Source organism: Dryobates pubescens, chromosome Z (genome assembly GCF_014839835.1).
Source record: "Dryobates pubescens isolate bDryPub1 chromosome Z, bDryPub1.pri, whole genome shotgun sequence".
NCBI lineage: Eukaryota > Metazoa > Chordata > Aves > Piciformes > Picidae > Dryobates > Dryobates pubescens.
In genome coordinates, this window is record NC_071657.1 from 59,356,660 (window position 1) to 59,472,410 (window position 115,751).

Sequence of the window (115,751 nt, forward strand, 5' to 3'; positions counted from 1 at the left end):
GCGCCATTAAGGCTGCCTGGAGGGGAGCGGAAGCTGAACCCGATTCCTGAGCCTCATGTTCCAGACAGGTGACTGCACATGTCAGACACCATGAGAGAAGGCGTGTGCAGTTTACTCGCCACCTAAACATTTTGGATTGATTGGCGGGATTTGAATGGCTAATGTGCCATTGGGCCGTTCCGTTTTCGAAAAGGGAATTTCTAGAGGAAGTCCTCCTGTGCTCATAGCTCATTGCTCACTCACTCCTTGCTCATTACACTCACAGCTTGCAAGCTTGTAACTCTCTCACCTCTCTCCCCCATTCGTTAATGGGATTCAAGGCGGCAACAAGCACCCTACTTGCTCCTATCTTCAGAGCAAACAGCCTCTTTTGTTTTAGCAGTGCAGTGCTAAAGTTGGGCCTTCACCGCAGTAGCCTGCCCTCTCATTTTCTCTCAATGTGTGGACACTGCCCTTTGGACTATAACTATGAACTCAAATACCTCTTCGTTCAGCAAAGGTTTTGGTATTTAGCAGCTCGGTGGTTCGTGAGTAAAATACACTATTTTACCTGGTTATTTCTGAGGTTTATAGCTTGTTACCTCTTAGATATCTCCGTTGTGAACTTGACAGTGAGGCTACCAGGGGTAAGGTTCTGCTTGACCTCCTCCTCAAAAATAGGGAAGGGCTGGTGAGTGATGTGGTGGTCGGAGGCTGTCTGGGGTCCAGTGACCATGAAATAATTGAATTTTCAATGCGCAGTCAGTCTAAGAGAGGCAATAAGAAAACCTCCACACTGGACTTCTGGAGGGCAGACTTCACATTACTCAAGGAACTAACTCAGAAGGTTCCTTGAGAAACAGCCCTTAAAAACAAAGGGGTCCAGGAGAGCTGGACCTACTTCAAGGAAGAACTGCTGAAGGCACAGGAGCAGGCTGTGCCAGTGTGCCAGAAGATGAGCCACCGGGGCAGACGGCCAGCCTGGATGGGTGATGAGCTTCTAAAAGAACTAAGGGAAAAAAAAGAGGGGGTATCACCTTTGGAAGAAAGGTTAGGCAACCCATGGAATGTTTAAGGATGTTGCTAGGTCTTGTAGGAAAAAAAATAGGGAGGCAAAAGCACATTTGGAGCTTAGACTGGGCTCTGCTGTGAAGGACAACAAAAAATCCTTCTATAAATATATTAACAGCAAGAGGAGGGGCAAGGACAACCTCCACTCCTTGATGGACACAGAGAAGAACGTAATAACAAAAGATGAGGAAAAGGCAGAGGTACTTAACACCTTCTTTGCCTCAAATTTTAATGGCAGGACAGAATGTCTTCCAGACAGCTGGCTTCCTGAGCTGGCAGATGGAGCCAGGAAGCAGTATAGTTCCCGTGTGTTCCAGGTGGAAGTAGTTAGAGACCTGCTTAGCCACTTGGATCCCTATAAGTTCATGGGACTGTATGGGATCCATCCTAGGGTGCTGAGAGAGCTGGCAGATGAGCTGGCCAAGCCACTCTCCATCATTTTTCAGCAGTACTGGCTCACTGGAGAGGTCCCAGATGACTGCAAGATGGCCAACGTGGTGCCCATCCACAAGAAGGGCCGGTTGGATGAGCCAGGGAATTACAGGCCTGTCAGCCTGACCTCAGTGCCAGGCAAGATTATGGAAGAGGTCATCTTGAGTGCAATCACACAGCACTTACAGGATGGCCAAGAGATCAGACCCAGCCAGCATAGATTTAGGAAGGGCAGGTCGTGCCTGACCAACCTGATCTCCTTCTATGATCAGGTGACCCACCTGGTGGATGTGGGGCAGGCTGTGGATGTAGTCTACCTGGACTTCAGCAAGGCCTTTGACACTGTCTCCCACAGCAAACTCCTGGCCAAGCTGTCAGCCCCTGGCTTAGACAGGAGCACACTGCATTGAGTTAGGAACTGGCTGGAGGGCCAAGCCCACAGAGTGGTGGTGAATGGTGCCACATCCAGCTGGCAGCCAGTCACTAGTGGTGTGCCCCAAGGATCAGTGCTGGGCCCCATGCTCTTTAACATCTTTATTGTTGATCTGGATGAGGGCATTGAGTCCATCATCAGTAAATTTGCTGACGACACCAAGCTGGGGACAGGAGTTGATCTGCTGGAGGGTAGAGAGGCTCTGCAGAGGGACCTCGACAGGCTGGACAGATGGGCAGAGTCCAACGGCATGAGATTGAACACATCCAAGTGCCGGGTTCTGCACATTGGCCACAGCAACCCCATGCAGAGCTACAGGCTGGGGTCAGAGTGGCTGGAGAGCAGCCAGGTAGAGAGGGACCTAGGGGTGCTGGTTGATTGTAGGCTGGACATGAGCCTGCAGTGTGCCCAGGCAGCCAAGGAGGCCAATGGCATCCTGGTCTGTATTAGGAACAGTGTGGCCAGCAGGAGCAGGGAGGTCATTCTGCCCCTGTACACTGAACTGGTTAGGCCACACCTCGAGTCCTGTGTCCAGTTCTGGGCCCCTCAGTTTAGGAAAGATGTTGACTTGCTGGAACATGTCCAGAGAAGGGCAACGAAGCTGGTGAGGGGTTTGGAACACAAGCCCTATGAGGAGAGACTGAGGGAGCTGGGGTTGCTTAGCCTGGAGAAGAGAAGGCTCAGGGGAGACCTTATTTCTCTCTACAACTCCCTGAAGGGAGGTTGTAGCCAGGTGGAGGTTGGTCTCTTCTCCCAGGCAGCCAACACCCAAACAAGAGGACACAGTCTCAAGCTGCACCAGGGGAGGTTCAGACTGGATGTTAGGAAGAAGTTCTACACAGAGAGAGTGATTGCCCATTAGAATGGGCTGCCCGAGGAGATGGTGGAGTCACCATCATTGGAGGTGTTTAGGAGGAGACTTGGTAGGGTGATTGGTGCCATGGTTTAGTTGATTAGGTGGTGTTGGATGATGGGTTGGACACAATGATCTTGATGGTCTCTTCCAACCTGGTCTATTCTATTCTATTCTATTCTATTCTATTCTATTCTATTCTAAATCTGTTGGACCAATATGAAAGGACTGAGAAACTGCTGAGCCTCTGAAGGGCCCAGTATTTTTGTGTTTGTTTTTGTAGAGGCTTATTTATACATTCTTAAACTGTTTTTACAGTAAATGAACCATGAATAGTGGTAACTGCCTTCAGTAGCTGCTTGTCAAGTACCAGATTTTTAAGTCTCTGTAAGATGCAACCTCTAAAGGTTTTTATTCTTACTGCAGTGAACTGGGATTTACCGATGTTACTTCAAATAATGTCAACACAAATTTAGCAATCTACTAGTAGCACAGAGTCTTAATACTGAGGTCAGCATGAAGCCTATGACTGGCTTTGGAAGGGATATAAACTTTGGAGGAGTGTATTTTCCTCATCGTGGAGGGATTTGCAGGTGCAAACACCATAGAGAATGTGTATGTGCTTCTTTTTACTGTGGGGAAAAAAATAAAGACAAGATGCTTCAGAATTCCACTGATAGCTTCCAGAATTACTCAAATACTGAAATTCATCATCCTGATGTGCATCATGTGCATCATGTGCAAGAAACTGGTTTCCTGTAAGAAAAAAGATTTGCTAGGATTTATGCAGTTGCAAATAAAGTAAATGAAGTTTCTTCAGGAGCAGGAAAACTGGTGCAATTGGATGCATTGACTTAATTCTGGGGCCATACTAAATACACCTTTATGAGAGGAGATCTGCTACAGTGTGATAACTGTGTCTCTTCCATAGCTGAATCAATACATCCTTCTCACAGTAACACCTTCTTGCTTTAGTGGGCCTCAGCTAGGGCAGAGATGGGCAAGATGAGTTCTGGAGCATGAATTCTGTGAGCCATGAGTAGTGGTGCAAGTGTGCATACATGTGCTTAAACATTCACAGAATCACAGAATCCACCAGGTTGGAAAAGACCTCAGACATCATCAAGTCCACCCTATTACCTAACACCACCTGACAATTAAACCATGGCTCCAAGTGCCACATCCAATCTTTTTTTGAACACAGTAGTTCTAAACAGTCCCATTGGAGAAATAAGGGACTTAAACTAGTACCAAAACAATCTCTCTCTCTTCTCAATTCCTCAGGCTGGGAGATACTAACTGGCTTCTGCTTGGCCTTGGCTGCATCATTTTGGCTAAATCTAACAAAATAGCTCTCTGCTCCTTTCTCATGTCCCTTTTGTGTATAAGGAGGTAAGAGGGGGTAGGGGGGGCAGGGAGGGAGAAGCTATTAGCTTCTCCTGGTTTTTGGCCAGGGGGGTCCTTGTGCTGTTTATTAATTGTAAATACCTGTACATTTTGTAAATACTGTATATTTTGTACATATCCGTTGCATTTCATTGTAGATTGTAGTTTTGCTTGTAAAAACAGCATTCACTTACTTCCAACTGAGCTGGTCTGGTAAACTTAATGTTGGGGGGGGTGACCAGAGAGTGGTGGTGAATGGTGCCACATCCAGCTGGCAGCCAGTCACCAGTGGTGTGCCCCAGGGATCAGTACTGGGCCCCATGCTCTTTAACATCTTTATTGATGATCTGGACGAGGGCATCGAGTCCATCATCAGTAAATTTGCTGACGACACCAAGCTGGGGGAAGGAGTTGATCTGCTGGAGGGTAGAGAGGCTCTGCAGAGGGACCTCGACAGGCTGGGCAGATGGGCAGAGTCCAACGGCATGAGATTTAACACATCCAAGTGCCGGGTTCTGCACATTGGCCATAACAACCCCATGCAGAGCTACAGGCTGGGGTCAGAGTGGCTGGAGAGCAGTCAGGCTGAGAGGGACCTGGAGGTGCTGGTCGATGGTAGGCTGAACATGAGCCTGCAGTGTGCCCAGGCAGCTAAGAGGGCCAATGGCATTCTGGCCTGCATCAGGAACAGTGTGGCCAGCAGGAGCAGGGAGGTCATTCTGCCCCTGTACACTGCACTGGTTAGGCCGCACCTTGAGTACTGTGTCCAGTTCTGGGCCCCTCAGTTTAGGAAGGATGTTGACTTGCTGGAACGAGTCCAGAGAAGGGCAACGAAGTTGGTGAGGGGTTTGGAACATAAGCCCTATGAGGAGAGGCTGAGGGAGCTGGGGTTGCTTAGCCTGGAGAAGAGGAGACTCAGGGGAGACCTTATTACTCTCTACAACTACCTGAAGGGAGGTTGTAGACAGACGGATGTTGGTCTCTTCTCCCAGGCAAGCAGTACCAGAACAAGAGGACACAGTCTCAGGCTGCGCCAGGGGAGGTTCAGGCTGGATGTTAGAAAAAAAGTTCTATACAGAAAGAGTGATTGCCCATTGGAATGGGCTGCCTGGGGAGGTGGTGGAGTCACCATCACTGGAGGTTTTTAGGAGAAGACTTGACGGGGTGCTTGGTGCCGTGGGTTAGTTGTTTGGGCGGTGTTGGATTGGTTGATGGGTTGGACGCGGTGATCTTGAAGGTCTCTTCCAACCTGGTTTATTCTATGTATATTCTATGTATATTTTAGGCTGTGCCTTTAAGAAAGGGACAGTTGCTGGAACACTCTGGCTGAATGTTTTGGTGAAGACAATGAAAACAAGATATTCTAAACGAATTTCATTGCTAGATTGGTAGGATGCAACTTTAAGTTTTAGTTCTGGTTGAGTCTCAGTCTGTTCTCTCTTTTTCAGACTGTCTGTTTCTCTGTCTCTCTCTGAGCAACAGCTGCGGGATGGAGTTAACCTTGAAATAACAGATAAGAATAATTCTTGCGTACACTTTGAGCGAACAGAATTTCCTCCTTAATAATTACCTTTTCTCTCTCTCTAACCCTTTTTGGAAAAAAAGGGAGGTTAGGGGAAGAGAGGGGGTACAGGGCAGGGGGGACCCTCCTGGCTGGAGGAGGGAGTTTTGTTCTGTGTTACGTTCTTTGCTGTATAGTTCTGTATATATTGTAAATACTGTATATTGCGTATATATTCACTGCATCTCATCCTGCTTGTAAATACAGCTTTAATGCATCTCTGCTTCTCTGACTGACTTAGCCGTGGTTTCTTTGTGTGGGGGGGGAGAACTGAACTTTCTCTCACCACCACAGGGGGAAATTTTCAACCCACCACATCAAGTTAATCCTTGCTACTTTGTTCTCTTTAGTTCCTTCTGAGCACTGTACACACAATGAGAGACTGGGAGAGCTGGGACTGTTCAGCCTAGAGAAGGGACAGCTGTAATGGGTTAATGCCCATCCTGAAAACAAAGTGGGGGAAGGGCTTGCGAGTGCTTTGCCCTCCCTGCAGGGTGTTTTCCCCCTGGGAAACTGAGTCTGTTCCACTCCCCCTCCCTGCCCAGCTAGGGTATAAAAGGGAGGACATTGCAGCCATGAGGTCTCTTTTTGGCTCCTGCTTTTTTGGATGAGAGCTACTGCAGCTGCCTTCCTGCTCCTCTGCCACATGGTTGGGCCTGATCCTTCTCTCTGCTGCCTCCACACCTCTTCAGAGAGACTGGTTTTGTATTCTTGTTCGTTTTTTTTTTCTCTTTTCCACCCATCCATCCTTGTTCCTTGCCCTTGTGAACCTTATCTGTTATTGTTATATATATATTTAGTTTAAAGAAAAACTCTTTACCTCTCTACTTCCAGCCGACTCCAAATTGTTTCTTGGTGAATTTGCTCCTTTCCTTTCTTTTTCCTCTCTGTTGGGAGGGAGGAGGGGAGAGCGAGGGCAGGATTCTCAGCCTTGCCCCCATCTGAGCTCTTAAGTCCCAGTTAAGGCTCAAACCACTACAAAGGCTTAGGGGAAATACCGTCAATGTTTAGAGATGGTGCAAAGAGGATGGAGACAAGCTCTTTTCAGTGATGCCCTGACAGGTCCAGAGGCAGTGGGCACAAACTGAAACATGGGAGGCTCCCTCTGAAGATCCGGAGGGAAGTGAGAGTGACTGAACACTGGAGTAGCTTGCCCCTAGCTTAGGTGGAGTGTCCATCTTTAGAGATATTAAACAAATGTTCATATGTGCCCATGCTCAACACGTAGCCCTTAATGAGCAGGGGAGTTGGACTGGATGACCTTTCCAACATTAAGCACACTATGATTCTGTGATTCTGCTCTTAGACCAAGCATTGTTATTCTCCCTACCTTTACGTTGCTCTTCAGCAGTTCACGTAGTCTTTGCACCTCTGAAGCACTCTAGTGCTTTTCACAGGCAGGCTTATCTTCTTCGGTGGTGATCCTTCACTCCTGCTCCAAAATCAAGAGTGCAGGGAGAGCTATTTAGAGCTGTATTTAGCAATGATCCTCCAGAGCTGTGACAACTTATTCTTACAACTTATTCTCTAACATCTATTCAAATGTTGCACCTAAGCAAAAGGAGTACATGTCAAGGTGGACAAATATCTGCAGCGTTGTGTGAAGTCAATAGCAAAGTTGTCACAGAATTCAGTAAGAAGGTGGAAACCCCAGTCGTGGGATGTTAAGGAAACCTAGACATGGATAATTTATCACTGAATAGGTGACAACACAGTTTAGTGTGTGACATGACATTTTCACGAAACACAGTCTTCTAAGTCAAAATATGGTTTATATTCACATCCTTTGCTAAAATTTTAGATGCTGTTTTTATCAGGGGGTATGTGTGTGTGTGGTGTGGTAAACTCCTATGAACAAAGTGATAGACAGTCTAAAATTCTTAGAGGTCTTTTAAGTCAACATCATTTACACCAATGTCTGGGTTGAAAGTGGCATTCCTGAACTGGCTCTGCTGCAAATCTCAGGTGTGGTCTGTGATAGAATGGGATGTACATCCTGATTAGTTTTATCCATAGAGCCATACTCTGTGTACATGGGTACGCCCACGGGGCGGGACCAAGGCTGCCATCCGGGGATCTTCGTCACTGCGACCAACAGGAGGCAGGGGAGACCTGGAGAGACTGAGTACACACGCACAGAGTAGCGTCACGAAGTTTTGAGAGGGAGGGGGTCAACCAAGAGGACGAAGATTATAAAGGGGGACTGGAACTCACCGTAAGTGCGGCAGTCGGCGGAGCGGAGACTCCCCTGTCGCCCAGCGCTGTGTTTGCTCCTGCCTTGCTACTCAATAAATTGCCAAAATTTTCTATTCGTTGATACATAGAATAAACCAGGTTGGAAGAGACCTTCAAGATCACCGCGTCCAACCCATCAACCAATCAAACACCACCCAAACAACTAACCCACGGCACCAAGCACCCCATCAAGTCTCCTCCTGAAAACCTCCAGTGATGGCGACTCCACCACCTCCCCAGGCAGCCCATTCCAATGGGCAATCACTCTTTCTGTATAGAACTTTTTCCTAACATCTAGCCTGAACCTCCCCTGGCGCAGCCTGAGACTGTGATGTATTGTGTTTAATAAAATTCTATAACATGGTCTAGGGCAGGTAACAACACTACTTTCCAAACCATTAACAGAAAAGGACTTGAAAACATTGCAGGGTATGCATACAACTGTTTGTTTGTTATTAAGTGCAATTCTAGGACATTTTCATCTGCAACTAGGTGCATTGTACTCTGGGGCACCAGAAGGTCTCATCCAGAAGTACAGCCTAAGCAGCAAGACGAGTTGCAAGGTTGGGTGTACTCTGTCTCATATAGACTGTACTGAGCCTATTTTCAAAATGGTCTTCAAAGACAGCCATCAGCAGAGCAGCACGGCAGCATGCTAACATGCAGCACATGTAGGACATGAGCCACAACTTGGTTTGCAAACACTGACAACTAGTGGGGGAAAAAAAGCCTACATAGATAAATTTGATTACCAGGACAAACACAGGTTCTTTCTGGTAACTGGAAAACTTTTTGTCAACTGGGTTGGTGATTTGAATCCAGTTTTTGATGGGTGAGTGAATGTCCATATTGCAGTGTCTAAATGAAACATTTACAATGACCCATGGACTGGGTGAGCTGAGACAGAGGCTAAAAAAGGCTGAAACAATCTCTTTAAGAAGACATTTTAGCTATGAATCCCTCACTTCTGAATAAACTGCTCTGTAATCCATGGAAGTGCTTCAGGACTATCAGGAGCCAAAATAACATGCTCAGAGCATTACAGTCCTTACATCAATGGTGCTTCACATCTCTAGTGTTTCTACATCAACTCATTAAAAGCTGGATGGAGAAACAGTGATCAAACATCAAGTAACAGCCCTGCTGAGAAGAAAATGTGTATACACAAGTGCTGGTTGGTAACTGGCTGTCAGATAAATGCTTTATTAGGCAGGCAGCATACTGCTTGGGTGACAGTATCAATTCTGGAAAGATTTATAACATGCCATTTAAAAAATGAGAGACTTAAATCTTGCAAAAGCTTAAAACCCACATGTGTAGCTTCACAGCTTGTAGTGACCTCAGTGAGGTCAGTGAAACTATTCACTCCATAAGGCTGAGAAGGTGTGTAAATCTCTGCAGCATTAAACATTTTCCGTGATTATCTACCTTGGGACTGGAAACAGATGTTGGCAGCTATCAGATACATGGGTCGTAATAGAAGTTTCTGTCTTTGAATACTGGCCTAATTGAAAAGCAGTATTAAAAACTGTAGAGCAGTCCTGGCCTTTTTGCCTAACTTGCAGTGGGGAATGGTTATGAACATGGATTATGATTTATTAATGCATCAAATATGACAATAAAAGTTATTATTTATTAATATGAAAATGTGCCAAAACTTTACTAATAGGTTCGGTGTACAGATGTAGTATATTTACAATGGCTATGTACAGTATATAGGCAATACTAATAATTTGAACAGTATGAAATGAACTGGGGAAAATAACAATGGGAAAGAGAATCTGCCACATCATTATGCTGCTTGTCCACTAGGGGAAGACTGGACAGGAACCTTTTACAAAAAGGCTTTATAGAGATAAACAATTACACACAATAGTGTTTCTCCGGAATTCTCTCTGGGGCTGCAGTACAGTCCAAGTTACACGGAGTAATGGGGATTTCTCCCAAATGAAGGGGGTGCTGCTGTACGTTAGCCAGTAACAGCTGTTGGGGCACTCTCAAGCGCTGGTTGCCAGCAGGGTTGTCACACTTGTCCCAGTGTCTGCACGACAGCAGGCAGCTCTCAAGCTTCCCAGGGTTTGCAGGCTGTCTTGAGGTTTCAGGCTCTCAACAGTAGCTTGCCTCTCTTGGTGCTTCGCTGAAAGGTCTGAGTTTGAGAAGCAGGCACTTAAGCTGGACATGACTTATCACTGCAAGGGGACGGTTCCTGGGGTCTTGGGTCACCTGCAATTTGTCCCTCTATACAGTGAGACACTTATGTCTGCTCCTGGGCTTTTACAACATGAAGAGGCTGGCTATGGTTTCAGTGCACCTAATGCGAAGGGGCTTGCATCTTCCCAGGTAAACTGAGGCACAGCAAGTGATGAACAGAAAATTCTCATTAACAGAATAACCAAGTAGATAAGAATTTTACTCGTTAGCTGAATGCTAGAATGCAGGGAGGGGGAGAGGAGTTGGCAGACAGCCTCTGCATAGTTAAGGAATAGCAGGATTTTTTAGTGATTTACTTGTGTTAGTCCATATAGAATACATAGAATACATAGAATACACAGAATAGAATACATAGAATAAACCAGGTTGGAAGAGACCTTCAAGATCATCGCGTCCAACCCATCAACCAATCCAACACCACCCAAACAACTAACCCACAGCACCAAGCACCCCATCAAGTCTTCTCCTGAAAACCTCCAGTGATGGCGACTCCACCACCTCCCCAGGCAGCCCATTCCAATGTGCAATCACTCTTTCTGTATAGAACTTTTTCCTAACATCCAGCCTGGCATCTAGTCCTAGACAAGATGGTCTTTTGTATTAGATAATGGACACCTGGATGATATGTATACTTCTGCTATTTTTAGATAGATACCCTTTGTATAGATAGGAAGCATGTGGACTTTTCTGCAAAATATTGACATACCTCTGTCATGACAAATAGACAACAACTTTTTGTATAAAGGTTTGCCCAAAACTGTCAACAATTAGTTGAAAAACATGGATTGGAGCTAGCAACAGAAAGAGGAAAAACACCTCTCTTGACCCTGGATCAGAAGTAGGTATACAACAACTGGTATCACTATTTATTGGGCAATCTGCTAGTGATATCAGAAAGAAGTTGCAAAGGTTGTCACCCCCGCAGGGAAGGGATTTAGAGGCACTTTTGGATGTAGCATGGAGAGTATTCTCTAACAGGGAAGAAGAAAACAGGAGAAAAGAAAAGAGAATGTTGGTAGCAGCATTACAGGAAAGTAGGGAGACTAATGGAGTACGGTTGGAAAAAGATCAGTGTGCGATCTGCAAAAAGAAGGGACACTGGAAAAGAGAATGTCCAGAGAGGAAAAGGAAAAATAGAATTCAGGCACAACTAGAAGAGGATGACTAGGGAGGACCGGAAGGGACTATAAATACCCTAGCAGATCCTCTGGTTATAATGAAGCTAGGGGAACAAGAAAATAAACTGGAATTCTTAGTGGACACTGGAGCAACCTTTTCAGTCTTAAATCAAGCACTGCTGCCTTTGGATGAGAGCTGTGTTTCTGTGGTAGGGGCTACATGTCAAACTGAGAAGGCATATTTTTTTAAACCTCTTAAATATATGGTAAAACTTGGGGCTTACATAAATTTTTATATATGCCAAATACCCCAAAGTCATTGCTGGGGAGGGATTTGTTGGAAGCATTGGGAGCTGAAATTAAATTTAATAAGGGGAAGGTAGAATTCAGAGTAAGGGAGGAACAGCTGATTGAGGTTTTAAGTCTTGCATTAATGAGCCCTCGACAAGAGAAAAACAGAATAAGAGAAAGCATAAAAGATCAAGTATGTCCTGGAGTCTGGGACACTGAGCAGCCTGGAAGGGCTAAAAATGCCCTACCTGTGATAATAGATCTTAAGCCTGGAGCTCAACCAGTTAGATTAAAACAATATCCTTTAAGGAAAGAAGATAGGGAAGGAGTTTCGCCTATTGTAGAAAAATTCCTAAAGTATGGGCTGCTAACAGCTTACAATACTCCAATTTTACCTGTAAGGAAACCAGCTGGAGGGTATCGGTTAGTGCGGGACCAAAGGGCTATAAATAAAATAACAAAGGATATCCATCCTGTGGTGGCAAACCCATACACCCTCTTGACTCAATTAAGAACAGAATTAGAATGGTTTACCGTCTTGGATCTAAAAGATGCCTTTTTCTGTTTACCCCTGGCCCCCGAGAGCCAGCCACTGTTTGCCTTTGAATGGGAGAACCCAGAAACTAACCGAAAGTGTCAATTAACTTGGACAGTCTTGCCTCAAGGATTTAAGAACCGTCCTACGATCTTTGGAAATCAGCTTGCAAAAGAATTAGAAAGGTGGAACAAGCCAGAAGGCAGCGGAGTTCTGCTACAGTATGTAGATGACATCCTGCTGGCCACGAAGACCAGGACGCATTGTGAAAGATGGACTGTGAGTATGATGAATTTCCTGGGACTGAATGGGTATCGAGTTTCCCCACAGAAGGCCCAAATAGTACAGCAGCAAGTAACCTACTTGGGATATGAATTAACAGCAGGACAATGAGTGCTGGGCCCCGAAAGAAAGGAGGCCATCTGTTCTATCCCACTGCCAAACACAGTAAAGGCACTCCGAACCTTTTTGGGAATGACAGGGTGGTGCCGGTTGTGGATTTATAACTATGGCCTGCTTGTGAAACCCCTCTATGAATTATTGAAAGAGACTGATAAGGACTTGCAATGGAAAGGGGAAGCTGAACAAGCTTTCCATACCTTAGAGAAGGAATTGATGAGGGCACCAGCACTAGGCATACCTGATGTCACTAAACCTTTTTTATTATATTCCCATGAAAGCCAAGGGATAGCACTCAGAGTCCTAGCACAAACCTTAGGACCCTACCGAAGGGCAGTGGCATACCTCTCTAAACAACTGGATGAGGTAAGCAAGGGAGGGCCAGGATGCCTGAGGGCTGTGGCAGCAGTTGCAATTAACATTCAAGAGTCTCGCAAATTCACAATGGGGCAGAAGATCACAGTCCTGGTATCACACACCATCTCTGCTGTTCTAGAAGCCAAGGGAGGACACTGGCTGTCTCCACAACGATTTCTTAAATACCAAGCCATCCTAGTGGAGCAGGATGATGTAGAAATTAAAGTTGCTAACTTTGTCAATCCAGCCTCTTTCCTCCAGGGTGGTGATGGAGAACCACTTATTCACGATTGTTTGGAAACAATTGAGGCCACTTATTCCAGCAGACCTGACCTGAAGCAAGAACCCCTGGAAAAGGCAGACCATAACTGGTACACTGATGGAAGCAGTTTTGTGATCCAGGGAGAAAGAAAAGCTGGGTACGCTGTAACTACAGCAGAAGAGGTAATCGAGTCAGAAGCCCTACCAAGTAACACCTCCGCTCAAAAGGCAGAGATAATAGCACTCACCAGAGCCCTTGAGCTTTCCCAAGGGAAAAGTGCAAACATATGGACTGACTCCAAGTATGCCTTTGGGGTGGTACATGCCCATGGAGCCATTTGGAAGGAAAGAGGACTGTTGACATCTCAAGGAAAAGGTATTAAGCATGCAGAAGAAATACTGAGGCTGCTAGAAGCAGTGCAGAAGCCAAGCAAAGTAGCCATAATGCACTGCAAAGCACACCAAAAAGGGAATACTGGTCAGGAAAGAGGCAACAGACTGGCAGATGAAACAGCAAAAAGGGTAGCCAGGGAGGGGAGGAAGGTGTCAGAGTTTGTTTTGATCCCAGATGGTAAACTGTCAATTGAGCAAAAAGAGCCAGAACCTGTGTACAGCACAGAGGATCAGAAATTAATTAAAGACCTTTTGGGGAATAGGATAGGAAAGGGCTGGGCCAGGACACCGGATGGGAGATTAATCATTCCCACTAACCTTCTCTGGGCTTTTGTTCAGATGGAACATGCAAAGACTCACCGGGGAACAGAAGCCCTGTATTGAAAATTGGTTCAGGAGTGTATAGCACAGAAGTTATACACCACAGTAGAACAGGTAACCCAGCACTGTGAGGTGTGTCTTAAGGCTAACACCAAAGTAAGAAGAGGAGTTAGACTGGGACAAATTAGCAAAGGAAATTATCCAGGACAACAATGGCAAATTGATTTTACTGAACTCCCAAGAAAGGGGGGATACAGGTACCTGTTGGTACTCACCAACACCTTCTCTGGTTGGCCAGAAGCATTTTCCTGCCGCACAAACAAAGCACGGGAGGTTACTAAGGCAGTGTTACAAGAGATAATACCTCGTTTTGGGGTACCTGCTGTTATTTCCTCAGACAGGGGACCTCATTTTGTGGCCAAGGTGGTACAGCAAGTGAGCAAAATTTTAGGGATTGATTGGCAACTCCACACCCCCTACAATCCACATTCGAGTGGGCAAGTGGAGAAAACAAACTACATAATCAAAAATCAGATAGTAAAAATTGGACAGGAAGCAAACCTTCCTTGGCCACAAGCATCACCAATTGCCCTGTTGTGAATTCGAACTAAGCAAAGAATAAAGGAAGGGTTGAGCCCATTTGAAATCCTGTTTGGAAGACCTTATGTAGTAGGCACTATGGACCCTTCTGAACCAGGGCAATTTAGAGAGGAAATGTTGAACAAGTATGTTCAGCAAATTTATAAGAACCTGAGCATTGTTAACAAACAGGTGATTGGAACCCATGTGAGAGGGTTAGACAGACCAGTCCATGATGTGGAACCTGGAGATTATGTCTATATCAGATCTCTTTCAGAGAACCCTCTGGAGCCCAAGTGGACTGGACCATACCAGGTGTTACTGACATCCTTCACAGCCATCAAAATCAAGGAACAAGCTGCTTGGATTCACCACACCAGAGTCAAGAAGACCTCAGCGAGAGAATGGAAACTCGAATCCCAGGGGCCCCTGAAGCTCAAGTTGTATCGATAATAGTGATTTGTTTGTTGATTGATACTATTGAGGGATGGGAAGGAAATATGTACTCAAATGTTAGTCAAGAATTGGCTTTGCAAACTAATCTCTCTAACTGTTGGATATGCACTGAACTTCCTCGAGGCCAAATGAGGACCCCTTTATTTGGGGTACCCTCAATGAATTGGACTTGGGGGCCATCAGACTGGGTGACTACATCTGATAGTAACTTCCACAATTGTCAGCATGGGAAAGATAGCTCAGAAAGCCTGGGTCCAAAGTTTGACTTCTTAATTGTAGATCCTTCACAAACCCTTTTTGTAGAAAGTAATGAAAATAGTGAAAATAAGGTAGGATGGCGAAACTTAACAGGCTTGGGCTGCAGTTGGAATTACTCTTCCCCTGGAGAAGTCTCAGGTGTCAGACCATGGGTTCAGGGAAATGGCTGTACCTCTTCTAAAGAAAACAGGCTGCATGTTGTAGGGGCTGGTGTAGCCCTATTAAGTCAAATTAGTTGCTTACTCCCTTATGGATATTGGTGGTTATGTGGAGATGGGTATGCCAGAAAAAGCTTACCCCCAAAATGGACAGGAGTTTGCACTGCAGGCTACTTAACCCCACAAATCACTGTCCATCATGAGATCCTGCCTAGAGGATATCGGAAAACTCTTTGGAGAAGACACAGAAGGACAGCAAATGCCCTTGTCAGATACAACACTGGATATCACAGTTTTGTTTGAGCATTGATCCCTGCATTGGGCGTTGTACAACTTGAAAAAGCAATAGTAAATATATCAGCTGCAATGGAAATCATTGCTAATTCAGCAGCTGATGCGGTGCAGAATCTGCAGGTGGAAGTTAAGTCTGTGAGCAGTGTGTCACTGCAAAACAGGCTGGCTTTGGATATGATTACAGCTGAAATGGGAGGGGTGTGCACCTTGATAAACACCACTTGTTGCACCTATGTAGATAAGTCAGGACAAATTAAAACTGATGTACAAAATATATGGGAACAGGGGAAAGTATTACATGAGGTGAGCAAGGATGATGCGTCATATGGATTATCAGATCTCTGGGAAGAGTTAACCTCATGGATGCCCAATATGCTCTGGCTTAAACAGCTGTTGCTGGGAATTGTAATGATTATTTTATTAATAATATTATTGTTAGTTTTGGTTAAGATAATTTATGTACTGGAAAGAGTAGTGTAGAATCCTACCAGAAGTGTAAAAATTATAAACTCAGACATGAGCTGGAAACAGGACATTATTTTAAGAAAATATAGTATAGGAATATACTCTTGGCTGTAAGAAAGGGGGGAATTGATGAACAGAATATTCTCATTAACAGAATAACCAAGTAGATAAGAATTTTCCTCGTTAGCTGAATGCTGGAATGCAGGGAGGGGGAGAGGAGTTGGCAGACAGCCTCTGCATAGATAAGGAATAGCAGGATTTTTCAGTGATTTACTTCTGTTAGTCCTAGACAAGATGGTCTTTTGTATTAGATAATGGACACCTGGATGATATGTATACTTCTGCTGTTTTTAGATAGATAACCTTTGTATAGATAGGAAGCATCTGGACTTTTCTGCAAAATATTGACATACCTCTGTCATGACAAATAGACAACTTTTTGTATAAAGGTTTGCCCAAAACTGTCTGAAGACACACAGGCCTTTTGAAATGATTCTACCTGTGTCCGGCGCTGAAATAGAAGCATAATACAAGAAACTTGCTGAGTGTCTTGTGTGCCTTTCTCTAAGTCACAAGGATTCTGAGTTGCAAGGCTCATGGCTTCTTTTCCCGGATCTTAGGCAAGGCATGGCAAGGCCCATTGTTTACAATTTGGCTTTGCTTTTATCATTTGCCTGAGGATCGATTTGGCCAATTGGCAACCAATAAAAAGCAATTTCACCAGGCTGTGACCATATTAGGTAAAGACATAAGTATAGTCTAGGTGAAGCATGGGCAGGCATGTGTTGTTTACCACAAAGGGAGGGCATATCCATGTTCACCAGACTTTCTGATGCCTTGGTTGTCTTTTCCCTGTATTCCCCGGACCTCTGCAGGAGGGAGTGGGAGAAGGAGGATCACGCCTGGACATGCCAGGACTTGTTATGATTTTGAGCAACCACCACAGTGCTATCCAGCTCTGAACTCCTCCTTGTAGTTCTCCTAAACAACTTGTGAGAAACAAGGTCACTGCTAAATTTTAAATAGTTTATTATAAAATAAAGGCAAAACAGCACTGGGTGCATAGCAGATTCGCTAGAGGCGTGCCATAACAACACGAGCTGAGCTTATATAGACATCAAACATACATTTTCATAAAGACCTCTACAAATCCCTTTAAATTTCTCAAGAACGCTCACACCTCCCCCTACACCCATCCCCCCCACCCCCTCCTACATCCCCCTTGCCATTTCCAGTCCTGCCTGGTTTTGACTGAGGTCTTCAGGGCTGGGATAAAGGTTTGCACCCTCGACCTTGCCAGACTCAAGACATCTCGATGCTTCACCCTCCCTGCATTTCTCTCCCAATACACATCCTACACAACACAGGCTACAACCAGACAATCAGCTTACGGATCGAACCCCGCGGTCCCCAGCAACGCTGGCACCCCCAGGCACCCACTGTCCCCTTCCGAAAGCCGAATATAACGATTTCTCACAAACTGAAATTTACACACCAATGGCTAAGAGAAGTAGGCATGTTTTGACTGTCAAAGTAAGGATTTTTAAGAGAAAATAAAAGGAAAAAGGGCATAATTGTGGTGTCATGTTGTACGTGTAGAGGGCTTGAAAGCAGACTCTCTGCACTAGTGATGTTGCTTCTCTTCCCTGCCGGCTGCAGGACTCCGTGGTGGCAGGCGGTTAGTAAGACGCTGCCGCAGAGGAGAAAGTGCTTAACGGATCTGAAGTCCGTGGAGGCAGCGAGGGGAGATGGGCGGGGGTGCCAGGGAGGAGCCGTATGGGCGGGAGCGGCCGAGACAGCGCCGCCGGCCGGGGGTGGCGCCGGTGCCGGTGCCACCGCGAGAAGCGCGGCGCAGGAGGGGCGGCCGAGCACCCCGGGCGTGTGGCAGGTGGGAGCGAGGTGGCACGCCGGCGGTGCAGCGAGGTGGGGTGGGGAAGGGATGGGCTGCGCCCCCAGCATACACGTCTCGCAGAGCGGAGTGATTTACTGCCGGGACTCGGACGAGTCCAACTCCCCGCACCAGACCACCACCATCTCGCAGGGCACAGCTACCCTGCACGGCCTCTTCATCAAGACAGACGCGGCCGACTCCATCCCCTCCGTTCTCGCCTACCAGAGCCGGCAGCAGCCACCGCCCTCCCCCGGCCCCCGCCGCAGGGAGCGCAGGGAGCCCCACTCTTCCTCCCGGGCCAAGGCCCCTCGGTGCTGCGGCGTCGAGGCGGAGACCCAGACCAGCAGCGCCAGCGTCAAGGTAAACCACGGCCGCTCCAGAGGCGGTCCCCCGTGGGGTTGGGATGGGTCCCCGCCGGCCGTGGCACCGGTAGGACTGAGCCAGAGCCTCCCTCGCCTCCCCTGAGGAGGGAGATGAGGCTTGAGTGGACGGACTGCAGCTGCGGACAGCGGTTGCCCTGGTGCCCACTGACTCACCGCAGCTGCAGCGGCCGGGCTGGGCTGGCACTGCTGCGGGGTAAATGAGTCGGGGGCCACCTGGTGCGGGGCCCCTTAGGCTCCTTCCGCGCCCGCAGCCTCGGCCTGGCTCTAGAGTGCCCTGTGCCGGAGCCACTTTTGGAGTTACATCTGGGATCGAGGGTTTGCTTCGAACATTCTGACTGATGGCAGGGAGCAAACGCTTGGGAAAAATGCGAATATGCCGGATGAATTCTCCCCCAACTTAATTCTCAACCGCTGCGCCAGGGGAGGTTCAGGCTAGATGTTAGGAAAAAGTTCTCTACAGAAAGAGTGATTGCCCATTGGAATGGGCTGCCTGGGGAGGTGGTGGAGTCGCCATCATTGGAGGTTTTCAGGAGAAGACTTGATGGGGTGCTTGGTGCCGTGGGTTAGTTGTTTGGGTGGTGTTGGATTGGTTGATGGTTGGACGCGGTGATCTTGAAAGTCTCTTCCAACCTGGTTTATTCTATGTATTCTAAGGATAGGGGAACATAGAAAGCACATAAACCCCGTGCTTGCGGCTGGTTTTCTTCATCTCTTCCCCGCCCCCCATGTATGGTTAAAATGAATTGTTGCTTCTAGGCGTGGATGCTCAGCTGAGAACCTAAGCACCGTGATACGCACATGCAGGCAAATACGTCTTGCTGTTGTAGGGCTGCGGGGTATTCCCGGTGGTGGTGGGTAGGAGCTGGCCTTGTAGGATCGTGTCACTTCAAATCTGGACACTTTGTCCTTCTCTCAGTGTGCTAAGGTAGGCACTGATGCAACCTGCTCCCTATTCGTCAAGATCTTGAGTTTAGCAGTTGAAAGCGGTAATTGCTCTGGACAGGTTTTTTGTTGTTGTTTTTATTTGTCTGGTTTTTGGGGGTTGGTTTGTGGGGTTTTTTTGTTTGTTTTGCTAGGTTTGGGGTTGTTTATTTATTTAAGTACTATCTGAGTAGATTTTTCATTAATTTTCCTGAAAGTTTTCCAAGAGCTAGATCTTGCTTTGTTGTTGTATTCCAAAACTTACTAGCAAAACCATGTCATGATCCCAGCTGCATCTTAGGTTACTTTTCTTTGGTACCAATAAAGCAGGATAGTCATGTCACAGTAATTCCATGGGCTTAAACAGATCCTAATGTTGTCTCAGAATATAATTAAGACATTAGAAGATTGTATATTCTTCTTCTATAATTAAAAAAACCACAAACAACGTGAATCATATAAAGTAAATAAAAGTGAGAGAAAGAGAAAAAAGCACCACTCATAGTCCAGCTGTTCGTTCAAATGCTGAGAACGTTGCAGAATTGTTGGCAGTTACCAAGGCTGTTTTGGTCATCCAGAAGTAGAACATACATAATCACTGCTAGGCTCATATTTCTTGGATTTGGGAATTTATTTTTCGATTCCAGAGTGGGAGCAGAATGAAAATGCTTGCACAGTTCTTGTGAACTGAGATTTATAAAAAAGAACTTCTAAATGTTTTAGAAGTGGCAATGCTGTCTTCTGCTCTTCTAAATCATTTACTATTTGTTATTGTATCATGTGCTCTTAAAACCAAATATATTCACTTCGAGTAACCAGAAAGTCAGCACATTTATTTCAGATATTTCTGAACTTTGTAATTGTCACTGTAATATTATTTTGGATAGTGTCAGTTCTTTTTACAAGTCTAGTGTCCCAAGCACACGATGTATTACTGTGTTTTTATTTACAACTGCTTCAGTGACAGTAAAAATGTTTCAACTCTTAGAAGAATCAAGATATCTAAAATCTTTTATATCCTTTTTAAAAAATTAATTAGCTATTTTACTCTGGCTGCTACACCTGACATGATTTTTCACAGGTCAATAGTATACCTGAGTATTTCACCAAAGCAAGTACTCAGGTTCTGCAACAGAACATCATAAAGGCAAAGCTGTGCAATGGGCTGCAAGAAGCAGAAAAATGTGAAATCCAGGTTCTCCAATAGTATATGTAAACAGTATTTATTTCTGTGTAAACTCAAAAATGGAGACAAATATTGGGTCTTTTGGTTTAGAAAAAGTAACCACTAGGCCCACATTGTTATAACTGCTGTAGTGGTTGGTTACATATATTTGCTGTGTGGAAATCTCTTCTAATTGTATTAGGGGGGACAGCAAATACACTGGTCAAATGGTTGTTAGCACTATTACACATCAGTAAAATATTCCAGCTGTTTAACTGTCCAACTCACTTAAACTATGCTGGTTAGTTTATCTTCCTATTCTGTTCTAAATTGTTCTCCAGTTGTTTACACAATCCCAATTCACTTAAAATACATGGTTTACATAAACCTTAGTTTAAAAATCTATCTAACCTGTCTGACCTGTGCTAGATTATTATATGGTCCTGCTCTGACAGGTGGGTTGGACTCGAAGATCTCTAGAGGTCTCTTCCCACCCCCAACATCCTGTGATCCTGTAATCTCTATTAATTGATGTGAAATCATCGTTACCAAAACAAAACCAAATTTTTTTGTTTTCTATTTCTCTCCTTAATAAAGAGTTCTGAAAGTTCTGAATTCTCCATAGTGTTCAGATGTGTTGGCTGCATCCTGCTCATACTGTCTGTGAGTAACCATTCAGCAGTTCCAGGGTGTGTATGCTTACTTTCTAGATCTTAAAAGCATGGTAACAGATATCTACAGTTTACCTGACAAGGCTTATCAGTGGACTTCTTAAGTATTAGAAGATGCATCTGCTCCCTAATTTGGAATAGGAGCCACAGTTGGTGCCCAGACATGCTTCGAGACTTGGAAAAGACCTTTAAGATCATGGAGTCCAATCATTATCTAACTACCAAGTCTAGTGCTGAACCGTGCCCCTTAACACCACACCTGTGCATCCTTTAAAAAACCTCCAGGAATGGGGATAAAAACCACTTCTCTGGGGAGCCCCTTCCTGTCTTTGACAGCCTTTTCAGTGAAGAAGTTTCTTCTAATATCCAATTGAAACCATTTCCGCTCATGCTATCAGTTGTTACAAGAGAGAAGGTACCAATGCTGACCTCACTACAATCTCAGGTAGCTGTAGAAAGCAATAAGGTCTCCATTCAGCTTCATCTGCTTCAGACTAAACAACCCTGGTTCCTGCAGCTGCTCCTCACACTTAGGCAGAAAACACTTCAGCAAAAAGCAGGCATTCCTTGTCCATGTTACCTTGTTAATAAACCCAGATGATAATGTGACAGCAAACACTATTAATATCACAAAGTCTACACCAAATATCGTACATCACTGAAGCATAATATTAAGCATGAGATGACACTGAATATATAATGGCTTCTTGACCCATTGGTCAACTGCTGCTGATTCTGAGCTGCAGCAGCACCAGCTTGAAAATACACTAGAAGTTTGCTGTATTCATGATTGCAATACATCTTGTAGTTATGGCCAAATACAAATCTTAAGCAAAAGTTCATGCATAGATCTACTTTTTGTGAACAGCTTGATTCTTAAACATTAGCCAAGCCTAAGGACTGCAAGAACAAACAAGTTTTAAGACTCTTGTTGGTGACATTTAGCCTATTGCAAGGAAAAATCAACCACACTGCAGTATTCTATTGATTATTTTTCATCTTGACAAGAACAGCAGGTGTGGTTGTTTGGTTCTTCTTATACTGTGTTCTTTGTGGAAGAAAAAAAAACTTGTTTATGAACAAGTCGCACTAGGAACGTCTTTTGACAGTTTTCAAGCTTTTGTGTAGTAAAATACTCATTAGAAACAATGTTCAGAAATATGAAAAATACAGTGGGACAGAATCTCTTACCACTGTTTGTCTGTTAACTCCTGGGTGCATGTATTAAAGAGAAGGGTTCAAGGGAGTATGTCAGGCACCTAGTTATACACTTTATTTTTTTTAAGTATAGGGGAATAGGGACAAGGATGCAGCTACCAAATAGAAATACAAAGTGCTATGAAGGGGACTGAGAAATCTAGGTACTGAGAGTTTCATCAGGTCCACAGGTTCTGGAGAATGCAGCCCTGAACATTGCCTTGATTTCAAATACAGTTCTTTTAAAAGCAGTATTGTGTAAGAAAAATCAGTGTGTCCATGCATTTCTTCTTTTGTTTGAAGTGTGCTACTATTTATTGGGCTGCTATTGTATGCTTTAGAATATGGAATATAGCAGGAGAAGAAAAAACTTGGAAAAGAAACCTCCCAGCTCTGTAACTTACTGAAGGTCTATTTCATAACGCAAGAGTACACCTAAGAAAGACACCAGAGTCCTCTTGAATGTACTTGAGGGTTGCAAAGCTTACAGGGAAAAAAAAAAAAATGAGCAGGCCAAAAAGTTTTGAGCTATGTTTCAGTGAAGAGCACTTTTTATTTAGTTTAGCTGCTCTTTGAGAGGTGCTGGCCTAAATAACAGGTACTATAAAGAAAACTGATGGTGGAGAAGTGCTTTTCTTGGACCAAGCTCAGACTCTTAAATGAATAAAGGACTTTTTCCAAAGATGTGGTGTTGCATATCTGATCTTTCCATTTCTCCTTCAAATGGTGCAGGTAAACTTCAACAAACACTGTGGCTGTCCTCTTAAACAATGCTAGACAGGACAAGTATGCAGAATGGAGAAAATAATTTCACCAGAAAATAGCAAACCAGTTGACAAAGGAAATGGAGCAGCCTGGTACATTAAATAGAGTTGGTATTGATCACACAGCATTCAGGACTTCCAAAACAGTTCTGTGTGATAGATTTTTGTACCACTGAATATAAAATGCATTTTTATTTTTTTTAATTCCCTTACTTTGTATAGAAAGAGAAAAATTGGAAGCTTGTAAGAACAATAAGCCTCAACCATTTCAGCACTGAGAATCAGCAGGTGGCTCAGGAACCTTGCACTCCTCTAAATCCTCCATTAAAAAGTTATTTTGGAACATTTGCTTTAACTGCCCTAAATAACAAACGATTTTAGGTAAACTGAGTGTTGGTAGCATCTCTTTTCTGCTTTGTACCAGAAGCTTCTGGCAGTTTCTAATATTCCATGGCCACACTGCATGCAGAGCAGAGGAATATCAAACTGACGACACAGCTTGAAGATGTAATGCAAGTTCAGAAATTGTGCCATATTACCATGGGGAATAACACATGCTTTGGGGATACAGGATATGTTTGAGTTCCTGCAACTGAGAATATGTAATGATCACTAGGGTGTGATACAGAAAATGGGCACAGAGTTTCCCCTCCCTCAGGTGAGGAATAATCTAATCATCTATCATACTTTTAAAGTAGTGGTTTAGACAGCAGAGTAATGGAGGAGCCTTACATTGTGAAATTAAACATCACACCTGATTGGTGGGTGGCTTAAGAAAGCGAGACAAGGCTACTACATGTGTCTGGTAGACATTTCCTTTCATCTGGCTTGAGTGCCCCTCCACACCTTGGATATATGTCACACAGAGATGATGAGCTTGCTTTATTGTTGTAACAAGCATTTAAACACATGAGTTTAAAAAAATGTTTCCTGTACCTGATCAGGGTGCTTCAAATTCCACAGGAGTTTGTTACTTCAGACAGACTGTCATACCTCTTCTGTGTCCATGGGTTCCTGGATCAGGTAGTTGTGCCAAGATGGATCTAAATCACAGACTTAACCAGCTTGGAAAAGGCTTTTGAGATCATCGAGTCCAACCTATCACCCAACACCATCTAATCAACTAAATCATGGCACTAAGTGCCTCATCCAGTCTTATTTTAAACACTTCCAGAGATGGTGACTCTCTCACTTCCCTGGGCAGCCCATTCCAATGGCCAGCCACTCTTTCTGTGAAGAATTTCTTCTTAACATCCAGCCTAATTCTCCCCTGGTGCAGCTTGAGACTGTGTCCTCTTGTTCTGGTGCTGGTTGCCTGGGAGAAGCGATCAACCCCCACCTGGCTACAACCTCCCTTCAATTAGTTTTACATGGCAACAAGGTCTCCCATGAAACTCTTCCAGGCTAAGCAACCCCAATTTCCTCAGCCTCTCCTCATAGGGCTTGTGCTCTAGACCTCTCACCAGTTTTGTGGCCCTTCTCTGGGTATGTTCCAGCAAGTCAACATCTTTCCTAAACTGAAGGGCCCAGAACTGGACACAGGACTGAAGGTGTAGCCTAACCAGTGCTGAGTTACAGGGGCAGGATGATACAGCACAGGCATTCCTGAAGTAGGAGTAACATAAGTGTGTGTTTTCAATAATTTGCAAATGCTGTATGAAGTAGTCCTGAAATTTGTGTAATGATACCTAAAGCCAGTAGAAGCTAAAAGGAGTATTGGTTTTATTTAGATCGTAGTGATATCTGAAATCTGCCTGTACATGGCGAAGCAGGTCAGATTAATGGACCCAGGGGTGGGGACATTTATAAGAGTTAGTTCTGTATGTGAAAGAAGAATCAGACTGGAGTGTTTTGTTGGGAGATTTTGTGGTTTGGTGGTTTTGTGTAGGTTGTTGAGGGTTTTTTAATTAAAATCTTCATAGTGCAAGGATGATATGCTATTTGCATGACTACTGTATTCTCATTTTTTGTTATCTGTGTACTCCCTCAAAAGTGTTGCCACTTGAAAAGTCAAGTCCAGGAGAGTAAGATTTCGTGAAAGTGCAAGTAGTAGTGGTGTAACACAGGGGAAACACAGTAAGTAGGGGAAAAACAGATGGAAGAGAAAGCCTCCTTTAGGTTACTTTTTCCTCTTGCACCACTTGTACTACTGCTGGATCTCAAGGTACTTCATTTTTCATGTTGATCATTTCTGCTTGTGTTTCCTGTCTGCATGTTGATCGCTCCTCTTAGTTTCTTGGAAGGATTCAAGTCTGTCTCAGTTGCAGGGCTTCTCAGTGTAGCCCAAAGTGAAAGATGCATGCTGTATCTGAAATTTGTAGAATTGTCTTTAATGTGCATACAACTTTTCTAAAGTTGCCTTCAGTGAAAGCTGTAAGTACCTGTGTGGTTGCTAGGAAATAGTGTGTGAAGTGTTTTATGATGTAGCAGAGTTTTAACTCTTTTGGGAGAATGTTGTCATGGTAACCAACCCCAGAATTTTCTGGACTTCAAAATAAGTCAAAAGTAGCAGGATTATGGCTTCAGAAAATCAACAGTCACAGAATCAACCAGGTTGGAAAAGACCTCAGAGACCATCAAGTCCAACCTGCTACCGAACACCACCTGAAAACTAAACCATGGCTCCAAGTGCCACATCAAATCTTTTTTTGAACGCCTCCAGGAACAGTGACTGCACCACTTCCATGGACAGCACATTCCAGTGGCCAGTTATTCCTTCTGTGAAGAACTTTCTCATCACCTCAAGCCTAAATCTCCCCTGGTGAGATGGTGTCCTCTTGTTTTTTGTGGGTGGTTGCCTGGGAGAAGAGACCAACCTCCACCCGGCTACAACCTCTTTTCAGGGTGTTGTAGAGAGCAGTAAGGTCTCCCCTGAGCCTCCTCTTCTTCAGGCTAAACAACCCCAGCTCTCTCTTCCCTCCTGTCTAGTAAATCCATGGTTGTCTTCTCATGGGCAACAGGCAGGAGGGGCACCAATGTCACCTTTACTAATAGAAAGAGAAGTGTACAGGGTATTGTGGAACACAGCACGTTCATCATTTTGTGGTTGAGCTTACAGTAACAACTGTCACCTGATGATCTCTTCTGTAGTGCTCTCTCCCTCTGGCCCAATACACTGGATGCATTTGTAGCTCAGTCACCAATCTTGGAGGCAGCAACAGATGATCACTTGTTTGCTTCTCTGAGGCCATCTGAAATTGAGGCAATTCTTAGAGATCATAAAGTACAAGGAGTTCATATTACAGGAGCACCCACGACTCCCCCAAAACATTGGTGCTTTTGGCTTGAGAAGCTTGAGGCACTTTTCCATTTGTGTGAGGAAGAAGTGCTGCCCAGAGACACACTACTAATTCTGAGTAAGATGGCCTGTTACACATACTTCTAGAAATAGTGTCTAGGTCAGGTAGCTTTCTTCACTTGAGAAGCCCACTAGTGAATTTGCTCCTGAGCTCTGTTTTTTCCCCTGCAAGGTAGCCATTTATGTCAACTGCTGCCTCAGCCTTCTGCATCCAATTATTTATAAATGTCTTTCTCACCTCTATTTTCAGCTATAAAAGGACAAAATGTATTGGAGACATTCTGTTCCTTTATATTACCTCTGATTCTGTGAATAGAGAGTTGCTTTGGGGAATTGTTTAAAAAATATTTCCTGTCTATCTCTACCCACTGATCTAGCCATACAGCACTAAATATCTTGAATATAGAAAGAGTACAGCTTAGATGTATGCCAAGAAACCCCTCAGCTAAATATTACTACTTTAGAATCAGTTTCAGTATTAAGCTTCTAATAATCTGTGTTACTTACTTTGAAAATACAGGATTAAAATTTATGATTCATTATTTCTTGTCCTGGATTCACACTGCCTCTGAAGAGACAGCACTCTTTCTAGAAGGATGGGGAAACTGGACCAATATCAGTTGGTTTCATAGCATGGAACAGTGGAGCAAGAATTGCAAAGATCTGAGCCACCTGGACTCCAGCATACAGAGTTCACAGAGAATGCAGCCGAGTATGAGTACATGTGTAGATATTATGAATTGTGTTTCACCAAGAAATTCAAAGCAGCAGCAATTAGATGAAAGGTTCTGCACTGTTAGGGTCAGTAATGTTTACTGTGAGGTAAGGCAAGGAGCTGAAATGGGCAGAATGGAGTTTTGAAGCTATCTCGCTATTGGAAAACAATCTATTGAACACATATTTATAAGCCTAGGACAAGCTGTCCTCACAACCAGTCTAAATGTAGAGCTGTAACCTGCTAATTACAATTTATTTGCTTCTTTTGGGAGGGGTGGAGTCTGATTCCTTTCTCTTCATGCATTTTTTATTAATTATATACTCACCAGAAGCATATCTTTTAGTGCTGTAAACAAATACGCTTAATTGAACGTGAAATTGGGCATGAGGTACCTGAAGGTAGCTTTGGAGCTGCTTCCAGCACTCCATTTTGTCTTTGCTTTAACCTCAGCCATTTCACCATAGGGACAGCAAAAGACGCTTTCTTCTTTCCCTGTCGCAGATTCAGAAGGCTGGCTGAAGGCACTGTGAACTTGACTATTATCAATGATCATTTTCTCTTGCACTTTTGTTTAATAATTATTGTGTCCACTTATGAAATATAATTTATTAAACCATTGTGCTAGCCAGAAAACCAAGAAGTTTCTTTTAGAGAAGGAGAGGGGAAATGAGGCTTTATCTTTTGGGTATATTCAAATTTCTTTTCAAACTCATGAACCCCGGGGCAGGTGGTAATGTGGCAGCTAGAATGTTTTCTGGATATGAGACAGCCAAGTTCTGTTCTCTGTTTTGAAGGAGTCTGAAGAGGTTCTCCCTCATGAGTATCCTGCCTCCTGGACTGTTACTTACTGTGCATTTCTGTTCCTCTTGGCTCTGACTCTGCTTCCCTGGAATCCATCCGTTCCAAAGAGTCCCATCCAGATGAATCACTGCTTCCTCCTGTGACAAAGCAAGCCATTCCCTAAGCATAAGTTCAGTTGTATTGGGGGATAATGCAAGCTTTCAGGAAAAGGTGCTGAGTTTCATTTCAGGATAAAACCATTCATGTGTGTTAAATGGTTAGAATAAGTCTATTAGGGAAAGACCTTTAAGATCTAGTCCAACATGTAAGTTAGCACTGCCAGGTCACAACTAAACACATCCTATGTGCGTAATCTACATATCTTTTAAATAACTCCAGGAATGGTGACTCCACCACTGCCCTAGGTGGCCTGTTCCAGTGCTTGACAACCCTTTCAGTGAAAACAAATCCCCTATTTTCCAACCTAAATCTCCCCTGGTATAACTTGAGGCTATTTTCTCTTGTCCTGTTGATTGTTACTTGGGAGAAGAGGTGCTCTTGCTACAACCTCCTTTCACAGTATCACTAAGGTTGGAAGAGACCTCAAAGATCATCAAGTCCAACCTGTCACCACAGACCTCATGACGAGACCATGGCACCAAGTTCCACGTCCAATCCCTTCTTGAACACCTCCAGGGATGGCGACTCCACCAACTCCCTGGGCAGCACATTCTGATGATGAATGACTCTCTCCGTGAAGAACTTTCTCCTCACCTCGAGCCTAAACTTCCCCTGGCGCAGCTTGAGACTGTGTCCCCTTGTTCTGGTGCTGGTTGCTAGAGAGAAGAGACCAACCTCCACCTGGCTACAACCACCTTTCAGATAGTTGTAGAGAGCAATGAGGTCAGCCCTGAGCCTTCTCTTCTCCAGGCTAAACAATCCCAGCTCCCTCAGCCTCTCCTCATCGGGCTTGTGCTCAAGGCCTCTCACTAGCCTTGTTGCCCTTCTCTGGACACTTTCAGGGAGTTTTAGAAAGGAAGAAGGTCTCTGATAGGCCTCCTTTGCTCATGATTAAACAGCAGCAGACTGCAAAGTAAGGATGGCCAGGATTAGCAAGATATGGAACGTTTTGATGTCTTACTGTTTTGTGGACATGGTACAAGTGGATGTGGTCCACTGGGCTGCAGCTGCTGGACAGTTCTGGCATCCGTACAGAGCTCTGGCATGTGGCCACATCATACTGGTGGAAATCTGGGAAATCTGTGGCCATCTTTGTTCTGGAGTTTTTGCAGACTTAAAAAAGGTCAGCTAAAGTTCTGTGAGGGTACAAAGGATGGTTAGAGAAGAAATGGATGAAATGGTGATCTGACACGGGCTAAGCAGAGTGAGATGTGGTTTTTCAAATGAGAAGAAAGTAATCAACCTAGCCTAAGTTGGGGTGGTAGTGGAAGGACTATCTATTATGGGCTGGAGGAGGCTGGGACTTAAGTTAAGGAGTAGAACAGCCACCTAGGACTTTGGGAGGGGAGTCTTCATCTTGTTTAGGAGACATGGAGGAAGCACTCCTGAAGGGCAGATTTGTCCAGAAAGGCTGGTAATTCTTCAAGAAAGAAGTCTTAAAGGTGCAGAAACTGGCTGTCAAAAGACAAGTTGGTGGGAAAGACCATCTTGGCTGAACAGAGAACTTTGCAACTCAGGACGAAAAGGAGATTTTTATAGTATCTGAAAGAAGGGGCAGGTAACTCAGGAGAACTACAACAATGTCATGAGCCTATGCAGGAAGAAAATTAGAAGGGTTGGTGCCCAGTGGGAAACTGATCTGGCTTCTCCTGTTAAAGAGTTTCGCAAGTACATTAGCAACAAAAGGAGGACTGAGGAAAATCTCCCTCCTTTCTTGGATGCAGTGGAGAACACAGTGGTCAAACATGCATAAAAGGCTGAAGTACTTAGTAATAGAAGTGGTTGTCTTCTGGGTTCTCAGCTCCCTGAGCTGGAAGACACGCAGGAAACAGAATGAAAGCCCCATAATAAACAAGGAAATGGTTAGTGATCTGCTACAGCAGCTGGACACACACAGTTCTGTGGGGTTGGATGGGATCCACCTGAGGCTACTGAGGGAGCTGGCAAAGGTGCTCATCAAACCACTTCCCGTCATTTATTAGCAGTCCTGGCTAACTGGGGAGGCTCCAAATGACTGAAGGTTAGGATATAATAGAACCGTTTTGGTTGGAAAAGATCTTTTAGGTTATAGAATCCAACCATTATCTAGCTCTACCAAGTCTGGTGCTAAACCATCTATGCGTCTTTTAAACACCTCCAGCAGTGGAGATGCAACTGCCGCCCTGGGGAGCCTCTTTCAATGTCTGATTAACCTTTTCAGTGAAGAAGTTTCTTCTAATATCTGATCAAAACCTTCCTTACTGCAGTTTGTGGCCATTTCCTCTTGCTTCAGGCCATTGTGTCTCATCCTAAATGTGACACCCATTTACAAGAACGGCTGGAAGTAGGATCCAGGCAACAGCAGATCTGTCAGTCTGACCTTGGTGCTGGGGAAAGTTATGAGCAGATCATCTTGAGTACCATTACACAGCACATGCAGGATAACCAGATCATTAGGGCCAGTCAGAATGGGTTCATGCAAGGCAGGTTGTGCTTGATGAACCCAGTCTCCATCAACAGCAAGATGCCAACTTCATGGATGTTGTTTACCTGGCTTTTGATCTATTAGAGGGTAGGAGAGCTCTGCCGAGGGACCTCAACAAGCTGGACAGATGGGCAGAGTCCAATGGCATGAGATTGAACACATCCAAGTGCTGGGTTCTGCACATTGGCCACAGCAACCCCATGCAGAGCTACAGGCTGGGGTCAGAGTGGCTGGAGAGTGGTCAGGCAGAAAGGGACCTGGGGGTGCTGGTTGATAGTAGGCTGAACATGAGCCAGCAGTGTGCCCAGGTGTCCAAGAGGGCCAATGGCATCCTGGCCTGCATCAGGAACAATGTGGCCAGCAGGAGCAGGGAGGTCATTCTGCCCCTGTACTCAGCACTGGTTAGGCCACACCTTGAGTCCTGTGTCCAGTTCTGGGCCCTTCAGTTTAGGAAAGATGTTGACTTGCTGGAACAAGTCCAGAGAAGAGCAGCAAAGTTGGTGAGGGGTTTGGAACACAAGCCCTACGAGGAGAGACTGAGGGAGCTGGGATTGCTTAGCCTGGAAAGGAGGAGACTCAGGGGTGACCTTATTGCTCTCTACAACTACCTGAAGGGAGGTTGTAGCCAGGCGGATGTTGGTCTCTTCTCCCAGGCAGCCAGTACCAGAACAAGAGGACACAGTCTCAGGCTGTGCCGGGGAGGTTTAGGTTGGATGTTAGGAAGAAGCTCTATACAGAGAGAGTGATTGCCCATTGGAATGGGCTGCCTGGGGAGGTGGTGGAGTTGCCATCATTGGAGGTGTTCAGGAGGAGACTTGATGGGGTGCTTGGTACCATGGTTTAGTTGTTTAGGTGGGTTGGATTGGTTGATGGGTTGGACGCGATGATCTTGAAGGTCTCTTTGAACCTGGTTTATTCTATGTATTCTATGGGAAAGAGCTTGCTGGGAGGGTCTTGTATTGACAAGATCTTTGGCAAAAAGAGGGGAAAGAAAACCCAAACCCAAACAAAAATTCACCAGAACAAAACAACAACAAAAAGCCCTCAAGACAACCAAGCAGGGCATGGCAATCAAAACCAGATACTTCTGGTACAGTTTCATGAAATGACAGCATGCACTCCTATATTCCATGCCCACTCCTATATTCCATTCCCACGTAGGACTTGCACAGTGTATTAGCTCCGTGGGTTTGGTGCATGGGAGTAAATTTAATCCTAATGGTAGTTTTCTCTTTCAAAAGTGGCTTTGTATGAACGTTGTCAGTTTATTTGGTGCAACAGTTTCTTTGATGTATTTTGACATTTTTACTCAATTCAATGTGACAGGGCTACCTTTTATTACTCTGGTCCTTTAGGTGATCCTGGAGTGAACAGTAGAACCCATTTGTTTCTCATACCATTGGCAGACTGAAAAACGTGTTCGATATCTAGTGCCAAAGACTCAAACTCAATCCAAGAGTCTTGCCAGTCTTAAAAATAATCTGTTCAAAGTTTCATAATTTTGAGTTAATGCACTCTGGTGTTAAAGAGATCACACTTTTTTCTTTCAGTTGTGAAGCTAGATGTCTAAGAAAATACAACAAAATTACCAGCAATGTAAAAGCTACTAGGATTGATCAGTGTTACACTCAACCAGAAAGTGTGAGGGCGAATGTTGTGTGTGACCTTTGGTAAGAACCTGCATATGTCTACGCTGCTCTTGGGGATTTAGGCCCTCACAAATGTATGTGGAACAAAGTCTTGTAGTTCAGTTTGTTCCTTGGTTTTGCCCTAATATCTTTATAAGAGGTTCCAACCAATGGTTTTAGACTTTGGGCTTATTTCCTTCCTACTCTATCAATTCAGAAGACTTATTGGTTGTCTTGTTTGCAGATACACATAGACTATAACATTCTGTTTTGGCCCTCTGGCTTTTTAGTGGCTTAGGGACCATCCATGTAGTTCAAAGAGTTCAGTGATGAATCATCTTCAAAGAAAGAAATTATTTTCATAGGTTACACCAGATTTATGCAAGAAGCTATTTTTAGATCAAGGATTTTTTTTTCCCTTTAGAGCTGTGCGATACCTGTGGCTTCACCTTAGATCTGAGAAATACACTGTACTGAAGGTGACATCCTTTCATGTACACTTTATTGTTTCTTTTCATTTGGTTGCAAATAATCTACAGATATCTTCAAAGTGAAAAGCACTTGCCAGAGAACACTGGCTTCCTGCATAGTTAATGCAGATGATTGCCTGCTTACGCTTGTTCTCTGTTGTCAATGCAAAACGCAGTTTACTTTTCCATGTCTGAGATACACATATGTTTACAAATTGGTATTTTATGATACACATCTGGTTTTCTCACATACGGCATTTTAAACAGCAGTTGAGTAAATAATACCTCCAACATATGCTTGTTTTGTTTGGGAACTCATGTCCTGCACAGGATCCACTGGAATACAATGAAGGAAAACAGAGGCAACTTGCTCACAGTTGCAGCGTGTTACAATGTGTTTTACTGATGTTGTAAAATGACTAATAGACATGTATGAGGCAATAGAAAGCAGCCCTGTGGAAAAGGACTTGGGACTTGGGGGTGCTGATGGATGAGAAGCTGGACATGATCAGTGTGTGTGTGCAGCCTAGAAGGCCAATCACATCCTGGGCTGCAACAAAAGATGCACTGCCAGCAGATCTGGAGAGGTGATTCTGCCACTTTACTCTGCTCTGGTGAGACCTCACCAGGAGTACTGTGTCCAGCTCTGGAGCCCTCAATACAGGAAAGACATGGACCTGATGGAGCAGGTCCAGAGGAGGGCCACAAAGACTCAGGGAGTTGGAGCATCTCTGCTATAAGGACAGGCTGAGGGAGCTGGGGTTGTTCAGCCTGGAGAAGAGGAGGCTCCAGGGAGACCTCATAGCAGCCTCCCAGTACCTGAAGGGAGCCTGCAAGAAGGATGAAGAGAGAGAGAGAGACTGTTTACAAAAGCCTGCGGTGAGGGGATGAGGGGCAATGGCTTCAAACTAGCGAAGAGCAGATTTAGATTGGTGTTAGGAACTGGTTCTTTACTATGAGTGTGGTGGAACACTGGAAGAGGTTGCCCAGGGAGGTGTTTGGGAGCCCATGCTTGGAAATATTCAGGGTGAGGCTTGACAGGGCTCTGGGCAACCTGATGTAGTTGAGGATGCTCCTGCTAACTGCAGAGGGGGTAGGGCTAGATGACCTTTGGAGGTCCCTTCCAACCCAAACCATTCTATGATTCTGTGATCTTTGAGTTTGAACTGGAGAGCTATTTCTACAAGATACTGTCATCAGCCAGATTTAGGAGTGTATGAGTGGTAAAGAGCAGCAATAAGCTTCTGTGCACTTCAGAAAGTTTTAGGAGAGTGATCCAGGTTAACTGTGGTTGTGGACACACATAACAAGAACATTTGCCAAAGCTAGCTTCCTATGAGAACATGAGAACATGCAGAAAATAAATGTGATTATTTTTTAAGGTGTTTACCAAGAAGTACTCTGGGGTTTTGTGTCTCCCTCTTTTGTTGTTGTTGTTGAAGAAAGAACAGCATTTTATTTCAAAATCTAATGAATGATCTTGAAATACAAAACCATGTTCAACAATACACTGGTAAAAACTTTGTACTTCTTTGCATTTCCAGCCCAGGTGCAAAAATCTGTAATTCACATGTGTAAGTCTTGTAAAACCAGCCAAATTCAGAAGTCATCCATCCATATGATATGTTGCAAATCTTGCTCCTCAAAAAGACTCCACTGATGTCAGTGAGATGAAGGCTGGGCCTTTTTCAGATAGGAAGACCGCAGTGGGCAAAAGACTGTTCTAATTTTTCTGAAAATTTCCCCACTTTTTAGTTCAACAGAAATAGATGATTTGCCTGAATACCTCTTCTTCTCATTAATGGGCAGGAGGGACAGAACCAGCTGGCAGCTCGTGGGACATATGCCTGTGTAACTTCCACTCAACCCTTAGCTATTTCAGCTGTGTAATGCTAGAAGTTGGGCTGGGCAGTACCACTTCATTCCTAACTTTCTTTGGTAAGTGTTCAGTGTTTCTTGATGAGCAAAGGAGGTGGTGGCATAGCACAGGTACAAAATACCATATCTGCATCGCTTAGTGCTGTCAGCAATGCTGCTTGCAACCACTCCCTTCTGTTGATTTACCACTGGCTTTCATGAAGGAGTTTTATTTCTTCACTCATTCTTTCCGCACTGGGTCACAGAAGAGATTAGCCTGCCTTTGCTGAATGATGTGCAATCCCTTTGTATGTTTGTATGCATATGCGGTGGATGCTTCCCTGTGGACTGGGTGAGCCATTTTCTGGTATCTCCCTCTGGCAGTGCATCCAAAACACTTATGGACACCTCCCCACCCCTCGCCCCTGGTGGAGTTGGGGAGGGGGTGAAGATCAGGAATTGTGGGAAGAGGGGTAAGGAGGAAGACATGTCCAGTCCCTTCCCCCAGGTCACATGTCAGGGGCAGCCTCCAGGGCCAGCACAATACAGAGCCTGATGCTGGTAAGTTTCTTGCCCCTTTTTGGGGCACATGAAATATGATCTGTGGCATTTGTGACAGAGGACATTTGAGCCATGAGCTGACATAAAATGGGTTTGCTGGAGAGCACTGAAGGCTCTTCCTGGGATTTCCTCCCCTCACACATGTAGACTACACTCTGCAGTCCAGAAGGATTCCTCAAGAGACAGAGACACCCACAACTGGAACCAGAGTTGTTAGTATGTTTGGAACCTGCCTGAGTCTCCAGAGAATACCTTCTCTTGTTAGTAGAGGCAATATACCGCTTTTGGGTTTTATCATTTTCCAAATACTGATCTTCAACTATTTGTACTGCTCCTGTACTCTGGCAGGTATTGTGCAACCAAGCAATGAACCTGTAAATAACATTTTTAAAATTTGTGTATAAGTTATGTGGGAGGTGGGACTTCTAAAGTAATAAAATAAATTATATTTTGGCTATTTCCCACCTGCATCCCTTTATCCATAACACTACCCTCCAGTTTTGTTTTTTTCTTTCTACCATCTGAGCAGTTGCAGAGTGCTGCCATTGCTGAGAATAGGATCAAAGCAGGATACATTTAAATGAGTGGACCTGGCTCTTGTTGGTCATAGTTCATATTTGGTGTCAAGATGTCAAGAGCTGCCAAATCTCTTCACTGTCTTTGATGATCAGTTAGTTTTTTTCTCTCTCTGGAGGTGATAAGTTCTATCCATCTAATCCAAAAATTATCAAACTGATGAGTATCTGATAGCAGTAGGCATATCTTCTTTTCTGCTACCATCTTGTATGCCATGGAGACAAGAAAATCACAGCACAAGTGTGTGACTTAAAACAGTACTTTAATTGCTGCCAATTACAGAAATGAGCATAAAAGAGAAATTACAGTCCCCTAGCATACTCTTCTAGACTTCTTCCAAAATTTTGCTGCTTAATTTCTCAGAAATTTGCTTGGCAACTGGCTTGTTTAGTTAGTTAGCTTGTTAGTGGGAATTGGATTTCCTATGTATTTGGAAATGTCAGTTCCACAAGAGAAATATTTCAAAGATAGTATTGTGGAAAAATGCTTTGAGTTAATCAGAACTCACTGTGGTTAGTCTCAGATTCTGTTTGTATTTTATTTTTTTCTTCTAATAAAATAAAATTTTCTGGTGTCTGGGAGGATCCAGCTGGAAAATGGCTAATTGGCAATGCTAACTTTGGTAATTTCACTTCATGCTGCCTTTGAGAAGTCCAAAGACATGTTACCACAGGGATACCCACAGTAGTTTTAAACCAGCTTCAAAATACTAAAGCTTGAGGGCTAACAGTTACAGTGACACCAGCTGTAAAACACACATTGAGATACATGCTTTGGAAGCTGGATGCACTGACTACATCTAACTAAAATCCAGTGATGTGTGCTTTCGAAGTCAGAAGCATGGGACTGAGATCTCATAGTTCTTGCTCAGACACAGCCAACTTTGTACTAAGGAGCCTGAGCACTTCTGTTGTGCCAGTGTTGTAAAGGACAAGTAGGTGGCCTTGGACAACTGTATCAGACCTACCCAGGCACTACCATGTGGGTTTGCAGAGCTTGCTGCTGCTTTTCCTCACTTGGTAACCTACTTGAGTGTTTTGGGTTTTGTTATGATGTATTTTGCATCTTTGGTAGAGGTTGCATTGTTAGATTCAGTGTGAAAAATGCTCTCAGCCATAACATCATTTGTGTTGTTACAGATTGGGCTTTGCTGTCTGTGTTTATTGCTTGCAGATATGTGCAGTGAGTACATACAAAATGGCAAACTGTTCCTTTTGAAGGAAAAGAGGAAGCAGAGCACGAAGGTGAAGAATTTAGCAAGCTCTCTTTAAATAAATACGGTTTCTGACTTGGTTCACATCTGAATCCAAATCAGTCAAAAGAAGTCAAGCAAAATTTTAGATTTGACTAGCAGGCTGTTACTCAATCCATTGTTGTTATGTTTCTTTTCATGGAGAACATAGACATATGAGGAAGCATATAAATGAAATGCTTACCTAACGTTACTGTCAGCAACAGAATGGTAAAGTGAGCAGCAGTCAATCGGGTATGTCCTGCTGTACATAAAAATTCATTGAGACTTCTGTACTGCTTCATGCTGTACACTTTTCAGTCATAAGTAATAACTTCAGGTGGAAATGTCTGCAGTCTACCTTTCAACAGCAGCATAAGACAGTCATTAAACCAAGACATCTTAAATAAGCTCTTGCAGCTGTTACATTTTCTTAGAATTAGCCTTTTCACTAGAGCTTACTTATAAATCCTTGCCAAGTAGAGTGTATTTGCTCTATTTCAGTACATAGGCACAGCATCTTGCAAGGATAATAAAATAATTTGTGGTGGGTACCAGTGGAATTACTGTGTTCATAGCGTAATATGGTTACTTGAACCAGCATAAAATTCCTTTGCATGCATGAGAAATGGAGAAATAGTTCTTATGTGCTCTGAACACAGGTAAGGTCCCAGATGGAGAGGTCCCAGATGACTGGAAGCTGGCCAACGTGGTGCCCATCCACAAGAAGGGCCGGTTGGATGAGCCAGGGAATTCCAGACCTGTCAGCCTGACCTCAGTGCCAGGCAAGATTATGGAAGAGGTCATCTTGAGTGCAATCACACAGCACTTACAGGATGGCCAAGGGATCAGGCCCAGCCAGCATGGATTTAGGAAGGGCAGGTCCTGCCTGACCAACCTGATCTCCTTCTATGATCAGGTGACTGCCTGGTGGATGTGGGAGGCCTCTGGATGTACTCTACCTGGACCTCAGCAAGGCCTTTGACTCTGTCCCCCATAGCAAACTCTTGGCCAAGCTGTCAGCCCATGGCTTGGAAGGGAGCACACTGCATTGGGTTAGGAACTGGCAGGAGGGCCAAGCCCACAGAGTGGTGGTGAATGGTGCCACATCCAGCTGGCAGCCAGTCACTAGTGGTATGCCCCAGGGATCAGTGCTGGGCCCCATCCTCTTTAACATCTTTATTGATGATCTGGATGAGGGCATTGAGTCCATCATCAGTAAATTTGCTGACGACACCAAGCTGGGGGCAGGAGTTGATCTGCTGGAGGGTAGAGAGGCTCTGCAGAGGGACCTTGACAGGCTGGACAGATGGGCAGAGTCCAAGGGCATGAGATTGAACACATCCAAGTGCCGGGTTCTGCACATTGGCCACAACAACCCCATGCAGAGCTACAGGCTGGGGTCAGAGTGGCTGGAGAGCAGCCAGGCAGAGAGGGACCTGGGAGTGCTGGTCATTCTGCCCCTGTACACTGCACTGGTTAGACCACACCTTGAGTCCTGTGTCCAGTTCTGGGCCCCTCAGTTTAGGAAGGATGTTGACTTGCTGGAACATGTCCGGAGAAGGGCAACAAGGTTGGTGAGGGGTTTGGAACACAATCCCTCTGAGGAGAGACTGAGGGAGCTGGGGCTGCTTAGCCTGGAGAAGAGGAGACTCAGGGGTGACCTTATTGCTCTCTACAACTCCCTGAAGGGAGGTTGCAGACAAGCGGAGATTGGTCTCTTCTCCCAGGCAGCCAGCACCAGAACAAGAGGACATAGTCTCAGGCTGCACCAGAGGAGGTTTAGGTTGGATGTTAGGAAGAAGTCCTATATAGAGAGAGTTATTGCCCATTGGTATGTGCTGCCTGGGGAGGTGGTGGAGTCACCATCATTGGAGGTGCTCGGGAGGAGACTTGATGGGGTGCTTGGTGCCATGGGTTAGTTGTTTAGGTGGGTTGGATTGGTTGACGGGTTGGACGTCATGGTCTTGAAGGTCTCTTCCAACCTGGTCTATTCTATTCTATTCTATTCTATTCTATTCTATTCTATTCATACACTTACAGTGCTATGACTGAAATAATCAGTGATGCGATTGTGTTACTCACTGTGAAGGATCTGGCTGTCCATACTGTGCTATCACTTCATTACAAGCTTTCTGCAGATTGGACCGGTGAGCTAGTCAGATTATTTTGTGTGTGCCCAGAAGTAAGCTTTTTATGTTCAACAGCTGTAACAATTACAGGTGTTTCGTTACTTTTTTTCAGAGGCCTTCCAGCTCAACATTTCATTCACATTTGGGAAACATTTAAATGTTAGCAGTAACTTGCTATGTGAAGTAAAATGTAGGTTATTACAGAGTACACTTGGGTCAGAGAGATGGCCCATGCAATTGTAGGAAGCCACTTTGACTAGCCCCTTTAACTTCATCAAAGCCTTGGAAAAGTTTGTTTAGGGTCCTGTCTGACTTCTCTAAACTGATACATCTGCTTCTTCTGTTGTGTTTGGCTAAGAAGCTTGTGACATACAGCAATGTATGTTAAGTACAGAGTGTGGCACTTTGTATTGTTTGAATTTTAGCCCACTTCTGGAACTCCTGCCATCAAAGTTCTCTGCTGCCTTACCTACCTTGCATTTCTTTTATTCACCACATTTCCACAGCTTTTTTCATAGCTTTTCCTGTCATATCCCAACAAGTGTCTTTCAGCACTCTTGAACAGGACAGATTTAATTTTCCTTTCTCTAGAAAATCACTTCTATTATTTTTTATGTCCTTTTCAGTGCTCATATTAGGGTGGCCCGGTAAGTCTGGTAAAACTATATTGAATTGAATCTTTTGTTCAATAAAACTCAATGTATATTCTTCTATACAACTCTGGCACAGACTTTTAGCATGAGTGCCAATATGCTGGGCCTATGATTGCGCAGATCACTTTCCCTGCTCTCTTGACAGCTCATTTCCCCCAGCTTCTGTCAATCAAGTATTTCTCAACTGCTCTGGAAACTGAATTGGGCTCATCAAGAAATTTATTGAACTCGCTGTTCTCTGCTTTATAATATGCTCTTGTGAACAAGTACAACATTAAGAGGAAATACAATATATTCCCCTGCAGAGCCCATCCAAAGACAGTTGTAAAATAGATATGTGAGAGAGATATGACACAGAACTCCAGCAATATATTTTCCTGTTGTAATCTCATACACATAGCAGTGTTACATTATGGATAATCTACGCATGAGCAATTCTTCAGTGCAGTTATATGTGGTATGAGTCTAATCCACTAAAATGAAGAGATCATATCTTATAAAGGCTTTGTTGGTGAAAATTTTGCCAGTAAATTGGAACTAAAATCTTGTATGACTTTCAGAGATAGGATATCTAGATAAAAGTAGTCAAAAAGTGTCAGACTTTGAACTGAGCATATGATCTCTTGGAGAGGAAATTGCTGCTCTCATACAGTTCATTGTTCATTCCTGTTACAGTTCATTCCTGCTGCTTAATAGTTGCTTAATTCTGCAAAATGCTGAGCATTCGGGCCGTGCTACCTTGAACTGTACAAGAAGCCCTTTTTGTCTCCAGTGGTATTGCTCATAAAACTAAACAAATTGCTGAGCTTGGGCTGTGCTGCACAGAAAATAGCTTCTGCAGGATAAGGTGCATTGAAAATAGGCAGCTGTAACTCATCTTTGGGGAGAGAATAAAATGTCCAAAAATTTCTTTTTCCAGAAGTCTGTTAAATAATTTTCCCCCACCCTGGAAATAGTAATGAGTAATACCAAAATTATTATTGCTTATTACATAAGTAGTAATTTGCTCTGGCACAGCATGCCAGCTGAAGAACCATGCAATGCTTCTTTCCATATTTTTGCAGAGCTGATTTGGGCTGCAGCTGTGTGCTAAGTTAAACCCTATCATAAGGTACTGATCCTACCAGCATTTACCTGAATAGAGTAAGGACAGTGAAGTCAACATCGCAATCTCCATGTCACTGACTAAGACACTAAAGCACTGCTGGTCCCAATACTGACTCTTGAGGAATGCCACCTGTCACTGATCTCTACCTGGGCATCAAGCTGTTGACTACAACCACTTGAATGCAGCCATGCAGCCACTCAGTGAATAAGAAGTCCTGTCAAATCAGTGTCTCTCCCTTTTAGAGACAAGAATGTTGTGCAGGACAGTGCCAAAATGCTTTGCACAAGTCAAGGTAGATGATGTCAGTTGCTCTTCTCTTGCCCACCAGCACTGTAACCCTATTGTAGAAGGCCACCAAATTTGTAAGGCAGAATTAGCCCATAGTGAAGCCATGTTGGTTGTCACCAGTCACCTCCTTATTTTCCATGTGACTTGGCATTGTTTCTAGGAGCATCTGCATCATAATCCTGCCATAATTGGATGATCTAGCTGGTGTGAGACTCATCAGCTTTATGTTTCATGTAGTGGCAAGTAGCCTCACTAGCAGCAGCAGCAGCAGCAGCAGATGGTTCTGGGGGTCAGGTACATCTGTTGGTCTGGTTAAATGCACCCGTGAAGTCTGCTGTGCAGAGGCATTGGGGTGCCCTTGAGCTGTGTTGCCCCTCAGAGCCTCCCCACCAGCCCCCTTCTCCCCACAGCAGGCTCACTGATGTTGGGCCCCTTGGTGTTGGGCCTGTTGTGCAGGTTGTGGTGCGTCTGCGGTAATCTGCTGCACACTTTTTGCCTGGCTGGAGTCCTCTGCTGGTGGATGACTTGCTGCTTGTCGCTTCTCACAGGACTCCTGTTAGGCAGAGCTCTTCATGAAGGCAGCACTCCTCATGGAGGTCCACAGTCCTGGAAGAGGGTACACTCCACGTGTGCACTTGAAGGAGCCCTGGACCAAAGGCAATGGCAGAGAACCTGCAGCAGTTGGAGGTGTTGCAACCTAGCAACAACCAGCCAGCAAGGCTGAATTGGAACCCAAATAACCTCAGTGGCAATGAAGTGCCCTGACTTGGCTCCTCAAAGAGCTATCAGGGGGAAGGACTCACCCCTTGTTTGCCATAGCAAAGGCCCAGAGCTTGAAAGGGACCTTTGGACATCATCTTGTTCAACCCCACTGCTTCAAGCAGGGCTGCCTAGAGCAAGCCACCCAGGACAGTGGGTGCTAAGGAGTGAGATTACAAGGAGTACATTGAAGTGCATTCTCCAGTGGTAAAAAGCAGACCAGAGAATATAGTTATGCACATGGCAAGAGAAAAGCCCTGTGCAAGGGCAGAGGGTGGACCATGTGCATAAATACCAGAGGGGTAGGTGAACAGAAAAGGAGGCCTCTAAAGTTGAAGTACTTTAGATATGAGTAAAAAGTGTCTCAATAATTGAGAAGACTTCAGTTAGCCATTTTTAAATTATTTGTCCTTGGATAAAAAAGAAAGGATTTGAATTTGGCAAAGGTTTAGAGGCATCCTTTTCTCTGCTTGTGACAGGAAACCAGACAGGCTGCCAGTTCCATGTAAGAAAGCATAACCTTCACTACTGAGAGAGAAGAAAAAAGTGAAAGAAAGACAATAGATACACATCACAGCTCAGCTGGTTATTCAGTGTGTGGGAATGGAAAAAGCAGCTCATGCATGAATTACAAAGAAAGTTGTAAGAATTCAGGCATTGGATGATAAGGAGGAGCAAGACGGACACACAAAGAACTTCAGATACATCCTTCAGTACTCAGCAGGATGGCCAAAAAAACCTCCAGCCCTACAGCATGAGAGGAGAATAGCAAATTATTATTTTTTTTTTCAGTTAGTGGTAATTGCTCCTCAGCTTGAATTATCACTTATAATATTTTTCTCCTCTTCCAGTCACATTTTCCCCACCACCCTGAAATCTTTCAGCAGGACATGATAAAGATTATAAGCACAGTTTTTAGGCATGGTGATCTGGAATGTAGTTGTACTTCCACTGTGGCTATGGAAATTCTTGTGACCTGGAAGTGATGGCATGAAGGACAGTTTCTCACAAGAGAATGTCTGTGTGTTTTCAAAGATGAAAATAATATTAATTTTTTGGGTTTTGTGTGTCTGTGTTTTTGGATTTTGCGCTCTCCTAAACACCAGTGTCTTAATTTCTGTTCAGGCATCATCGTCATCATATCACAGTATATTACAGGTTGGAAGGGACCTCAAGAGATCATTTGGTCCAACCCCCCTGTCAAAGCAGGGTCACTTAGAGTAGTCTGCACAAATGCATCCAGGTGGGTTTTGAAAATCTCCAGAGAGGGAGATTCTACAACCTCCCTGGGCAGCCTGTTCCAGTGCTCTGTCACCCTCACTGTAAAGAAGTTTCTGCTCTTGTGGAGGTGAAATCTTCTGTGTTCAAATTTGAACCTGTTGTTCCTTGTCTTATTACTGTGCACCACCAAAAAGAGCTTGGTCCCATCCTCTTGACACCCAACCCTCAGATATTTATACGCATTGATGAGATTCCCTCTCAGTCTTCTCAAGACTCAACAGCCCCAAGGATCTCAGTTTCTCTTCATAGGGGAGATGCTCAAGTCCCTAATCATCCTTGTGGCTCTCTGCTGGATTCTCTCCATCAGTTCTCTGTCTTTCTTGAACTGGGGATCCCAAAACTGGACACAATATTGCAGGTGTGGTCTCCCCAGGGCAGAGTAGAAGAACTTCCCTAGACCTGCTGGACACACCCTTCTTGATGCATCCCAGGATACCATTGGCTCTCTGGGCCACTGGGACGCATTGTTGTTCCATGGAGAACCTGCTGCCCACCAGCACTCCAAGGTCTTTCTGTGTGGAGCTGCTTTCCAGCAGGGCAGTCTCTAACCTGTTGTTGTTCCTCCCCAGGTGTAGGACCCTGCACTTGTCCTTATTAAAGTTGATGAGGTTTGCCTGCACCCAGCTCTCCAGTCTGTCCAGGTCACATTGTTTGGCTGCACAGTCTGATGGGGTGTCAGCCAACCCCCCAGTTTTGCATCATCATTGAACTTGCTGAGGGTACTCTCAATGCCCTCACCCAGGTCGTTGATGAAGATATTGAACAGAACTGGACCAAATACTGGTCCCTGGGGAACACCACTGGCCACACCACTGAACTCTGTTGTCGAGCCAGTTTTCAATCCACCTCACTGACCAGCCATCTATGCCACATCTCCTGAGCTTTTCTATGAGGAGATTATAGGAGATATTATCAAAAGCTTTACTGAAGTCAAGGTATATGACATCCACCGCTCTTCCCTCATCTACCCACTTGGTCATAATTTCATAGAAGGCTATCAGATTGGTAAGACAGGATCTCCCCTTGGTAAACCCATGCTGGCTACTCCTGATAATCCTCTTGTTTTCTGTGTGGTTAGAGATGACCTCCAGATGCTGTGGTTTTGCCTAAAACTGATATAAGGAAATTTGACTGGACCCTCCAGTAGCATCTGTGACTCATGCTCTTATTAAAGTTCAGAATGGACAGTAATGGCAAGCGGACTTAAGAAAGCTGTCTCATCATGCTGAGATTCACAAGTCTTTGGCAGATGCTGCTTACTTTAACAGATGTTTGGAGAAGTATGTTTTTCTTGTGCCTCTTCACACTGCAAGGATATTAACATAACTTACCTGCTGTGCATATATAGTAAAGTGAAATGCGTGCTAACAAAATAAACACACTTTCAGAGAAACTTCTCTTGATAGTCAAGCCAGTATTCGAAGTAAACCTGACATCATAGGGGACTGTGTTCTGTAATGGTTTTCTTTGTACAAGTCCAAAAATGTTGCTGTTCATGACATGAGTATTTTTCATTACTTCTCTTTCTTTTCTCTTCTTGTCTGCTGGTGGATTGAAATGTGAATGTGTAGTTTTCTTCAAGAACCCATGATTTTTAACTTGACACAATAGTTATACTGAGAGTTACTGAAATTTCCTCTCTTTGGAGGAGTAATGTTGACCTTGAAGAGTACTTTAAAGTTAAATTTATTTGCATATTGGTTGGAGTTTTTTTGTTTTGGTTTTTTTTTAAAGTGCTATTTTAGTCTGAATTTACTTGATAGTACAGGTAAGAGGAGAGGAGTGAAATAAAACAGGGCTATATTATGATAGCAGGTATTTCTCTTACATTGTAATTCAGAAGGTAAAGCACTTGGTTAGTTTTTGGATTTTAATCTCTTTCTTTGTCAGTACAGTCTAGGATTGCCTGAGCAACAGCCATGCTGAAAATGGATAGGTAAAAGCATGACTGATCCAGCATTGCAGAAGCACAAGTTGGAGGGACTAGATGACTTTAAGGGATTCCATCAAGCCAACAGTTTTGTGGCTCTTGTTGGTGTTGGTGTTTTACTGACCACCTCTGAACATATGTCAGGCACTTCTTCCTATTCAGGTTCTGAGTGCCTGTGGGAAAAGAAGGAGGTTTCCCACTGCTATAGACCTTGAGGCACTGTTTACAATAGAGAAAGGTAAGCTCCTAATTTATGTGTCCTCCTGCTTTGCGAGCAGGAATAGTTAGTCAAAATACTAATGAAAGCTGATGGATGAGATTTTTGCCATAATTTAGTCACCTAATTAGTGAAAAATTAGTGCTGGAGGATGTTTTGCTTTTCGAATGCTTGGTGTGGTGGTGTCTGTTTGTTGTTTTGTGGTTTGGTTTTTTTTCCTTTTTTGAACAAATCAGCCGCACCTGTAGATAGGAAACTGTATCTTGAAAATGTATTTGAGAGTTTCTCATTGGAGTGTGCATGAGCTGTTTTCTTGGTGTGAGGAAGCGGGGCTGGGAGTTTTCAAGGAACTGGCTAACCTTACTCGTAGCTGATGATGGCTGCTAAATTTTATTTCTCTTCTGTTATGCTTACTGGTACTAAGTTACATTCTGCTGTGGCAGAAGCTCAAGTGGGAAGTGACGCTTTTCTGTGACAAAATGAGAGATTAACTACCGTTACACTGGAGAGTTGTGTCAGGCTTTGTAGTTCAGTCTTTTGGAGTACTGCCTGTTACTACTTTCTGACATTATGTTGGGTGAGAGGAATCGATTCCCAGGGGTGGACGAAAGTTCCAACTTTTCATTTGTAGTTATACTTAATGTCGCTGTCTCACACGCAGGCAAGTTAGTGTATTCTCTGAGGAAACTGGTAACTTCCTCTATTTTGAATGTTTATGCACATTCCTTTGAAAAATACTAAATTTAAGAATAAGAACATACCTGGACACAAGGCTTAAACTAATGAGCACCATAGAGAAAAATGCTGCAAAAATAAGGCCCCAGGATTCCTGTATGTCGGGGATTAGTCCTGGGAATTTGCCTACAATTTGGGTTTTGTTCACATTATGTGTCTTTTAGGGTGATGACTTTAACTGGCCTACACCAGGCACCTATGGTAACTGGTACCAGGAAAGCCAAGAATCTGCCCATTTAGAGACTGCCAACTTTCAAATAATACTGTGTATGTATGAGAGGAACAGAATTTTAAGAGTTCAAAGACTCTTTTCCCTAAGTATATGCATCTGGGGGAGGACAGAGGTATTGTTTAGTTAACAGCCTTCTGAAGCTAATGGTCTGAAGTGAAACACATCAGTAGTGCACAAGAGAAGTATATTGAAATGTATCAAGACAATGTCTGCTCACTTTCTTACAGCAGCTTTAATTTATGATGTGTTTTCATGTCTTCTGAGACTGTTACGGCTCACATGGTAGAAATGTTCTTTCTTGCAAACTAAAGGTTGTGATTCTGGAAAACAATTTAAAATCTGCAATCGAAACCAGTCATGTTGTCTGCAAAGCCACTTGTCTTGTAACCAAACCTGTTAAAATATTATTATTGAATAGATGCCACAAGATCTTTACTATAACTCCTGTATTACATTCAAATGAATAACACCTTTTTTTTTTGTCAGAAAACAATAGCTTTCTATAGTCTGAAACAAAAACACAGTACCCTTCTATGTAACCAAGGTACTCTGCTAGGGAAAGATGGGGAAAGAATTGTTTCTTATTTCCTTATTTAAAACACTACAAGTTTTAATTTAGAGGTAAAACAAAATTAGGAGTTTGGTCTAATATACTCATCACTGATACACTTCAAAGCAACTAAATGAAGGCTGCTAATCATATGCCAGCCTGCCTTTGAGAGTCTTTCAGGATTCTGTTTGATCCTTCATTCTTGTATGTTGTTAAGAAGCAGATAGGAAATAATTATTGGTATTCCTGTTCTTCAGCAGGCTTCAACTACAGACGTACAAATTGGGCCTATGAGGCTGACGCAAGATCCAATTCAGGTAAGGTATTCTTTCAGTTCTGAAGAAATTAAATGTTTTTAATTTACCGCTAAAATTAAGTATAATGTTTTGATTTTACTTGTGCAGGGCTGTGAGATGGGTATATCTGATTGCTTGAGAAGAGGTCTACAATGTTTTAACCTGGTAAATGAGGTGGTTAGATTTCCATTAACACATTATTCCTTTTATATGTCCTGTCAATAGGAGTGTGCATGTGCCTTAGCAGGCAAAAGAGCTGCCTCGCTGAATTGTAAAAGCTCTTCAGGTCTAATACACTAAACCAGAGGGCACCAGTAAAAATTTTTGCTGGATTTTGCACAACAGGACAGAGAGCTGTGCTTTTACAGGTCACCAGTCCAAGAAATCACACCACAACCAACAAGACAGGTTGAATTTCAGCTTAAGGAGTAATAGCACTCACCGGTACTTGTTTCTGTTTCTGAGCATTATGTTCGTGTGACAATAAAGAGACACCAGGTATTATTTTTCTATAGCCTATAGTGGCTGTAAGATACCTTAGGTAAAAGGAAATTCCTAATTGTGGCCTTTGATATTGCCATAATCATACAGCATTCATTGGAATTAAATTTTTGGGTCTCTTAACTCTGTAAAATACTGAGACTTCCAATCACCAGTCTCCTATTTTGTTTGGGTTGGATATTTTTTGTTCATAGCTGATAAAGAATGGAAAAACCTACATGTGGAAGAATTACTGTTCTCAAGGCAATTCATTCATGTGTGTATATATCATAAAGCTTTACATCTTTATTTCTGTATTAAGTATTCCATCAGAATAGAATAGAATAGAATAGAATAGAATAGAATAGAATAGAATAGAATAGACCAAGTTGGAAGAGAACTTCAAGATCATCGTGTCCAACCTATCATCCAACCCACCTAATCAAATAAACCATGTAGCCAAGCACTCTATCAAGTCTCCTCCTAAATACCTCCAATGATGGTGACTCCACCACCTCCCTGGCCAGCCCATTCCAATGGGCAATCACTCTCTCTGTGTAGAATTTCTTCCTAACATCCAGCCTAAACCTGCCCTGGCGCAGCTTGAGACTGTGTCCTCTTGTTCTGGTGCTGGTTGCCTGGGAGAAGAGACCAACCCCCACCTGGCTACAGCCTCCCTTCAGGGAGTTGTAGAGAGAAATAAGGTCTCCCCTGAGCCTTCTCTTCTCCAGGCTATGCAACCCCAGCTCCCTCAGTCTCTCCTCATAGGGATTGTGTTCCAAACTCCTCACCAACTTCGTTGCCCTTCTCTGGACTTGTTCCAGCAAGTCAACATCTTTCCTAAACTGAGGGGCCCAGAACTGGACACAGGACTCAGGGTGTGGCCTAACCAGTGCAGTGTACAGGGGCAGAATGACCTCCCTGCTCCTGCTGGCCACACTGTTCCTAATACAGGCCAGGATGCAATTGCCCTTCTTGGCTGCCTGGGCACACTGCAGGCTTGTGTTCAGCCTACCATCAACCAGCACCCCCAGGTCCCTCTCTGCCTGGCCACTCTCCAGCCACTCTGACCCCAGCCTGTAGCACTGCATGGGGTTGTTGTGGCCAGTGTGCAGAACCCAGCACTTGGATGTGCTAAATCTGGATTCTGCCCATCTGTCCAGCCTGTCGAGGTCCCTCTGCAAAGCCTTCCTACCCTCTAGCAGATCAACACCTGCCCCTAGCTTGGTGTCATCTGCAAACTTATTTATGATGGACTCAATGCTCTCATCCAGATCATCAATAAAGATGTTAAAGAGCATGGGGCCCATGTTATAGATGACTCCTGGTAAAAGTTTTTTGGTAACAGTTTTATTGACACTAAAAGGTAATAAAAGGCAATAAAAGCAATAAAAGCAAGCAAAGCAGCGTGCTGGGCCTGAGAGGGGACAAAACTCCACCTCCACAGGACAACCTTACAATAGCTTTTTCATCTTATATAGTTACATCATCTACATAAGCATACTTATGCTAAATAGAAGGCAGGCATATGATAATGAGTCTTAGAATAGGTGGTCAAATCCCTTCTGCCTACTTTCGGTGTGGTAAGGGTCAAAGTATCCGCTTTCATGCATGCTCAATTATCCAGGCTTCTTATCTGAAGAAAACAAATTCCTAGTTCTGAATGTTTATCTTTAAGACAGCTCTTTCTCAGCCATGGTGTCTCCAGTTAACCAGACAGTATCCTTGCAAGTCTGCAAGATATGTTTCTTTCCCTTTACCCCCAAAACAGGCCTCACAAGATCCTGACCCTTAATCTCAGTACACTCTAAGTCTTATAATTTTAACATAAATCACCAGTATATTCATCACAGCCCAGCACTTTACTTGGTCTGAGAAAACTGTGTATTATTATAGTAAGTCTGTGGAACAGACTTCAGCAGAGATGGCCAGGTGGTGGAACTGGGGCTGTGGGGTGGAGTGGGGCACGAGAAGGCCCAAAGTGGGATCTCTTTTGTGGAATTTTAAACTCTTTGATGTTTTTAACCAGCATATGTCAGCAATAGTGTGACCAGCAGGACTAGGGCAGGGATCATCCCCCCTGTACTCGGCACTGGTGAAGCCAAACCTTGAGTACTGGGTTAAGATTTGGTGCCTTCACTAGAGAAAGGACATTGAGGGGCTGGGGCGTGTCTAGAGATGGGCAGCAAAGCTGGGGAAGGGTGTAGAAAACAGGTCTTGTGAGGAGCAGCTGAGGGAACTAGGGTTGTTTACTGTGGGGAGAGGAGGCTGAGGGGAGACCTCATTGCTCTCCTCAACTCCCTGAAAGGAAGCCGGAACCAGGGTGAAGTTGATCTCTTCTCCCAAAGAACAAATGATAGGGCAAGAGGAAAATCAATGCAAGTTGCCCCAGGGGAGGTTTAGGTTGGGCATTCAGAACAATTCCTTCCCCAAAAGGGCTGTCAAGCCCTGGCCCAGGCTGCCCAAGGCAGTGGTTGAATCCCCATCCCATGAGGGGTGTTAAAGCTGTGTAGATGAGGTGCTGAGGGACACAGTTTGGTGGTGACCTGGCAATGCTGGGTTAATGGTTTTACTTGATGATCTGAAAGGTCTCTTCCAACCAAAATGATTGTGTCCTGTGATTCTGTGAAACCAGTCTTTGGTCTTACAAGGAATATCAACATGAAAAGGTGGAACTCTTGAGGCAAAAATGTCCTTTAGACTGCAATCATCTTCACAAAGGTGGTCAACAGACGAAAGAAAACAGCTGTTCAGACCGAAACTGAAATCTCAGTCTCAGACTGCACAGACTAAAATTTTAAAGTTACATTCCCACTGATCTACCAATGAAATTCATTTAAAGCTATCTTTGTTTTCCTTTTCACACCAAAACATTCAGCTAGAGTGTTTAGAATAGAATAGAATAGAATAGAATAGAATAGAATAGAATAGAATAGAATAGAATAGAATAGAATAGAATAGAATAAACCAGGTTGGAAAAGACCCTCAAGATCATCGTGTCCAACCCATCAACCAATCCAACCCACCTAAACAACTAAACCATGGCACCAAGCACCCCATCAAGTCTCCTCCTGAACACCTCCAATGATAGAATAGAATAGAATAGAATAGAATAGAATAGAACAGAATAGAATAGAATTAACCAGGTTGGAAGAGACCTTCGAGATCATCATGTCCAACCTATCATCCAACACTACCCAATCAACTAAACCATACAACCAAGCATCCTGTCAAGCCTCGCCCTGAACACCCCCAGCGACAGCGACCCCACCACCTCCTCAGGCAGCCCATTCCAGTGGGCAATCACTCTCTCTGTGTAAAACTTCCTCCTAACCTCCAGCCTAAACCTCCCCTGACGCAGCCTGAGACTGTGTCCTCTTGTTCTGGTACTGGTTGCCTGGGAGAGGAGACCAACCTCCGCCTCACTACAACCCCCCTTCAGGTAGTTGTAGAGAGCATGATGGTGACTCCATTACCTCCCTGGGCAGCCTGTTGGACTCTGCCCATCTGTCCAACCTGTCAAGGTCTCTCTGCAAAGCCTCTCTACCCTGCAGCAGATCAGCTCCTGCCCCCAGCTTGGTTTCAGTAGCTGTCCTTTCTTAAAGGCACAGCCTAAAACTATCACAACTTGATAGGGTGCTTGGTGCCATGGTTTAGTTGATTAGGTGGTGTTGGATAATACGTTGGACACGATGATCTCAAAGGTCTCTTCCAACCTGGTCTATTCTATTCTATTCTATTCTATTCTATTCTATTCTATTCTATTCTATTCTATTCTATTCTATTCTATTCTATTCTATTCTATTCTATTCTATTCTATTCTATTCTATTCCATTCCATTCCATTCCATTCCATTCCATTCGCCCTGAGGCTGGATTGTTATGAGTGACAGGGTGTGTGGGAGAGGATGGTCAAGTGCCTAGGACACTGGTCAGCTCCAGTATTTTTTGATTTCAGCCCTAAACAAGTGCAGGACTTGAAGTTCAGATTCTAACATGAGTGGCTTCCTGTTCCAGTTGCTGCTTTCAGTTTCCAGGCTTGGGGTGTTTGTCTTTTTCTCTGAGCAGGGTGTGGGTCAGAGAGTACGGGATGTCACTGATTGCTGCTGCTGCTTCTGTGTTTTGCTGCCCTCTTCTGAAAATAGTCTGAGGTAGTTGTGCATCTTATCATCCCATTAATCTCCATTTATCTCAACCCAGAGGGTTTTTTGTGTTGCTTTCTCTCCTGTCTGTGTCACAGGAGGGGAGTTTGTGAGAGCAGGCTGTGTTAACACAGAACAGTCCACATTCAGCATCCCAGCATGGGACTCAAAAGCAACTGTCTTAAGACAGCTTATTTTGGCAGGAGACAAAAAACATGAGATAACAAGAAGTAAGATAATGAGAGGCTTGTTAGAGAGTTTTATATACATGTGTTGTTTTCTTTTCTCCTGTGCTGTGTTTGCTGTGTTGATGTATTTGCTTTCTGGGGGTGGCTGGAGCTGATGTGCTGGGGTGCTGTGTTTGCTGTGGTGCTGAGTGGATTAGAGCTGCACTGTTGCTATGCTGCAAGGTTACTGGCATGAAAGGTTTTGTTCAGAGCAATACAGAACTCTCCCAAGAATACCACTGAGGGATCTGCCCTGGGGCTGGATAATTATGAGTGGCACAGTGTGAGGGAATATGGGCAAGTGGCTAGAACAGTGGTCACCACCGGTGATTTGGAATTTCACCCCTGAACAAGTGCGAAGTCCTGACAAGGTGGTGAAATGTTTGGAAAAAGTGTTGTCAGCCTGGAAGTTCTCCAGAGACAGAAATCACTATGATAATGTTAGGGACTGGCCCATGCTTATCAAGCCCTTCTCATCAGTGTTCAGAGTGCTCAGGAGCAGGAGAAGGTCTCTGGGCCTGCAGACAGATTAACAGACATAGCAGCTGCACCAGAGAGCCAACCGCACCAGAGAACCAGCCTGTGCTAGCATGAGGTGCCCCTCTAAGGTAAAAGACATATAGAGAGAAAGCTCAACTGACCTTGGAATATGGCCAAGGACAAATGGATGAAATGACTAGCAGGCTCTGGCAATGTGAAGCAAGTCTCTCTTCCTCTGTACAGGCCTGTATTTCAGCTGCGAAGGACTGTCCCCAGAGGTCCATCAACTCAAAAAGAACCTGTTCTATTCCATGCCTACATGGTGTTTCAGTCATGAGGAACTGGTGCTGCCCTGTCCAGGAGGGAAAATCTGGAAGGTACACACCACAGCGCACCCTGTGGTTTTGCTTACATAACCCTGTGGAGGACATTAAGAAGTGGGACAGAAAACCCATTTCAGTCCTGGCTGCATGAGTCTGTGAATTACAAGAAAACTTTCCCTGGAAGAACTCTGTCTCAGTGTCCAGTGGAAAATCACCCAAAAATCACAGAGAGGCCTATACTGCTTCTGATCCTCCTGGAGGGACTCCCAAAGTATCTTCACAAGATGCAAGTGATTCCAGTCATAATTAGAGGGGCCCTGCTTGCAACCAGAAGGTGGAAAGAGACAGCTGGGTTTATTGGACCGTATGGAACTGATGGCTTGGCAAGCTGAACCCACAAGAGTACAAAGCTTTAGTACATACAGGTGCACAGTGCACTCTGATACCATCAAACTAGGAAGGGATGGAACCCATCTGTGTTCCTGGTGTGACAGGAGGATCCCAACAGCTTAATATGTTGGATGCAGAGCACCAGAATGAAAGCCACAGTTTGCTTTCACTTGGAGGGGTAGAACAAGTCACTAGAATTGACAGCCCCAGAGGTGGAAACACAGACCCAGCATTTAGACTGATCATAGAGTTGTACTGGAACAGTGTAAAACTTCAGAGCATCTGCAGTGAGAAGTCTTCTGTGTACTGGAAGGCAATCTTATCTTGAGTGAGAATGGACAGTGACTCGTGTAATGTATGTTGTTTGATGTTGATTGCTGCTGGGCATGAAGCAGATGATATAGGTTAAGGGATGGAGAATGTCATGGGTTCGTTTGAATCTACTGGTGGTATTCAGTACCATCACGCCAGCTTCAAAGTGAATGTGCTGGCTGGAGCAAAGTATTACATGGCTTCAAGTTGAGATTGTAACATGAGAGGCTACCCTGTTCCTGTGGCTGCTTTCCATTTCTGAGTTTGAGGGTTTGGTCTTTTCTGCTGGGTGAGCTGCAGGTTGGGACATGGGGGAGGTTGCTGGCTTCTGCTGCTTCTTCTGCAATTTTCTGTGCTTTTCTGCAAACAGACAAAGGTAAGCATGCATCTTATCATCTCATTAAATTCCCTTTATCACAACCCAGAGGTTTTTTTGTCCTACTTTCCTTCCTGTCTGTGTCAGAGGAGGGGATTTTGTGAGAGCAGGCTTTGTTAACCTAGGACACACCTGCTCATCTGTTTTTACAGCTTTGAAAGAATATAGGTTAATTTCATTTTGTTGTACATCAAAGGAGAAATAATTAATAAGACTGTGATGTTTGTCCCTGAAGGTGATAATGAAGTTGGTTGCTTTTCAGAGGGATTATTATATTTAAAGTGTGTGTTACTGGGATGGCTTGGTGAGAGTGACAGTGATGTTTGGGCACCTATGTACCCATTCCTGGGTGGCTGCTGGTGCGATTTGAATATGAGTTAGAGGAGATTTGTTGTCTGGCAGCTTGTTTTGTCCTAAATATCAGTCCTGCAGAGTTAACTATTGATAATAACTCTACCTGTTGAGCAAGTTCTGTCACTGCATCAGCTGCTATACAGTCTATAACTCAGTGCTCCCATTTTCAAAGCAGACATAATCTTCCATATACTAGAAGTGTTTGGTAAGATCTGTACCATGCAGAAAATTGTTTTGTGTGTTTAATGTTGTGTCTCTGGTTTGCATTCTTTGCAGGTTTTGCTGATCTTTGCCGAAGAAGACAACCAAAGTGATGGTTTCTGGTGGGCTTGTGACAGAGCTGGATACAAGTGCAATATTGCCCAAACTCCAGAGTCAGCACTTGAGTGCTTTCTTGATAAGCAACAGGAAATAGTTGTTATTGATCACAGGAATTCCAGATATCTTGATGGAGAAGGTATCTGCAGGTAACCTAAAGGACCTGACGCTTCTTTTGAACATCAGAATATATTGCACAGACCCAAACCTCCTAATTTGAAAAGAGAATAAAAAAATAGAAGTAAAAAGAAAAATAAAGCAAAACAAATATCAAACCCAACCCAAACAAAGAAAAAAATAACCTCTAAAACTGTTGTCACAACTGAGTTGTAGAATTGTCTCTTTAGGTCACAGGTTCCTATCAGAGCATAAGACGGAGCTGTTGTGAAATTATTATCAGCTGTTTGTGCCTGTGTTTTTTTCCTGGATTACTGCTACAGTGAAGTCTAAAGCTGCAGGGCTTCAAAGAAAGTTGTTTATTTGTCCATTGGATTAGGAACTGTCAGCTCTTCACAAAGGTTCACATTTCTTTTCTGGTTCTGTCTTAGCAAGACTAAGGTTGCAAGAGGTTAGTATTGGGATTCTACACTGAAATACACATTTAATCTAGAGCCTAAATTTTGGACCATTATGAGCTAAATTAGCTCCATTATGAGCTAAAATTTACCATGCTTATGACAAAGAGAGTTTTAAAGCTCAATTACTTGTGCTGATGGAAGTTATTCTAAGTGACCAACACATAAATATAAAACCTGCTTCTTCGCAGTAATGACATGATTGAAAAAGTTGTTATGAGCCAGTAAAAGGTAAATGGAGTACACTTCTTACAGTAGGTCATATTTTCATGGTTTCTCAATAATGTATAAAGTGGTAACATTTTGTTTATTCAGCATTTCATAGATGACAGTCTGTCATATATGTTTGCTATAATCTCATTTCTTGCTTGTATGGCCCAAAAGCACATACTTCCTACTCTCTAAAGAAAATGTTACTAGAAGGACAACACTAAATATGGGGTTCTTATTTAAATTAGCTGGTGCATATTGAAAATGTGTTGTATCGACTGATCTTTCTTAACCTGTGCAATTAGGACAGTCCACTCCAAATAAGCTAAGTAAACAGGACATACCTTTGCTAGGTTGTAAGACCAGACATGAGGAGCTGCTTTTGAGGCCAGAAAAATCCTCTCTATCAATATGGGTTAGGGGATAAGGTGATAAAAAGCAACCTTGTGGAAAAGGGCTTGGGTATGCTGATGGACGAGAAGCTGGACGTGAGCAGACTGTGTGTGCTTGCAGCCCAGAAGGCCAATCACATCCTGGACTTGATGCACTGCCAGCAGATCTGGAGAGGTGATTCTGCCACTTTACTCTGCTCTGGTGAGACCTCACCAGGAGTACTGTGTCCAGCTCTGGAGCCCTCAATACAGGGAAGACATGGACCTGATGGAGCAGGTCCAGAGGAGGGCCACAAAAATGATCAGGGATTTGGAGCACCTATCCTACAAAGATAGGCTGAAGGAACTAGGGTTGTTCAGCCTGGAGAAGAGGAGGCTCCAGGGAGACCTCATAGCAGCCTCCCAGTACCTGAAGGGAGCCTGCAAGAAGGATGGAGAGAGAGAGAGACTGTTTACAAAAGCCTGCGGTGAGAGGATGAAGGGCAATGGCTTCAAACTAGCGAAGAGCAGATTTAGATTGGTGTTAGGAACCAGTTCTTTACTATGAGTGTGGTGGAACACTGGAAGAGGTTGCCCAGGGAGGTGTTTGGGAGCCCATGCTTAGAAATATTCAGGGTGAGGCTTGACAGGGCTCTGGGCAACCTGATGTAGTTGAGGATGCTCCTGCTAACTGCAGAAGGGGTTGAACTAGATGACCTTTGGAGGTCCCTTCTGGCCCAGACCATTCTATGATTCTATGATTCTATTCCTTGTGTTTTTTGAGCTTTTTCCTCTTCAGTGTGTTGTTCAAAGTTTAATAAATCCAGTGGCAAAATGGAAATGAAAGTGGGGATAGATAGGTTTGTGACAGTGTGATAGCCTGTTTTCTAGCCTCAATGATGTCTTTCAGTCTTGGTTTTCATTTATATATTCTGTGAAGATACACAGAGTAAAATCAAGAAAGCTGAGAAATTTTTGTTTCCTTAGGTCTATTCGTGCCACAAAACCATCAGAGCATACTGTAATAGTTGCTGTTGTTCCACGCATGTGAGTATTACTGTCTTGCAAAATGGTTTTATTTATAAGAATGTCATGTATAATAGTTATATAATAACAGAAAGTATCTTACTTGCAAGCCTTACAGACTTAAGTTTAGTATTAATTTACCTGAAATGTGTTACTGATGGTTTTTGTTGCCTTCATAGGATTATAGTGTAATGGCTTGAATACTGATAAAAATTAGAATGTTATGTATTGGTTTCAAAAAGAAAAAAAATGGAAAGCTCTATGTGTTGCTGAAGAAAACAGATCAAATCATAACACTGTGGACAATACAGAAGTGGGTGTGTCACAGTCATGTATGACTTGTGTGATAGCATCCATGGAAACGTCTATGGATCTGTCACAAGCCCACTGCTAGGTTGCCTCTCTGCTTTGATGTCCTGAGGAATCGTGAGCCCACCGAGCTAAGAACATCTACCTTGGTGTTTTCAGTCAAGATCAAGATCAGAGTTTGTGTCTACTGGAGAAACTCTTGCAGCTAGGTCTGCCTGATGATTGTGTCGTTGTTCCTCAGTAGCTTTGCTCTTAGGAATGTGAGCATCAATGTGTCTCACCTTCACTGGAATTCTCTCGACTCGATCAGCAATGTCTTGCCACAGATCAGCAGCCCAAATGGGTTTTCCTTTCCTCTGCCAACGATTCTTTTTCCAGTCCTTTAGCCAACCCCATAGAGCATTGGCTACCATCCATGAGTCAGTGTAGAGATAAAGCTTTGGCCATCTCTCACATTCAGCTACGTCAAGAGCTAGCTGGACAGCTTTTACCTCTGCAAACTGACTGGATTCTCCTCCATCCTTTGCCTCTGCAACTCGGCGTGTTGGACTCCACACTGCAGACTTCCACCTTTGCTTGTTTCCAGCAAGACAACAGGAACCATCTGTGAACAAAGCATATTTCTTTTCATCGTCAGAAAGGTCATTGTAAGGAGGAGCTTCCTCAGCATGAGTTACTCTCTCCTCTGAAGGGTTAGTACAGTTGGTGCCTTCAGGCCAGCTTGTGATCACCTCCACCAGACCAGATCTTTCAAGATTTCCCATTTGAGCTCTCTGTGTTACCACAGCCATCCACTTAGACCAGGTGAAATCTGTAGCATGATGTGGTGTAGAACCTTTACCTTTGAACATCCAATTCAGAACTGGCAATCTAGGAGCTAGAAGTTGTGACTCAGTTCTGATTACTTCAGAAGCAGCTTTTACTCCTTCATAGGCAGCTAGAATCTCTATGGGAGCATAATTTGCCTCTGAGCCTCTGTAACCTCGACTCCAGAAACCAAGAGGACATCCACGTGTCTCACCTGGAGCTCTTTGCCACGAGCACCAGGTTGGACCATTGTCACTTGCAGCCGTGTTCAAAATGTTCTTAATGTCTGGACCATCTCGGACAGGTCCCAGACTGATTACTTGGACTGATTCTTGCTTTATCAGGTGAAAGGCTACTTGTTGCTCAGGACCCCATTGGAAACTGTTTCTCTTTTGAGTCACATCATACAGAGGTTTCACAATCTGACTGTATCCAGGAATGTGCAGTCTCCAAAATTCCACTATAGCAAAGAAATGTAGAGTTTCCTGCTTGTTCATGGAATTTGCCACGGCAGAGACTTTATTTACCACATCCACTGGAATATGTCAGCATCCATCTTGCCACCGCACTCCCAGAAACTGGATCTTTCTGGCAGGTCGTTTCATCTTGTCTCGCTTGATGGCAAAACCTGCATTGAGGAGAATGTCTCAAAAGACTTCTTCAGCAGCTTTACCCCAGATGGGGATGTCATTGATGAACTGGATGTGTTCTGGAGCACCACCTTTCTCCAGAGCATCATGGATCGCTGCATGACAGATGCTTGAGCTGTGGATCCATCCCTGGGGCAAACAACTAAAGGTGTACTGTATGCCCCTCCAGATGAAAGCAAACTGAGGCCTGCTATGGGAATAGAGAAGAAAGCATTAGCAATGTCTATGGTAGCATACCATTTGGCCTTTTTGGATTCCAGCTCATACTGGAGTTCCATCATGTACTGCTGGACCAGTACTGGTACTGCTGCACTCATAGGTGGAGTTACTTCATTCAGAGCCCAGGAATCAACTGTCAGACACCAGTCTCCATTCTGCTTTCGCACAGGCCACACTGGACTGTTGAAAGGTGAAGGAGTTTTGCTGATGACTTTCTGACTGATGGCTCAGATTCTGAATGGGCAACAAAGAGTCATGGTTGGTTCTGTATTGTCTGTGATGCACAGTCTGAGGAGCACCTGGCAACTTTACATCCTCTATTTCATGTTGTCCCACTACTGCAGATTCATCAAAAAACTCAGGTCTAATGGACAACTTCAATTTTCCTCCATCAGTTTCTACAGTTGCTATTCCAAAAGCCCATTTGTAACCCTCAGGGTCTTTGAAACACCCTTCTTTCAGAAAATCAGTTCCCAAAATACAAGGTGCACCAGGTTCTGTCACAACAGTACGTTTCTTCCACTGTCTACCAGTTAAGCTTATGTCAACTTGTATCTTAGTGAACTACTGAGATCTGCCAGTGACTCCCAGAATAGGCTCTGATCCCTGATAATTTGATGGTATTATGGCGCACTGAGCTCCTGTGTCAACCAAGGCCCTGTACTTCTGAAATTTCAGAGTGCCAGGCCACTGAATGTACACATCCAAATAGATTCTGTCATCGCCGTTATCCCTCCTCCCCCTGGCAGGAGGCAGGGCACCCCTAATTTTGGGGAATATATCTGCATGTGCAGTTAGCACAGCATCTAGTGTCAGAGTTGGAATCACTGTTGGAGCTATTACAGTTGTTCTGGGAAACTGTGGAAGCTACCCTTCTGGTATTGCTACCTTGGGCTCTGCCACTCTGCAGTTCCCTTAATCTCCTGAAAAGATCAGAAGTTGGTTGACCATCCCATCTGCTCATGTTCTCACCAAACTGATCACGCAGTTATCCAAATACTCCCACGGGATTGCCTCTGTTGTCTGTTCTGCTTTGACCTGTTTTGGAATGACCTCCTTGGAGGATGTCTGTTTCTAACAGCTGAAAATTGTATCCATCTGGAAGAAGAAGAATTGGAATTACCTCCCTATGCCAATTTGGATGTGGAGTTTTTAAATTCCTCCTTCGGCTCTTCTATGCAATTCTCAGTTTTTCCAGACAGAGTTTCAATGGCTGAGACCAAAGAAACACGTGTGAGACTATCCTCTAGTTGACTCATTTGATCAGTGAAATGACCAACAGTAGGAGGCATTCCCTCAAAATTTCTTGCCACAATTTTGCTTCGCAGAATAGTAGCATAATTAAGAGGAGCGAGTTTGATGAGCTTTTTGGCAAGACTTGTTCCCACAGGAATCTCATCAGGATTCAGAGTACCGTGGTCTCCATACATCACCTCTCTCACAGCAAACTCTCTCAAGTGCTTAATTCCCTCATCCATGATCTTCCAAGGCTGAGGGTTCCATGGAAGGTCATCTCTGGATGGGTACCTCATAAGAGCTGCCAGTAGAAGGCGTGTCCACAGAGAAACCTTACCAAGACACCTAGTTGTCTATTTATTCCATTATCTTTTGAGAGGGTTCCAAGCTGAGATGCTGACTTGTCTCCCACTATTAAAGCTGGTGTCTGTATCCACCTGGTTACTGTGTCCAGTTCTGGGCCCCTCAATTTAAGAAGGACATTGAGCCTCTTGAATGTGTCCAGAGAAGGACAATGAGGCTGGTGAGAGGCCTCAAGCACAAGCCCTACGAGGAGAGGCTGAAGGAGCTGGGGTTGTTTAGCCTGGAGAAGAGGAGGATCAGGGGAGACTTTATTGCTGTCTATAACTACCTGAAAGGAAGTTGTAGCCAGGTGGGAGTTGGTCTCTTCTCTTGGGCAATCAGCACCAGAACAAGAGGACACAATCTCTAGCTGTGCCAATGGAAGTTTAAGCTTGAGGTGAGGAGAAAGTTCTTCACAGAGAGAGTTGTTAGCCATTGGAATGTGCTGCCCAAGGAGGTGGCGGAGTCACCATCCCTGGAGGTGTTCAAGAAGGGATTGGACGTGGCACTTGGTGCCATGGTTTAGTAGGCATGAGGTCTTGGGTGACAGGTTGGACTTGATGATCTTTGAGGTCTTTTCCAACCTTATTGATTCTATGATTCTGTGGTGCACCTGTATTGTAACACCTGCCTAGCCATGCTCGATTTGGCTCATTCTGTCCTGTAATATAATCCTTTCTCACATGCCTAATCTCCTGTCTGGGCACATTTGCTGTTTGGATATCATCTTCCTCTCCATCATCTTCATCAATCACATCCTCTTGAAGATGCTGTCCCCATAATCCTGCTGATACTCTCCGTAGGACCTCTTTAAGTTCAGAAGCACCTTCATTAGTTCCTGACTTATCAGAGCCTGTATCCTGTCCTGCATTTCCACTATCCACTGATGGTCTTAGTAATTCAGCTCTGTCTTTAAGGCAAACTTTCTCTCCATTCTCAGAAGGATCCTTTTTAACAGAAGGTCCCTCACCAGCAGAGGGATCTTGCTGTTCCTGCTTTTCTTGCCATTCCCCTGCCTCTCCATTTATCTTGTGCCTGCCCCTTTTATCCAAAGCTGATATCTGTTTAACTGGGGGCTGTGTTTGAATGTACAGCAGGCTTTGTAGAAGCAGAGGGGGTTTGCAAGGAAACAGCATTGGCAGGTGGGCTTTGAGACCCAATGGCTGCTGCGGAGCTCACTCCTAGTCAGGCTGCTGTGGGAGGAAGTCTTTTTGCCTTGCTAATGGCTGCCAGTGAAGCTGTGGCCGCCCTCTTAGCTGCTGGTGCTGCCAATGTGGCTGCCATCTTGGGTACTGGTGCTGCTGGTGTGGAATGCATCTGCTCCCCAACTTGCTGAATGCCAGGACTGCCGCTGATCTCATTGAGAGCTGCCTTACCATTAACTCCTATCTCCCTGTTTCTTACTGTTTGTCTTGTCTCTGTATTGTCTTCATCACTAGAAATTTCTGCATTTGAGTTAGAACTACCTCTTCTGTGCCTACGCCTGCTACGTCTGAAAATAGAGCACCTATTTGCTGCACGTCTCTCTCAGAGCAGAGTCATTAACAGGAACACATTAATTATCACAATAACAGAATCACACATAGCAAATAAATGACTTTGGAATCCCAGCTGCTTGCATGGCTCTCAGCTACAGGAATGCTGAATTTATATATTTTTGTGGGCAGAGTGGTAGTCACATTAGCATATTGTTTAAGCCAAAGAAATCCCAAGCAGTGGTCATACAGCATTTTCAGCTTGTACTTAAACCAAAGGAACAGTTTCTATGCCAAATATCTTCCCAGCTTATCAAACATTGCCACACACCATCTATACAAAATCACCATCATAACAGAATATATCAAATGCCACACAACCCAGAACATCTTCATTTTACCTCATTAATCTGAGCAGGAATTAATCAAGTAATTGCCCCATGTTGAATAGCCACCAATTATTATTTTTTGTAACGTGGTGGGTTGAAGTTTCCCCCCAGCATTAACTTTCAGCCAGACTAACTCAGAAGCAAATCAAGCTGTATTTACAAGCAAAAACTACACTCTACAATGGAAGGCAATGAATATGTACAAAATATACAGTATTTACAGTATTATACAGATATTTGCAATTAGCAAACAACACAAAAGCCCCCTTGCATAAAAAGACCAGGGAGAGCTGTTCCACTGCCCCCCCAAGCCCTCCTGTCCCAAGAGAGAGAGGCAAGTTGAGAGAGAAAGCAGTGGGTTAGACTTATCCCAAGGCCAGCCAGAAGCACATTATCTCCCTCCTGAGTAAAGCAAAACAGCCAAGATCAGAAGAGAAGAGAAAAGAAATGGGAAATGTGAAGAATTGTTATGATACAGCTCCTCTTTTCTGAGACTTTTATCCAATGAATTTGTTCAGAATAATTTTTTTGTTTCCTTTTTACACCAATATTTTACTTGTATTTTTCTACTTTTCTGCTCAAAATCTACAGCTAAATTTTTAAGGCATAGCCTGAAACCACCACAGGGTGATACAGTTAACTTCAGTTCTGTTGTTCATCAGAATGTTGTCCTGAAATCCTTTCTCGAAAATTCATACTCCATGTAATCATGAGATCACTTGTATGAGATTCAACAAGATCAAATGCCAGGTCCTGCATTTAGATTATAACTACCCCACGCAATGTTGCACACTTGGGGAAAAGTGGCTGGAGAGTAGTCCTGGCAGAAAAGGACCCAAATGTGCCCAGGTGGCCAAGAAAGCACATAGCATCCTGGCTTATATCAGAAATAGTGTGGCCAGCAGGACTGCTGAGGTGATTGTCTCACTCTGCTTGGCACTGGTTGCATCTCAAATACTGTGTTCAGTTTTAGGCCTATCACTACAAGAAAGAGAGGTGCTGAAATAGATCTAAAGAAGGTCAGTGAAACTGATGGAAGATCTAGAGAGCAAGTCTTATGAGAAGCAGCTCAGGAAATGGAGCTGGTTTAGTTTTAAGCAAAGTATGCTTGGCTGAGACCTTCCTGCTCTCCAGAAAAGGAAGCTGTGGCAAGGTGGGGGTCAGCCTGCTCTCCCAAGTAAGAAGCTATAGAATAAGAGGCAATAGTCTCAAGTTGCACCAGGGAAGGTTTATGTTGGCTATTAGAAAAAATTTCTTCATTGAACAAGCTGCCCCGGGAATTGGTTGAGTCACCCTCCTTGGAGTTATTTAAAAGATATGTAGATGTGATGCTGAAGGACATAGGTTAATGGTGAACTTGTTAGGTTAATGGTTTGACTCGTTGATCTCAAGAGTCTTTTCTGGCATAAATGATTCTATGATTCTGTGATTTTGTTTTGCAGATCTGCTGACCAAGAAGAGACTTCTGTTCTTCCCCTTCTTAATGCAGGCTTTGATAGGGTATGTATAAATTACGTATTCAGTCTAGTAACCATGGTTGTTTCATAAATTACAGGCACTTTTTCTTCCTCAAAATTAAAAATATACATTCACTTCTGTCAAAAATGTATTGATGGGAAACCAGTGGTGGTTGATTGAGTATTGACAAGGAGTTGATAGTGTATCCAAGAAGCATGTAAGAGGAACTGTGATCATGCTAATCCTTCCAGAATGAGCAGGAATATTGAAATTGCCTCCATGCCATCTGGGTGGGTGGTAGTTAGGTTATGTTTCTGGCTGCATTAAAAAAATATGCAGGGGCACCCTAACTAAATGTATGCTGTGTACTGCAGTATGCTATCTAGTCACCCAGACATCTGTGTGCCTCAGACTGCTCTTCTAAAAGGGACTACAAACCTAGTTCTGTTCCTCCTGATGCGAAGCATAATTTTTTTATGTGATCTGTTGGCCTGCACCAGTTCTTCTCAGGGCACTGGAGGCCCTCATTTAGAGGCAGAGGAAGGGAAGGTAGCTGTTCATACTGTTTCTCAAAAGAGCTTTGTAGGAGAGAGCAAAAAGGCAAGAGTTCTCAGCACTCAAAATCTAGGTTCACTTTCCTTACCCTCTTCCAAGCTTTGTGTGAGTGGCTTTGATGGATATTAGTATGCTATACATCAGCTGTAATACTGAAGTAAGCCATTGCTAAGGAAGGTTATGTATCGAAGCAGTAGAAGCATATCAGTGGACACTGTCCTTGGGAGGATTTAAGAGTACATAGTTAGGACAATTAACTGTGGTAAAGAAAATCAGAAAAGAAAGGGAATTAACCTAGGCAAAATCTCATGCTAATATGCTCACACTGAGTACAGTATCTGAATTAACTTGTATTTAGCTTGAGTTTCTTTACACTATACAATACACTTCAAAGTCACCATTTTCATCTCCAAAATGAAGTAATAGATCTTGCCTTTCCTGCAAGATTACTATGGGAGGAAAGCATTAAAGGCAGAAGAATTTCTGAAGTACTCAGATGGTTCAAAAATTAGAAAAGTTGAGGCTAAGAGAAAGGTCATCTCAAGAATGCCTGGGTTTACTTAGTGTAGGTTTGTGGAACAAAGTTAGTGCATCTTCTGAGCTTCAGCTGCAATATTTTCTTGAAAACCAAAGAAATGCCAAATACAGTTAAATTTTCTTTTTATTTAGCATGAATGTTTTATGTCTGTACGGTGTTCCATTTCTGTTTGGAATTAAGGATAAAAGTCAAAACAAGAAATCAAGGCAATACTGGTTTTGTGCAAGAATGTATTTACTGTGTTTGTTTGCTGTTGGGGTATTATTATTATTATTATTATTATTATTGTTATTATTATTATTATGAGTTGCTAAAAACAAATGGGAAAATCTGTAGCTGAAGTTTTAGTGTATGTTTCTGTTTGCTTTATATTTAGATAGCTGTGTTGGCTTAAGAACTGAAAATCATTAGTGGGGAGAAGATGGCTACTGATCACAAAATGCACACAAAAGCTTTTTATTTCTATAGAATCACAGAATGGTGGAGGTTTGAATGGACCTTCAGAGGTCATCTTGACCAACCTCTCTGCTCAAGCAGGTCTGTCTAAAGCAGGTTACTCAGGACCATGCCCACACAACTTTTGAAGATCTCCAAGGGTGGAGACTCTGCAACCTCCATGGGCAACCTATACCAGTGTTCAGTCACCTTCACAGATAAAGAAAAGTGTTTGGGGATGTTCAGAGGGAGCCTTCTGTGTTTGTGTTTGTATCCACTGACTCTGGTCTTATCACTGGAAAGACTCTGGCTCAATCTTCTAACTCTCTCTTCAGATATTTATGTGCTTTGATGAGATGCCCCCTTGAGGCTTCTGCTCTCCAAGCTGAGTAGTTCCATCTCTTTCAGCCTTTCCTCACAGGAGAAATGCTTAATCAGCTTCGTGGCCCTTTGCTGGACTCACACCATCTCTTTTTATAAGGTTAGAATTACAGATAGAGAAATAACAGTTTAAAACAATTCCAGTCTACTTCATGCACTCTTGATTTGTCTTCCAGCAATTCATGGAGAATAGCAGCATAACTGCTTGTTACAATGAACTGGTTCAAATAGAACACGGGGAGGTGCGGTCTCAGTTCAAATTACGGTATGTATATTGCCACATAGTCTACATAATTGCATCAGGTTCCTTTCTGCTTCTTCCCAGCTATGTGTTTAAATGCTGTGCATAAGTATGCTATAGCCTTATTTCCTTCTTCTGTGTATTGTAAAGGACAGATTTAAGTGCCTTAGTAACTTAGAAAACTTGGTCTGCGTGTGTTTCATTGATTGAGGGTTAAATAATGACTTTCTTTAACCGATATTGAATTTGACAACATTCTATCAGCCTTTACTACCAGTATTGCAGACAGGGCAAGATCCTTTAGCAGAAGTACTGTGGAATTATAACTTCAGCTCATTTAAGTGCAGGGGTAGCACTTTTGAAATGCTGTCTTGTGTGTAATGTTTATGGGCTGCAAACTTGCATTCATGATCTCACGTGTGTGAGATTTCATATTTGTTAGCCTGAGCTGAATGCAGTCTTGATCTGGTTTTTCATACCCTGGCTTTATTCATATGTGAATATGTCAGCTATAGAACTGTATGGGAAAAAAAGCCCTAGAAGTTGAATGAGATAGAGTAGAATTTTGAGCACACACCATTTTTAGTAAGTTTTTTCCAAAGCTCGGCAGAAAAATAAAGCAGCTGTGAAGTTTTACAGGTTAATTATATGTTACAGTGTTGATGACTTGGTTTGTTGTTCAGTTGTAAGAGCAACATGAAGTGGCTGACTTCTGCATTAAGTCAGCATACATTACAAACATGACTTCATATAAGAAAGTTTAAGCTGTCATTCATACACAGTGCTTCTAGTTTATGTTTCATTTCAAGAACAAATGCAAATGCAGTTTGAGCATCTCTGTATAAGTAGTATCAATTATGGATGCAGATAATTAAAACTCAAACACAAGGGTCATGATTCATATTGGTTAACATGTTTTGCTGCAAGTTTATTTGTAGCCATCACCAAAACGGTCTTAAAATTGAAAGGAAGCAACATTAGTCCCCATCAGTGTTTCATCCAATTTAAAGGGAGGGGGATTGAAAGGTCTGATCTAACTGGGAAAATAATGCATGAATGAGGGAGTGGTGTCATGGACAGGGCTGTGACTATCTAAGCCACGGGACTTGCCTAAGACATCTGATTTTCTGGGGACTGATGGGGTACATCTTTCAGAGAAGAGGAAGAACATCTTTGTCAACAAGCTTTGCAGTCTAGTGAGGTGGGCTTTAAACAAGGGTCACCAGGGGAAAGTATCCTCAATCCATCTCACATTAAGGCCAATGACACTAATAGGCACACTGGAGCTGGACTGCATGTTGAGAAGAGAGCATCTGAAGTGCTGGATAATAGAACTCCAGCCAGTAAATCTGTTTCAATGAGGGCCTGAGGTAAATGCATCTACACTAATGTATGGAATGTGGGGAACAAGCAACAAGAGCTATAGACGTGTGCCTGCCTGCAGGACTGTGATGTCACCTGGCATTGCTGAGATGTGGTGGGATGGCTCTCACAACTGGAGCTTAGGAATAGACAGATACAAGCTTTTCAAGAAAGACAGCAGGCAAGGAGAGGGGGTGTTATCCTCTACATCAGCGACCAATGGAGTCCATGGAGTTCCACCTGGAGGTGGATGGAAAGCTGGCAGAGAGCTTATGGGTTAGGGTTAAAAGGAAGACAAGGAAAGGAGACATTATAGTGGGGGTCTGCTACAGGCCACTTGGCCAGGAAGACTGAGTGGATGAAGCCTTCTATAAACAGATAGGAACAGCTTCATATTCACAAGTCCTGGTGTGGTAGGTTGAGAGAGGGCTTAGCTCTCCCTCCTCCACAGAGTAAGAAACCACAACTAGCCCAGTCGAAGAGCAAGCTATATATTTACAAGCATATATGGAAAGCAGGTTATATATAACAGAATATATACAGGTATTTACAATATATACACAGAAATACACAGCAAAGAGAAATAATACAACAAAAATCCCTCCCCGAGGGAGGGATCCCCTCCTTGGAACCCCCTCTCTCCCCCCCTACCTCCCTTTTTCCCCAAAAAGGGGTTAGAGAGAGAGAAAGGCAAGTTACTGAGGAAAAGAGTTGTTAGTAAGCTTCAAAAGCCCATGCAGGATTAGTGTTTGCTTATCTGAAGGCCAACTCCAGCAGTTTGCAGAAGAAGCAGGCAGGGAGAACAGGCTGAAACCTCCAACTCCCCCAACTCCCAAACCGAACTGAACTGAGGAAAAAAAAAATTCCAACTGCTTCACAATCTAAAGCTGCATTTTTGTTTATCAACCAATGAAATTCGTTTAGAATATCGGAATGTTTTGGTTCTAGTACCGAAAACATTAGCCAGTGTGTTCCAGCAGTGTTTGTTCTTAAAGGCACAGCCTCAAACGACCACACCTGGTTGTCATGGGAGATTTCAAGCACCCTAATACCTGTCGGAAGGGCAACACAGCATGACACCAACAATCTAAGAGGTTTCTGGAGTGCAGAGATGGTAACTTCCTCTTCCAAGTGGTAAAGGAACCCACAAGAAGAGGTGCTGTGCTGGACCTTGTCCTTATCATCAAAGAGGGGGTGGTGAGTGATGTGAAGCTCAAGGGCATCCTTGGCTGCATCGCCCATGAGCTGGCAGAATTTAAGATCCTCAGGGTATCAGAGAGCGTGTGTAAGAGGCTCACTAGTCTGGACCTCAAGAAAGAAGACTTCATCTTCTTCAGAAATCTGCTTGCCAGAGTGTCATGGGATAAAGCCCTGGAGGGAAGAGGGGCCTAAGGAAGTTGGTCAGTATCCGAGGACCATGTCCTCCAAGCCCAAGAAGCACTGCATCCCAAGAAAGAAGGCAGCAGGCAAGAAGCTCAGGAGGCTCCAGGACTTCAGTACAAAAAGAAAATATGTAGGGAGTGGAAGCAGGAATCGGCTAACTGGGAGGATTGCAAAGAAGTTGTCCAAGCAGCCAGGAATCAGGGATTAGGAAAACAGAAGCACAAATAGAATTAAATTTGGCGAGGGACATGAAGGGGAGCAGGCAGAATTTCTTCAGCAACAAAAGAAAGGCTAGGAAAGATATGGGACCTCTGTGGAAGGAAAATGGAGACCTGGCCACAAGGGATACAGAGAAGGCTGATGTGCTTCACTCTTCACTGGCAAGGGCTCTAGCCACACCACCAAGTTCCCGAAGGTATGGACTGGGAGAAGGAATATCTGCCCACTATAAGCAAAGACCAGGTTCAAGACCCACTAAAGAAACTGAATGCACAAGTCCGCAGGGCCCAATGATATCCATGCATGGGTCCTGAGGGAAATAGCAGATGAAGTTTCCAAGCCATTCTCACACAGAATCAACCAGGTTGGAAAAGACCAAAAAGTCCAAACTATTGCCTAATACCTAACACCTCATAAGAACTAAACCATGACATCCAATCCTGTTTTGAACGCTTCCAGGGATGGGGACTCCACCACCTCCCTGGGCAGCCCATTCCAATGGCCAATTACTCCTTCTGTGAAGAACTTTCTCCTCACCCCAGGCCTAAACCTCCCCTGGTGCAGCTTCAGACTGTGTCCTCTTATTCTGCCACTAGTTGCCTGGGAGAAGAGACCAACCCCAACCTGGCTACAGCCTCCTTTCAGGTAGTTGTAGAGAGCAGTAAGTGGCTTTAAGCTGGAAGAGAGTAGATTTAGACTGGATATTAGAAAGAAATTCTTTACAGTGAAGGCAGTGAGATACTGGAACAGGTTGCCCAGGGAAGTTGTGGATGCCCTCTCCCTGAAATTCTTCAAGGCCAGGTTGTATGTGGCCCTGAGCAACATGATCTGGTGGAAAATGTCTCTGCCCATGGCAGGGGGATTGGAACTAGATGATCTTTGAGGTCTTTTCCAGCCCAAGTCATTTCATGATTCTGTATTCTACTGACAGTCCTTTCATCCATATTGTTTATGGAAATAGTAGTAATTTTGGTTGCTTTTGCTCTCTTGAATGTAGTTACATAAACTGTGAGCCTACTTACTTTTAGCTTATGAAAATAATGACACTCCATAAAATGCATTCAGTGTTACCATGTCTTCTGTATATTGCTAATACACATTGTGTGTATTTAAGTGTATGTGTGTATATTCACATCACCTCTGAACAACCTTTGGTAGCAGTGCAAAATACTATGGGGAAAAAAAAAGGTGGTATTTTGGGGTTTGCTACAGCCACCTGAAAAGAGGTTACAGTAAGGTGGGTGTTGGTCTATCCTCAGCAAGTGTTCCTGATCTGGCAGCAGGGTTGGACTAGATGATCTTTCAGGGTCCCTTCCAGCCCCTGAGATTCTGTGATTCTGTGATAAATAACTCGTGACAGGACAGGAGGAGATGGCCTCAAGTTGCACTAGATTGCATATTTAAGAATTACTTTACTGAAAGAGTGATCAAGCATTGGAATAGGCTGCCCAGGGAGATGGTGGAGTCACCTGGGGTACCTGGAGATGTTCAAAAAACATGTAGACATGGCACTTCAGGGCATGGTTTAATGGCTGTGGTGGTGGTGGGTTGATGGTTGCACTTATCTTAAAGGTCTTCTCCTACTGAAAATCTGTGATTCTATGAGAATGCTATTTGGTTGTAACTTGTTCTTCAGCTGTGTGGTTTAATTAAGTGAGGAAGAGTATTGCACTGTATGTCTGTCCCACTGGGTCTCTGATCTGTTTGCTGTCTCAGTAAGTCTTCCATACAGCTATGTAGAAGTAAAAAGGAAGAGAGAATATTTTCATAAAGTTAATCAATGGAATTAAAACCAGGATCTTTCAATAGTTCAGATAGAAGGGACATGTGGTAAAAAAGGACCAGCCAAAGAAAGCAGTTTGTAAGGTCATGTCAGCATTCAGAAAGTGTCTTTCCTTTCCAAGTGAGAACTCTACTTATCCACATAGCTGCTTCTGGCTTGAAGTTTTGTTGGACATCTTTGAAAGTTGTGTATTAATCAAAGAGGATATGGGCTGGCTTGGTTGCTAAATCAAATGGAAACAGTAAGGTTTGGGTAGTGAAAATACAGCTACATGTTTTCTTGCAGAAAGTTTATGTAATGGTGTTTGTTAGCAGATGGTGTAATCAGATGGGCATCTACTATTGAGAAAATCTGTTTTTTCACACAGCACAAAAATCACACTTCAAAGCTGGCTTAGGCAGCTAGGAAATCACTTTTACATTTACATTAGGAGCTGATTTTATTACATCATCTGTAAACAACACTTTTTCCTTCAAATCCTCATCCATGCAGCTGCATGTCTGTGTCTCTGTGCATATTTCTTTGTGTGTCCTATTTGGTTTTGAGTTACTTCCATGGAGAACTATCAGTGTCCTGTATTTCTTTCTTAATTCTCTGGTTATGGGTATTCAAACCCCACTAATCAGTTTGTAGGAAGATGTTCCTTTTAGGTAGTAGTTGTATAGAAGAATGTTTATGGGTGGTGTTTATGCATGCTGCCATGAGACGTACAGAGAAGGTAATTAGTTTGTGTTTAGTGCAAACACAGATGAAGTATTGACATAGATCAATGTAAGTATGCCTGGGTTTCTTAAGCATGGTGTTTGGGTTTTTGGTTGTTGTTGTTTGTGGGGTTTTGGGTTTTTTTCCTTTCTAGTATTGGAAACTTATGTTAGTGTCATCCTGTGTAAATTACAGTTTAAACAACTCAAACTTTGTAGCAAGAAGGTAAGGCTTTTTCTTTCTTGCATTAATTCAAGGATAGCTCTGAAAAAAAATGGAAATTTGAGATAATTTAGGCCCTTAATAAAGATCAGTGTGGTAGGTTGAAGTTTTCCCCCAGCATTAACTTTCAGCCAGACTAACTCAGAAGCAAATGAAGCTGTATTTACAAGCAAAAACTACACTCGACAATGGAATGCAATGTTTATGTACAAAATATACAGTATTTACAGTATTATACATATATTTACAATCAGCAAACAACAGGAGCCCCCCGCTGGTCAGAAAGACCAGAGAAGCCTATTCCACTTCCCCCCCAAACTCCCCTCTCCCAAGACAGAGAAAGGAGTTGAGAGAAAGCAGTGGGTTAGACTTATCCCAAGGTCAGCCAGTGAAGCAGTAACAGCCAAGATCAGAAGAGAAAAGGAAGGGAATGTGAAATGGGAATGCAAAGAATTGTTATGATACAGCTCCTCTCATCCCAGATATTTATCCAATGAATTTGTTTAGAATGATCTTTTGTTTTCTTTTTTACACCCAATAGTGATTTATTTCTGTTTCTCTACTTTTCTGATCAAAATCTGCAGCTAAATTTCAAAGGCATAGCTTAAAACTGCCACAGCCAGAATGTGTGGAAATAAAGTTACTGAATTATGGTAGGAAAACTTGTACTTTTTCTAACCAGGGCTTTGAGATGACTGAAATTGTTTCCGTTGGCTATGTTGTATTACCACTTCTTCGACAGTGCCAATCCATTTGCTGTATCAAAAACTTTGTGTGTATCTGTTGGTGACTTTTAGGTCCCTATATTTTATGGTCACAAAACTTTCTATTCTGATATAACAGCCATTTGTTATTTTTACTACTAATTGTTAGTTCCTGTCTTGGAGAAAGAAATGTTAAGATGCTGCAGTACCCGTGAGTGCTTCTACAATGTGATCTGCAGTAAAAACATGTTAACAATGGGAATGTTAGAAGCTGAGTTTCCTGACAAATCATAATGGAGATAGTGACATGGTTTAGTCAAAACAATATGCTGCTTTGTGACTCATCTACTGATAAGTACAGTATGATACCATATTTACAGTGCGCAGATTGGTCTAACAACAAAATTAATGTGAATCTTTTGCTCATTTCAGGGCTTGTAATGCAGTCTTTGCAGCATTAGACCATTGTCAGGAAGCTGTAGAAATAACCAGTGAAGATCATGTCATTCAGGTAGGGGAGAAAAAGGTAACTCTTTTGTAGAACTTGGAAGGAGGAATCCCAGAGGGATCATTGCTCTGTAGTTTCTGTTCTATGTCAGTATTTTAGTTTTGTGGCCCATTAGGAAGCTATTTTCAATGAACTGCCCCATTTCTGGGTGGGGCACATTGACAGCTGCTGAGTTTTTAAGACTTTACCTTCAGCAACTTTATTTAGATTGTAATTATTTGTACAGTAATGGTGCTTACGGTAAAACCAGCATGAAATCTGTAGCAGAAGCAAATAACTTGTACAGTGAGGAGTTTTGTTCTCTTTCTCAGCCTTCTGATACCTGATTACTTACTGCCTTCTATGTCCAGCTCCTTACTTAAATGTTTCATAATATCTGTATGTGAGAAACACCGTGGTTATGTCTTTAGATGTATAACTTGTCTAACTTTAGATGTATAACTTGCAATCCTTTGATAGTTGCCCATGAGGAGTTGTCCATTAAGTACATTCTTTTTGTGTGTACTTTCTAAAGTTCTTTTGTTTTGGCAGTATGTTAACCCAGCCTTTGAGCAGATGATGGGATATCACAAGGGAGAGCTGATTGGCAAGGAACTGACTGAACTACCAAAAAGCGATAAAAACTGTGCGGATCTTTTAGATACTATCAACACATTTATCAAAAAAGGAAAGGTAAGAAAATAGAATAAACTAATATTAAATTGCTTTAGGTTTCTATTCTGCTTTATTTTGAATGCTCTAGGTTTAAGAGCAGAATATGTGGTTAGTTTTCATGAATACACATACAAGACTGGAATTCGACTCCTCAGATGTCTTAGGAGCGCCATAGCCCATGCCTCCAACAAGTGACCACAGATTTCTGTATCTTTGCTGTAGGATCTTACAGAACTCCTCTGCCAATCTGTTGGCTAAAGATCAACATAAGAATATTTTCTGTGTTTCTGTTTTGCTTAGAGCTCATGGAGCTTTTGTTAGCTGCAACATAGTAATATGTCCCTCCATCAGTCTCTCTGGTGGCTGCATCATCTGCTTCAAGGTTTAACCCTTCTGTCTTAATGGCCAAGCCTTCACTGACTGGGTGTGTTAAGCACCATGTGGCTTAATCAATTGTGGCTGAAATATATCACCACCCAGTCAGTCTTACTTTTATAGCTATAGTTAGAATGTCTGCAGTGCACTGTAAACTCACTATTGTGATGGTGACAGGCCACCAAAGTGCTACATCACAGAATCACAAAAACCATGCAGTTAGAAGACAGTTCAAAGGTCATCTAGTCCAACTGTCAACCAAGCACTGAAGGGTCAGCACTAAACCATGTCCCTAAGCACCATTCCACACACTGCTTAAGCACCTCCAGGGATGGTGACTTCACCACTGCCCTGGGCAGGCCATTCCAATGTTTGATAATTCCCTCTGCAAAGAGGTTGACACCATATGGGTGAAGATTACAGGGAAGACAGGGGAAGGTGATGTTACTGCAGGGGTCTGCTACAGGCCACCTGACGAGCAGAACCAAGCAGATGAGGCCCTCCATAGGCAAAGAGAAGTGGCTTCACATTCACAAGCCCTGATCCTCATGGGGGATTTCAACCACCCTGACATCTGCTGGAGGGACAACACAGCTAGGCACCAGCATTCCAGGATGTTCCTAGAATTCATAGATGACAACTTCCTCCTCCAAATGGTAGAGAAACCAACAAGAAAAGGTGCTATGCTGGACCTTGTTTTGTTCACAAATAGGGAAGGGCTGGTCACCAGTGTGAGGCTCAGGGATAACCTTGACTGCAGTGACCATGAAGCAGTAGAATTTAAGATCCTCAGAGCAGCTAAGAAGACATACCCCAAGCCTACAACCCTGGACTTTAGGCATGCAGACTTTGATTGCTTCAGGGGTCTGCTGCCCAAAGTATCCTAGGACAAAGCCCTGGAGGGAAGAGGAGCCCAGGACTACTGGTTGGTGTCAAAGATCACCTGCTCCATGCCCAGGAGCAAAGTATACACACAAAGAGGAGGGCAGGAAAGAATGCTAGGAGACCTGGCCGGATGAGCAAGGACATGCTGGCACACAAAAAAAACTCTACAAGGAGTGGAAGAAAGGACAGCTGCAATGGGGGCATAAAAGGATGCTGCCCAAGCAGCAAGAGACCTGGTTAGAAAAGTTAAAGCTCAGTTAGAATTAAATCTAGCCAGGGAGATCAAGTGGAACAGTAAAAATCTCTGTAAGTATAGTAATGGAAAAAGAAGAGTAGGGAAGGTGTGAGCCCCCTCAGAAAGGAAACAGGTGACCTGCTGACAAGTGACATGGGGAAGGCTGAGGTTCTCAATGACTTCTTTACCTCAGTCTCCACTGGCAAGGCTCCAACCACACTCCCAGAATAATGGAAGATAATGGCAGGGACTGAAGAAGGAACTGCCCATTGTGAGTGAAGATCAGGTCAGTGGCCATCTGAAGAACCTGAAAGTGTTCAAGTCCATAGGATCCAATTAGATACACCTGCAGGCACTGAGGGAGCTGGGGGATGCGGTTGCTAAACTGCTTTCTATCATATTCCAAAAGTCCTGACAGTTCAGGGATGTCTCCACTGAGGGGAAAGGGGAAACATAACTCCATTTTCAAAAAGGGAAAGGACAACCCACGGAGCTATAGGCCAGTCAGTCTCACCTCTGTGCATGGCAAGATCATGCAGCAGACCCTCCTGGAGGCACTGCTGAGGCAGAAGACTAGCAAAGAGGTGACTAGGTCCAATCAGCATGGCTTTACCAAAGACAAGTCCTGCCTGACAAAGCTGGTGGCCTCCTATGACAAGGTCACAACACTAATAGATGAAGGCCAAGCAAATGATGTCATTTACCTGGACCTGAGCAAAGCCTTCCACACTGTCCTGCACCACAACCTGGTCTCCAAGCTGGTGCAGAATGGGTTTGATGGATGGACCACTGAGTGGATAAAGAACTGGCTTGATGGCCAGGTCCTTGTCCAAGAGGAGGCCAGTGAAACGAGTTCTTCAGGGGTCAGTACTAGGACCAGTCTTGTGGCTTCCTGGGGACGTGGTGGAGTCACTATCATTGGAGGTGTTCAGGAGGAGACTTGATGGGGTGCTTGGTGCCGTGGGTTAGCTGTTTAGGTGGGTTGGATTGGTTGATCGGTTGGCTGCAATGATCTTGAAGGTCTCTTCCAACCTGGTCTATTCTATTCTATTCTATTCTTTTCTATTCTATTCTATTCTATTAACATCTTTGTTGGTGACATGGACAGTGGCATTGAGTGCACCCTCAGCAGGTTTGCTGACGACACCAAGCTTTGTGGTGCAGCAGACATGCTGGAGGGGAGGGATGCCATCCAGAGGGACCTTGACAGGCTGGAGAGGTGAGCCCATGACAACCTCTTGAGGTTCAACAAAAGCAAGTGCAAGGTCCAGCATCTGTGTTGGAGCAATCCCAAGCACTGATATAGGCTAGGCAGAAACCAGCTTGAGAGCAGTCCTGAAGAAAAGGACCTGGGGGTGCTAATGGATGAGAAGCTCAACAGGAGCCAGCAGTGTGCACTTGCAGCCCAGAAAGCCAATCACATCCTGGGCTGCATCAGGCAATAATGGAATGCAATGAATATGTACAAAAATCACAGGTCAAGGGAGGTGAATCTCCCCCTCTATTATGCTCTGGTGAGACCCCACCTGGAGTACTGCATCCAGTTCTGGAGCCCCTATTGCAGGAATACAGAATTAACCAGGTTGGAAAAGACCTTTGAGATCATCAAGTCCAACATATCACCCCGCACCATTTAACCAACTAAACGATAGCACTAAGTCTCTTCTTAAACACTTCCATTGATGGTGACTCCACACACACCCAGCCCGTTCCAATGACAAATCACTCTGAAGAATTTCTTCCTGACATCCAGCCTAAACCTCCCCTGGTGCAGCTTGAGACCGTGTCCTCTTGTTCTGGTGCTGGTTGCCTGGGAGAAGAGACCAGCCCCCACCTGTCTACAACCTCCCTTCATGGAGTTGTAGACAGCAATAAGGTCACCCCTGAGTCTCCTCTTCTCCAGGCTTAGCAACCCCAGCTCCCTCAGTCTCTCCTCATAGGGCTTGTGTTCCAAACCCCTCACCAACTTTGTTGACCTTCTCTGGTCACGTTCCAACAACTCAACATCCTTCCTAAACTGAGGGGCACAGAACTGGACACAGGACTTGAGGTGTGGCCTAACCAGTGATGAGTGCAGGGGCAGGAGGACTTCCCTGTTCCTGCTGGCCATACTGTTCCTGATGCAGGCCAGGATGACATTGGCCTTGGCCACCTGGGCACACTGCTGGCTCATGTTTACTATCAACCAGTACCCAGAGGTCCCTTTGTACCTGGCCGCTCTCCAGTCACTTTGACCCCAGCCTGACCCTGGACTTGTTAAATGCCATCCTGTTGAATTCCACCCATCTGTCCAGCCTGTTGAGGTCCCTCTGCAGAGCTCTCCTACCCTCTAACAGATCAAGTCCTGCCCCAAGCTTGGTGTCATCTGCAAATTTACTGATGATGGACTCAATGCCCTCATCTAGATCATCACTAAAGATATTGAAGAGGATGGGGCACAGAACTGATCCCTGGGGGACACCACTAGTGACTGGCTGCCAGCTGGATGTGACACCATTCACCACTACTCTCTGGGCTCGGCCCTCCAGCCACTTCCTAACCCAATGCAGTGTGCTCCCATCCAAGCCATGGGCTGACAGCTTGGCCAGGAGTTTGCTGTGGGGGACAGTGTCAAAGGCCTTGCTGAAGTCCAGGTAGACTACATCCACAGCCTACCCCACATCCACCAGGCAGGTCACCTGATCATAGAAGGAGATCAGGTTGGTCAGGGAGGACCTGCCCTTCCTAAATCCATGCTGGCTGGGTCTGATCTCTTGGCCATCCTCTAAGTGCTGTGTGATTGCACTCAAGATGACTGTTCTGTAATCTTGCCTGGCACTGAGGTCAGGCTGACAGGCCTGGAATTCCCTGGTTCCTCCTTCTGGCCCTTCTTGTGGATGGGCATCATGTTGGCCAGCTTCCAGTCATCTGGAGCCTCTCCAGTGAGCCAGGACTGTTGAAAAATGATGGAGAGTGGCTTGGCCAGCTCATCTGCCAGCTCTCTCAGCCCCCTAGGATGGATCCCATCTGGTCCCATGGACTTGTGGGGATCAAAGCGGCTAAGGAGGTCTTTAGCTGCTTCCTCCTGGATCACAGGGGAACTATACTGTTGCCTGACTCCATCTGCCAGCTCAGGAGGCCAGTTGTTCCAGAAGACAACCTATCTTGCTATAAAAAATTGAGGCAAAGAAGGTGTTAAGTACCTCTGCCTTTTCCTCATCTTTAGTTACAGTATTCCCCTCCATGTCCACTAGGGAGTGGAGGTTGTCCTTGCCCCTCCTCTTGCCATTAATATATTTGTGGAAGGACTTTTTGTTGTCCTTCACATCAGTGGCCAGTCTGAGCTCTAAATGGGCTTTTGCTTCTCTATTTTTTTTTCCTACATGACCTAGGAACATCCTTAACGATTTCATGGGTTACCTCTCCTTTCTTCCAAACATGGCTCGAGGTGAGGAGAAAGTTCTTCACTGAGAGAGTCATTCATCAATGGAGTCACCACCCCTGGAGGTGTTCAAGAGGGAATTGGATGTGGCAGTTGGTGCCATGGTCTAGTCATGAGGTCTGTGGTGACAGGTTGGACGCAATGATCTTTGAGGTCTCTTCCAATCTTGGTGATACTGTGATACTGTGATGATACACCCTCTTTTTTTAAGGGAAACCTTAATTCACCCAGAAGTTCATTGCCCATCCAGGCTGGCCATCTGCCCTGGCAGCTCATCTTCCAGCACACTGGCACAGCCTGTTCCTGCACCTTCAAGATTTCATTCTTGCAGTAGGTCCAGCCCTCCTGGACCCCTTTGTTTTTAAGGGCTGTTTCCCAAGGTAACCTTCTGCATTAGTTCCTTGAGTAACCTGAAGTCCGCCCTGTGGAAATCCAGAGTGGAGGTTTTGTTGCTGCCCCTCTTAGCTTGACTGCATATTGAAAACTCTATTATTTCATGGTCTCTGGACCCCAGACAGCCTCCAACCACCACATCTCCCAACAGCCCTTCTCTGTAAAAAGAAGGTCAAGCAAAGCCCTGGTAGGCTCACACAGCAGCTGGGATAAGAATCTATCCTCCATACTCTCTAAGAACCTCCTAGACTGCCTCCTCTCTGCTGTGTTAAGTTCCCAGCAGATATCAGGCAGGTTAAACTCACCCATAAAACAAGGTCTGGTGATCCTGAGACAGCCTCTAGCTGCCTATAGAATAATTCATCAACCTCTTCATCCTGGTTGGCTGGTCTATAACAGACTCCAGCCAGGATGTCAGCCTTGTTGGTCTTCCTCCTAATTTTCACCCACAGGCACTCAATCTGATCATCTTTCATCTCTAATTCCATGGCATCTAGAGCTTCCCTGATGTACAGGGCCACCCCTCCGCCCCTTCTCCCTGAAGAGCCTGTAGCCATCAATTACAGTGCTCCAGTCATGTGAGTCATCCCACCACATTTCTGTGATGCCAACTACATCATAACTTTCCTGCTGTAACAAGGCTTCTGGCTCCTCTTGTTTGTTACCCATACTGCATGCATTAGTATATGTGCACTTCAGCTGGGCTGCTGGTTTCGCCCCTGACTCCAGCTTACCACCCTCAGGCTCCTGTCTGGGGGGCCTGGTTTCAGCCCCTTCCCCCTTCAAATCTAGTTTAAAGCCCTGACAATGAGATCTGCCCACTCCCTTCCTGGAACCCTTTTCCCTCATGTGCTAGGATCTTTCTCCCCCTCTGGGACAGATATGCTCCATCTGTTGCTAGTGGACCCAGTGCCACAAAAGTTCTCCAAGATCGAAATACCCATCTGGATGTGCTGGAACAAGTCCAGAGAAGGGCCACAAGGATGATCAGAGGGCTGGAGCACCTCTCCTATGAGGACAGACTGAAGGAGTTGGGGCTGTTCAGTCTGGAGAAGAGAAGGCTCTGAGGAGACCTAATTGTGGCCTTCCAGTATCTGAAGGGGGCCTACAAGAAAGCTGGGGAGGGACTTTTTAGGATGTCAGTGATAGGAGTGGGGGCATGGAATAAAACTCACAATGGGTAGATTCAGATTAGATGTTGGGAAGAAGTTCTTCACCATGAGGGTGGTGAGACACTGGAACAGGTTGCCCAGGGAGGTGGTGGAAGCCTCATCCCTGGAGATTTTGAAGGCCAGGCTGGATGTGGCTCTGAGCAACCTGCTGTAGTGTGAGGTGTCCCTGCACATGACAGGGGGGTTGGAACTAGATGATCCTTGACGTCCCTTCCACCCCTGACAATTCTATGAGTCTATGAAGTATTTCCTAGCATCCAGCCTGAACCTTCCCTGGTGCAGCTGGAAACCATTTCCTCTCATCCTGTCACTTGACACCGAGGAGAAGAGGCTCACACTCTCCCTTCAGGTAGTTGTAGAGGGCAATAACATATCCCTTCAGCCTCCTCCTCTCCAGACTGAACAACCCCAGCTCCCTCAGATGCTCCCCATAGGCCGTGTGCTCCAGGCCCTTTACCAGCCTTGCTGCCTTCTCTCTGGATGCACTCCAGAACCTCAATGTGCCTCTTGTAGTGGGAGGCCCAGAACTGAACTCAGTACTCAAGGTGTGGTCTCACCAGTGATGAGTACCGGGAGACCATGTGGCTCAGGTGGTAGCACGTCAGCCCTTTAATGGCAAGGCTGTGAGTTCCAGCCTGCAGTGTGCAGGAGTGTTCCCACTGGGCAGCAGGAGCAGGGAAGTCATTGTGCCTCTGTACTCTGCATTGGTTAGGCCACACCTTGAGTCCTGTGTCCAGTTCTGGGCCCCTCAGTTTAAGAAGGACATTGAGACACTTGAACGTGCCCAGAGAAGGGCAACAAGGCTGGGGAGAGGCCTTGAGCACAAGCCCTATGAGCTCAAGCTCCTCCTATGAGGAGAGGTTGAGGGAGCTGGGATTGTTCAGCCTGGAGAAGAGGAGGCTCAGGGGTGACCTCATTGCCCTCTACAGCTACCTGAAAGGTAAGGTTATAGCCAGGAAGGGGTTGGTCTCTTCTCCCAGGGAACCATTGGAATGGGCTGTCCAGGGAGGTGGTGGAGTCACCATCCCTGGAGGTGTTCAAGAGGAGATTGGACATGGCACTTGGTGCCATGGTCTAGTCATGAGGTCTGTAGAGACAGGTTGGACTCGATGATCCTCAAGGTCACCTTAGTTATACTGTGATACTGTGATGATCGCCAACCTGTTCCTGCTGGGCACAGTGTAATGCAAACCAGGATGTCATTGGCTTTCTTGGCCACTTACTCACACTGCTGACTCACATTTAGTCCACTGTCAACCAGAACCCCCAGGTCCCTCTCCAAGTTGCACCTTTCCAACCACACATCCCCAAGTCTGTAGCTTACCATGGGGTTGTTGTGATCCAGGTGGAGGACCTGGCACTTGGCCTTGTTGAACTTCATACAATTAGCCTTGGCCCATTGGTCTAACCTGTCCAGGTCCTGCTGCAAAGCCTCCCTTACCCTCTCAGTTACCCAGTTTGGTGTCATCTGCAGACTTACTGAGGGTGCACTCAATCCCCTCATCCAGATCATTGATAAAGATATTAAAGAGGACAGGCCCTAGTACTGAACCCTGGGGGGCACCACCAGTGACTGGGCACCAGGCAGATTGAACTCCATTCACCACCAGTCTTTGGGCCTGGCCATCCAGACAGTTTTTTTATCCAGTGCACAGTGCACTTATCCAAGCTTTGTGCCATGAGTTTGTGGAGGAGAATGCTGTGAGAGGCAGTGTCAAAGTCCAGGCAGAGAATGTCCGTGGCCCTTCCTCACCCACTAGACAGGTCACTTTATTGTAGAAGGAGATCAGATTAGTCAGGCAGGACCTGGCTTTCATAAACCCATGACTGGGCCTGGGTTGTCTCGTAAGTGCTGTGTGATGGCACTCAGGATGACCTGCTCCATAACCCTTTCTGGCACCAAGGTCAGACTGACAGGCCAGGTTCCACGGATCATCCTTCCAGCCCTTCTTGTAGATGAGCATCACACTTGCTAGTCTCCAGTCAACTGGGACCTCCCTGTTTAACCAGGACTGTTGACAAATAATGGTGAGTGGCTTGGTGAGCACATCTGCCATCTCCTTACGTACCCTTGGGTGGATCCCCTCTGGTCCCATAGACTTGTGCATATTTAAGTGGCACAGTAGGTTGTTGATCATTTCCTCCTGGATTGTGGGGGCTGATTTCTGCTCCCCATCCCTGTCTTCCAGTTTCAGGGGCTGAACCCTCATGGAGCAACGGGTGTCACAAAATACTGAGGCAAAGCAGCTATTCAGCAGCTCAGCCTTTTCCTTATCTTTGGTCACCAGGTTCCCACCTTCATCCAGCAGTGGGCAGAGGTTCTCCCTAGCTCTTCTTTTACTGTTAATATATTTCAAAAAGCTGTTTTTATTAATTTTAATGACACTGGCCAGATTGAGTTGAACTTTGACCTAATTTTCTCCCTACATACCGTTTTGAGGGTCTTGTAGCCTTCCTGAGTTGCCTGCCCCTCCTTCCGCAGCCAGTAGACTTTACTTTTCTTCCCGACTTCTAGCCAAAGCTGTCTGCTTAGCCAGGCTGGTCTTCTGCCCTGCCAATTCATCTTCTGATGCATGGGGACAGCTTGTTTCTGTGCCTTGATGATTTCTCTCTTGAGGAATGTCCAGTCTTCCTAGACTCCCTTGTCCTTCAGGACTGCCTCCCAAGGCATCAACCAGTCTCCTAAAGAAGTCAAAATCTACCCTCCAGAAGTCCAGGGATTCAGTTCTATTGTCTCCTCTCCTGACTTCACTGAAAATTGTAAATTCCACCATCTCATGGTCACTTTGTCCAAGGTATCCACCAACCTTTACGTCTCCTACTAGAATCATTGAATCATAGAATGGTTGAGGCAGAAGGGACCTCCAAAGGTCATCTAGTCCAAGCTCCCCACAGTCAGCAGTGGAGGTCAGACTAGGTCCTTCTCTGTTTACAAGCAGCAGGCCTAGTGATGATGAGACCTTCCCCAGTCACCTATAAAGCACTTCATCAACATCCTCATCCTGGTTGGGTGGTCTACAACAGACCTCCATCATGACATCTGCCTCATTGGCCTTTCCCCTGATTCTTAGCCACAAGCGTTCAATCCCATCATCACTGTCATTGTCATGCTCAAGACAGTCAAGGCCCTTCCTGACATAACAGGACAACCCCACTACTTCTCCTTCTGGGCTTATCCTCTCTAAGGACTCTATAGCTATCCAACACAGCACTCCAGCTGCTACATGTTGTGATCGTATGTTCCTCTAATACATGCAACAATCTCTTATCCCATCTCCCATGGATTGCAGGGGGACCTCTCACCCTTCCCTGTTTCACTGACTGCTTCATGAATTTTGAGGCATTACTGAATCTTTGAGTTCTCTTCCATCAATGATCTGAGCTCTGAGGGTCACTATCTGGAACTGTTTGCATGTTCGCCTTGGTTCATTATCAATACTTGCAGATCACTCTTGCCTTATCCTCATTAATATAGGCAGCCCAGCTGTTAGCACTTCCTCATCAAAGGCCCTGTATGTCTTCTGCATCTTTCCTCTCTCAAAGAATGTAACTTTCATCTGTTTTCCAACTTCATCCTACTCTGCTGCCAAGTGGTTTCCTCCTTAAAATCTCCCTTTGAGGTGGTAAGGAGGGAGAAGATTTCTTCTTTATCTCCCTTTTTTCTCCAATCCATACCAGAGGATATTTTCTATCTCTGCATCAGTGGACTGCCCAGAGATATTGCATATATGACTCTTGGTAAGCCTGCAGTCCTCTTGATGCTTTCCTGTAGCAGTGGGGATGAAGGCAAAATTAGTGGTTAGTCAGAGAAATGGTCATTTGCATAGAACAGGATGACAGATGCCCTGAAGAAAATGTTTCCTGCCTTTGCTGATCTGGGATACTCATTTGGGATACAGGAAAAGAGTCATGGATTAAGAATACATTGTTGGTTACCTGAGGTTAGTTGAAGGACATCCTTGTGTAAAGGGCTTCTGAAGTTTAATATATATGTTGCTTGACAACTGACAACTTCAAAGCATAGTGTTTGGTTCTGATGCTCCTAAGGGAGGTATGCTCTGGATGTGTTACAGCCACCACTGCTTATGATGGTACCTAGAAAGAACATTTATAACCCCTCAAGGTAGATAGTTCATGAAGTTTTTTGTGAAAATTGTATTCTGAGAAACATTTTTATGCTGTCCTTACTTTATCAAATGCTTTTTAAAGGTCCTCTTCTGTTTCAATAAATGTTACACTATTGAAAAAGAACTATGAAATAATACGTAATTACTACTTAAGGACAATGTAACAAATCAATATTTGACTGCCAGCTGTGTATCCTTAGTTGCTGTCTCTGCTGTGTATGTTTGCTTAGGAGTGGCAAGGAGTTTACTATGCGAGAAGGAAATCAGGAGACAGTATCCAGCAGCATGTGAAGACGACACCTGTGATCGGTCAAGGAGGGTAACTAACTTGTCCAGAACATAATTGCTTTCTTGTCTTTAGGGCCTTTTCTTTGTTTACCCTGTCTGCAAGTTTGGCATGAACCTCCATGTATTTAGGAGCAGAGTGGTGATATAACTGTTGACTCAAAGCAATGTGGAAAGAATAAACAAAGTTGAGAAGGTCATGTTACTTGCTGATGTTTATCCATTTTGGTGTCATACGCTGGCTAGGAGAACTGCAAAGTTGTAACAATTAATGGTGTTGCTGCTTGCTCACCTGCAAGCTGCTACTCCTGTTGCCATGAATTTCTTTATGAAGTTATTCTCAATATCCAGTCAGTTATTTGATCAGCTGAAAGGATCAGCAGCTGGGCAGTTCTCTGGTTTGCCTGTGTGCTTGTTTGCACACCTTTGCAGTGTAGCGTGGGCACATGGCCAAATTCTGCTCCCAGATGTGCAGAGTAATTCCTATTAGAAAAAGGATCATGTGTTCTAGGACAAGGACACAGCTGTCACACTGAATGAGTGTTTGTCACTCAATCATCTGTTTGGTCTTGGGTTTGGTATCTTGTTTCATGAGGGCATGGAGACCTCTGCTCTAGAAAAAGGCAGCTTATCACTTCACTTCTCTCTTTACCATTTAATATGGTAACAAGTGATTATTTCTGTTGCTAGGAAAATAAGACACTTTGTATCCCTCAAAAGGCTGCATTGTACCAATGAAAACAACAAACAGGTACCGTATTTCTTTCATGTCAATTCTCATGACTTTTTGCTGAAGTGATCTTTTTTATTTGGACGTGGATAATTTTCCAAGAGGATCTGTGTTACCAATGAGATTCTCACTGACTGGTGAAGCAAGCAAGAAAACATCAGCATTTGCTTGGTCTGTTCTCCTTTAGTATTACTGCCAAGAAAAGGAAGAAAGGCTTTAATCCTCTGGAACATGGATGTGACAGCTGAGTCTGTGATACACGGGCCATAGCCCGAGGAGAGTTCAGGGGCTTTCTTCTAGAGCTGTTGGACAGTTTCAGGCTATGCCTTTAAGAAAATTTCGAGCAAATATACAGTTGGGTGTAAAAAGGAAAATAAAAAACTGATCTAAACAAACTTCATTGGTCAGATGTGAGATGTACCATAGCAATATCTCACATTCTTCGCTCATTCCATCTCTCTCTCTCTGCTGGCATGCATGCTGCTTCTGGACAGAGACCTCTTATCATCTAACAACCCTGAGATAAGACCACTGACTTGTTTAACGGCGCTTTTGAACTAACTGAAATTTCCCTAACATTTCTCCTTTTCTCTTTTCTTCTAATTAACCAGAGGAAAAAAGGGAGGGGGAGGCTGAGGAGGAGCGGGCAGTGTCCTCCTGGCCAAGGAGGATTTCTGTTCTGTTTTCTCTTTGGAAATACCTGTATAATATTGTAAATACTGTATATTTTGTACATATTCATTGCATTCCATTATTGCCTGATGCAGCCCAGGATGTGATTGGCTTTCTGGGCTGCAAGTGCACACTGATGGCTCCTGTTGATTTTCTCATCCATCAGCACCCCCAGGTCCTTTTCTTCAGGACTGCTCTCAAGCTGGTTTCTGCCCAGCCTATATCAGTGCTTGGGATTGCTCCAACACAGATGCTGGACCTTGCACTTGCTTTTGTTGAACCTCACGAGGTTGTCATGGGTTCACCTCTCCAGCCTGTCAAGGTCCTTCTGGATGGCATCCCTCCCCTCCAGCATGTCTGCTGCACCACACAGCTTGGTGTCGTCAGCAAACCTGCTGAGGGTGCACTCAGTGCCACTGTCCATGGCACCAACAAAGATGTTAAAAAAGACTGGTCCCAGTCCTGACCCCTGAGGGACTCCACTTGTCACTGACCTTCTCTTGGACATGGACCTGGCCATCAAGCCTGTTCTTTATCCACAGAATGGACATCCTGGGCTGCATCAAGAGAAGCATAGCCAGCAGGTCAAGGGAGGTGAATCTCCCCCTCTACTCTACTCTGGTGAGACCCCACCTGGAGTACTGTGTCCAGTTCTGGAGCCTCTATTACAGGAAGGATCTGGAGGTACTGGAACATGTCCAGAGAAGGGCCACGAGGATGATCAGAGGGCTGGAGCACCTCTCCTGTGAGGACAGACTGAGGGAGTTGGGGCTGTTCAGTCTGGAGAAGAGAAGGCTCTGAGGAGACCTCATTGTGGCCTTCCAGTATCTGAAGGGGGCCTACAAGAAAGTTGGTGAGGGACTTCTTAGGGTTTTAGCTAATAAAAGGACTAGGGGGAATGGAATAAAACTTGCAATGGGTAGATTCAGATTGTATGTTAGGAAGAAGTCCTTCACCATGAGGGTGGTGAGACACTGGAACAGTTTGCCCCAGGGAGATGGTGGAAGCCTCATCCCTGGAGATTTTGAAGGCCAGGCTGGATGTGGCTCTGAGCAACCTGATGTAGTGTGAGGTGTCCCTGTGCATGGCCGGGGGGTTGGAACTAGATGATCCTTGACGTCCCTTCCACTCCTAACAATTCTATGATTCTATGATTTAATTAGTTACAGGGCAGTAAAAGCTGCCATGGTTCAAATTTTGATGGAAATCTCTAATGTTTCATTGTATCTCTGTAATTCTAAATGGCTTTATCTCAGCATTCAGACACTGTATGGAGATTTGGGAACGTCCTTACATTATTGTGCATTGTTTCACCTTAAAAAATGTTGGTATGTTCTTTGTCATTACCAACAGCCTCCATAAGTGATATCACAGTATGATTAGGGGTCACTTTGTAGGAACCATCATACATTTCTGTGCCAGATTTATCACATACAAAAATAAGCATATTGTATTTATTTTAGGGGGTAGAAAAAAACCACATGTGAGAGTATATTAATTATTCTTGCAGTGAAGTTTTGTGAATGAGGATTGATTTCTATGTGACTCTCCCCATGTGCTGAAGTCTCAGTAGGGATTAATGGTGCCTTTGACAATTTGATTCCTGGCAGGATACAGTCTGGTCTTTTTACATTCATAAATTTACAACAGAGTTGGTGTTTCTCCTCTTAAGAATAAGTATATAGAATAAACCAGGTTGGAAGAGACCTTCAAGATCATCACATCCAACCTATCAACCAATCTAACCCACCTAAGCAACTAAACCATGGCACCGAGCACCCCATCAAGTCTCCTCCTGAGCACCTCCAATGATGGTGACTCCACCACCTCCCTGGGCAGCACATTCCAATGGGCAATCACTCTCTCTGTAGAGAACTTCTTCCTAACATCGGGCCTAAACCTCCCCTGGTGCAGCCTGAGACTGTGTCCTCTTGTTCTGGTACTGGCTGCCTGGGAGAAGAGACCAAGATCCCTCTGTCTACAACCTCCCTTCAGGTAGTTGTAGAGAGCAATAAGGTCACCCCTGAGTCTCCTCCTCTCCAGGCTAAGCAACCCCAGCTCCTTCAGCCTCTCCTTGTAGGGCTTGTGTTCCAAACCCCTCACCAACTTCGTTGCCCTACTCTGGACATGTTCCAGCAAGTCAACATCCTTCCTAAACTGAGGGGCCCAGAACTGGACACAGTACTCAAGGTGCGGCCTAACCAGTGCAGTGTACAGGGGCAGAATGACCTCCCTGCTCCTGCTGGCCACACTGTTCCTGATGCAGGCCAGGATGCCATTGGCCCTCTTGGCTGCCTGGACAGATGGGTCCCTCTGCAAAGCCTTTCTACCCTCCAGCAGATCAACTCCTGCCCCCAGCTTGGTGTTGTCAGCAAATTTACTGATGATGGACTCAATGCCCTCATCCAGATCATCAATAAAGATGTTAAAGAGGATGGGACCCAGCACTGATCCCTGGGGCACACCACTAGTGACTGGCTGCCAGCTGGATGTGGCACCATTCACCACCACTCTCTGGGCTCAGCCCTCCAGCCACTTCCTAACCCAGCACAGAGTGCTGCTGTCCAAGCCATGGGCTGACAGCTTGGCCAGGAGTTTGCTGTGGGGGACAGAGTCAAAGGCCTTGCTGAGGTCCAGGTAGACTACATCCACAGGCCTCCCCACATCCACCAGGCCAATGTATCAGTGTACCTATGTATCAGCCCAAGATTAACTGTCTAACTTACCTTACATGGCTCTTTCAGATCATGCCTGCAGAAGGGGTAGCAGTATCCAGAACTGAAATGTGGTTTTATTTTTTCAGCAGAACACTTAGGGGGCTGTGCTGGTGCTTTCTGACAGTTGTGTAGTAGACAGAGATATATCCATGGGCTCTTTCAGAAGCTCCAGTTTGGGATCAGAACAAGAAGCTCAGATGCCTTGTGTCACTGTGCCATATCTTACAAGCTCCCTTGATCATACTGTGTTTGGATGAGATGGTTTCTCAAAGGGTTACTGCATAATTACAACAAAGGTATTTAAGCTCTTAAAATCAGTTTTCTGGAGGAAGAGTTGTTCCTTACACTCCTTCAAATGAGATTTATATGGATTTTTATTCCTTCTGGGGTTTTTTTCCTTCTTATTCATTAGAAGAAAACATTCATAAATACTTTTTTTCCTTTACATTCCCCTCTCTTCTCTTCCTCCCCTTAATAGCAAACTGGAAAAAACTATGGAAAATGTGCAGAAATTATGGAAAAGAGAATTTGCATAATTACTTTCCTTTCTTTCCTGAGTAATGCCTGTGAGGACCATCCAGCACATAGTGACAAGCTGCTGTAGATACTGAGAGCATATAAGTGCAACTTGCTGTAATATCCTTTTAACTCACAGGTGGCAACCATGGATTTCATGCTTCCATGCAATCTAGTGCTTTGCTGTAGGCAGGTGATGGATGTGGGGAGAGGAACCAGTCACCACAGACAGATGACAGTACTGGTCTCCTAAATATGATGTGTAATGACTTATGTGTAAGTGCAGTATCAAGCACTGAAGTTTATTCATCTGAAGTGAAGGGTATGTATATGTTCTCTAGTGACTATAGTGAAAAATGCAACACATTATTTTTAGTCTTTTTCAGTGTCTCCTTTAGCTATACTTAAATACATCATATGCTAACTTTAGGGAGAATGTAGCCCTTTTAAAATATTTTTGTGTTCTTTTTCCTTGCATATATATTCTACTCTTGGTGCACCTTCAGCTCGACAAGAGTCGCTGTGATGAGAAGTACACAGGAGAAAATTTTCAGTCAGGTCAGAATATTGTTGTTTATATTTTGCTTTGCTTGAGGTCATGGCCGAGTGCTTTGCTGATATGAAATGTTGTCTCATCCCTTGAGTCAGTGGTCAGAGCAGATGGTCAGTGACTGATGCCAGCAGCTCTGATGTCACACCATGAACTGGATTTGTAACCACCATTAATAATTCAGTCTCCTGTGCAGAGCTCTTGCTCTGCATCCAAACTGAAGATGCACTGCTCTTCACTGTGTGTGTCTAATCCCGAAACTGGTGTACTCTGACAACCATTTGTATTCAAAAGTAATGTGGAACTGTGCTGATTTGTGCCAGCAGGTCTACCCTAGTGTTTCCAAGTTAGGACCTGTCAGGAGGTTGTTTCTTTGGCCCTGGCAAAGAGCTAAGATCGTTGTCTGTACTGTCCAGACTAGAGGTAGTCGTGCTAAGTCCAGGACTTTGTTGCTGTAGTATGTCTGCACAACCCTTGCCCTGTCTCTTGGGCAGGTTTGCTTAGTGATAGCTCTCACTATCTTCTCCTGACAGCTTTTGACTAAAGGTATGGAGTATGAAGGAGTAATCTCTTCTTCTGATGCTGTGTAGTGTTTGGAATAATGCTTTTCCCTAAAGAAGGAGGCACTAAAGGCCAATTTAAAGCTTGTGACTCCAGTGATCTGTGCTGGATGTAGCACTGTTGTTGTATGATGAGTGAACAGGTTTTTGTGCCTTGTTACTTTCTGGCACCTGAAGACATTACCATTATGAAACACTGGACAACTTTGATATGCAGTATCAGACAGCTTCTGATTTTCACATGGGAGGAGGATATACATAGAATACATAGAATATATAGAATACATAGAATAAACCAGGTTGGAAGAGACCTTCAAGATCATCGCGTCCAACCCATCAACCAATCCAACACCACCCAAACAACTAACCCATATAATACACCAAGAGCACAGGAAGTGACTGCTTGACATTCCCTACTTTTTCAAGTGCGTAATTATAAACACAAGCATCAGAGAGCTTTGTGATACCAAATAGTAATGCTCTTGTTACCACTCCTGCCCTCAGAACTGATCCACACAGTGTTAAACTGCTTGTTCCCTGTCCTTGCAGTTTTCTCAGTTTCTTTCCTGAAAACAGGAAGGTGAGAACACCCATGAATTAAACTGAAGAACATTTGTTACTGGTTAACATGTTCTTACTGTCTTTCACAGATTATGTGAGGCATTTAGGTTTGCTCATTATTGTGATAGATTTCAGCAAGACTGGGAAGCCGCAATCCATGTTGATCACTACAGTGCAGAGGAAGCAGACAACCTTAGACTCATACACATTTGGTGTAGGCTGTCCTTCCCTGCTGCCTACAGCTGCGCTCCAAGAATAAATTCCCAGAGCCACAGGCATATACCAGTATGTGGTGAGAGTAGAAAAATAGTACCTGTATCGTGATGTTTGAAATGGTGTGACCTGTAACAAAACTGAATATGGAGACATTCCTCTCACCAGGTGAATACAATTTTTTTTTTTGTTTGGGCATTTAAATATTTTCACCTCAAATTGTGATGTGGCACAGAGTTGCTTTTATGCAGCTCTAGGTGGCACTAGCAAAGTTTCCAACTAGCTAGTTGGTATTTCACACAAGGACAGTTGTCTTGTCAAGTACTTTCACTTGTAGTGGCTCATTCCAGGCATTTCATCCAGCTTTTGCATTTGTCTGGATGTGATAATTTCTCTTGCTTTAGCAAATGGCAGTTTCAAGAATGACAGCTTGATGCATGGTTAATTTTCTCAGCAGATGAATTGATTGTTTATAATCATTCTCAGTGTGTTGGATTTTTCTTAAACACAAGGCACAAACAATTATTGCCACTGAAAGAGAAAGCTGTGTGCTTGGGTTAGAAGAGTGTAAACTGAAACATGATTTTTCTCACTTGGCTGAGTTTCTAGGCAGTAAAACTCAGGCTTGTTCAGTAGTTGGTGGAGGGCAAAAGGGGCTTGCAGGAGGGGTTCAGATTGCCTCCTGAGACAGGTCTTCTAAAGCAGGCTCTTTGACAACTACCTTAGACAAAGACAGCCTGAAACACTGCTGCTTTTAGGCAGTTCAAGCTAGGTGAAATTACTCCTCCCTTCCATAAGGCATCTTGACTTCTTTGTGAAACAGCTTTCCATGAGACTTCAGACAAGTTAGTGTAAATTTATAGACACTGAATCCTGTGTTCTGATGTACAGAGATCATTGAGATCATTTAATTAAATTTTCAGAATTTTAGATGGAGGAGACTCTGTAGCAGTCGTACTAGGTCCATTTTTAAAACTTTTGTTTTGTATTTACAGAATCCCATTCCTTCAAATGCAAGAACAGAAGGAAAGACTCAACTGATGTTAACTCAGTAACATCTCAAAGTAGTGATGGTAAGAAAGTAAAGTGTCAAGAATTACTTTTGTAGATAAAGAACAGACTTGACCTGAGCAATAAAAAATGCAGAATAAAAGGGGAAACAGAGATTCACAGGTGATTAAATGGAGATTACTCATTCTTTTTATAACTGCAGTAAAATGTCTTTATTCTGATTTGCAAAACAGCACCCTACCCAGCATGAATACCAACATCACCATGAATGCCTGCAGGGCATGGTGCCTTCATGGAGAGGAGAAGTGAGTGACTGTACCATAGGATGTGGGCAGCCTGCTAAAAGAGTGCACAGTGAAGCATTAGTTCTTAGAAAGCTACAGCTTGTGCTTCTGAACCAGTATTTTGGTTTCCTTAGTGTGTGACATGACGGGAGCTGTTGCTGCTGGTTAGTTGAGAGCAGTGTTTCTGCTTCTGAACCCATTTGTGACTGCTTGATGGGTCAGGGATGGTGGTGTTAGAGATTTCTTTCTGCCGTGGTAAGTAGTGAGAGAAGCACAGCTTGTGTAGAGAAAGAGTGATTTTCATTAGGGCAGCTGTATCACTGAGATGAGGGACATGCGCACACATACTCTCACAACAGGAGCGATGTCTGACAGAGGTCCACTGTGAACAGTGGGAGAGGGGCAGGTGCTGAACGTGAAGTGTAAGATAGCCTAAGTATACGTTCATTTCAGTGTAAGTGACAGATGGACAGAAAAACTGGCAGTGGAAATGAGATGTGCAAGAAATTAAACAGCACAGCAAGAACTTTGAGGAGCAGAGATAGAGGAGAAATGGGAGATGAGGCTGCATTCTGTTGTGCTGTTCCCTAGTGACAGCCTTCTGCACTCTAGAAATGCTGTCATCTGATTCACTGTGTGCCAAGTGAACATTGTTCTCTCTAATGGCAGCTCCAAGTTTACAGACTCGACGGTACTCTTCCATGGCAAGGATACACTCAATGACAATAGAAGCTCCTATCACAAAGGTGAGTCCTGAGCCCTGCCTTCTCCACAAACTCATTTTGGAGTTGCTTTCATAGGGAAGTATGTCGTTTGTGGCAGGAAAGCCAGGGATTTCCTGCAGCTTGTATTTAACAGAATAAAACCTTTTTCCCCCACCACCACCTTACTACTTCCTGCATCTCATCAGATCATCCTAAATCCTGATCATAAGGAATGATATTAAAAAGGGGAAAAGGGTGCCTATGCTAGATGCACTTGTGGCAGGAAGGGGATCCTGCTTTGTTGGGCCATGCATGTGTAGGACGTGCTTTCAATCTCATCTTTGCTTTTACTATTGGTATTTCTAATGTGTCATGCAGAGGAGAGAGCACCTGCACCATATCCTATCCCTCTCCCTTTCCTGTAGTCTATTCTTCAGTACCTGTGTTACACAGACTCTACTGTCTCAAATGAGCTGTACAATCACTTTGCCTGAAAACCAGGGTGCCTGCCATCTCCCACTCTCAACACTTTTTTACCTCTCTCCACATCTTCTTTTCATATCATTAGGCACTTCCCAGCACCACCATGCCTGTTAGACCAGATGACTCCTTTCCTTTTCCTTCTTCCCAGGCATACCAGCCCCTGCAGCAGCTTCTGATTGCTGGAGAAAACAGCACTGGGGCTTTACAGCCTTAGTTTACAGCCAGTTTGTTGTTTGTTTGCGCTTTTTTCCCTCTAGGGACTGAATGCTTGCTTTTGAGCAGCCCTGGCTTTGCTGAAGGACTGGGACACAGCTAGTTTTGGGTCTGCTCACCTGCAGCTATTTCAGATATTTCACAACCTTCTGCTTTCACTTCCTAGGAGTTTGCCATCCAATAGCAGATGGGTACCAGGGAATCTGAGCACAAATTTACATCTTCTAAGTGTTCTTCAAGGGCCAGGGGGAATTATATAGCATTTGCTAAGTGGGAAGTAGCAGACCAATCAGTCTGACCTTAGTACCAGGAAAGGTCATGGAACAGATCTTCTCAAGCACCATTACACAACATATAGAGAACAGCCAAGGGATCAGGCCCAGACAGCATGGGTTTAAGAAGGGCAGGTCCTGCCTGACCAACCTGATCTCCTTCTATGACAGGATGACCCAACTGTTGGATGAGGGAAAGGCTGTGGATATTATCTACTTAGACTTTCAAAAAGCCTCTGACAATGTTCCCCACAGAATTCCCATGGACAAACTGGCTGCTTGTGGCTTGGATGAGCACACACTCTGCTGGATAAAGCACTGGCTGGGCAAACAGGCCCAAAGAGTGGTGGTCAGTAGAGTTAAATCCAGCTGGTGACTTGATGATCTTTGAGGTCTCTTCCAACCTTGATGATTCTGTGTTCCTCAGGGCTCAGTATTGGGACCACTTCTGTTTAACATCTTTATTGATGACCTTGCTGAAGACATAGAGTGTGTCATCAGTTAAGTTTGCAGATGACACCAAGTTGGGTGGGAGTGTTGATCTGCATCAGGGTAGGGAGGCTCTACAGAGGCACTTGGATAGATTGGGTTGATGAGCCAACATTAATGGGATGAGCTTCAACAAGGCCAAATGTCAGGTCCTGCACTTGGGTCACAACAACCCCAAGCAACTACAGGCTTGGGGAAGTGTGGCTGGAAAGTTGTCTGGCAGAAAGGGACATGGGGGTTCTAATCAACAAGCAACTGAATATGAGCAAGCAGTGAGCCCAGGTGGGCAGGAAAACCAATGGCATCCTCCTGTGTCCAGCAGGAGTAGGGAGGTGACTGTCCCCTTGTACTCAGCTCTGGTGAGGCCACACCCCAAGTATTGTGTCCAGTTTTGGGCACCTCAGTACAGGAGAGATGTGGAGGTGCTGGATCAAGTGCAAAGGATGGCAATGAAGCTGGGGAAGGGCCTGGAGAATAAATCTGATGAGGAGTGACTGAGTGAGCTGGGGCTGTTTGGTTTGGAAAAGAGGAGGTTGAGGGGAGACTTCATCGCTCCCTACAACTACCTGAAAGGACATGTGCAGAGGCTCGTGCTGGTTTCTTCTCACAGGTGATTAATGATGGAACAAGAGGGAATGGCCTCAAGCTGTGACTGGATAGGTTTAGACTGGATATTAGGAAATAAAATTTCATGGCAGAAGTAGTCAGGCATTGGAATGTGCTGCTCAGAGAGGTGGTTGAGTCACCAACCCTGGATGTGTTTAAAGCTCTTTTGGCTGTGGTGCTTGGGGATGTGGTTTAGGGGTGAACCTTGTAGAGTAGGGTTATTGGTTGGACTTGGTGATCCTGAAGGTCTTTTCCAATCTGAATGTCTCTGTGATTCTGTGATAACCAAGCCCCAAATAAAGATAATAAGAAAAGACAAAAGTGCCATTCACTCTTCCTTGCCTACCTCCTTATTGTGTTTTCAGATTATTAACATAATTAATGCTGCCCAGGAAAACAGCCCCATCACAGTAGCAGAGGCCTTGGACAGAGTTCTGGAAATCCTGCGGACAACCGAACTTTACTCCCCTCAGCTAGGTACCAGAGTTGAAGATCCTCACACAAGTGATCTTGTTGGAGGTCTAATGACTGTGAGTAAAATTAGTAAATATGAAACTGCTGCCACCGGTGTCCTGCATCACAGTTCAGTGCTCAGCACTGTTAAAATTTCACAAGCAATGGGAAGGAGACTCAGAACTCATCACTATTTATCTGAAGTGTTTTGACCTTTCTGCCAACAGTAGTCACCAGGATGATGGCCACATCTCTGTCTATTGGATGCATTCCTCATCATATATGAATGAACACAGTTGCCACTACAAACTGTGTCATCCAATCTGATTTGTCTTAAGGAGATGAATTTTTAGAAAAATGTAGAAGCTTAGAGGGGATTAAAGGGATTGCTTTACAGCTGGTCCAGTGTAAGAGTGAGGTTACTTGAATCAGGTTCCAACTTTGGTCCTGGAGCAGCAGCAACACTATCTGCCAGAGACAGTCTCCATAGATTTAATCATGAATTACCTCATTTCTTTGACATACACTGAGCTAGTCCATGCCAAACTGAAATAAAGTGAAAAATAAACAATAGTAATTAATGTGAATGATGAAAAATTGTGCACATGCTAATAAAAGGGTCAAGGAGGGTAACACTATATAGTTAATAATATCAATTCTGGAGATCTTATACTGCTGTTCTTTGGATCTAAGAGTGATTTGCCATTAGAATGGACTGCCCAGGGAGATGGTGAAGTCACCATCACTGAAGGTGTTTAGGAAGAGACTGGGTGGGGCACTTGGTGCCATGGTTTAGTTGATTAGATGGTGTTGGGTGATGGGTTGCACTTGATGATCTCAAAGGTCTCTTCCAACCTGGTTTGGTTCTGTTCTATTCTATTCTATTCTATTCTATTCTATTCTATTCTATTCTATTCTATTCTATTCTATTCTATTCTATTCTATTCTATTCTATTCTTCATGTAATTTTTTGAAAGACCTTTACACAAGGATGTTGCTTACATGCTACAATAGGAGCAGTGCTCTTAGAACCCAGTATTACCTAAAGTGAAAGTGCATGTGGTGTCTTTGTGGTTATTCTGCCTAAAACTTATGATCAACTTGATTTTCCAGGATGGCTTGAGAAGACTGTCAGGAAATGAGTACGTGTTTTCTAAGAGTAAGCCATCATTTTTAAACTTCCCTTTGCATGTGTGGTTCCGGGGTTTTTTAGATGCTAGTGACAAAGAGCTTCAAGCTCACTAATTTGCAGTGGGATGCATGTCTTTGGAAGTGGTTGTCTAAGTGACTGCAGAAGAAGCGCTAGATTGCCTTCATTTTGAAGCTGAAGTGGGTTCAAATAACTAAAATAATGCATTTCAAAATACAGAAAATCAAACCAAGGAAAAAACCCAACAGATTGTCACTGTAAGAAATGCTCACTGATCTTTTTGTTTATGTCCAAATCATCTGTAATAATATAAACCATACACCATATTACAGGCTTTTACAGACTTTTTTTTTTTTTAATGTAAGGAAAAGAGTTGTTTCTTGTGGAAAAAAGAATTCTGCTGGGGGATGGAATCCAGAAACGCTGTAATTCCCAAATTCCATTTCAACAGATACGAACCTGAGACATAGTCACCTTTCAGAGCCAAGCACCATCAGTGATGTTCCACCCTGTATCACACAGCTCCTGGAGAATGAAGAAAGCTGGGACTTCAATGTTTTCGAGTTGGAGGCTGTTACAAATAAAAGGTACTATACTCGTTGCCCTGGGTGCCTGCAAAAAGGTTGTTGAGGAGACACAGCAGAAAGTGCTTTACTCTGGAGAAACTGAAGCAAGATATTGCAAAGCTGTGAGAGCTATCTTTGTGTATGTTTTGATAGCACTTGTCCCATTTAACAAGGGAAGCACACACTATGGTCAAGATGCATATACAGGCCCTGGATAGGCCTGTGTAGACTGTTGTCTTCCCTGACAGTGTCTGCAGTCCTCCAGAATTGTTTCCTGCTCCACTTTTACCTTGCTTGACTCCTGTCCACTCTGTCCAGGTGATGCTGTTTGTCTCAGTCTGTTATAGGCTGGATGTCCCACAGAGGCCCCTTTTTCCAGCTGATGTGCAAGTGACCATGCTGGAGAAAAAAAGCCTCTCCCCTCAGTCACCTAAATCACTCAATGATTTAGGAAGCTCTGAGACAACTGTGGCTTTTGTTTATAAAGATTAAAAAACTGGGATGGAGGATAAACCAGTGATGGGGTTAAGAGCCTGAGATTTTAAAGCTTATAATGAAAGAAGAGGGTAGTATTTTTGAGGTCATGCAGACCACAAAAATAAACATATCATCCCCAGAGGAAAGTTAATCCAGAGTGAGTTTGGACACAAGAACCAACAAGATTAGAGGTTTTACTTTATTTACTGTTTTCACACAAAGGTTCATTAGTGTCTTCCTCAGCACTACTTTTACCAGATCTTAAATTCCCTCTCCAGCATATTGCCATCTTCAAATAATCAAGATTAGAGGTTTTACTTTATTTACTGTTTTCACACAAAGGTTCATTAGTGTCCTCCTCAGCACTACTTTTACCAGATCTTAAATTCCCTCTCCAGCATATTGCCATCTTCGAATAATCAGGAAGTGAGTATCTGGAGTCCCTGAAGTCATGGGGCTATTTGAAACAGTAAACTTTCAACCCCTTTTCACCTTAGAGATTTTTACCCTTTGGGATGTGCCCTGCTTTTTCTCTTGATATTAAAACCACAGAAGACCTGATTTGGTAAGAATTTTTTTCTGAAGCCACAAGAATTTTGCCACTTCTACAAAATGTATTCAAATAATATCTGAAAGGATTATGGATGTAACAATTCATAACCTTGATGAAGCTTTCAAGTGGGTGTAAATGTGTGGTTTTAAAACACTTAACATTTCCTTCCCACCTGTTGTATGATTGGTTTCTTTGTCAAAGACCTGCTCTTCAGAAAGTGAGAAGCTCCTACTTCACAGCAGTGTGTATCTCTTCCATTGTTTTCCAGGCCATTAGTCTATTTGGGTTTAAAAGTTTTTGCCCGGTTTGGCGTCTCTGAGTTTTTAAACTGTTCAGAAGCGACACTGCGAGCATGGCTACAGTTGATTGAAGCCAACTACCACTCCTCCAACTCATACCACAACTCTACACACGCAGCAGACGTCCTGCATGCTACTGCCTTCTTTCTTGGGAAGGAGAGAGTTAAGGTATAACCATCACTTAGGAGTCCTTTGGGTTAGGATTTCAATGTGCTCACCATCTTAAGTATGTCATTCAAAAGACAGATGTTTGACTGCGTAAAGCCTCTCTAATCTTCCTGTGATGACTGTAGGCCCATAGTTTCTCTAATGTCTGTTTATAGAAGAAAGGAATTTATATTTTAAGCAGGAATAATAAGGGGTGAACACCTGTTCTTTTCTATCTCTTGGTAACTGGCTGCTAGTAATAGCTCCTCCTAAAGCTTTGCAAGAGCTTTGGAAAGGGAGATGTTGATCGCTTTTCCCTGTTATCCACTGAAAGGATGCATGGGAATAGTTCAAAGTTGCACCGGGGGAGGTTCAGACTTCACATTAGAAAGCATTTCTTTACCAAGCAGGTGGTCAAGCACTCTAGGCTTCACAGAGAGGTGGTTGATGGCCCAAACCTCTCAGTCTTTAAGAGATATTTTGACAATGCCATTAATAACATGTTTTAACCTCTAGTGAGCCCTGAAGTGGTCAGGCAGTTGGACTAGATGGTTGTTGTTGGTCCCTTCAAGCTGAAATGTCTCCTCTCTCCTCTCGCCTCTTCTAAAACACAGAAGCTGTGTAGGTACAGAGTCAGTACAGAGGCATTCAGGCAAGCACATAAAGTAGAAAGGCATCACTGTAATGGGTTGGGGCAGGTCCCCTCCCCACCACAGGCAGAAATAACGACTCAGGCAAACGGATTGCAAAAGTGATGAAAGTTTAAATAGAAAGCAGTGAATGTTACAGAAAACCCAAAGCGCAGTGACAAAGAAAGATCCCATCCCCACCTGAGGGTGCATGCAAAACCCCCAGGGCTCCTTCTTCCCCCTCCCTCTGCTGGGCTAGTCTCAGCTGGCCAGGCCTGAGACTGCCCATCCCCCTGTGGCCTTGGGCCCAGTCAGGCCCATGGCCGGGAGATCTCTCCCCCAGTTACCAAGTCTCGGAGAGGGAAGGAAAGAGGAAGTGCCAGACTCCGCACTGGATCTTATAGTGGTGCAAAGAATTATGGTAGGAAATACACAATTTCCTGTGTCCATCCCTCTGGGCTGGACTTCTGGACACAGGAAGTGAATGCACCAGGGGGGCACCCAGCTCAAACTACAACATGCCACCCCTGTATTTCATACCATAATCCTTGCACCCAAACACATCATCAGATCAGAAAACTTCTGATGACATGTCCGGCGAAGTCCATATCTTCATCTGGGCGTCCACCCAAACAGTCTCTCATTCAGGCTCAAGCATCAGTCCATTCCAGTTGTTCTTCCTCATGTGATGGAACCTCCCAGCGACGCAGTCCTTCTCCTGCAGCGTGAATTCCTTGTGGACTCCTTGGGACATCCTGGTCACCTGGAAATACCTCACAACTTCTCAGCCAAGCCTTTACTCTCATATTCAGCGGCAGATTCTCCACCCCTGGGGCAGGCCAGTCGGAACAATCCGGCTCCATGACTGCCTTTTTCAATCCATCCAGGGTGCCGCAGCCAACCGCTTTCACGCGGACCAAAGCTACACGGATGCATGTCAGAGGCACTCCGCACCCCCCGGCTGGGCGCTCGCATACCGAGGCAGGACAGCATCCGGCTGCACAACCTCCACCCCCGGCAGAGGGAGGAGCTGCGCCACAGCCCACTGAAGAAGCAGGGAGGCGGAGCCAGGTGCTCGGCGCCATTTTCGGAACACGTCCGAAAACACCAGGGAAAGATTTACAGCTGCCGCCGCCGCCTGAACGCAGCCCGGCTCGGGCGGTGCCGCCGCCGCCGCTTGAACGCGGCCCGGCCCGGCCCCCGCCGTCTCTGTCGCCGCGATGCAGAGTCCGAGTCACCTCCAGCAGTCGCTTGCCCGCTCGCCGCGGGTGTCCGCTTCCCGCAGCGGCCGCAGGCCGACCACGCTCTGCTTGCCGCTGCCCCTCCTCCGCTCCCCGCCGCTCCGCAGGGAACGAGGAGAAGGCAGGTCTCGCCTTCTTAGGCTACTCGAGCATTCTTAAGCTACCCTGGGCAGAAAGTCACAGAAAGAACCACCCCTCGCTGTTCCCAAACAACAGGAGGGAATTCCATGCCATCAGCCACACACCAGCTATCCTTCTGCAGTCCACAGGAGTTCACACAGTCGCCCCGGTAACACAAAACCTGAGCCCCAACTTTCCAAACCCAAACCGACGCCCAGAACTAAATTTAAACTCTCCATCTTTTGCAATCCGAGCTGCAGTTGGCCCCACGTTGGGCGCCAAAATGTAATGGGTTGGGGCAGGTCCCCTCCCCACCACAGGCAGAAATAACGACTCAGGCAAACGGATTGCAAAAGTGATGAAAGTTTAAATAGAAAGCGGTGAATGTTACAGAAAACCCAAAGCGCAGTGACAAAGAAAGATCCCATCCCCACCTGAGGGTGCATGCAAAACCCCCAGGGCTCCTTCTTCCCCCTCCCTCTGCTGGGCTAGTCTCAGCTGGCCAGGCCTGAGACTGCCCATCCCCCTGTGGCCTTGGGCCCAGTCAGGCCCATGGCCGGGAGATCTCTCCCCCAGTTACCAAGTCTCGGAGAGGGAAGGAAAGAGGAAGTGCCAGACTCCGCACTGGATCTTATAGTGGTGCAAAGAATTATGGTAGGAAATACACAATTTCCTGTGTCCATCCCTCTGGGCTGGACTTCTGGACACAGGAAGTGAATGCACCAGGGGGGCACCCAGCTCAAACTACAACACATCACAAAGAGAATCCATCCACCATTAGAGATACTGCTTAGGTGACAGCACAGTAAAAGGGTTCATGAAAGAGAGAGAGTTTGGATGAGATGAAGTTTTGGAGTAGGTAACCTGTGGGCATGATGAGCAGAAAAGGATTGCAAGGAGGTAGGATCCCAGCCCTGAGGCTTACACTTGCATATTTGTGGGTACCTGGCAATTATCAGAAATTATTTACTGTAAATTTTGTGCTGCATCATAATTTTTCTCTCTTCCTACAGGGAAGTCTTGAGCATTTAGATGAGGTGGCTGCATTAATAGCTGCCACCATTCACGACGTAGACCACCCTGGGCGGACCAACTCTTTCCTGTGCAATGCAGGCAGTGAATTAGCTGTGCTCTACAATGACACAGCTGTGTTAGAGAGCCACCACACAGCACTGGCCTTTCAGCTCACAACTAAAGACAGCAAATGCAACATTTTCAAGAATATTGATCGGTGGGTCTGCTGGACTGGGGGAGTGTGAATGCATAGATTGCTTGTTTGGGGCAAATTGAGAGCCTACCTTGTAAGCCAAACATGTAATTTAAATAGAGACATTTAACCTCTTCCACAATCCTACATAGACATGATTTTTAAGAAAGCTTTCATTCCTCCACCCTCCACCCCTGTCCTCCAGTTTGTACTTTTTGGGGAGTTTATAGGGATATCTGACAATCTTTTACATATTACATTAGCATGATCCAATTGACAGCCTCGAGACTGCATCTTGACCCACTGCCTTTTCATTCCAGGCGTTTGGAAGCTACTTTTTTGGGTCACATTTCTACCCAAGCAGCCAGATGATGCATGCTCTATCTGCACCTGGCCCCATGCTTGCTGGCATTCCTGTATTCACATGGGACAGAAAGGGGTGGCAAAGAGTTGGAGGCACCTTTCTGCTGGGCATGCATGTAGCCTGGGAGTTCCAATTGCATCAGCCTAGCTTTTGCAGGGACAGGGTAGGAGTGAAAGGGATCCGAAAGGGAAAGGGTCTGACCTCAAACAGGTAACAAATTTGTCTGTCACCCATAACACTGATGGCTTTGAAAAATGGGAGATTTGAGTTCCAGGTTTACAGTGAGATTGGAAATGTGTTGGTGCCATTCCTGGAGGTGTCATAAGTGTTGCAGCATTATGAAATTGAATGGTAAATTTTTATTGAATTCCAGTGTTTATAGATAAAAATAACAGAAAAAAGACAATACAGGAAGTCGAAGCTGGAGGAACCCACAGAAGCACAGTCTAGTCTATTCCTCCAACCCAAGACTGCCCACAGCTCTGAAGATGCCAGCCCATGCGGATGAAGCTCCTGGCAATGTTTTGCAAAGCTGCCTGGGTAGGGGTGAGGAGAGAACAGAGCTCTGTCTGGCAGGCTTGTGAACAGGAACTCTTTTCCTCTCCTAGAAACCTCTACCGGACACTGCGCCAGGCCATTATTGATATGGTTTTGGCAACTGAGATGACGAAGCACTTTGAGCATGTGAATAAGTTTGTGAACAGCATCAACAAGCCAATGGCATCTGAGGAGACCAGTTCACATGTAAGTGCTTGCAGGACTTTACACCCTTGGGGATTTTAGCAAAGCTCTTCTGAGACAACTGTAAGTGTCATTTTCATTCACACTGTATGAATGTGCAGGGTGGTAATTCCCAAAAGACTCTAAAGTGCAAAAAACCCCACAACTTTCATGTCTTTGTTTTCTGTGTCTGGCTCTGCCATAGCTCACTTAAACACTTCATTTTATAAGCCCTGAAAAGCCCTCTTGTGTTCAGAAAACATGCATTTGGGTGCTTTTGCACACATAAAATTCTGTCCATGCAGCCAGGTGTTCAAGGGGAGATTGGACGTGGCACTTGGTGCCATGGTCTAGTTGTGAGGTCTGTTGGAACAGGTTGGACTTGATGATCCTTGGGGTCTCTTCCAACCTTAGTTACTGTGATACTGTGATACAGGTTGGCTCTTGTGCCTACAGTCTTGCCTGCAAGCAGTGGGATCTGCCTAAACCTGGAGTTATTACCTAGGAATGTGCCCTGATGGTTTTGTGTCTATGTAATCTGGGGCCTTCAAGCCATGAGGAGTAACTCCATTGCTTCCTGTGACCTCTCCACCCCAGCCCCATTCCTGATTATACCAAGATATACACTGGCCTTTCTTCCCATAGGTTATACACACTAGTGCTGCCTCACCAGTCAAGGTATATTTTCATAAGATGCCTCCAAGTTTCCCACAGGAATGGTTTCTTGGTACTTAAAAGTGAACGAGACAAGCAGCTTGCTCCACCTATTTCTAGAAAAAGCTTTCTGAAGTGTCAGAGTGCTACATTTCTCCCTCTGACAGCTTAAGCATTTTCCTGAAATGTTTCCTCCATCTCACACCTTTCAAAATCTCTGTATTTTTCTGGCACTTCCACACTGGGCAGTAGGATTTAGATTCACAAGCCTCACTGAAACCGCCATGTTGCCAAGCTCTGAACACATTGCTCAGAATCTTCCTTTCATCCCATGAATGCATTTATGCCAGCACTTTCAAAAACACTTTTGAACACTCTCCATACATTCCAGTGCAGTCAGGTACTCTACCAAACATTTTCTCTGACTGACTGACTGTCTTACGGGCTTATATCAAAAGCTATTTTTAAATGTACAGGAGTTGGGGAGCAGTAACAGTGGAGCACAGATGCACCTCTATTACAGACTTGTTTTTTTTCCCCCAGTGTTAGGGTGTTTTGGTCCTTACTGTTAACAGTGGCTCTTCTTGTTTTTGATTTTGAACAGCAGTTAAGGAGCAGGGTTAATCTGACAGCCCTTTGCTGGGATACCCATGCTGGGGGAAAAAAAAAATAAATAAATAAACTGCTGAAGTTAGAAGATTAATGCCTGAATTGGCAGATCACTGCAAAATATCTCCCCGTAAACCACAAAGACATTAATTTAGTCATGGTGGTAAAAAGTTTTTTGACTCAAGAGTTGAATTTACTGGAAAAGGGAGAGCATAATTACACAAATCTGTTATTTTGAGGATAGTGTTAATACCGTGGTGATCTGGAGGCTTTTTATTACTTGGTAAGGAACATTAATATACCTGTGCCTCTTCACACTGTTCAGGACCCAGAAGACAATGCCACAGCAGAACTGTAACAACTACAGTGTCCGTTCCGGCCACTCTCCAGAGCAGCCAATAATTTGGTATTTGGTATTTTACTGCCTAGCAAGCAGAGACTCTGCAGTCTGCCACTCCTGCATTTTCCTACTGTTATTCTCATGCACTGTCTGAACCTTCATCCTAGCTGGTAACTGAGATCAAAAAGTATTCCAGGCTGAGGGTTCAAACTCTGGCACAAAGAAAGCAGTTGATTTGCAAACACTCTGGAACTCAATGGCACAGACCCACTTTTCTGGCTGTAAAAGAAAGTCATACAAGGTGGCTTACTCTGCTGTGTCTGCCTCAGTTTCCTCATCTGGGAATGAAAACCAGACTGCATCAACCCCCCTAATTGAAGCATGCCCCTACCATCACCACCCCCAAATTTAAATACTCAGCAGCGATGATGGTTTATCAGCTTGCATTTGTGCATGTCCCCTATCCTGGTTGGGTTCCAAGAGGGCAAGACTGGGATACAAGGAAGGGTAGCTCACCCTACCTGATAAAGAGCCTATTACTCCTTTTTTCACAAACTTTGCAATTAATTTTGAGAATCTTCACAACTCTCATATGTCATGGGGCTACCAGTTGTTACTTACCAAGGCTGCAGTCCTGATGCATCACTTTCTCCCCCAAATTCCTGTTGCTCTGCATGATATTAGAAGGTGTCAGGCTGGGTGCCTGCTTACTGCTCAAGTGCAATAGAGCTGATAGTGATGCCCTCACTCCTGCTAGTAGGAATGCTGCCTGCTAGCCCCTGTAACCAGCTCTCTTTTACAGAGTGAAGGCAGCAACTGTCAATGTACAGCCAATATAAAGAACTTTCCAGATAACCAGACACTGATCAAGCGTATGATGATTAAATGTGCAGATGTAGCAAATCCATGTCGCCCTCTGGAGCTGTGCATCGAGTGGGCAGGGAGGATTTCAGAGGAGTATTTTGCACAGGTATGTGTATTTTTACAATGTGACTGTTAGTTAAGAAAGTGTGCATCAACCAGCTGCTGCTCCAGACAAGGTCTGCCAGTGTCATGGTTTGAGACTGGGTGCCTTCAAAAACCATAAAGTTTACAGACCTCCAGAGGCTAGACAGGTCCAAGAAGTGGACAGGAAAGTGTAATTTTTATTACTTCATCCCCAGAATGCCTGCATTTAACCCTTATAAGGGGACAGCACAAGCTGCCTCTTGCCCTTTTTCCCCTCCCCCTTTCTCCTTCCTGATGCTGTGATTGTGGGGGAGTGAGCCCTAGAGCAGCCTTGGCAGGGGCCTGGAGGCAGGGTGGGGTAGGTTGTGGGCATTTCAGGCTTGGATTTTTGGCCTGGTTTGGTGGAGGTTGGGGAAGGCTTTAGCATAATTGGCACTGTGTTAAATCCAGACTATGCATTTTGTGTATTTTTTCATATTTTTGCACTGTAGCATGTAGTTTATGAATAGCACTTCCATTTAAACTTCCAATAGTGTTATGTATTTCTATCCAATCCTGTGTGGAGGGTTTTTTAACTACTCTGAGTTACAGGGCCTGTCTTGCTCCTAAAACCAAAACCGCCAGCATTACCAGATGCATGGTTTTTGTCCCCAGTCAGAACTGGCCTCTCAGTTTCATGCAGAATAATCCACTCCAGTCAAAGTTAGACAGTTCACTTACCATGAAGCCTGCAGCACAAGAAGGTGGAAAGGAGGTTTTACAATTCCAACTTCTCTGTCTGGCCCAGATGAAATGATTTGATTAGTCTTAGTCAATTTGGCTAAAATTCAAGACCATCACCATTCTAGCTTCTAGTCCCAGTGCCTTCCCTGGAGAAGAGCACAGAGACCTATGCATGATGAAGCCCTTAACTGAATCATCAGGCTGGCCTTTCCTCTTCTAATATGGCTGCTGAACTATTGGCGTTGTAGTTAGATGGTGTGGCAGGCCAGTACTGCAGGCCTGTGGGCAGTGTAAGTGCTTACCCCATGGGAACTCTCCAGACATTAGAACCTCAGCTTCCTTTGTAATACTGTTTTCTAATGCAAAATTATCAGCTTCCTGAAAGCACTACTCTCCGAGTTCTTTATTTGAACAATGAATAGTTTCTTAGCTTTTATTTGTCACTAGTGGTATGGAAATCAGCAGCTACTAGTGGGAAGACATAAGAGCACATATGGCTTCCACCCAAACTGGGATCATACACATGATACTTGTTACTGAGAAATATTGGAGACAAATGGTTTGAAAGAGTCACTAGAGATAGGGGGCAGGGAAACAAGAGTTCAACTTGTCCTCTGCTGAAGGACTCTGCAACTCCATTTTCCATTTTTAGCTTGTGTGTCCTGAACACCAGATGATAATGTTCTGTCTTGTCAGCACCAAGAGCAATCACAAACTACAGGAATAGAAAGGTACTTGTGAACAGGAAGAGATGTTGATTTCAGTCCCTGTTCCAGATAAATAAAACACATGTAATTAAAGCTGTTCACCTCAGGGGTTCTAAGGTTTGTCTCAAGTCTGCTACTGCACTTCACGGAATGGGTTGGGTTGGAAGGGACTTTCTAAGCCTCTCGCCTACTCCAGGATGGAAGCCACTAAAGCTCTAGGAGCTAACTGGAGTTTTGTTTTATTAGACTGATGAAGAGAAGAGACAGGGTCTGCCTGTTGTAATGCCAGTATTCGACAGAAACACCTGCAGCATCCCTAAGTCTCAAATTTCCTTCATTGATTATTTTGTAACAGATATGTTTGATGCATGGGATGGTAAGTACTCCAGCTTTTCTCTTCCTTGTTCTGAAGCAGAAATAATCTCAAGGTGGTCCTGAGTCCATTTTTTTTCAGGGGCTATAACCCTGTATAAGCATTACAAAGCAGCACAGATGCTGCTGAAGCCTGTTTCACTGCACACACACACTACCAGCTTTATGAAAGCTGAGCACTAACCAGACAATCTGTGCAAAGAAGGAAAGGGCACCACATTAAAACTAAGATTTTTTTTTTTAATCTATTGATTTTTTTTCTCTTAGCAATGTATTCTTTCTGAGCAGCAGAAACTGAGACCATGACTATTTAATAAACTCATCAAACTTTAAGAAAGGGATTTGCTGGAAGAAAAAAATCTTTCCCCTTTCAGCTTTCGCTTACAGCTGAAGGAACAAGAGTAGAATGCCAATAGCAGACAGGGCTGAGCTGTTCCTCTGCCCACTCTGTATACACAGTACAACTGTTTCTCCTGTTCATTTCAGCATTTGCACATCTGCCTGTTTTGATGCAGCACTTGGCTAATAACTACAAACACTGGAAAACACTGGATGAGTTACAGTGCAAGAGTCTCAGGCTACCATCAGAAAACAACAACTGACCCTAAGACAAGAACAAGAGACCTCCTGATCTACCAGTTCCACTGTGAATCACTAACTGACATTGCTGCAAGAGGGATGGTGTTTCCTTTCCAGTGAAATTAACACTGCATGGCAAGAAGGAAAAATTTTATCACTTTTAAGCTTCTCTGAATCCTACAGAAAAATGTTTTTTTAACATAATCCACAGATGAGTGTTGTCTTTGGAAACAATATTTTGTGGCAGAAAATGTACTTCTGAAACTGATTTCTACTACTTAGTATGTATTTTTCAAATCTTGTAATTGATACAACCATATTTACTAATATTCCACACAACTGTTTCTCAGAGGGGTAGTCTAGTCACCAGTAGAGTAAGAATAGTTTGACAAATTAACATAAAACTTCCCACTAACCTAAGCAGAGATTTGCTCCAATTTTGTTGATGTTTTCCAAGTCATAGAACACGCACAGTAGAACAAGTGATAGTAAAAAAACAAACCCTATAGCTCTCCTTCTTACAGAGACTGTCTCTAAGAGCACCACCTGTTTTGCCCGTAACAAAAGCCTTGGTAGGAGTCAAATTCCCTTAGAACTGGTCATATAATGGAGGAAGATAAGCACTTTCTGTATAATTGGTGCCATCCACATATTTCTCTGCCATTTTAGAGATATTAACCATGCAATGTTTCTTCAGCTTTAAAACACACCACCGTTGTGGTACTTGATCAACATCTTTTTTATGAAGTGATGTTTGTACAGGTGGTCATCCATTTTGTTAAACTGATCTAAATTTTATGATGGGTCCCTGTATTGTGCTAGTTTCCAGTTTCTTTAGTTATATTGATCTGATTGGCCAATGGCATCCTGGCCTGCATCAAGAACAGTGTGGCTAGCAGGAGCAGGGAGGTCATTCTGCCCCTGTACACTGCACCTTGAGTGCTGCACCTTGAGTACTGTGTCCAGTTCTGGGCCCCTCAGTTTAGGAAGGATGTTGACTTGCTGGAACGAGTCCAGGGAAGGGCAACAAAGTTGGTGAGGGGTTTGGAGCACAAGCCCTAAGAGGAGAGGCTGAGGGAGCTGGGGTTGCTTAGCCTGGAGGAGACTCAGGGGTGACCTTACTACTCTCTACAACTCCCTAAAGGGAGGTGGTAGACAGGCGGATGTTGGTCTCTTCTCCCAGGCAGCCAGTACCAGAACAAGAGGACACAGTCTCAGGCTGTGCCAGGGGAGGTTTAGGCTGGATGTTAGGAAGAAGTTCTATACAGAGAGAGTGATTGCTGCCTGGGGAGGTGGTGGAGTCGCCATCACTGAAGGTGTTCAGGAGGAGACTTGATGGGGTGCTTGGTGCCATGGTTTAGTTGATTAGGTGGGTTGGATTGGTTGATGGGTTGGATGCGATGATCTTGAAGGTCTCTTCCAACCTGGTTTATTCTGTGTATGTATTCTATGTATGTATTGTTGAAAAAAGTACTTAACATGTAGGATGAATCTGACACTTAAAAAAAACACCCCCACAACAGTTTTCAGGTTATAATTTGCAACAGCATTACAATGTGTACTGCTTTTTCCCTCCTAACAAAATGCCAGTTTGTTTTGGGATGTAATAAGTATTTCAAAAGATGTAAATAAGTTAGAAATCAAGTATAGTTTTTCATTAGTTTTAAGAAATTTACACCAAAGCTTCATCAAGTATAGTTTTTCATTAGTTTTAAGAAATTTACACCAAAGCTTCAAAAGCACAAATGCATATTTTTGTACATCTCATTTTAATCACATGCAGACCATGAACATGAGTTCAAATTTTAGACTATTCTCAGACTATTCAGTTCATAAATACTGGCAGAACTGCTGATTTTTAACATTGTGCACTCCTGGCTGCAGGCAAGAGCATCAAAGCTGTGGCTACAGTTGAAGATGCAGCCCACCACTCATTAAAAGGAAAGTCTTGAGGCATACTCTTCACTTGACCCCCTATGCTGTACCAAGGATTGAACCCAGTAAAGGGAAGAAACCAAAACAGAAAACAGAGTTTAAATTGCTGTGGAAGAAAAGTGATAATGATTATTGTTTACTGCAATTAGCTTACATACTGTGCCAACCTCTTTTGTATGTTTTATACCAAATTCTGTAAACAACAGGAAACGTTTGTACAATGTGTGTGCAGAGAAATTTAAATAAGCTCTATTTTTATTAGAATTGTAATAGCTGTGCATTAAAATGCTGCGTTGTGTATATTTGAAGAATGGTGTTCCTGGTGAAGCACATTTGTTCTTTCTTTCTTACTATCTATTGCAACATTCTTAAATGGATTTGTATTTGGAGAAGTTGAACCTCTTGGTTTTTACACAGTAAACTGTTTGCTTTATCATTCCTTTATTTAGAGCAAGTGCACTCAGTGATTGTACATTAATTGTTCTGATGACTGAATACTCACTGCAGCTTCCATTAGAGAAAAGAATTTCAAAGCTCTGTCGTCTTCATTTGTTAAACAGAGCAATACTGTAAGACTGCATCTGTGTGAAACATTTCAGTTTGTTACTTTTGTCACACCTCTGTCACGAGAAACAGTGAATGATAGAAGAAACCTAAGAAATAAAGTTCATTCTCAGTTCTGGTTCACAAGTTAAGGCATTCATGTCAAATCAGTATATTCCTTGCAAGATGTGGTGCTTTTTCCCTCACGTTGAGACTAAAAGCAGTTGGTGTGGAGATACTTCCTCTTTAGAAGCAACAGAAATCAGAACACATGAATTGCCATCTGCCAGTTGGTCAGCTCTCCTAGACTCTGACCTGTCCAGCTCCTTGTTTCACACTACTGTCAGTGCCAATACGCAACACAGCACCTCAGACTTGCACAAGTATTAAGAGAAGGTCTGACAAAGATACTTTCATGATGTGAACATCAGGAATTGTGCGTAACTGTGAGGAGGAAGAAAGAAATTTGAAAGGATCCAAGGTAGAAGCAACATCTCTGATGTGGTCACTCTAATTCTGTACTTCCTGACAGCAAGAGACAAACTCTTATTCAACAGGAGTGGGCTCGTATAGCTCGGCTGTGTTTGCTGTCATGCTCAAAGTTTATTTTGTAAGACAAGCAACTAAATTTAATAGTTTAAAATCTAGAGAAAGAGACCCTTGGGAGATTTATTACAAGTGAAGCATATCCAAAAACAATAGCACTATTGATAGATATAAATATTTATATATGTATGTAGAACTCTTTAAGCCTGAATTACATCCTCATAAAATCCACAGTGATTTTTGTGACTGCAACTGTTCAGGTAAACAGGCCTCTTTCTCTACCAAGTATTCACTTAAAATCATGCACATACAAATTAAATACCTGTCATGGTGTAGGAAGAAGGGGTTGTAAAAATACGAAGTTCCTTCTCTCTGTAACTGATGACAGCAGTGGTCTCCCAAAAAAAACATAGTTTTATAAGCTGTTGTTGTAGCGTTATAGAACACGGAATTAACCAGATTGGAAAAGACCTTCACGATCACCGAGTCCAACCTATCATCCAACACCACCTAATCAACACAACCATGATGCTAAGTGCCTCATCCAGTCTCTTCCTAAACACCTGCAGTGATGGTGACTCCACCACCTCCCTGGGCAGCCCATTCCAATGGCCAGTCACTCTTTCTTCCTAATATCCAGCCTAAGCCTGCCCTGTGCAGCTTGAGTCTGTGTCCTCTTGCTCTGTCACAGGTTGCCTGGGAGAAGAGACCAACCCCCACCTGGCTACAGCCTCCTTTCAAGGTCGTTCTAGACAGCAACAAGGTCTCCCCTGAGCCTCCTCTTCTCCAGGCTAAGCAATCCCAACTCCCTCAGCCACTCCTCATAGGGCTTGTGCTCCAAACCCCTCACCAGCTTTGTAGCCCTTCTCTGGACACGGTCCAGCAACTCAACATCTTTCCTAAACTGAGGAGGGCAGAACTAGACACAGTACTCAAGGTGTGGCCTAATGAGTGCTGAGTACAGGGGCACAATGACCTCCCTGTTCCTGCTGGCCATGCTATTCCTGATACAGGCCAGGATGCCTTCTTGGCCACCTGGGCACACTGCTGGCTCATGTTCAGCCTACTATCAACCAGTACCCCCAGGTCCCTTTCTGCCTGGCCACTCTCCAGCCACTCTGACCCCAGCCTGTAGCACTGCATGGGGTTGCTGTGGCCAATGTGTAGAACCCGGCACTTGGATGTGTTAAATCTCATGCCATTGGACTCTGCCCATCTGTCCAGCCTGTCAAGGTCCCTCTGCAGAGCCCTTTTACCCTCTAACAGATCAACACGTGCTCCCTATTTGTTGTCATGTGCAAACTTAATGATGATGGACTCAATACCCTTGTCCAGATCATCGATAAAGATACTGAATAGGATTGGGCCAAATACTGAAGCCTGGGGGACACCACTAGTGACTGGCTGCCAGCTGGATGTGGCACCATTCACCACCACTCTCTGGGCCTGGCCCTCCAGCCAGTTTCTAAACCAGCAGAGAGTTCACCTATCCAAGCCAGGGCCTGACATCTTGGCCAGGATTTTGCTATGGGGGATGGTGTCTGTTGTGGTTTGAGCCTTAACTGGAATTTAAGAGCTCAGATGGGGGCAAGGCTGAGAATCCCTCCCCCTCTCCTCCCTCCTCCTTTCCTGATCTAGAGGAAAAGAAAAGAAAGGGAAGGAGCAAATCTACCAAGAAAAAATTTGGAGTCAGTTTGGAAGTAGAGAGGTAAAAATTTTCTTTAAACAATATATATAGATATAACAATAACAGGAAGGGTTCACAAGGGTAAGGAACGAGGATGGATGGGGTATACATGTATACAACACCAGTCCTTTGGATAGGCCTGGATATAGCAGGGAGGAGGAGGAGGCCTGACCACGTGGCAGAAAATCAGGAAGGAAGCAGCAATCCTCTTGTCCACGCAAGGCAGAAGCCAAAGAGAGAGCTAACAGCTGCAGTGTCCTCCTTTTTATAGGCTAGCGGGACAGGGAAGGGGAGAGGAACAGACTAACTCCGTTTCCCAGGGGGAAAACTCCCTCCAGGGAGGGCAAAGCTCTCACAAGCCCTCCCCCACTGCTTTCAGGATGGGTGTAACTCATCACAGTGTCAAAGGCCTTGCTGAAGTCCAGGTAGACTACATCCACAGCCTTCCCCACATCTACCATCATATGCAAACACATCCTTTACATATAACTAAACAGCTACTTCTCAACTGAAACAAGGGAAAAAAAAGAGATGAAGAGCTCCCCCAAAGAAATCAGGTTTTAGCATAGCCAAAAATGTAGCACTTGCTGATGAAGACATGCTGAAACAGTGCAGAATGACAGGCAGAAAGACTTAACATGCCTTGCTCCCCTAGGTTTAATAACATGCACCCAAAGGACATTATCATCAGCTGTAATCCAAACACCTTTCCTGTGCTGTTCTACAGAATAGCCACCCTGAGCAAAGAACATGCAGCTCAAGATTTAACACTGAATTAACCTCCTGAATTGAACTGAGAGGAAAATTTAACGATTTCTCTGTTTTGTTTTCGAGTATGTCCCTCTGAGGTCAAAATTTTACTGTCCCTCTGCCCTGCCTTCCAGGGAAGATTATGGTCAGTCTCAAGATGGAAAGCTTGGGTCTTGGATGCAATAGGGAAGGCAAGTGCCCACAGGGGCTCAGGGAAACAAGTCTAAAAGGCTGGCTCCTTTGGTGTAGTCTGGGAAGCTGAACCTTCCACCTATTGCTTTTGCTCTTGCTCTTGTAAGGATCTGCATAGCCCTTCCTTTTAATTGCCTTTACTGCAGCCACTGAATCTCAAGTCTGGAATGAGAGGTCTGTAGTTTCTCATACTGAAAACAGTTCTTACTGATTCAAAGGCAAGAGATGGCAGTGAAAAGTTGCATGAGATTCATTTCTAAGCTGTTTTCGTGTTGGATTGTCTAAGTATACCTGAGGACAGCACCATGCTTGCCTACATGGCTTTGTCATGGGTTTAGCCAATCAAATCTGCTGGCAAATATTCAATACCAAGCTGATGTCATGCCAGCTTTAAAGTGAAATTGCTGGCTGGAGCAAAGTATCATGGAGCTTGAAGGTCATATTATATATAACATGAGAGGCTTCCTGTCCTAGTCAATGTTTCTGGTTTCTGTTTGTGGGGTGTCCATCTTTTCCATGTGGCTGGCTGCAGGCTTGGGGGTGTCTATTTATTCCCTGCCTTCTCCTGCTTCTGCAAAACAGGCTAAGGCATATTGTATTATTTTCATTAACATTCTTATCTCACCCACAGGGCTTTGTGTTACTTTCCCTCCTGATCTTCGTGTTGGGGACTTGCTTTTGGGAAGACTCTATGAAACCAGCACAGTGCATTTTGGCACCCAGTGTGCAGCATGAAAAGGTTGAGATAACAAGAAGCAAATAATGAGAAGTTTCTATTAATGCTTGTTAAAAGAATTTTGTATACTTTTTTTCCTTAGTATGTCCACCATGTTGATACATTTGCTTTCCCTGCCAGGGGGCTGGGGCCTGGCCCTGGTTACTTTACAGAAAACCTTATGCACTTCTACTCAATGTGCTCTCTGTGGTGGTGCCTTATTACCTCATGGACACAGATTAATGCTATGATATTGCTGTACTGGGTACTGTCGTCTTAGGATCTGGTTATTTCACCAGCTACTAGGTGTAGATGTAATATCACCCAATTGATGGGACAGGTCTTGTCCAGAGTGATGCAGCTCTTTCCCAAGAATACCTCTTGGAGACCTGCCCTGAGGCTGGGTAATTATGAGTGGCAGGGTGTGGGGGAGAATATGGGCAAGTGCCTAAGACAGTGGTTACCTCTGATTTCTCAGAATTTCACCCCTGAACAAGTGCAAAATCCTGACAAGCTGCTAAAATGACTGGAAAAGCCTGTTGTCTACCTGGGAGTTCCCAAGAACTCCCAGGTTGGGGCCTGGCCCATGCCTATCGAGGTCTTCTCACTATTCAGTGCACTTGGGCAAGAAAAGGTCTCTGGACTTACAGGCAGACCAGCAGGCACCACGGACACTCAGACCCCAACAGCAGGCATGGCAGCTGCACCAGAGAACCAGCCTGTGCCAGTATCAGTCACCCCGTGGTGGGAAAGAAACAAAGCAAGCAGTTTGGCAAAGGATGAGAATGAATCACAGTCATCATGGGAAGAAAAGGAAGAGCCAGAGGTGGTCACTTGGTCTTTATCCCTGCCCTTGGAAGACGACCACAGATAAACAGTGGATGAAATTATTAGCAGGCCCCGGCAATGCAAAGATGACCTCCCTTTCTCTGTCCAGGCCTGTGTTTCAGTTATGGAGAAACTGACCCAGGAGGCCCATCAACTCAAGATCACGTCCTATTTCCCACCTGTGTTTCAGCCATGAGAAGCAAGCACTTCCCTGTGCAAGTGAGAGAATCTGGGAGGTACACACTGTGGTGTACCCTGTGGTTTCACTGATGTGATCATGGGGAGGACATGAGGAAGTGGGATGGAAAACCCACTTCAGTCCTAGGTGTATGAGAACATGGATTACAAGGAAATTTTCATTGGTGTAACACTGCCACAGTTTACAGTGGAAAATCACCTCAAAAACAACAGATGAGCTGATACTGCTCCTGATCTTCCTGAAGGGGCTTCCCAAGCATCTTCAGAAGGCACATATAATTCTGGTCAGAATTAGAGGAGCCCTGCCTCCAATCAGATGGAGGAGAGGGACAGCTGGGTGGGGTTGGGGTGGGGTTTTTTTGCTTTGCTTTTGTGGTTTTGGTTTAGGTTTTTTTCCCTACTTGTGTGTAGCTTGTAGATTACTGCTGCTATCTTGACTTCAGAAAGGCAGTTTACATAGAAGCAAACTCTGAAATACTATTTATCCTTACAAACATGGTGCAGATGGCCCTGCAGTCAAACTTTCAGTTGAGAATTTAGTACTTATCTGGCAAAAGTATTTTGCTGGTGTTGTGGTTTGAGACTTTGTGGCAATGCCAGCGACGAGCAGTGTGAGCAATCTGGCAGTGCAGGCCTAGAGCCTGACATGGTGGTAGGCCATGCTCAGCATAAGTGCAGAGCCAGCTATCAGTGTTCCAAACAGTGCTGTCTTGCAGCATGTAACTAAAACAAGGCACTGGTAGCTATAAACACAGCAAGTTTTCTCGGGACAACAGGACATGCACCTGCATCAACAAACCTCGCGTGTCGTCAGTAGTTGGACCAATAATCTGTAATAGTGTGATGTGTGGTCACTCATAGGGAGCCAGTGAGTCCATGCCAACAAGG

The 115,751-nt window shown here is 44.3% G+C and overlaps 1 protein-coding gene across 1 annotated transcript; it reads left to right on the top strand.

The window, feature by feature from the left end:
- The first annotated feature begins 17,985 nt into the window (after nucleotides 1-17,985).
- PDE8B (phosphodiesterase 8B) lies at nucleotides 17,986-107,949 on the top strand. Its single transcript, XM_054178449.1, has 22 exons — nucleotides 17,986-18,297; nucleotides 46,944-47,003; nucleotides 54,342-54,532; nucleotides 56,527-56,586; nucleotides 63,435-63,492; nucleotides 65,536-65,624; nucleotides 72,408-72,486; nucleotides 73,015-73,155; nucleotides 83,976-84,064; nucleotides 84,721-84,781; nucleotides 89,172-89,223; nucleotides 91,545-91,622; nucleotides 92,514-92,590; nucleotides 94,977-95,141; nucleotides 96,178-96,223; nucleotides 96,666-96,801; nucleotides 98,079-98,277; nucleotides 101,260-101,477; nucleotides 102,426-102,561; nucleotides 104,943-105,110; nucleotides 106,765-106,894; nucleotides 107,377-107,949. Exons 1-22 carry the CDS (start codon nucleotides 17,986-17,988, stop codon nucleotides 107,490-107,492), a joined length of 2,661 nt encoding a protein of 886 aa, XP_054034424.1. The 3' UTR covers nucleotides 107,493-107,949.
- The last annotated feature ends 7,802 nt before the right edge of the window (nucleotides 107,950-115,751 follow it).

Coding starts and splice junctions, on each gene's coding strand:
- PDE8B (XM_054178449.1), top strand. CDS start 17,986: ATGGGCTGCGCCCCCAGCATACACGTCTCGCAGAGCGGAGTGATTTAC. Junction 72,487..73,014: donor GTGAAGATCATGTCATTCAG/GTAGGGGAGAAA, acceptor TTGTTTTGGCAG/TATGTTAACCCAGCCTTTGA. Junction 96,802..98,078: donor GAGGCTGTTACAAATAAAAG/GTACTATACTCG, acceptor ATTGTTTTCCAG/GCCATTAGTCTATTTGGGTT.